Raw genomic sequence first — 144,179 nt, forward strand, 5'->3', positions numbered from 1 at the left:
TTATTCTGGATATTTCATATAACTGAGCTTATACAATTTGTGGCCTTTTGTGTCCGACTTCTTTCACTTACCCTAATGTTTCCAAGGTTTATCCATGCTGTAGCATGTTTCAATCCTTCACTTCTTTTTATGGCCAAAAAATATTTGGTTGTAAAGATATACTGCATTTTGCTTATCCACATACCAGCTGATAAGATATTTAGGTGTTTCCACTTTTTGACTGTTACAAGTGATGTTTCTATGGACACTGTGTACAAGTTTTCATGTGGACACTTGTTTTTAATTCCTTTGAGATATATCTATGAATGGACCAAAAAACACTTTAAAGATTAAGTGTGTGCAAAGTGAAAGTAAAAGTAAGTTCAAAGAATTTTTTTTCACAGATTTGTCAAGCCCTGAAGACTAAAGGGACATTAGAAGAGAAAATTAGTTTCTAAATAACAACAGAGAGAAAAATTAGAATAAAAGATAATAAAAAATATTTATCTTTGCCTTGCTGTAACATAAGTAAAATTTAATATTATGCAATTATTTGAAAACAAAAACATTAAGAAAACAATCACAAGTCTGTCCTGCTCTTTAAAGATATACATTTTTAGGTCCTCTTAGAATATAAAATATTAGTGCTTAACGAGGAAACTGTTGGTTTATGATTTACAATTTCAAAACTATATTTACTGCTGTTTGTACAAACCCAAATTAAAGATTCTAAACTATATTTCAAAGATTCTAAGTCATGTAAAATGAAGAGTATTACATAGCCTAAAGGAGTTTAAGAACAGAGACGCAGAAATATTATACTACATAAAACTGGAGAAGGGGTTTCTTCTTGAAACAAAAGGCCAGAATCTTGAATGCTGGCAGACAACTTGCTACTCTCATCTGAGGATAAAAGAACTAATATAATTTGAGAAAATTATGGTTAAAAATAATTCTTATATTCTTAAGAATAGCATGTTGAGAGTCAAAAGCATCAGGCAGGACTTGTTTGAAAAAGAAATGGTCAAATTCTTTCAGGTTTTCTACTTTTAAACTCAGATATACAGTAAATTAGACTCGGGACATAAAATAGCATTCCCTGCATGGTGGACATTGCTATAGTCTAGTTGAATCTATTTTCAGTATCCATTTTGTACTGATTTCCCCAAGTTTCAAAGAATTAAAGTAGTCAATGAAATTGCAAAGCTCACATCTAGGACATTAGAAAAAATAATAGCCATTATATGATGGCTGGTATTTTTTAAAGTCTGGTTCTGCTTTAAGAATTACTTCAATAGGAATGAAAGAAATGTGCTTTCCCACCAGTTACGTAATCTGCCTGGTTATAACTGCATAGTATTCTACCTAAAGACAGAATCTTTGGAAAAAAGAAAAAAAGACCTTTTGTTTTGCAACCTATGATGTTTACTTTTTATTATAAAGTACATGAAAAATATCATTTCTTTTTAACTCTCTGTGTGCTTATTATTTCCAGATGTTTGAAATAACATAGAAAAAGCAAAGCAACAAAACAAATTTCATCCACTACACTGAAGGGTGACATTCAATGTTTCCTTTGTGAAGAGTCAATAGTAAAGTCGTAACCATAAAAAGCAGAAAAACAATTATCCCTTAAGTGCTTTCTGAATTATTTTTCCATACAGAAACAGTAAATATGAGCCATATATGACTGCAGAGGAGTCACTTTTTTCTTTTCATAAACTTTTTTGCTTCTTTCAAAAGCCCTTCCATATCTTCCTTCTCTAGGTCCTCCTTTTCCGGTTCCCAGTCGGAATCTTCGTCTGTTGGCTCGTATTCTTCTTCCTCATCATCTATAAAGCTGTCATTCAGGCTGTATTCATTGGGTTGCCCGACATTGTCATCTTCATCCGAAATGCTTCTCACTGAAAAACAGTTTAGTATGTAGCATGTCAACTGTCACTCGACCTAGGTTTAGAAACCTCTAACTGTAAAATATCTTTGTCAAGAAGATTTTACTTAATACATAGCTAGCAATTATAAATTACTAGAAAGGGGGCTAAAGTTATTATTTTTATTATTTGTTTTAACATTTGTTTAAATCAAACTTCTCCTACTATGAGGCTTCCAAGATTAAAATGTCCTCAGATTCATCATAATGGTTCCTTAATAATATCATAATCAAGCTACACCACTTTCCACAATGGTAGAATACATTTCTGTCCCAGTTATTCACTGTCCCTCTTGCAATGTGATTCTGTTTACCCATTCCCACTGACGTCAGACTTGGCCAAAGAAAAGTGAGCGCAAGTAGTGGCTTCCATAGAGAAGCCTGAAGGGCCTCTCTGTGATTCTGCTGTTGCCATTTCCCCTCTGCTAGGAGAATAGTGTGCCCCAGATAGAGGTTGATCCTTCAGCCTGGATTCAGGATGAGACACACGTGAGAACGGCAACAGCCAACATGCAGGTCCATGCATATTAACATGAAGGAGAAATGCACCTATTTATTGTTATAAGGCACTGAAATTTGAGGACTATTTGTTATCACAATTTGCTAGCACAATCTGATTGACACACCAGTGTGTGTGTGCTCAGTTGCTCCAGTCATGTCCGACTCTTATGACCCCATGAGCTACATAACCCACCAGGCTCCTCTGTCCATAGGATTCTCCAGGCAAGAATACTGGAGTGGGTTGCCATTTTCTTCTCCAGGCCACACACCAGACTTGAGACCAAATGAGGACATATAAGCTTACAGACTTTGAAAAATTTAGCTTTACAGATCTTATAGCTCACACTTTGTTAAGACTAGAATTACTGTGGTAACAACCATCAGAATTTACAGGTTTCTAAATATCATAATAGTAGAATTACAATTCTAAAATCCTTCTGTCTCAAAACTAATTTCTTCCCTCATCCCAGTTTTCTTTTCACAGATAGCAACAGAGTTGGTTTAAAATAAGGCAGTGAGAGACTCTAGGATGATGTGGAATATTTAAAGGTTAAAAATGTTCGTACTTGTGAATATGCTTCAGCGGGGGTTTCCTCAATGGTTCATCACGTAAAGAATCTGCCTGCAATACGAAAGACAAAGGAGATGCAGGTTTGATCCCTGGGTCGGGAAGACCCCCGAGGAGGAAATGGCAACCCACTATAGTATTCTTGTCTGAAAAATCCCGTGGACAAAGGGGCCTTGTGGGCAATAGTCCAAAGGGTTGCAAAAAGTCGGAAGCGACTGAGCACACACATATGCTTCAGCTAGCTTTTTCCTAAAACATTCATATGTAACAGATATAACTTAAATGAAAGTTAAGAAATTTGACAGGAAAATTTTTCATGGCAGAATGATGACAAAGAAAGTAATTTATTTGTCTTCTTAACTTTCATAGCCTAGACACTTCTTTCTTTCTTAATATCACTACTCATTCCAAGGGGATTTGAGACAGCTTATAATCATGTGCTTACTGTGATTTAGTCACTCATTCATGTTTGACTCTCTGCGACCCCATAGATTGTAACCCCCCAGGCTCCTCTGTCCATGGGATTCTCCAGGCAAGAATACTGGAGTGGGTTGCCATTTCCTGCTCCAGGGGCTCTTCCCAACCCAGGAATCAAACCAATATCCCTTGATCTCCTGCACAGATTCTTTATCACTAGCGCCACCTGGGAAGCCTGTGTTATCATGAGATAACTCAAATTAAAGTAGAAATTGAGAACAAAGAAAGCAGAATGTAAGTATATCAACCTCAATTTTTAACATAATCAATATAGACTGAGCATCAAATTTCTCCCTAAGTTTCTTGGTAGCAAAAAGCCAAAAAGGCTACATAAAAACTTACTCAATTCTCATTAGCATAAGAAGCACACCAGTTCCTTGAGAGAAGTCTGAGATTATATTTATTTGTGTACACTTTTTATCTGCCTCTTGAGGGCATGTTTTATGTCTAACTAACCTCAATTCCTCACGTAACTTTTATGATAGAAAACAATTAAAAACCATTTAGAGGATAGTTTGCAGATGGGAAAGGGAGTGAGGAAGAAAGAACAGCAATGTTTCTGTTCTTGACCATTTTGCTCTTGGAAGTATCTCATATATATAAATAATGCCATCTCAATTTAGATTCAGAAATTAGCTTAGCAGATTTAGAAGGAAAATACATACAAAGCTGAAACTACTTCAGGCTCTCCTGCTTTATTGGCTGTTCCTTCTCCACCTTCTTTGCTGGATCTTCCTCATCTTCTCAACCTCTGAATTTTGGAGTGCCCAAATTTCAGGCTGGGACCTCTTCTCTAAGATACTCCTTATGCTGTCACCCAGTGCTGTCCAACTCTGTGCATCTCCATGGACGGTAGCCTGCCAGGCTCCTCTGTCCATGGGATTCTCCAGGCAAGAAAAATGGAGCAGGTTTGCCATTTCCTTCACCAAATATAGTCCTTAGATGATTCCATCTAGTTGTATATCCTAAATCCCCAAATTTATATTTTAAGCTCTGACCACAGCGTAAATTCCAGACTGATTTATCTCACTGCCTGTGTACCATCTCTACTTAGCGACTAACAGAAATCTGAAATGCAACACTTCTGGAACACAGCTCTTGAGGTGCTTCACCCAAATGTGGTCATTCTCTTATCAATCTTGAACATACATTTGACTCTTCCAACCTTCCAATTTTTTAAAAAATAATTTTATTTACTTTATTTCAGTTATGCTGGGTCTTTGTTCTACGCAGAACTTCTCGAGATGCAGTGACGGGGGGATACTCTCCAGTTGCGATACAAGAGCTTCTCGTTGCAGTGGCTTTTCTCATTGTGGAGCACAAGCTCTAGGGTGTGTGGGTTTCAGTACTTGTAGCACATGGGTTCAGAAGCTGCAGACCCCAGGCTCTGGAGCACAGGCTCCGTAATTGTGGTGCATAGGTTTAGTTGTTCCAAGGCATGTGGGATTGAACCCGTATCTCCTGCAATGGCAGGCAGATTCTTTACCACTGAGCTACCAGGGACGCCCCTTCCAATTGTTTTGGCAAGAAACCTTGGAGTTATCCTTGAATATCCTCCATAATATTTAATGTCAAAAGATCCTGTTGGCTCTACCATCAAAATGTATCCATCACTTCTCACATCTACTCCAACACCCTGGATCCAATACCACCATCCTCTTCCTGGTCTATTCCAATATCCTCCTAGCTGGGTTCCCTACTTCTACTCTTATCTGTTCACAAAGAAGCCAGAAAACCTCCCAATAGCTTTTTATCTCACTCTGAATAAGATCTGAAGTCCTCAATTGTAGCTCTTGGCCTCCAGGACCCTACAAAACTGGTCACTAGCTTTTCTTGTCTCACCTGCCATTCTTCACTTACACTTTGTTCCAATCCTACCCTCTCTTCACTGCTCCTTGAATAAACCAACAGGGTCATCTCCAGGGCTTCTGAAGCATCCTTCCCACTGCCTAATATACCCATCCCTCAGAGAATCACCTGGCTAGGTCTCTCCTTCAGCCTTCTGCTCTAATATCAAATTATCAGAGTCCTTCTTTTACCGTCCTATTTGAAATGGGACCTGCCTCCCACCCCCATACACACCCTTGCCATTCTGTCCTCTTTAAGTCATTCAGTCATGTCCGACTCTTTGTGACCCCGTGGACAGTAGTCTACCAGGCTCCTCTGTTCATAGGATTTCCCAAGCAAGAGTACTGGAGTGGGTTGCCATTCCTTCTCCAGGGGATCTTCCCGACCCAGGGATCGAACCTGGGTCTCCAGGATTGCAGGCAGACGCTTTACCATCTGAGCCACCAGGGAAGCCCACAGCTTCCTTCCTTCTGTCCTCTTACACAGCTTTATTTTTCTTCTTAGCAGTTATCACTACATGACATCACATAATTGTTAACATGTGCACTGTCCACCTTTGCGAAATTCTACAAGAGCAAGGTTCTGTCTCTATTGTATCCTCAACTCTTCCAACAATGCCTAACACATAAAAGACACTTATAGACTCATATTTGTTAAATATATGAATGAATAAATGAACCATCTGCAAATCAACTGCTGAACACCTTCAGTTTACAGAAATGCTTTATTATAACCTACACTTTTAATCACTAGCCTGCCTGTCAACACAATGAATTGTATTACAGACTTTTATTTAAATCCTGATAACTGACAGAGCTTTAAGCATCAATGAACCCTGGGAATCTTCAGCAACTTACTGGGTAGGTTCATTTGCTGAAGCAATAATGACATATTAATCAGAAGAATCCCACTCATTTCATCAAAAAAAATTGCTTTTATCTATAAAATCATAACATCACATTCACGTTCTTTTAGCAAGAGGTTTAGAATCTGAAATAACCGTATGTAACAGAACTCAGTGTAGCTGGTAGTCAAATTCCCTCCCCTCTACTTCATATGAACTGGCACTCTGTGCTTTAAGTGAAAGCACCTGAAGAACTGCTTGGCATGAGCAAGGCAAAGTCATGACAAGGGCAAGTCAGTGCCAGAACTCAGCGCTATGCCCCCTCCTAGTGGTTCCAGGTCCACATTTCACGACAAGATTTTGAATGCTGACATTTTTTGTGGAACCAATAAAATAGACCCTTTTGTAGCAAATTCTGCAGTAGTGACTTCAAATATTCTACAATACAAATGCCATCTAGATGGGAGGGCTTTTTTTTTTAAGTGCTGAAGGTATAACTGGGCCATAGAGATGATGAAACTTTATTTACTAGAAAATGCTGAATCGGCACACTTGTTGATCTGAATTATTTCATGATTTCCTGAATCATGAGACTAATCTCAGGAAGCACGGTTCTGAAATAAATATGACTAGCACATAATCTAGGAATAAAATATCTGTCTTTACCATAACAATTAAGTTTTATGCAAAGGGGCATTCACAGAAAGCAGGAATAGACATCCATGCATGTATTCCCTGAGTAAGCTGAAGCATGGTATCTGAGTATCTGGATTTAAAGTGATGAAGCCAGTAAAGTTCATATAAACCTTGTTATAACACTGTTTGCTACACAAAAAATTCAAAGAAACCCTCTCAGACAAGGAAGCATGTTGTTTAGAGAACTCAGACATGAGGAGTCACATTATAGATGATCCCAAACCAAGACCCCAACACTGTACACAGAACACTGCGGTTGGTACAAAGCTTACTGAAGTACAACAGTGAGAGCCTAAGATGGAATAATAGCTGTTTAATATTTTTAAGTAATAGCAAAAGACAATTTTTGTGGCTTTATTTTTTGTACTTGTGACTTCCAATAGATTTCCACAGAATTAAACAGTATAATGCCATTTTTGGAAAAATAAGAGCCTACATTTAGCATTTTCTTATATTACAAATAGTTTATTTGAAATCTAATTGTTGAGCATGTGTAAGAAATCAGAAGTAAGCATGTTTCTTCCAAGTCAAGATGAGCTTGGAAGCAGTAATTTTTTTTTTCTCTCTCTTCACTTAGGTCACTTTTAAGTTTCTAGCTGCTAGTGACTGTTTATCTGTGATGTTCCAATGCCCTCACCCAGTAAGAAGTCTCTAAAAAATGACATGGTTTAAGAAAAAGATGTATACTAAGAGGGTGGAAGTTTAAAGATCTGTGTCATAAATCCCTTGACAATGAACAAGGCATTTAGTGGAGTTTATCTTTTTATCTGTGAATCAAATGATGTTGATTAAATGACCTCAAAGATCCTTTCCAACCCCAAAGTTCTAATTTTAAGAACAAAGCAAGAATCTTCATTTTCTCTACAGGAATATGAAATGTACAGACAGGCTGACAGCTTGACTATTTGAAAGCAGCACAAGAGAAATAAGCTGTCACTTATTTTTAAAAAGTGATGGATAATACTTTCTACCATAATAATGAAAAATAACAAAGTCTAGAAAAAGTAACAAACTCTTAACATATTTGAAAGAACATGCTATTAACTATTTCGTATTATTAGGATGTGGTAATTTCTGACTTTTCTTTTTTTGCATAAGTATTTATAATATTTGTATTATATCAAATTTGTATCTAACATTTTCTATACAACTTAAAATTTCACCATCAAGTTCCTATCCAAAGAACCAAGTCTGCAGAGGTACTAAAGAGTACACTGTGTTATATGCATGATGGAAAATGTTTATGTGGAGAAAAAAATCTTTCCAAATTGCTGATTTTCTCCAGACAGTTTTATGGTAACAGGAGATACGAAGACAGGTGTTTCATAGCAGATTTATAGTTTAACATCAATAATTCTTCAGGTTTTATTTTCTTGTCCAGTAAATCTTAGAATTAGTTAGGATATTAATTTTCATTTAAGTGAAAAAATATTTTAGCCCAATATCTCTAAAGATGAAAGCTTACTACATACTACAAGAATAAAGATGTTTAAATGCCTCATTTTACTATGGAAGACTGATCTTTGTAATGAACCAAGCTATTAGTTGGGTATTCATATTTTAACTTTGGAAAAGCAGTTTGTGCAGGTCTATCCACTTTATTATATTAATACATTAAGTTTATTTCTTTTTAAAAACACCACTGCATTTGCCTTTTTCATGTTCTAAAATCTCTCAGCTTTTCCCACAGTAAGCAGCAGTTTACAAAATCCCATTTAGCATCACTAACCTTACTTAATAGCTTACTTTCAAGATCTTTTAGTTTCTACTTCTGAAAAGAAAAAAGCCTATATAAGCATATGTATGCATATGATTGGAGAACTAGAGAAATACTGAAATAGTTATCAGATCAGTAGAACATTCTAAATTTCAGCCATGAACAGTACCGATCCCTTTGAATCATGACTGTCACATAATAATAAAAGCCAGAGAATGACTCCAATAATCAAGTGATATAACAATGATGATAATTTCTTTCAAATGTTGTCAGCAAATAAGGTAGCTAAGAAAGTTTAAAATAAAAATTTCCTAGTATTGATTACATTTTTATTCAATATGCTGTGCCAAAACTACATGTAGCACTCTGAAAAAGTGTGGAAAGTTAGTAAAACTTTAAACCAATTAGATAAACAAAGAGCTGAACAGATGATTACAGTCAAACCTACAAAAATAGAAATATATGGCATAAATTGTTACATGTGTGAGAAAATTTTAGACTAAAGTGTTTTAGAAGTGCTACAAATCAGAAATTAAATAATAAAATAGTTTCATATAGTTATTTTATATTATAAAATTCTAGAGTAGTTGTATATACTATATGGGTCTCTATTATAACTTTTATTGTTTTATTATGGATTAATGACACCTCACCTCAAATTTAACATGTATAACTTAAAAAAAGAAACCAAACCCACAAACTACCTAGTTTTTCCTCCTGATCTCTATTATCATCTCTAAGCTCCTGATAATTTATACTTTAATTTTCATTCATTCCTATTTTTGATTCATCCCATCCCCCACACCATGGCCAACCACTTGGAAATTCCTCATCACTCTTCTTTCAGAATCTCACTTGTATCAAATCCTGTTTTTCCATTCTCATGGCAGCCTAGTTCTGGTCCTTCATTCACCTAACTAACCTCCATAAGGCTTCCTCTGCTCTAGTTTGGACAGCTCATCAGTAGTTATTTGTCGCCACATCTTTGGTCTAGCTTTCAAGAGCTTCTACAATCTGACCTCAATGCATTCCTCTAGTATCATTCACAGTCAACAGATAGATCATAGAGAAAGCAAGAGACTTCCAGAAAAACATCTACTTCTGCTTCATTGACTATGCGGATAACATAGTCCTTTGACTGTGTGGATAACAATAAACTGTGGAAAGGTCTTAAAGAGATGGGAATACCAGACCACCTTATCTGTCTCCTGAGAAACCTGTGTGCAGGTCAAGAAGCAACGATTAGAACTGGACATGGAACAACAGGTTGGTTCCAAATTGGGAAAGGAGTATAACAAGGCTGCATACTGTCATCCTGCTTACTTAACTTATATGCAGAGTACATCATAAGAAACTCTGGGCTAGAGGAAGCACAGGTTGGAATCAAGATTGCTGGGAGAAATATCAATAACCTCAGATATGCAGATGATACCACCCTTATGGCAGAAAGTGAAGAGGAACTAAAAAGCCTCTTGATGAAGGTAAAAGAGGAGAGTGAAAAAGCTGACTTAAAACTTAGCATGCAGAATACTAAGATCATGGCATCCAGTGCCATCACTTCATGGTAAACAGATGGGAAAAAAGTTGAAACAGTGACAGATCTTCTTTTCCTGGGCTCCCAAATCACTGCAGACGGTGACTGTAGCCACGGAATTAAGAGACACTTGCTCCTTGGAAGAAAAGCTATGACAAACCTAGATGGCATATTCAAAAACAGAGACATCACTTTGCTGACAAAGGTCCGTTTAGTCAAAGCTATGGTTTTTCTAGTAGTCATGTACAGACGTGAGAGTTGGACCACAAAGAAGGCTGAGCACTGAAGAATGGGTGCTTTAGAACTGTGGTGCTGGGGAAGACTCTTGAGAGTCCCTTGGACGGCAAGCAGATCCAACCAGTCAATCCTAAAGGAAATCAACCCTGAATATTCACTGGAAGGACTGATGCTGAAGCTGAAGCTCCAATAATTTGGCCACATGATGTGAAGAGCCGACTCATTGGAAAATACCCTGATGCTGGGAAAGATTGAAGGCAAAAGAAAAGGATGACAGAGGATGAGATAAATTTAAGAGATCATCACCAACTCAATGGACATGAATTTGAGCAAACTCTGGGAGACGGTAAAGGACAGGGAAGCCTGATGTGCTGCAGGCTGTGCTGAAGTCCATGGAGTCACAAAGAGTCGGCCATGACTTAGTGACTGAACAACGAGAGTATCATTCATTCACAGTAACTGCAGAGACTCTCCCTGTCAGCTAAACTGACCCACCTTCGAATTCCAAACACAACTTATTATTTTCTACCTCAATGTCCCTGACCAATCTATTACCCAATTTGTCTGGGATGTCCTATACCCACCTACCCAAAGCTAAGAAACAAAGATAACTGAAATCCTACCATCTTAAAGACCAACTTTACTTAAAATTCCCTTATTAAGGTACCCTGATAAATCCTAACAAAAAGCAAGATCTGGGTAATGTTAAACTTTAAGGATTTGGGAAATAGTAAAAACACGTATGTTAGAATTTTATGTCAGATGTCTCTAAGAAATACAATGAGACTTATAAAATTTTAAATATCCCAGAGAGTTTAATTTATAGGTTTTATAGTAGGAAGAGATATCCTGACTATACTGCCACATAATAACTCTTGAAAGTACATTAAATATATAAGGCTAAACTGTTATGTCAAAATATCCTATTATTTAAAAAAGTATTTTCAATGAAGTAAAAATTTTTCTTAAAAAAAGTTAAATGTTCTAAAAATATGTTCTTCATTCAGAAGATACTTCAATGATAATTCAAAGGAATTTTTCAAAGAAAATTCAGATACTTTTTAACAATGCCATATGTTGTATATTGACAGTTTTCAGGTAAATGGTTCCTAGTTCTACAAAGATAAACAAATCTGTCAAATGCTCTTCCATGGGAAAAGGCTAAAATTAGTCAATAAAACAGAGTTTTAATCAATTATTATATTATTGTCCAAAATAATATTTTTGAACTTTTGAAACTTTTGAAAGTTAACAACCACAAATGCTATAGCTTCAGATACAGCCTCAATAAGAAAAGTATAACATATAACCTCCATACCATATTAACTGAGATAAAGTGATCATATTTGTGTCTGGAGTACTAAAACACTAAAGTGTGTTTTAATAAGAAACAGTAAATAGAATTCCCTTCTGGTGAAATTAGCTATTTTTATCACTTGGTTACAAGTTGGCTGTGTTTATACATATACAAATGCATGTGGACATAGCCTGGATATACAGTTTATTCTCTCACTCTGTGGGCAGAAATACTGGATGTTGAATTGGCCACTGCATTATATAAAAGATACAAAGAAGCCAGAATTTATTAAAGTGAAAAAATATTAGAGTTCAGAAGCAAAGAAAACAAGGCAAAACAGGCTGATGTAAGCAGGACTGATGATCATTTGAGAGTTGTTTCTTTGGTGTTTGTCCCCTACTTCTCTTCCCCTAAAATAATAGTTTCTATTGAGGATCTCTATGGTTTTGAAGAAAGAGACTCTACGTTGGTTCCAAGGGTAGAACAAACTAATCAGTGGTCACAGTGATTCATTCAAGAATAAGAATGTGATTTAAACCAGTTTTTTTTAAAAAGTTAGTTTCATGATTTTTCCTAGGAATAGCAAGAATCAAAGCTGTTTTCTCTCTCTCCTTAGCTGTAAACATGGATGCTTATCATCCCAGCTGAATAAGGATGCATATAGTTGTTTGCTGGGGAGAGTAGCCAGTCTTAGGATAAAAATCACTCCTCTAAGGACAGTATGATGGAAGGAAAGTGGGTTATTGGTGACATTATTGACATTATTAATGAATGAGCTGAAGCAACAAATCTTGTCTAATCTAGCCCTACTTCTGGACTTTTCAGTAAAAGAAGTCAATATGGTCTCTTTATCATTCAGGCCAGTTTGAGATTTTGTTTTAAGATACCTGCAAACAAAAGAATTGTAACAGATACAAAGGAAAATATAAATACACTGTTAGACAATGATTGCAGAAAAAATCTACATAAAAATTTATCATTTTTAAATCTAAGAAAATCATTAAAATCAAATTCAACAAATTCACAGAAGCAGAGATTTTTAAAAACTCATTAAAATAAGTGGCAATTGTCTCTAGGTTTAACAAGAGAATCCAAGGTTTCATTTTGAGTTTCCTGAAGTAAAATTACTTACCTGGAAATGTACTATGTCTATATTCTATCTTGTGCTGGGGATTCTTCCTAAAAAAAAAAAAAAGAAAGCAAATATAAGGTCAGGTTTGACAATCACTGAAAATGAATAAGACTATATAAATTAAACTGGAGCACTCGCTAAACTACAAATTAGCAATAAGCCTCATATTGAAAAACATTTGCTTTGTTATTGCTGTTAACTACAGTCACCATGCTGTATAAAGCATCTGCTTTTTAATTACATTTACTGAGTGCCTACTCCATGCCAGGTATAGTGTTAGATGCAAAGTGCAGTGAACCAGACAAAGTTCTTCCCTCTTGACTTACATTCTACAGAAAGGCAATATGAGACAAATAAAATACAATATACTGTATTTTTAAAATGTCAATATCATATATCACATAAAGATATGATTAAATTAGTATATAAAATATATAACACAAAGTATCAAACTGTGTGTGTGTGTAATATCTGAAAGGATACTTTTAAGGCTCCTCTAGAATCCAAAAACAAAAGCATACATGTCTCTCCACAGGATACCAATCAACTGTTATGAGAAAATAAGAAAGTCAATATGCATTGAGAAACATATAACAACATATCCCAAAGTCAAACAGAAACCACTGTTTGAAAATCTACTTTGGATTATATATATTGACAATCTCTTCTATCATTTTATTAAACAAATGTTTGGGTACACTGTATACATATAAGACATTCTCCAGATAATGCAAAATTGCCCAGGCAGCAAAACTTCAAAGCGTTAACTGGTTCATCACGCTCCACTGGTGGGACTAACAAAGAAGAGTTGGGGAGGGCTGACAACAGACATGTGCTGAGATGGACATATGAAGCTGTTGTGAGGATCTCTTAAGTTTAAGGGCTTAGTAGGTGGTAAGTAATTAATGTCGGCCATTTGTTCATTCATCAGGTCCAAGAAATAGTCACAGGGCACTTATTACATGCGAGGCTCTGTGCCAGGTGTCAGTGACATTTCTCATTGCTAACGTCTCTTCTTTTGGGGGTAACTTTTCCTACAATATGAGCGTAAACACGGTACAAGAGTGCAACCACACAATTAATTAGGGTCATATCTCAACAGTTTTGAAAAGGGGAGAAAAGATTCACCAAAAGATTGTGTGTTTGGGGTGATTAACCCAAATCTGACCGTTTAATGAAAAAGAAACCTCAAGGGTGAAAGAAAGAAACTGGACAGCTTAAAGGTGATGAAGGGAGCTGCAAATGAACAAAGCTGCCTTGACGTTTTGTGGGAAGATCTTTCCTTACTGAACATGCTGGCACAGGTCATTAACTTGTTTAATTCAATCTTTATTAAAGTACAATTAATGTTGGATATCAGGAGAGGTAGAAAAGCAAAATGAAAGAGATTAATACCAGAGGTAGTTTTCATCAATAATCTGGAAAAAATTGCTGATCCTCTGAGATTACTTTTGGTAATATTCTTAAAATCTTTTTGTTATTATAACTGTGGTAAAATACTGGTAACTTTGTTTTTTTTTTAAATGTCAAACTACTGAAAAGTAGTTGATTGGTACACAGAAATTCCATATATCCTCACTGAAATTCTTCAAGTGTTAACATTCTACACAGATGCCTCATTAATATCTATCTATAGTCATTTGCGATTTAAAGGGTTTTTCTCCTTCGTTTAATACGTTTGCTTTCAGAAAGCAATCTGAAAGCAGTCCTATCTTTTCCTGCTTTGCCCTGAACAGAGCAGGATTATTGAAAAGTTCAATGTGATCTTAATTGTTTGCTACTGGAGTCTCCTTCAAAAGCTGCTTTAGAAACTCTCAAGCATCTAAAAACAAGCACAGAAATGAAATCAAGTGAGTTAATGGAGATAAGTACAGTTTGTGTACCAAATACCAGTTAAAAGACTGTTGACATCAGTTCTCAGGCTAGAAAGACTAAAAGGAAAAGTATCCTTTTTAAAAGGCCAAATGAAGCCTGGTGGGGACAGGGGTAATGGTTCAAGCTTAAAGTTGCAGAAGGTGGTTATCTTGGGACATATCCACCGCTGCACTCACATACCGATCTACATAATCTAACTTCACATTCGACTTAGGAAAAGGCAAGCCCTTTCAGAATAAATGAATAGGGGGAAAGGTTTACACTGGTATATTCCAAAAAAGGAGAACAGAAAAAAGTGTTATGAAATTCTGTGCTCAGAAAAGATTTTCAGCACCATCTGCAGATTTTCAACTGCCTTAGAGGGGAAAAGGGTGTTTCTCTGAGGTTTCCTTAACAGTTTCTATCCTTTTGTAGGAGAATTTGATACTATTTTCATTAAAAGGCAGGTAAGACTGAAATGTAGAACAGAAGAAACTAGCTTTGCTGGTGCTTTTCCACATTTAACTTAGAAATTAAACTTCCAATTTAAAATAAAAGAATTAATATCAATATTCTGCTCATTATTTCATTGAAAATGGAGAAAAAATATTATCTGGGACAGGTTCACGTTTCCTGTTCTAGGGTATTTTCAAATATACTTTATTCTTTCTTGATGACATAACTCACAGGATAGATTTTAATTAAAAAATAGCCAAAGCAGAAACAAAAATGTATAATCACAGGCAAAAGCATACTCAAAATAAAAACAAATTTTAGACGTTTACATAGCAATTTAAATGTAAAAAAATTAAGTATTCTGAATGTTAAATTCCTTAAATTATCCTCTCCGTCAAGGTCCCTCATAATCTCAGTCTGTACCTTTATTTGCAGCCCAGTCCTTGATTTCTTCTTTGGGAAAACAGCTTCTGATTTTTTGCCATTGATAGGCACTTGCTCACAGCCATTTTGCCAAGAATATTCTTCTATATCTATACTACTTACCTAAGTACCTTCCTCAGGAAAACAACTCTGATAATTACTGGTAATATCTCCAGAATATATTGTTTGTATCTACCATTTAGTACTCACCACATAATTTCTTATACAGTCATTTAAATTTTCAACACAAATGTGAGTGTGTGTGTGTGTGCATGCGCATGTGTATGTATTATCTCATGTGTCAAATGAGCTGCTGGAGGTCACAGCTTTTTCTTACATTATAAATATCTTTTACAGCTCCTATAAGAGTACCTTTTATGAGGTGGCATTCAACTATACTTTTCATAAATTACCTACCTATTACAATATAATCAACTCTTTCCATTCAAAGAGTTTTTTTAATTGAGCTTTTACATGAGTTTCCAAAATGATGAAATGTTTTCTATTTAAGAGGAACAAAAAGACACCTATTTTTGCTACCTTTACTATCATTTCAAAATGATTATTGAAATTTGCAAGAATCATTTGCAATATAAACCAAAGTTTAAAATTCTCATTGGCTGGTACAAAAAACAGTTCCAGTCATTCCTACACTGATGAGTTTTCTTATTTTTTTTTTCTTTTTCTAGTAAATCATAATCTATGGATCCTGATGTTTTTAAAAGAATTTCCATTGAAAGGTAGTTTTTCTCTTGGATACAAGCCTATTCTCATTATGTTGAAAAGAGTGTTCATGTGATGAAATTGCTCTGTGCTCACACCTACGAAGTTAATAATCAAAGTACTCACGGAACCTTTTTACACAAACCTAGGACTAAAATGTGTTAGAATTTCCTGCCATTAACAATTCATATTACCTCCCCAGGAAACAATGAAAATCTGACAATCACATTAAGCGGACTCCACTGCAAACAGGTTCCTGAGATACTGATTGCTCAGCATCACAGGACACTTAGCTCTACTCAATCAATCACTCCAGTCAACAGGAACACAGAGTCCTTCACATACAGTTTAGAGACAAATGCCACAGTGACTTGGACCTGTTCTCATCCGCCTTGTTAAAGTTTAAACCATCAGCATTATGCTGTAGAAGGGGCACAAGGTGTCGAGATCAGAAGAACCGAGTCTGAATTCAAACTACATTGTTTACTGGTTTTGTGATTCGGGGCAAGTCCTGTGAACAAGTCTCCATTTACTGATCTGTAAAGCATGCAAAGTACTGCCTACCTCACAGAGGGTTGTTCGAAGTATTAAATGAAGTGATGTGCATAAACATTTGTGGACCACTAAGCATTTTACAGTTGTTAACCATTTTTACAGAAACAAATCAATTTTACTTTAAGATAGGCAACAATGTCTAAAAACTCTATGTAAAAGTTGGCCAGTAAAAGTAACGGCCAGCTAATATTAAAGAGCTAAATTTTTCTTCAATAAAACATACAATTACTACCCTTGAATATTCCCCCCACCACACTTCACATATTTATAGAATATTTTATAACATTTGCCCATGCGTATCCTATTTTAAAATATCAGTTATTAATAATACAGCAGAAAGTCTTTTTCATATTACCCTGGGTTAAAGTTAAGTGGCAATACTGTACAGCTCTTTGGGAACATATGAATATCTGAAATAACTTTCAAGGACAATGTAGCAAAATTCCACTCAGGACTTTTTCCTAATAGTGATTGGAAATACTTAGAGCTCATTCATAAAAAATTTACATCAACCTTTTTCACAAATAGCATTTTTGTAATTCAGCAGGCCTCAAAATCCTGTTGACATTTTTTTTTAATCTTTGGGTTTTTAAACACAGACATATACACTCATAACTACATCAGGTTTTTATGAGCTGCTATATTTTAAAATACACATTTTACAAAGCATTTGTGGTCTTATGAATGATGTGAATAACAAATACATATTTGAAGGAAAAATATTCAGAAAGAGAAAATAGAAAACGTCTTCAAATTTGCTAAGGTCCTGACGTGGGAACAAGATAGGGTATGCGGACAAATACGAAAAGCTTGTATAGCTCAACAGGAACGAGGGAGAAGGAAAACAGTAGGAAATGAAGTCAGAGAAGAACCTGAGCCATGGTAAAGAGTTTCGTGTGAGGCTACTGGACAATTCTGAATAAGAAATCAACATGATACAACATTTTTTGAGAACTGCTCTGATTGCCGTGTGAAAACTGAACTACTAAAAGGCAAGAGAAGAAACAAGGATGTCAGTTAAGCTACTATTGTATGTACACCAGATCAGAGATGACTGTGGCTATGACTAAGATGACTGAGGCAGAGGAATTAAGAAGTGGTCAGGTTCTAAATGTATTTTAAAAGCTCAAATGGTAAGAACTATTGATGAGTGCCGTGAAGGAAAGAGAAGAATCAACTTGCATCTTGGTTTGGGGCCTTGGTATGAGAATGGTGAAATCATTTACAAAGGTGGAAAACACTTGGGAAAGAGTTGTTTTCATGACAAGTCAACAGTTCTGTGTTGGATATGGTAAGTCTGAGCTAGTTTGCAACCAAGTGGAGGCACTTAAACAAATGAGTCTGGGGCCATTACACTAAATTAGCTCACCTACAGAGTAAGAACAGAACAGCAAAGGGACTGCACCCTGGGGTTCAGCAATAATTACAGGTAGGAAAAAGGAGACAGCAAAGAAGGCTGAGGAAGAGCAGCCAGGAATGCTAACTGACCTGACTTTACGAACTGGACTACATTTCTCTCTGTTCTAGACTTCCCTACTATTGAATGGAGGCCCCCAGAGCACAAATGTTTCAGCCTTCTTGTTTTCATGAGAAATAAGGCCCAGGAAAATCAAATGGCATGCAAAGTTTTGCTACACAATTGGCATAACCGTAACTAGAACCTAAGTCTGCTAATGTAAAAACCCATTATCTCTCCATCACAGAGATACCTAAAGATTAACTGGGCAGCGATAAGAACAGAATAATAATTTTTATTTTTACTTCCAAAAATTTGATAACTTAATACTAAACTTACCACTCAAAATTTTCAAATGAACCTAAAGTACCGTTTCACATCAACTTTTATAAAATGGACTTTTATAGAAATCTTTTATGAAAGACTTTTTTATAAAAAAAACTTTTATAAAAAGCATGTCTGATGCTCAATATTCACTCAATGAGTAAACGATCATACTATGCTTTTGTTTTCATTGTGAAATAATTTATCTTACACTAGTGAAATTCAACATTTATTTTAAAACCTAAAGCAAAAACATGAATCCTATGTTTTCAAATGTTTAAGTCTCAAATTTAGGAGAAAAAGGAAAATTAAAAATATGATCTTACTGAAAGAGTAAGCCAACATAAAATAAGGGAAACTAGTCAATCTGCTATTTTAAAATCATTACAATTTACTATCTCTGAAAATGTGTATATGTGTGTGTGTGTGTGTGTGTGCAATTAACTAAATATAACAAAGAAAAACATTTATTAATGTATATTCAAATAAAGAAGAAAGAAAAAAAACCACAGAAGACACTCCAGCACATTTTCTCAAGGCCACATGACGCGTTACATATCAAGTAGCAATGTTGTTACTACTATTTCTTTTTTGATGCTTTTACTGCTACTTCTAAATGAAGTTAAAAAAAAAATTACAGCCATGTCTCCAGGTAAAACTGTGTAACCAGTGATTAACATTTACTCTAAGATACTTTCTTCTAAGACTATTCTTACACATGATTAAAGAAGTGTGAACATGGCAGGTTACTTCCTCTATATGCAGGTCCTATAAAAATGGGTGATGTTATCAGCTTTGATTATACTTAACTCGACGGCCTGACATGACTGATTCTGGGAATCTCAACTATGAGGCAATTAGAGTTTCCCTACGAAAACCCATTTATTTTGCCTCAAATAATATAGTATGAATTTATACTAAATACACATGTTCCTAATTTTATTAAGCAGCTTCTAAAAATCAGTATTTTGTAGTTTAAGGTGTACATTTGCACACATGATTAGGATAACACTGCAAAACCAAACAAAAGATAACACTGCAATAACTTGGAAAACTTCGAAAATAAAAGAGAAAATCGCAAAAGATTTTGTATGATAGTTGGGCTTCCCTGGTGGCTCAGCTGGGAAATATGCCTACAATGCAGGAGACCTGGGTTTGATCCCTGGGTTGGGAAGATCCCCTGGAGAAGGGAACAGCTACCCACTCCAGGATTCTGGCCTGGAGAATTCTATGGACTGTATAGTCCATGGGGTTGCAAAGAGTCAGACATGACTGATCGACCTTCACGTTCACTTATATGATAGTTAAAAATCTGGATCAGCAAAAAACAAAAGATAGTAATTTTAACATCAAATATACACTTTTTTAAATGAATTATATTGGCAAAAACATTGTGCGCAGATTCATTCTAATGAGAGCACTTATATGGTGACTGATATACTTCCTTACGTCATCCCTCTTAGAAGGTATTACAATTTAAAAAAAGAAGTGGAGCTTTGGCTTCTGGAAAACATGAAGGTACCCACACTTTCATTCGTATAATACATGCCTTCCTAAGGTTTTGTAAATCTAAGGCAATCTATGTAAGTTTGACTTTACATGTTGATACTAAGCTGGTTGTAGATGGATTCTGCTCATTTTAGTGTATATGCATTCTAAGTTTAGTGCTTAATTCAACAAATAAAAACAGGAGTAATACACTGCATAAAATCCTATTATGCACCAGAGGAAGTGAGTCAGTGGCAAGCACAGCAATCAATGGGTTATGCTGGACAATAAGTGTCTAATTTATTAGACAAGTACCTTAGGCTAATCAAGTGCATTAAACTGAACGAGTCTTCTGACAAATTGCAGCGGATAGCACAAAAAGGAAAAAAATCAGTTAAATGGGCAAGATACTGAAAATGATACCATGAACTAGTTCCTTCAAATTATCAATTTTCAAGCTGATTTAATTCTGTTATATTTTTAAAAGTATAACATCAGAGAAAATGTTAATAATGCCTATAGTTTTAGGAAAAAATAAAATTTAATAATTAAGGGTGGTTTTTTCAACATCAACTTCCTATATTATATGGGAATTTTTATTTTTTACTACATAATATATTTATTAACATGTGATCCATATCTGTCTTACTCATTGAATGAAATATCTGAAAATTAAGTATATCCATCTACGTACAGTTTTATTCTTTCATATTTGCTCTATAGTGATAAAAACTTTGACCATAGATGACAGCACTTGCAAATACAAAACAATACCACATAAATTTAGGTAGCTGATGCAGTATAAGATTAAGATTATTTAGTGTAGAATACAACATTGAGATCACCTAGATTTACCAACAAGAAACTGACTTGGAATCATTCAAGGGATTAGAAGGTAAGACTGGGAAGCAAACAAATTAAAAACCAACCTAATATTTCACTTGAGGGAATACTTGTTTTTTACCTGAGAATAATTTTGTAAAGGCAAAATTTTTAAAGATAAAAAGCAAAGATATTTTAGCTCATGAATTTCACCTCTTTCAAATGTACCAACCATCACAGAGTACAGGCATATTACAACTTTACTTTTAGAACACATATATTGATACATATTTACTTTTCTAAATCTAATAATTTCTGGCTGATTTTGTGCTTTATGATCAGTGAGGATTCAAGATTTTTCTTCTGTGGCGACAGGAAAAATCTGACATGCATTTACATAAAAACTCTTTTAAGCAAGCTAAATTAGAACATTTTTCTCATTCTGAGTCAATAGGCTTATAGTCTCACACTGCTGAAAAAAACATCTAGACCCAAGATGGAGCTGCTTCTGCCTAGGGTCCCTGTAAATGCTCTACCTAATCAGAGACACAGTGGGTCCAATCAGCCAATCCCCACAGGCTGAACCAGCTCTGGGCTCTGCACTTATTTCCTTGTTCCTTCTCACCCCAAACAAGGTTGATTGTGTAGCCCTAGCCAGTCAGATATTTTCTCTTTTTCTCTACCTTGTTCTTTATTCTTCATCCTTTAACAGCTTCCTGTCTTCTGCCCTATTCACACTTCTCCAAATGGAGACTGCTTCATGAAGTGTTAAATAAAGTTAATTTGTATCATTCAAATTGTCTTCTTTAAATCATTTTTTAACAGCATGAAATGTGTGTGTGAGGCTAAAAAGAACCCCAATAGTTTATTCTTACAAATCAAGATTGTTAAAGAATAAACTGTTCATAATATTATATCAATTTAGTTATGGCAATGATACAAAATAAATCTAGAGCCTGTTTTCTGCCTAACTAAAAATTATAATGTAACAAGAAAGGGTATACAAATATATATCATGCTTCTACAATCTGGTTTCTAATATCTTGCTGATTTGAAAAATTCACAGTTTCTTCAAAGTACTTTATCTGTTTTTTTTTTCTTTTTTTCAGCTCCAAAATATTATTTTGCCATTTGGCTAAAAAGACAAAGACCAGCAATACTTTAGAAGCCATGACTAGCAATGGTGGAATCAGGCCACACCACAGAGAAAGGCTGAACAGGAGGAGAGAAGAGACTTGGTTTTGAGCTCACTAGCTTTGGCGTCTTAAGCAACTAATTTAACTTTTCTTAGTCTCCATTCCTTTATCTGTAAAACCATAGTCAGAATAAGTGATAACATCTAACATTCTCCAAGAGTCTCTCTAAACTGTAATTAAAACTAATGAGGGAAAAAAAACTTAAGATTTTATCTTCAAGTAGAAACAAGGACATCGAGCAGCTCAATAGCTGAAGAAGAAAAGCACAATGTACGTACATATAAATATATTTAGATACAGACATGAAAGTTTTTGCTATTACATGTGAGTCACTGGCCTCTGAGTAATTTCTCTTGACTACTCCCTACTCTGTCCTCATTTAAAGTGATGATGAAAGAAAGGGTGATGAAAGAAAGGGTGATGAATGATGCAATTTTTTTACATCATTATTCTTAGCAAGGCTTTGCATTTTGTTTTTATTCTCCTAAAGAATAGGCATACTGCATTCTACTTCTGAAAAGGGTGTAGGACATCATGGCAGACAAATACTCTTGTTTTAACAACTTGCAGGGGGGGGGGGGGGACAACACTGATATATTGTTAAAAATTTACTTATGAGAGAATTGTGGGAACAATGAGAATTTTATATTATCTAAAATTCCAAAGAGAAAAAGTCCTTCTTAGGGGAACTGACAATAGCTCGTGCTTCTCTTCCTAAGAGAGCTTTGACAATTCTTAGCATAGGCTAAGATTTGGACCAAATGGAGGCACACTATTTAAGGAAAGAGAAACTAGAAGAGCTTATCATGGTCGCATGGGGTTGTCACCACAACAGTCTAGAAACTCAGGGAATTTCAAACACGAGGCAGATTTTTCCCATGAAATATTTGCTGAGTTCCTAGGAGCTCTGAGAAGCTTAAGGTCTGAATTTGAATTTTCAAAAATGCAGAGTAAAATTTCTAACCCAGATAGTATCTCAGAGACAAAGTACCACTAGAAGGAAGACATCTATAACAAACATGTAACTAGTATCTAACCAACAATTATTAGGAAATGCAAGGGAATATGATGAATGACAATCTGGTAATGCAGTCAGCTAAATCCTGACTAAGGATACTCCTCAAAACAAAAGTCAGCTTTCTTCAACAAATGCACTGCAAGGAAAAGAGAAACCTATTGATTAAATAACTTAAGAAAAATGGCCACTTTCTGTCATAGATGGACCTTAACTGGATTCTGATATGGAGAAACAAAAGGGGGAGAAAAATGAGACTATAAGGAAACTGGGATACCTGATAGAATGCCTAAGACAACTGGATATGGATAAAATGAGATGAAAAAGATACAATGACTTCAACATCATCTAGCAGTAGGGATAAGATGGAGGGAAATGTGGTATGTATGAAAAAATACTGGCCATGACTTGATAATTACTGAAAATGAGTTACAGCTTCATTGGAACTTATTCTACACTCCCCCTCCGAATTGTGTATACATATAAAATCCTGCATTACACACGTTTTTTAAAAATGAAAAGGTCTATTATCACAGTGCCACAAATTATGACTGAGTTGTGAAAGCTGTTTTGTTCCAAAAATATAGACAGACATAAATGCATTTGTTCTACAAGTAATCTCACTCAACACTGTTTCATCAGTCCTTGATATTTAATGATTCTTTGGGAAATATTTGTTGAATAAATGGGAGCAATGAATTAGTTACTTCAAGGTTGTGTGTGTGTGTCTGTGTGTATGCATGTGTACGCGAGTGTGTGAAATTTCCCTGATTAATAATGATACTGAGTATTTTTTCATAAGTTTATTCATTCTAATGTTCTTTTGGGCAAAAAGCCTGTATATGTCACTAAGAGAAAAACAATAGCAATTTATAGGTCTACTTCCAGGATACAGAACAGTAGGATATAAGTCTGTTGTCAATTATGTCACTGTAAATATCTTTTTCTCACTCTGTGGCTTATTTTCACCCTCTTAACGGTGCCTATTGATGGAAAAAAACCCTTAATTTTAATGGTAAATAACTGTTTTCCATTTTAATTATGGATTTTTTATTGAAATAAAGTGATTCAGCTTTATATTTTTTCAGATTCTTTTCCATTATAGGTTATTATAAGATATTGAATATAGTTACCTGTGCTACACAGTAAATCTTTGTTGTTAGTTACACTTTTTATATCTTGTCTTAGAAAACAACTCCTACTTTGGGATTGTGAAATTATTTTCTTATATATATCTTTAAAACTTTATTGTTTTCTTTCACATTTAGTTTTCTGATCCATCTGGAATTCAGGTTTTGACTATGGTGTGAATTTTCTTTTTTTCGTTAAACACTTGTATCCCAATAAAATTAACTGAAAAAATTCACTCTTTTCTCACTGCCTGCGATGACTCTTTTCATGAACATGTCACCTGTGTATGCAGAGGTTTGTTTTGGGGTTCTATTCTGCTCTGGCCTTCTTACTGTATCTTTGAGCATATACTGACTTATCTTTGAGCATATACTGACCTGTCTTAATTACAGTAACTGTATAACAAGTTCTGCCAACTTTCTTTTTTACTTATTCATTTATTTTTAATTGGAGGCTAATTACTTTACAATATTGTAGTGGTTTCTGCCATACATTGACATGAATCAGCCACGGGTATACATGTGTTCCTCATCCTGAACCCCCCCTCCCACCTCCCTCCCCATCCCATCCCTCAGGGTCATCCCAGTTCACCAGCCCTGAGCACCCCGTCTCATGCATCAAACCTGGGCTGTCTGCCAACTTTCTTATTTCATATTGTCTTGGCAATTTTGGGCCCACTGCCTGCCTATCCACATAAATTATAGAATCACATCATAAATTTCTATACAAAAACTTTTGTGATTTTGAATGGTTTTCCATACAAATCAATTTTGGGGGAAATTGTAATTTAAACAATACTGAATCTTCTAATTGCAAAAATTTCAGTCTTTATATACATTAGGCTTTTCTAACAAATTTTTTCTTTCACATCTTTTATTAGATTTATTCCTAGGAACTTGATACTTTTTGATGCTATTATAAATAAAATCTTTCAAGTTTTTTTCATAATTGTTGACTCTGAAATATAAAAATATAATTGGCCTTGTATATTGATATTTATATCAAACAATCTTGCTAAGAACTTATTAACACTTACAATTCATTAGAGACTATTTTGTATTTTCTATCTTTATAATTAAAACCATTTGTCGACAATTAATGTTTTACTTCTCCTTTCCAATCCTTATCCATTTCCTTTTTTTGGCTCATTATACTATCTTGATCACTAGGAAAACATTGAATAACATTAGTAAGAAAAGGCATTCTGTCTTATTTCTGTTATCAGAAAGAAATGTTGAATATCTCACTTCTAAGTAGATATTTGTTGTAAACTTTTTTATAGATAACCTTTATTATATTAAAGACATTTCCTTCTGTTCCTACTTTAAAATGAATTATCATAAATGAATGGTCAGTTTTTTAAAACACTATTGAAACAATTATATGATTTTATACTTAGTCTGATATGATTTTCTATTTAGTCTGATATGTAGTAAATTACATTACTTTTTAATATTAAAAAAGCAAGCATTCCTTGAATAAAACCAATTATTTAATTCACTTAATGAACCCATGTGTTTTTTTTTTTAATTTACATCTAAGATCAAAAGTAAGTTTTCATTCTTATATTATTCTTGCTGGGTTTCTGTATCATAATATAAGTTGGGGAATATATTCTCTTTTACTTTTCTTAGAATATTAACACTGTATAAAAACTGAGTATTTCTTCTTTAAGTGTACGTGAAAGTGAAAGTGTTACTCCCTCATTTATGTCCAACTCCTTGCAACCCCATGGACTGCACCCTGCCAGGCTTCTCTGTCCATGGAATCCTCTAGGAAAGAATACAGGAGTGGGTTGCCATTCCCTTCTCAGCGGTTCTTCCCAATCCAGGGATTAAACCCAAGTTTCCTGCATTGTAGGCTGATTCTTTACCATCTGAGCACCCAGGGAATTCGTCATTAGCCATTAAAGTCATATGGACTTAGAATTTTTTTAACAGAAGCCTGTTATTTTTATATACAATTTTTCTAATGTTACAGGATTATCCTATTTTCTTTCTTTTCTTGTATCTTTTCTACAAGTTGTATTTTCTACAAATTTGGTCATTTCTCCTAAATTTTCACATTTATTGACATAGTTAATGACAACATAGTCATTATTATCTGTAGGATGCTCTGCTGGAATGGAACACTTAATTTTCAAATGCTAAGGTACAGGCTTTTTGATTTTTCTTCCAGCCTCAGAAACTTACTCTGCTTTCTTATTGAAAACCAAGTCACAGAAATGGTAACAATTTCAAAAAGGCCAGGGGGTTCAGTCACCTGTATTCAAAAATCACCTAAGAAAAATAGCTATCTAGAATTAAAGCTCTCCAAGAATGGAATCCTACCTCTTTCCTTGGTGGTTTCATTTATTTCAGATTCATTCATTCATTAAACAAAGTTTCAGATAGAAAAGTACTTACTGTCAAGGAACTTACATGGCCTGAAGTTCAACAAATATGAACCAAACACAGCCTCATGAGATAAATTCCACCTTGCATGACACAAACGAGCACAAGATGCTATGGAAGGAGGGAGAGGAGGTACTGTTATCTTTGAGGGCTGAGTTTCACATGTTCACAAGAATGGTGGAGTGGCAGGAGTTGAGGGGGCAGAGATAACATCTTGAAATGATTTATGTCAAACTAAGGAATAGCTAGTAAAGTAATGCTCAAAATTCTCCAAGCCAGGCTTCAGCAATACGTGAACTGTGAACTTCCAGATGTTCAAGCTGGTTTTAGAAAAGGCAGAGGTACCAGAGATTAAATTGCCACATCCGCTGGATCATCGAAAAAGCAAGAGAGGTCCTAAAAAACACATCTATTTCTGCTTTATTGACTATGCCAAAGCCTTTGACTGTGTGGATCACATTAAACTGTGGAAAATTCTGAAAGAGATGGGAATACCAAACCACCTGACCTGCCTCTTGAGAAACCTGTATGCAGGTCAGGAAGCAACAGTTAGAACTGGACATGGAACAACAGACTGGTACCAAATAGGAAAAGGGGTACATCAAGGCTGTATATTGTCACCCTGCTTATTTAACTTATATGCAGAGTATATCATGAGAAACACTAGGCTGGATGAAGCACAAGCTGGAATCAAGATTGCAGGGAGAGATATCAATGATCTCAGATATGCAGATGACACCACCCTTATGGCAGAAAGTGAAGAAGAACTAAACAGCCTCTTGATGAAAGTGAAAGAGGAGAGTGAAAAAGTTGGCTTAAAGCTCAGCATTCAGAAAACTAAGATCATGACATCCGGTCCCATCATTTCATGGCAAATAGATGGGGAAACAGTGGAAACAGTGGCTGACTTTATTTTGGGGGGCTCCAAAATCACTGCAGATGGTGATTGCAGCCATGAAATTAAAAGACACTTACTCCTTGGAAGGAAAGTTATGACCAACCTAGACAGCATATTAAAAAGCAAAGACATTACTTTGTCAACAAAGGTCCATCTAGTCAAAGCTATGGTTTTTCCAGTAGTCATGTATGGATGTGAGAGCTGGACTTATAGCTTTCTTTATAAGAAAGCTGAGCACAGAAGAATTAATGCTTTTGAACTGTGGTATTGGAGAAGACTCTTGAGAGTCCCTTGGACTGCAAGGAGATCCAACCAGTCCATCCTAAAGGAGATCAGTCCTGGGTGTTCATTGGAAGGACTGATGTTGAAGCTGAAACTCCAAAACTTTGGCCACCTGATGCAAAGAGCTGACTCATTTGAAAAGACTTTGATGCTGGGAAATATTGGGGGCAGGAGGAGAAGAGGACGACAGAGGATGAGATGGTTAGATGGCATCACTGACTCAACGGACATTGGTTTGGGTGGACTCTGGGACATGGTGATGGACAGGGAGGACTGGTGTGCTGCAGTTCATGGGGTTGCAAAGAGTCGGACATGACTGAGCGACTGAACTGAACTGAACTGAAGGAGTCTGGATAGAATGTATAATGGGGTAGCACTGACAGTTTTTAAATTATCTGATTTGCAGTGTTAGAGTGTTAGGAAAATTTTCAGGCATTTCTAATGTTAATAATTTCAACAATTTAGAATTATCTAAAAGAAACAATATAATTCTACCTAGTAATAAAATGAAAACCTATTAACCTATGGAAGCTTAAAAACTAAAAGTTAAAGGCTTGAGATGAGAAGCTTACCTGTAGTTTCTCCTGAGTAACTTAACAGAGATTAAACAGAAAAGCAATGTAATAAAATATTTCAGGTTTACAAACCTATAACAAGATGCTCCATAGGGACATTCAGGCCGGTCATCAGCTTCATCTTGACACGTGATGTTTACACCTCCATAATCACTATCACCAGGGTGACTAAAGTGTTGAAAATGGACAGGATTTTTCCTATGAGAGTGACAAACATACTGTCAGAAAAAATAATTAATAGGGTATGCTAGATTTCTAGAGAAACTAGAAAACATAATAGCATGTAGCAGAAAATCAAATAATACACATCAGATTATCCCAGAACATGAACAACTAACACCACGTTGTTAAAAATAAAGCTCAGGATAACTAGTCAGTGCAGAACTCTCATAGTAGCAAAATTAATTTCTGGTGACATGGGAAAAACCATGATTGTCAACAGACAAACTGCAAACAGTACTTTAAATAGGATATATATAACAGACTATGTAGACTAATATATATGATAAAAATACAAGCACATGTAGCTTTTAAGGGTTTTCCTGGTGGCTCAGATGCAAGAATCCACCTGCAATGCAGGAGCCCCATGTTCAATCCCTAGGTCAGGAAGATCCCCTGGAGAAGACATTGGCAACCCACTCCAGTATTCTTGCCTGGAAAATCCCAGGGACACAGGAGCCTGATGGGCTACAGTCCATGGGGCTGCAAAGAGTAGGACATGATTGACCAACTGAGAACATTTAATCTATTAGAAACTAAAAATGAGAAATTTTTTAAAATATATTCACTTTAAAATAGCAGTAAACCCTTTATACTTTATCATAAAAACTAACCTTAACATAAATACCTATCTTCCAAAAAAATATTGATGGAGACACTGTTTTATACTTCAGAAATTTCTTTAATATCTGGCTTCATGGAGGGCATTTGGAGTCTCCTATCTGCTTCTGCATTCAATCATTAACACAAATCATAAGCCTCTGGGAAATTCTAATGTACACTTGTGAGTGAAAGAATCAGAGTAGAAAGGCATATGTACACAAAGCATTATTATGAAAATGGTTTTGGCCCAACAGTTTTCCTAAAAGCATCTTGGGGACCAGGCCCTGAAAGGGCCTCTGGACCACACTTTGAGAAGCAATGTTATAAAACAGTATGTTAGTTAAAGAATATGTTAGTTAGAGAACCCAGGGTTTGATCCCTGGGTTCGGAATATTCCCTGGAGGAGGGCATGGCAACCCACTCAAGTATTCTTGCTGGGAAAATCCCATGGACAGGGGAGCCAGGCAGGCAGTAGTCTATGGGGTCACAAAGAGTCGGACATGACTGAAGCGACTAAACACAGCACAGCACAGAATTTAGTGAAGCTAATTTATCAACATAAACTGGAAAAGTGGTTGGGACAAAAGAATGAAGATGTCTCAGAGGAAGAAACGCCAGCAAAAATCTTCACATTAATGAAATTATCAGAGATATTTCACTATGAAAGATAAAATATTGGAAGCTAAGGAAAACTTCAAAAGGTGTATGAAGTGAAGTGAAGTGAAGTCGCTCAGTCGTGTCCGACTCTTTGTGACCCCATGGACTGTAGCCTACCAAAAGGTGTATAACAATTTTTTTTTTTAATTTGTAGCACATCAGGCTCTTCTGTCCATGGGATTTCCATGGACAAGAATGCTGGAGTGGGTTTCCATTTCCTCCTCCAGGGGCTCTTGCCAACCTAGGAATCAAACCCGAGTCTCCTGCTTGGCAGGCAGATTCTTTACAATGAGCCATCTGGGACGCCCCAATTAGCTCAGACATAGAAATGATCTTTGTTTCATATAATAAGTTATGTGAAGAGAATAGGACAAGTACTGTTCAAACTACTCTTGATACATTGTTTTTACAAAGAAATAAAACATCTTAGTTCCAAAAAAAAAGTATATTAGTTTCATCTGTACTTGAATTTTAATGGAAATATATAGTATGTACTTCTTTGAGAATGACTTTTTATGTTTATATTATTACTCCATACTGTTTCATGTAACAACAGTATACTTTTATTACTGTGCAATGGTCCATTATACGATTTTTTGTCCATTAAACGAAGGTGCCAAGACCATTCTAAAAGGAAAGAATACTCTTTTTGACAAATGGTGCTGGGAAAATAGGATATTCACATGCAAAAGAATGAAGCTGGACCCTTCACTCACGCTATATACAAAAGCAACTTAAAATGTATCTAAGACATAAGCATATGACCTAAGATACTAATACAAAACTTTTAGAAGAAAATGGGAGAAAGCTTCAAGACATTGATTTGTCCAAGATTTCCTACCAAATGCAAAGGCAAGGAATGTAAAACTAGGCAAACTGGACTACATCAGAATTTAAATTTTCTTTGCATCTAAGGATGCAATTAATAAAATCAACAGGCAACCTACAGAATGGGAGAAAATATTTACAAGTCATGTACCTAATGAGTGGTCAATAATCAGAATATATACAAAGCTCGTACCACTCAATGACCAAAAAAAATCTTGAATCACAAATAAGCAAAAGAATGTCTATAATCCAAAGAAATTTCTATTGAATACACAAATGAGCAATAAGAAATGATGCTCAAAATCAGTAATCATTAGAGAAATGCAAATCAAAATCACAATGTATCATGCTGCATACCCATTAAAATGACCACCACCGAAAAAACAGAAAATATCAAGTGTTGGTGAGAAAGTGTAACACTTTGAGTATTGTTGGCAGAAAATGTAACAAGAAGAGCTGTAATGCTTTGTGCATTGCTGGCAGAAATATAAAATGGTATATCTGCTATGGAAGATAGTATGATAGTACCCCGCAAAATTAAAAACAGAATTGATCCAGCAATTCAACTTCTTTATTTATACCCCAAAATAATTGAAAGTAGGATCTTAAAGTTATTTTCATACTAAAGTTCACAGCAGCATTATTCACAATAGCCAAGAAATGGAAGCACCCCAAATGTCCATTGAAAGATAAATGGATAAACAAAACAAGGTATATACATAAAATAGAATGTTTCAGCCTTAAAAAGAAGAGAAATTCTGACTCATGTTACAACATAGATAAACTCTGAGGACCTACATAAAGAGTCGTGTCTGACTCTTTGAGACCCCATGGACTATACAGTCCATGGAATTCTCTAGGCCAGAACACTGGAATGGGTACCCTTTCCCTTCTCCAGGGTATCTTCTCAACCCAGGGATTGAACCCAGGTCTCCCACATTGCAGGTGGATTATTTACCAGCTAAACCACAAGGGAAGCCCAAGAATAATGGAGTGGGTATCCTATCCCTTCTCCAGCAGATATTCCCATCCCAGGAATTGAACTGGGGTCTCCTGCATTGCAGGTGGATTCTTTACCAACTGAGCTATTTATTAGGGAAGCCCACATAAAGTTAAGACAGTCACGAAATAACAAATATGGTATTCTTCCACTTAAGCAATGTAACTATAGCCAAAATTTACTTGGTTTAATCCCTGACCACTTCTGTACTATTTTCATATATTTTAATTTCACAAATACATTACATAACACAAAAGTTATTACTGCTTTATATACTCATGTTCAATTTTATTATGCTTCTATTTTTCCCTCCTGAATGTCTATAACTTCCATACAGTGTCCCTCCTGCTTGGCAAATACTAAACTCCACTGTTGTTGCCTAAGCTCCATGAGGCTGCCCAAAGCTCTGCCTGTTCTCTTAGCCCTCAGCATGAAACATTAAAAATTTGGCAAATGTCACAAGGGAAAAAGAAGCCGTAAAGTGTGACTGCCTCTAATGTTCTCAAACATGGGTGTTCAGCTTTGCTAGTTGTTCTCATTGGGAGGTTTGGTCCTCAGTGAGATACTGCACATGTATTAGAGATAAAAACCTTATTTTATATACTATTAACTCATAATTTTTATGATCTTATTCAGATAAAACTCTAGGTTTTAATTAAAGTATTAATTTCTTACATGCTAATAGCAGATGTTTCGATTTCTGCCCAATTTTTAAAATCAGTTTACTAATGGAACCATATGCTATTAAACAGTAAAACCGTATGACCCTAGAAGAACAAAATCTTTCAAAACAAGTTTTTTGGAAACAACAGTTTCTACACAGTTAAATGATGTTTTGTTGTTTTCAGTTTCACAAAGGATTATAAGAAGATGTGACTGCTTTAGACAAGGCTGAACTTGATGTGCCTATGATGTAAACAGTGATTATCTGGATCTAAAATTTAGTACAGAAATCTCTGTTGGAGATACAGACTTGGGAGCTAATAGCATAACATTAAGGGGTTGAATAAGACTTCTCTTGAGCAATAATTTTATATTATGACAGAACACGTAAATAATTGGTGGTGGTGGTGGTGGTTTAGTTGCTAAGTCATGTCCTACTCTTGTGACCCCATGGATTGCAGCCAGCCAGGTTCCTCTGTCCATGGGATTTTCCAGGCAAGAATACTGGAGTGGATTGTCATTTCCTTCTCCAGGGGATCTTCCTGACTCAGGAATCGAACCCGAGTCTCCTGCATTGCAGGCAGATTCTTTACCAACTGAACTATATTAAATATCAGATCTAATATCACACATTAGAAACTGTATGAGGAAAAAAGTTGTGTAGGATAGAGGCTGAGCAATGTAGGGAAGAACAGGCATATCAGAAAAGGGTGAAAAAAGGAACTGAACGAGTCTTTCAGCAGGACAGAGGGAGGAAAAGGGATCAGCGCATCCAAAGGACATAACAACAGCCTGACAGCATGGTGCCTCTGAAGAGTCACTGGCAGTTCAGGGCCTTCTGGACTCTGCTAAGAAATCCAGCCTTTAGACGCTGAAGGATTCTGTAAAAGAGAGTAATACCGTCAGATCTTTTTCTCTCTTCTTCTTTATCTTTGTTTTTATTTCCTCAGTCAGATCATTCAGGCAAGAATGAGGAAGAAATATGAACCTGAGGGAAAGCGTGGAGACTTGGGAGATTATTTCCGAGCTCCAGAGGAATCATGGCATGAGCTGAAGCAGTGGCACTGAGGCTGTAAAAAAGATACATTTAACTGACTGCTATGATATGCATATATGACAAGAACTCAATGTAGGGTTTTTTCCCCTTTATTACAAATATAAGTGTTCTGTCTTCAAGATTTCAGTTGCAAATATTTCATGGGTATTAATTATATATATCAAAATGAGTGAAAAAGTAAAAAAAAAATTTTCATAAGCTATGACTGATTAATGTGTCATCATCAAGTATGACTGAATTCATTATGATCTTGATAGAACATTAAATCATGTTTAACAAAGACAAATACCAGCTGAACACTGTCACGGACTGAACTGTGTCCCCCACCCTCAAACTTACATATTGAAGCCCTAACCCCTAGTGTGACTATATATGGAGGCAGGGCCTTAAAGAGATCATTCAGATTAAAGAAATTCATAATGGTAGGCCCTTTAATCCCAAATGACTGATGTCCTTATAAGATGAGGAAGAGACTCCAGGGATACGCATTCACAGAGAAAGGCCATGTAAGGACGCGATGAGAAGGCAGCATCTGTAAGCCAACGAGACAGACTGCAGGAGGGCTCAACCTGCCAACTCCCTGATCATAGATTTCCAGCCTCCTGAACTGTGAGATAATAAATTTCTGCTATTTAAACCACCTAATCTGTTTATAAATTATGTTCTATATGCAAGACTAAAGCCATCATAAATAAGACAAAATTGTGAATAAATGCATAAATTATAACTGTTAAAATAGGTTATTCAAATGTTAAAATGGCACTGCACTTTAAAGAGATACAATAAATGAGAAATTAACAGAATACGTGATATACATATGCTATTGCATAAAAGATAAACTATACTAGAATGTATTTATAAGATATTTAGTTTGATAAAGAAAAACTTCTGCAATAGGGCTATAAAACATAGAGAAAACACAGTATAAACATACAGCCTAAAACTAATTCACAAAGTATGAAATTAGAAAATATGATACAATATAATCAAATGAAGTAAGTAGAGGAGTTATCAATCAATCCAGAAATATATATTCAGTTGTTTTAGAAGGCATCATGGTGATTTAAAAGCATTTTTAGAAAAATATTAAAGAAAAGGCACAAGTATAATAAGATGTCTAAACACAACTTAGAATTCTCTTGAGAGTTATACTGTATACATAAACTACTTATGAAGCTATCTTTGTAACACTTAAATAAGACATTAATAAGCATGTATTTAGGTCTGAGTGGTCCTGTTTTCAAGTCTGTATTCCCCAGTTCAGATTCTTGTAGTAGTCAGCGTATCTACAATGAAACATTTAATTCCCCACTATATTTTAAAAGCCTCTAGAAGGATTTACTAGAAAGCATACTGGAAAAGTACAGACCAGCAGAAACACAATAAAGCTCCTAACCTTTAGGCCCATGGGTCTTATTAGTCTTTTAACACACTATAGCATATATTTACATGCTACATGCTATTGAAATAATGGGATTATATGCTACCTGTAATTTCGCTTTACCTGTAGCAGTTTGCCCCATACATGCAGGACGTTCTCTGGACCTTGTTTTCTTCAGAACCATTTGGAACTTTATCAGTTGCCTTCGCCTGCACACATTCAGGACTGGGTGTATTAGAGCTGGACTCAGGATGAGATTTTTGAGGCTCATCACAGAAAGACTTGCTCAGGGTACTGGAACAACTCTCAGAACAACTTCTCGCCATGCTGTCTTCATTTGAACTTCCCTTAGTGATGATTTTATGTTCAGAAACCTTACCAAGTGCCTCTACTGGGATTTCGCTTCTCTGTGGATTAGTCTTAATGTTATTTACCTCTGTGTTATATAACGTGGCTGCAGAAAATGACTGCGGCATTTCCTATAAGAAAATCAGGAAATAAATAATACATAAAGCATGTTTCAAAGGAAATGTGTAAGTTTAAGCATAATTGCATGAAACTGTAAGATTCATGCAATATGTATATTTTAAAACTTTAAGATCCATATTTTAAAGTTATTAAAAACATCACTATGTCTCTAGTTTAATAACTTTGAAATAATCTACTGTTATTAGAAAAGGAATTTACAGCTATGTCAAACCTTTACAATCATGTCAAACATTCAGTGAAAAATAACCAAAAAAATAATGAAACATGAGAAAATCCAACATTTGCTCATTTGAATATAATCTTTCCCCCAAAACCTGTTTGGCTCTTAAATTTCCTGTTCAACAATGTGCCACACTCTTCTGCACTGTTCTTATAATTTCTTATAAGTTACTGTAATACTTTATTTCTACCCTCTAACTCAAGATTTTTCCCCCTTCAGCTGAATGATGAAATTGATCCTCCTTCACAGAAAAATTCACATGAAAGCTATCTTATGACCAACTTAGAAAATAAGATTCCTTTGAAGTGGTATGTATAACAGTTTCAGTTTAACGAATTAAAGGTATTTTGAATCAAGTAAGTATTCTCATTAGCATTACAGAACCTTTTTAATATGTACTTACCACAAGTACAAAGAGTAAGCCTAGTCTGTCTTATCCTATTAAAAATGACCTCTTAATTACTTATACTTCCTGTGCAGTGGAGACATTGCTCAGATAAACTCCAGTCCTCATGGTAAGGATGTGATGAAAACAGATACACACGAATGCTCACCCCAAATGTAACAAGAACTCATGTATGCTGGCTGTCTTCTGGAAAAAGCTGGTTTTAATGTTATTTGATATCCAACAGCTCAAATTTCTTGAAGATATTATCAACATGACATTTTTAGACTAATTCCTTAGGTGTTTTCATAGTTTTTTCTTTTTTAAGAAACACAGTAAGCCAACTTTCAAATGTTATCCAAACTGACTAAAGACCTTGCAAAAAGAACCTAGATCAAATCATGGTTCTTGTATAATAATAGATAACCAGGTGGAGCTGGCCCTCAGTTGATGGCATTCATACCACATCCTGCCATCATATACACTCTTTCCCCGCAAGCTGCTCAAGTACACCCCAATCTCATCTCCCTTTTCTACTACTACTAAATTGCTTCAGTCGTGTCCGACTCTGTGCGACCCCATAGACAGCAGCCCACCAGGCTCCGGCATCCCTGGGATTCTCCAGGCCAGAACACTGGAGTGGGTTGCCACTGCCTTCTCCAGTGCATGAAAGAGAACAGTGAAAGTGAAGTCGCTCAGCCGTGTCTGACTCTTAGTGACCCCATGGACTGCAGCCCACCAGGCTCCTCCATCCATGGATTTTCCAGGCAAGAGGACTGGAGTGGGGTGCCATTGCCTTCTCCAATGCATGAAAGAGACCAGTGAAAGTGAAGTCGCTCAGCCATGTCCGACTCTTAGTGACCCCATGGACTGCAGCCCACCAGGCTCCTCCATCCATGGATTTTCCAGGCAAGAGCACTGGAGTGGGGTGCCATTGCCTTCTCCGCTCCCTTTACCATAGGACCCCAACTAGTCAGGATCTACTGTGGGGTGGAAACAGAGCAATCCTGACCCACCTCCTTATCTGCAGTCCTCGACTGGCTCAACTCTCACCAATTTTCTTTTTCTCTGTTCATGTAGTAATGGGATAAGTGAGCAAATCTTTATTGGCTAAGCAGGGCCAGTAAAATTTCAGGCTCTTGTTCCTGTTGGCATCTCAGAACTCCACAATAAATGCTCTCAGAGCACATCTCTTCTCTTAATTTTTGAAAGGGAGAAAATAACTTCTTCCATCAAACACAGCGCTCTCCCAAATATTACAACCTTCTTTTGTCTCAGTTCTCTAAGTATAAAGCCTGGGGGAAGGGACAGTGAATTTCTCATCCCTTTCAAAAGATCCCATAGGAAAAGGCCTAGCTCTCACTGCTGGGGGCTCCTTTCAAACATGAGATGCTTACAGTTAGTACTTCTGCCCTGGGTGTTGGGCCTCAGCAACAGTTTGGGGACAACAAGGAAAAATATCCCACTCCTGTCATATTTATTATAGGGGAAAAATGGACACAGCTAGGAAAGGGTTAAATAAAGGAGAATACTTTCTTACCACGAAACACTGGGTAGAGATTGAAAAGAATTAGGTAGACATCTCTATATATATCTCTCTAAGGATTTTTAAAATTAAAATACATATACATTATATACAAACACACACACCCACACACTATGATTCCATCTAGGTTGTAAAAAAAAAAATCCCTATATATCTATTTGAGTACTTACCTATGTAAATCCAAATGAAAAGATTTAGAAGGGCATAAACCAATATGTCAGTATGCAACGAGATTGAAGGAAAAGGCGAATCAAGATTTTCATTTTACTTTAACATGCGTCTGAATTCATTTTTGACAACAAGCGTCTGCTATATTACCATTTAAAAAAATGAAAAGCAAACCAAGAAACACAATAAAAGATATGAAGTATAAAGCATCATATTTCAACTCTCTCTACTTCTATGCAATGTAAAGAAGGATTTATTTTTTTAATATCTTTACAAGGAATATGTTTAACATGTTAATTTATTCCAAAAGAGAAAGGAGTAATAAAGTCACAGATATCAATACTATATGGATCAGGGGTTCTCAAATATTTTAAGAGGCATAAAAGCTGGAATTCATAATGTTCATTATGGAACTCCATGAAATATTGATATTCAGTAGGCCCTTGGCATTCAAGAATTTAACATTTGTGGTTTCAATTATTCATAAATGGTCCCAAAAATCCATTACATGCAGTAATTTGTAAGTTTGCTGAGACATAAATTCGTACTATGCCAGTTAAAAAGCTCATGAGCCAGAGCAAGTCACTGAACTGGCAAATTAAAGAAGAGGAAAGATGGAGGGTGCTCTGTACTTGGAAGAAGTGGGGGAAGGCAGAGAGCTCCATTTTTTATTTTGTATCTGAGACCCACATGGCTTATGTCCCAGATTACATGAAAATGTGAAGAATACAGTATAGGAGGCTAGAGATTCATGAAAGAGGCAGATCTCCTACACTCTCTATAAAAATACATGCTACAGACCTCAGGAATTGAGGAGCATGGAGCTGGTGGAAGGTGACCGTGGGGCTTGAAGTTGGCTAAAATGTGTTATATTAAGGCTATTTGGGCTTCCCAGGTGGCTCAGTGGTAAAAGAAAAAAAAAAAATCTGCCTGCCAATACAAGAGACATGGGTTCGATCCCTGGGTCAAGAAGATCCCTTGAAGAAGGAAATGGCAGTTCATTCCAGTAATCTTGCCTGGGAATCCATGGACAGAGGAGCCTGGCGGGCTACAGTACAAGGGGTCACAAAAGAGTCAGACACGACTTAGTGACTGAACAACAAACTTAACAACAAGGCTATTAAAGTAGCCTGTTAAGTTCCTCCAATAAGTCCTCCCTTATTCCTCAACTCTTTGAAGGTTTCTTTTTTTTTTCCCAGCTTGTGGGATATTAGCTCCCAGACCAGGTATTGAACCTGGGCCCACAGCAGTGAAAGCACTGAGTCTTAACCACCAGGGAAGTGGTGGTGAGTCTAGACCACCAGAGAATTCCCCATCTGAAGTTCTAAAATACTTCAAAGGAGCGAATAAAGAACTCCCCCTGAAACAAGGTCAGTGAAGCAATTTGCTGTTGTCTCCAAGCTGCCCTTAGAAAGAATGTTTGTGCTAATAAACTGTCTTAAAAGTCCTGCATCAATCCATTAGTTCCCACAGGTTAAGGACTAAAAACTTCTAAACTCCAGCCTTAACTTCACTCTTGAACTTCAAACTCATTCATGGCATACATGAACCATGAACTTCCAGATGTTCAAGCTGGATTTAGAAAAGGCAGAGGAACCAGGGATCCAATTGCCAGCATCCGCTGGATCATTGAAAAAGCAAGAGAGTTCCTTGCTTTTATCTACTGCTGCTTTATTGACTATGCCAAGGCCTTTGACTGTGTGGATCACAATAAACTGTGGAAAATTATGAAAGAGATGGGAACACGGAACCACCTGACTTGCCTCCTGAGAAGTCTGTATGCAGGTCAAGAAGCAACAGTTAGAACTGGACATGGAACAACAGACTGGTTCCAAATAGGAAAAGGAGTACCTCAAGGCTATATATTGTCACCCTGCTTATTTAACTTACATGCAGAGTACATCATGAGAAACGCTGGGCTGGATGAAGCACAAGCTGGAATCAAGATTACCGGGAGAAATATCAATAATCTCAGATATGCAGATGACACCACAACTTATGGCAGAAAACGAAGAACTAAAGAGCTTCTTGATGAAAGTGAAAGAGGAGAGTGAAAAAGTTGGCTAAAACTCAACATTCAGAAAACTAAGATCATGGCATCTGGTCCCATCACTTCATGGGAAATAGATGGGGAAACAGTGGACACAGTAGCTGATTTTATTTTGGGGGGCTCTAAAATCACTGCAGATGGTGACTGCAGCCATGAAATTAAAAGATGCTTGCTCCTTGGAAGAAAAATCATGACAAACATAGACAGCATATTAGAAAGTAGAGATATTACTCTGCCAACAAAGGTCCATCTAGTCAAAGCTATGGTTTTTCCAGGAGTCATGTATGGATGTGAGAGTTGGACTATAAAGAAATCTGAGTGCCAAAGAATTGAGGCTTTTGAACTATGGTGTTGGAGGAGACTCTTGAGAGTCCCTTGGACTGCGAGGAGTGCCAACCAGTCCATCTTAAAGGAAATCAGTCCTGAATACTCATTGGAAGAACTGATGCTGAAGCTGAAACTCCAATATTTAGGCCACGTGATATAAAGAACTGAATCATTGGAAAAGACCCTGATGCTGGGAAAGATTGAAAGCGGGAGGAGAAGGGGACGACAGAAGATGAGATGTTTGAATGGCATCACCCACTCAATGGACATGAGTTTGAGTAAACTCCGGGAGTTGGTGATGGACAGGGAGGCCTAGCGTGCTGCAATCCATGGGATCACAAAGAGTTGGACACGACTGAGTGACTGAACTGAACTGAACTGACCTGAGTCCCATTACTTCATGGCTAACAGGTGGGGAAAAAGTGGAAACAGTGACATTAGCAACTGAACAATAACAACAGCTAGACATTTCTTCCTCAATATTCTATACACCTCACACTCAAAATCTCAAATTCGAAATCCTCCCTCTGTATTCTGTACCATAGTTTTGGCCAACGTAATCTATCCACTTGTTTTAGCCAAAAGATGTGAATAAATTTCTTGGATGACTATTTTTCATTTCTTCTTTACTCTCCCCAGATCTAAACAACAAGTGCTGCAGTGTGTTTCTTAAATATTTCTCTAATTCATGCCTATCATCCTTAATATTAGTGCCTCAGTCAGATTCTCTTCATGACAGTGTCAATGACATTACCCCCCTGTTTTTAATCTTATTCTCTTCCAATCTATCCTTTGAAGAGCAGATAAGATTATCTCTGGCTGAAAACATTTCAAGGTCCTCCTTCAGTGAGTTTGTTCACACTCCCAGCTTCATCCTCATCTTGCCCTGCCGCCTAGCTCTGTACCAACAATGCTAAGAACAATTGTCCCCAGCATAGTCTTTGTACCCTCTCTGCTCTTATACCTGCTGCCTCATCTACCAGGGATGGATTCCTACACCTGGTTCATGCCCACTGCCCTTAGGTTTGGCTCAGGGTCACTTCTTTCAAGAACCCCTCCCTCGCAGCTGGTTTATGGAGTCCTTCTCAGTTCAGTTCAGTTCAGTCGCTCAGTTGTGTCCGACTCGTTGCGACCCCATGAATCACAGCACACCAGGCCTCCCTGTCCATCACCATCTCCTGGAGTTCACAGACTCATGTCCATCGAGTCAGTGATGCCATCCCGCCATCTCATCCTGGGTTGTCCCCTTCTCCTCCTGCCCCTAATCCCTCCCAGCATCAAAGTCTTTTCCAATGAGTCAACTCTTCGCATGAGGTGGCCAAAGTACTGGAGTTTCAGCTTTAGCATCAGTCCTTCCAAAGAAATTCCAGGGTTGATCTCCTTCAGAATGGACTGGTTGGATCTCCTTGCAGTCCAAGGGACTCTCAAGAGTCTTCTCCAACACCACAGTTCAAAACCATCACTTCTTTTGTGCTCAGCCTTCTTCACAGTCCAACTCTCACATCCATACATGACCACTGGAAAAAACATAGCCTTGACTAGACAGACCTTAGTTGGCAAAGTAATGTCTCTGCTTTTGAATATACTATCTAGGTTGGTCATAACTTTTCTTCCAAGGAGGAAGCGTCTTTTAATTTCATGGCTGCAATCACCATCTGCAGTGATTTTGGAGCCCAAAAAAATAAAGTCTGACACTGTCTCTACTGTTTCCCCATCTATTTCCCATGAAGTGATGGGACCAGATGCCATGATCTTTGTTTTCTGAATGTTGAGCTTTAAGCCAACTTTTTCACTCTCCTCTTTTACTTTCATCAAGAGGCTTTTTAGTTCCTCTTCACTTTCTGCCATAAGGGTGGTGTCATCTGCATATCTGAGGTTATTGATATTTTTCCCAAAAATCTTGATTCCAGCTTGTGTTTCTTCCAGTCCAGCGTTTCTCATGATGTACTCTGCATAGAAGTTAAATAAGCAGGGTGGCAATATATAGCCTTGAGGTACTCCTTTTCCTATTTGGAACCAGTCTGTTGTTCCATGTCCAGTTCTAACTGTTGCTTCCTGACCTGCATACAGATTTCTCAAGAGGCAGGTTAGGCTCAAGACTGCCATAAAAATCAATGTGTTGTCACTTTATTTTAGGATTTGAATCATGTGCCCCACAAGACTATTTGCTCCTTATCAACTATGTCTTCTTCATCTTTATGCATTTAACCCCACATTCCAGCATACTGCCTTACATATAACAGGAAGACTGCTTACTGTACTGATTATTAGAATGGTCTTTGAGCTCAATAAATGGTTGTGGGTAATTTTTCAGCCGTTGTTGTTAACCTGTATTACTACTATTTGCTTAATGAATGCTTATTAAATGAATGAATGAATAGATGTTTCTGTGGGACTGATCAGAGACATGTTATAAATGGTACAACCCAAATAGCCAATCAGAAGCAAAGGATATAAGATTCCTTGATGTAGTAAACCAACACTAAGGAGCTCTGGGGATACAGTCTTAATTAAGAGAGAGCTATGTAAATAAGAGTTATATTCTTAACCTCTCCTATTATTTTGGTCAGTCAAGGCAAGAATCTAGTGTACTGAAGACGAATGAAGATACTCTTAAAATATCACCTCCCTACCAGCTTTCAGGAATAAACAAACTATTTTTGGTAATGTTTCAAAGATTTTATTGAACATCTAGATCTTCTGATATTCTTGATAACTGAATTTTTTTTTCTTTCTGAACAGCCTTGATTGCAGTCTTTACAGCTGGCAGAAAAGGCATGACCTTTCTTAAAAGTTTCACTTGTGATTATCAAACTTTATGTGTTGGTTTAAATACAGTAAGACATGTATACTACAGACTTTCTTCTGGGAAAAAAAAAATTTTCTCTTCTTAGGGGAAAAAAGGCAGTTATATTGCTATTGTAAAAAATCAATAAAAAGAAAACTCAATTAATAGAAGATGGAGATCTCATGCCCTGTGATGATAGCAAAGCCCAAGAAGAAGAAGACTCCTCTTTTTTCCTGGCAATGATTCAGACAATAAAAGAGCCACAGACTCTTAGTTGAGTATAGTCATGCCAACCTCCTTTTCCTCTCTCTAAGAGTTCACCTTCCCTTAAAGTGAGGGAGCTTGCAGCAGAGGCTTTCCAAGGTTCAGTTCAGTTCAGTCGCTCAGTCATGTCCGACTCTTTGTGACCCCATGAATTGCAGCACGCCAGACCTCCCTGTCCATCACCAACTCCCGGAGTTCACTCAAACTCATGTCCATCAAGTCGGTGATGCCATCCAGCCATCTCATCCTCTGTCGTCCCCTTCTCCTCCTGCCCCCAATCCCCCCCAGCATCAGAGTCTTTGCAATGAGTCAACTCTTCGCATGAGGTGGCCAAAGTATTAGAGTTTCAGCTTTAGCATCAGTCCTTCCAAAGGACACCCAGGACTGATCTCCGTTAGAATAGACTGGTTGGATCTCCTTGCAGTCCAAGGGACTCTCAAGAGTCTCCTCCAACACCACAGTTCAAAAGCATCAATTCTTCGGCGCTCAGCCTTCTTCACAGTCCAACTCTCACATCCATACATGACTACTGGAAAAACCATAGCCTTGACTAGACGGACCTTTGTTGGCAATGTCTTTGCTTTTGAATATGCTATCTAGGTTGGTCATTACTTTCCTTCCAAGGAGGAAGCGTCTTTTCATTTCACGGCTGCAATCACCATCTGCAGTGATTTTGGAGCCCCCAAAAATAAAGTCTGACATTGTTTCCACTGTTTCCCCATCTATTTCCCATGAAGTGATGGGACCAGATGCCATGATCTTCGTTTTCTGAATGTTGAGCTTTAAGCCAACTTTTTCACTCTTCTCTTTCACTTTCATCAAGAGGCTTTTCAGTTCCTCTTCACTTTCTGCCATAAAGGTAGTGTCATCTGCATATCTGAGGTTATTGATATTTCTCCCAGCAAGCTTGTGCTTCTTCCAGCCCAGCGTTTCTCATGATGTACTCTGCATAGAAGTTAAATAAGCAGGGTGACAATAAACAGCCTTGACAGACTCCTTTTCCTATTTGGAACCAGTCTGTTGTTCCATGTCCAGTTCTAACTGTTGCTTCCTGACTTGCATACAGGTTTCTCAAGAGGCAGGTCAGGTGGTCTGGTATTCCCATCTCTTTCAGAATTTTCCACAGTTTAATGTGATCCACACAGTCAAAGGCTTTGGCATAGTCAATAAAGCAGAAATAGATGTTTTTCTGGAACTCTCTTGCTTTTTCGATGATCCAGCAGATGTTGGCCATTTGATCTCTGGTTCCTCTGCCTTTCCTAAAATCAGCTTGAACATCTGGAAGTTCATGGTTCACGTATTGCTGAAGCCTGGCTTGGAGAATTTTGAGCATTACTTTACTAGTGTGTGAGATGAGTGCAATTGTGCAGTTGTTTGAGCATTCTTTGGCATTGCCTTTCTTTGGGATTGGAATGAAAACTGACCTTTTCCAGTCCTGTGGCCACTGCTAAATTTTCCAAATTTGCTGGCATACTGAGTGCAGCACTTTCACAGCAACATCTTTCAGGATTTGAAATAGCTCAACTGGAATTCCATCACCTCCACTAGCTTTGTTCATAGTGATGCTTTCTAAGACCCTCTTGACTTCACATTCCAGGATGTCTGGCTCTAGGTGAGTGATCACACCATCATGATTATCTTGGTCGTGACGATCTTTTTTGTACAGTTCTTCTGTGATTCTTGCCACCTCTTCTTAGTATCTTTTGCTTTTGTTAGGTCCATACCATTTCTGTCCTTTATGAGCCCATCTTTGCATGAAATGTTCCCTTGGTATCTCTAATTTTCTTGAAGTCCTCTCTAGTCTTTCCCATTCTGTTGTTTTCCTCTATTTCTTTGCCAAGGTTAAAGACCTCCAACTGCTGATCCCAAATAAACCCATCTTTGCTGGAGAAATATGTGGAAGTCCACTTGTTTCAGGTCAACAGTTTGGTGGCAGGGATCAGAGAAGACCTTCAACAGCTCCAGGGCTGATGAGCAAACAGGTGCAGCATCCACCATCAAGTCCACTGTGATCACTGATTTTTCTCACAGATCCTAGAGTTTGAAGGTACATGTTTCTCTAGGATGTGAGCCCATACCCTCTTTGCATTTGAAGCTCTCTCAGCTTTGTTTGGAATCTATTTTAAGTTTTAATCCTCCAGGTTAAGGCCTTATTCTGCATGAGAGTACTCATTTGGCACTTTGGTTTGACTTCGAGATCAGACTGTTTCAACTGAAGCTGGCTAATAAGCCTTTAGCTTGGCTTCTCCAGGACCAAGTTATTTCTTTAGAATTGGCTGTTATTAGGCCTGAAAGTTGTCTGAGTTGTAAGCTGTTTGAATTGAGCTGTTTAAGTTGTAAATTGTTTAAGCTGCTTGAAAATTATTCTTTTATTATAGAAGAAAACCTCTGAGAAGATTCCAGTTACCTAAATATTTTCAGGTTACCTCACCTCCCATAACAGATATTTCAACTGATTCTATGCTTAAAAAATAGTCCTTCTTTTTGTGCATTTCCAACTAAATGGATCAACCTGACCAAAGGCAATTTAGAGTATCAATGGCCATTGTAGGAAACTTTTGAAATCCCCAAATTTAATTCTCTTAAAACCAAGATGGATTACAGTAGCTCAAAATTTTCCAGGACTGAATGGACTGATGATTTTGATTGATATTTTGAAGCTTCTCAATGTTATCAGAGGTTTAAAATTGCCTCTCTGCAAAACGAGATTTTAAGATTAACTGAGGCAAATGATTAAAGAAAAACAAAATGTTTTCTGAAGCTCCAGGCTCTTCTTCCTTAGCTTCTTTTTCTGATTCCACATCTGGTGCCATCCTGCCTCTCGCTTAGCTCCTACACCTCTGGCACAATCTTCCTGTTCCCTTTGACACCTCCTCTCTACCCTCAATGACCCCACACTCATTTTCCTACCAAACTCCCCGTTTTCTCTGAAACTCTCCCTACTCTCTTCTTCTGAAACTGCCAGAACCCACCCCTTTAAAATTAAGCCTTCTGAGAATATAGATGTTAAACTCTTCGTTTCTCATATTCCTTGGACTAAAGCTGAACTGTGAGCCATAGTCAAAGACTTTCCCAAAGTAACAGAAGATTCTCATTGATTTGCAGAGGAATTTAATATAGTTATTCAAACTTATCAACCTGGTTTCTGACTTATATCATCTAAGTTTATACTTGTCAGTGAAGACTGGGCCCAGCACTAGATAAAAACATCTAGTTGGGAAAATCTTGAAAGGTCTCTAGAATTACAGCTCAGCGACCAGATCACTAACTTATTATATGATCATGTGTGCACGCCCAGTCTTTTCCAACTCTTTGCAACTTCATGGACTATAGCTGGCCAGGCTCCTCCATCCATGGGATTATTCCAGCAGGAATACTGGAGTGGGTTGCCATTTCCTACTCCAGGGGATCTTCCAGGCCCAGGGATTGAACCTGTGTTTCCTGTGGCTCCTGCATTGGCAGGTGGATTCTTTACTCCTGAGCCACCTGGGAAACCCATTATATGACCACACTTCAGCAATCATGAGGCAATTTCATCAGGTGATTTCTGTGGCTTTCCCAAAGCCTGCTGATTGGAACAGAATTCAGGCCTGCACACAAAAATCTGACGATCCTATTCATGATTATTACAATCAACTTCAGATTGTTTTAAAGGAAAATTCTACTCTTTCAGACGTTGATTCCACCTGGGTATCTATTAACCCAATGTTTATTAATGGGCTGAACTGGGTCCTTTCTTTTCTAGTAAAAAGGACCAGGATAGAATGGGAAACTATGTCCACTCCATATTTAGCTCATCTGGCAAGCCAGCTCACTCAAACTCTAGATAGATCACCCAAAAGGAAGACTACTATCTTCAAACCACCAACTAAAGACTCCAAACAAAACCAAAACCTTTCTGCTATTACTGCGAAGAGCCAGGACATTTGAAAGGGACTGCTACAAATGTACTATTAAGTACTTCAGATGCCTTCAATCCTCTAATCAGCCTTTCCAACATCTGCCCAATTCTCAATGACAGGACTCTGAGAAACAACAGGGGCTCTTCCCAGTCTCCCCTCTCCATCAACCTGGAGAAACATTTCTCCAGATTGGGGACAAGTCTGTTCTAGTCCTAACTGACCCTGAAATCATATTCTCAGTGCTCAACCCCACTACTATAAAGCAGTCTGAACACAGCTCAACTAGTGGGATTTCTAACGAGCCTCAAGAGGTTTCTGTCTCTGAACCTATTTCCTTTCACTTAGGCCCTTTGAGAGATGCATACCCTTTCTCTTAGTTCCTTGGCCTCCAACTCATTTATTAGGCTGAGACTTCTTAAAGAGGTATCATGCTGGAATTTCTTTTTCCCAAAAAGGGGAAACAATTCTAGAATTTGACAACAGTTATCAAAGTAACAAACCAGGTGTATGAAATGATCCTTTGACATCTTTTATTTGGTTTGCCTCTGATAGTACTAGAGCTAATACTGATTTGGAAATACTGATCACTTGTCTCTAGTGAATCAGTTCTCATTCCCCTTATTGGTAAAATCTCCAGTTGATACTGGCAAAACTCACAGCACACATCCCAAGATTCAAATAGATCCCTCAAAAACCACTTAACCAGACTTAATTAATATTCTATAAGAAAAGAAAGCCCTGAAAGGCATAAAGACCATAAAAGAATATTACAAGGCTCAAGGTCTCATTAACCCTTATATCAGCCAGGTGAACAAAACCTAGGGGCTGAGGGTGGAGGTTCCTCCAGGATCTCTGAGCAGTAAACAACATTGTTATCCCTTGACACTCTGTTGTTCCTAATATCCATAATTACTAACATCCATTCTAGTTGATGAGGCTGACCAATATCTTTCTGCCCTCACTTAAGAAGAAAAGCAATTCATCTGGACAGTAACGACTCGGGGTTTTGCTGAGAATCCTTATTTCTTACAAATAAAAAGGCTGATCTGGATCATGTAAGGTTCCCTAGAGGTTTTCCTTTGTTGTAACATGTGTTTCATTTGCTTCTTTGCTCTCCTTCTCAAGCTTCCTCAGAAAAAGACAGTATCCACTTGCCAAAGTTTTTAGGAACAAAAGGTCATCAAAGAAAAGTTACAGTTTACTTGAACCCAGGTTTGATATAGGGCATCTGATATCAGCACAAAAGCTTTAAGGAGATCCAGATATACTTCATGATATCCTACGCTTCCCCAAACCCAAAACTATATGCTATATGCTAAGCCTTCTCGGGCTGGTTGGTTATTTCCAAAGCTGAATTTCAAATTTCTCTCTTATGGCCAAACCTATGTATGCTTTATTAAACAATAACAACCATGACTCAAACTTATGGAAAGAACCAAAAACGCAGCCTTTAAAGCCTGAAAGTTGTATCTCATGAACCCACCTGCCTTTGAGAATCCCAATTATCAGATTCTCTTTTTTTTTTTCCCCTTTTTATATATGAAAGGAAGAAAATGCCCTTGGGGTACTCACCCAAAACCATGGGTCCACCATCCACCCACACTGCATTACAGCCAGGAACTGGACTCTGTGGTATAGGGATACCCTGCTTGCCTTAAAGCCATTACAGCTACTGCTCTTTTGGTTAAGGCCACCAAGAAAACCACGGGATCCCCTTTAACCATTTTTGTACATCATGCAGTAGAAGCCCTCCTGAATCTTCATCACACTTAGTATTTCTCAGTCAGGTGCCTTACGCCCTAAGAAGTTCAGTCCTTTCATTAACTTCTTTTCACATAACTCCTTTATGCTGTACCTGCTACTCTTCTCCCCTCTGTCACCAAAGAAGTCTTTAACTGACCACCAACGAGGACACTGACTGACCACCTCCTGACTCAATGATTTACAGGAAAGACCTCCTGGTAACACTGACTTCTCAAGGTTCACTGACATTCTTATTTAAAAGGCAACAATGGTAAATATGCTAGGTATGCTTTGCAACTCCTTTTGATGTTGTTGAGGCAGCTTTGGCCAAACAGGCAGAATTATACACTCTCATATGGGCTTGTACTTAAGCCAAGGGCAAAGCTGCCAATATTTATGCTGATGGTATACACTTTTACATTATACACAAATATAATATTTATACACTATACAGTAGCTTATGATTTTGGAATACTATGAAGCAATGTGACTTCCTTACTTCCTGCTGAAATAAAATTTTAAGTGACCCTTATGTTTACTGGATGTAATATTTTTATCTGCCACTTTAGGTATTACTAATATTCTGGGACATTCTACACTTGACTCTCTGGAAGCTAAGGGAAATAACTTTGATGACATTTTTGCAGGGAATGTTGCCAATAGCAAGGGGCCAATAGCAAGCTGTTGGTCCAAAGAGAAATTTTCCCAAATGATAACTTAAGAAAACAGACTAAAGAAGCCTAACAACTGGCTTCAGAAAAGGAAAAACAAGATTGGAAATTTAAAAATTGTTGGTTTGATAAAAGAGGAAGCTCTGGTTTAGACTAACAACCCAGTCCTCCTGGACATTCTAAAATCCCCATACTTCAGCACTGTGTATGCATTAAACTACTGGTCTACTGACAAAATGGTAGCATTCATCAATCAGTATTGATGTGCAAACATTAACAAGGCCATCAAAAATATCTACCTCACTTGTCCCACTTGTCTGAAATACAACCCAAGAAAGCTTGTTTATAATGCTCCCAGACAATTTAAACAGCCCAATGAACCATTCAAGGTCTCACAACTTGCTCTGGCTCATGGATACAAATATGTTTTAGTAATGGTCTGTGTGTTTTCACATACAGACAGGCATCCCTTGCAGACATGCTGCTGCTTCTTCTGTGGTTAAAGTCCTTTAAGAAAAGATTATCCCTATCAGGGGAATTCCTCTCAAATTTCAAGGCGATCAAAGAACACATCTTAATTGGTCAAGTACTTCAACAAGTGGACTTCCCTGGTGGCTCAGATGGTAAAGCGTCTGCCTACAACGCAGGAGACCCGGGTTCGATCCCTGGGTTGGGAAGATCCCCTGGAGAAGGAAATGGCAACCCACTCCAGTGTTCTTGCCTGGAGAATCTCATGGATGGAGGAGCCTGGTGGGCTACAGTCCATGGGGTAGCAAAGAGTCGGACAGGACTGAGCGACTTCACTTTCACGTCAACAAGTCTGTGCTATTCAGCCAATTTTCAACACTTTCACTGTGCTTACCACCCTCAATCCCTGTTTAGTTGAATGCACTAATGGCATTATTATTTCTCAGTTGACAAAATTAGTAAAGGCCCTCCAAAAATTTTGGCCAAAATGCCTAGCCAAAAGCATTGGCGTTGGTCATTCTAAATTTCAGATCCACCCCTTTCAGAACTCATAAGCTCTCGCACTCTACGATAGCCACAGGATGCTCTTGCTTCTTTTGACTCACAACTGGTAAATGGAGAGATACTCCAATATAGCAAAAGCCTAAATGCTATTAAAAATAACTGTGTTTTGGTAGAGAAATCTTTTCTCAGTGTACTCTTGGGGGATGATGACCTAAAATATGCCTGACAACCTGGATATTTTGTCTATTGGAAAGAAACACCTCCAGAAGAACTCTCTTCAACCTCACTGGAAAGGCCCCTATCATGTATTGCTAACCAGCCTTTGTGCCACCAAACCCCAAGGAGACTCTTGGATTCACATGACACATATAAAAAATGTACCAAATCCTGACTAGATCTGCACATTATCCGATGACTTGAAAGGAAAGATTTCCCAGAACTGAAGTAGATGACATCTGATGAGACAGCTTTCTGAAGACACCTGGTCTGGACCACGCCTGTTGGCAGCTTGTCTGTCAAACCTTTGATGATGACAGAACACTTCGATACCCTCCAATCTCTATGATTTTGATAACATGCAAACTTTAGATTAAAAGTGCCTGAAAATTCTTCCTTCTGCCTCTCCCTGATACTTGAATCTAATTTCAATAGGTTTCCAATCTGTGTACTTTCACTCCAGTGTGAGATGCCACACCCAGCAAAGGTCCCTCCTGGCTCTAAAGGACATAAAGTCACTGAAAACCTGACTCTTGATTAGCAATGCTTTCAGAGAAAAATATTGACCAAAATGGGGAAATGTTAAAAGTGAAATAGAGTTGGGAGACCAGAAAGTACAGTGCTCATGCCCTGAGATGACAGCAGAGCACAACAGGAAGAAGAAAGAGTCCTCTTCCTTCATGGCAAAGACTCAGCCAATGAAAAACCATGAAATCTGTTTACTATGGGCTATAAAAGTATTCTCTTTCCTCTGCTGTGCAGGAACTTGCACCCATGGCTGAAGACTCCAAAATACAATTCTCTGCTGATCCCAAATAAACTCATCTTTGCTGGAGAAATATCTGGAAATCTGTTTGCTTTAGGTCAATAATATGTTTAGAGAGTAGAGCAGAGAATGCTGCTGCTGCTGCTAAGTCGCTTCAGTTGTGTTCGACTCTGTGTGACCCCATAGACGGCAGCCCTTCAGGCTCCACTGTCCCTGGGATTCTCCAGGCAAGAACACTGGAGTGGGTTGCTATTTCCTTCTCCAATGCATGAAAGTGAAAACTCAAAGTAAAGTCGCTCAGTCGTGTCCAACTCTTCGCGACCCCATGGACTGCAGCCTACCAGGCTCCTCCGTCCATGGGATTTTCCAGGCAAGAGTGCTAGAGTGGGTTGCCATTGCCTTCTCCAGAGCAGAGAATATTAGGGCTCAAAATTCACATAAAATTTATGGGTAAGTTTTTATGGTCAATATATGTGAGTTAGAATACATTTTGTTTTCATTTATTAAGCTTGACTCCATAAGTAAGCAGAAGAGTTGAGCCTATAGTGATTAGACCTTGCTTTCTAGCTGGAAGAAAGGATCCTGTTTCTCACTAGAGAGGAGGTAGGAGTGAGGGGAGAACTATAAAAGACCTGATTCTCTGGGATAGTGGCTGAAATTTCAATCAATCCAGTGCATAAATTCTAAAAGCAATCTTATTCCTTTGGCTCTCCCTGAGACTAAACAGATGGAGACCCACAGAGCTAGGCCACAGGACTACAAGGATCATGAAAATGATCATTTAAAGCCACTCTTCTCCTGAAAGGAAGAATATCTGATCTTTTTGTCCTAAAGTCAACTCTCTCTCTTTTTTCCCCTTCTTTCTTTTGAAATTCATCCAATAATCTCATTTTCTTAGAGTACCCGGTATCAAAGAATGCTTAAGTCAGCCAAACCATTCTAATGAATTAGCAAAAGCTGAAAGAGGATAGAAAAGATTTATAAATACTGCAAGTAAACGCAGAAGTAATTCTGCAGCAGGCTGTTAAGAACTACTCATTAATTGTTCCTCTCTTAGTACTTACCAAGAGAAAAGTAGTGACAAGCAGCCTGAGAATGACAAAAAACCAGAGTTTCAAAAGGGAGGTACCAAATTATGACCAGAGTCAAGTGGTCTCCACCTATTTTTCAGTTTGAAAATTTCTAAATTAAATAGCTCTGTTCTCTACATTGCAAGTGCTATATTAAAAAGCCAAACAACAAAATCAAACAAAATAACAAATCTTGAGAAACAATATAAAAAGCATTTTTGGTTTTTCATTTATATATATAGTATATAATTATCCTAACTAGAACACTTGTCAGAGAAAATAAACAACCAAATAATGAATATTTTAAAAAATCACCTTGGATGAAATGATAGACTCTTCCTGATCATCATTTCTGCACTTTTTTCCTGTGTCTTGCTCTGCTGATGTACTTTCTGAACTTCCTGATGAAATTGATCGCTTTTTTCCTTGCTGTGTTATGTTTCGTTGGGTTTTATCTTTGCAGACTCTTTCTTTTTCACTTTCCCGGGTTACATTATTATCTTAATCATACACAAGCACATAAACACAAGGAAAAAGAAGAAAATTATCTCCTGTACCTTCAAATGTCAGTAATTCATACCAAAAAAAAAAAAAAAAAAGAAAAGAAATGAAAGCAAAAATAAAAATGATAAAAGAGCAAAAACTAAAGTTCTATCTATATTAACGCCAATCTGAAAATGCATATTTCCAAATCTCAAGAAGTATTAAGCAACACCATGGCCAAGAACTTCAGCCCTGAAGATATCCAGGCTAAGATGCTAATGTCAGCAGGCACCATCCTTTAACTGTTTAACCTTACCTCTCTGAACTTTGGTCTCATCATCTAGAAAAAGGGAATTATAATAACTCATGGAGGTATTAGGAGGAGTAAATCATGTAAGATATATAAATTATCAGACTATCACATGTATATTAGTTATCATATGGATAGTTTCTTAATTTTAGCAGTGAATTTCTCTAACAGAAAATCTGACCTATAGCAACCAATGAATTTTACACATACTTACTGAGCCCCTACCACCCACAGTGAGAAATGCAACTTAAATTACCTTAAAGACAGATTAAAAACCTAAAATAACTGAAAAGGGAAAGCAGACTCTACAAACTTAACTAATAAAATAAATCTCCAACAATAATGGACACTGCATTGTCATAACCCTTATTCAAGGTTCAGTGTAGTAGAGAAGCTTAAGTAAGTATCATATTTTGTTAAAAAATTCATGAACTGTCTAATCAGAAAACAAAAAGGATCTAGAGAGGGAAATCTTCATGGTTAAGTTGTCTTTCTTCTCTAATTTTATGAGGGCAGAGGCTTCCTGTGCCTTCTTCACTATTCCCTACTTTGTGTCTGCAGTATCTAGACACAGTGCCTAGCACAAAGTTCAGTTCAGTTCAGTCGCTCAGTCGTGTCCGACTCTTGGCGACCACAGCAAGCCAGGCCTCCCTGTCCATCATCAACTCCTGGAGTCCACCCAAACCCATGTCTATTGAGTTGGTGATGCCATCCAACCATCTCATCCTCTGTCACCCCTTCTCCTCCTGCCCTTAATCTTTCCCAGCATCAGGGTCTTTTCCAATGAGTCAGCTCTTCGCATCAGGTGGCCAAAGTACTGGAGTTTCAGCTTCGGCATCAGTCCTTCCAATGAACACCCAGGACTGATCTCCTTTAGGATGGACTGGCTGGATCTCCTTGCAGTCCAAGGGAATCTCAAGAGTCTTCTCCAACACCACAGTTTAAAAGAATCAATTCTTCGGCGCTCAGCTTTCTTTATAGTCCAACTCTCACATCCATACATGACTACTGGAAAAACCATAGCCTTGACTAGATGGACCTTTGTTGATAAAGTGATGTCTCTGCTTTTTAATATGCTGCCTAGGTTGGTCCTAACTTTTCTTCCAAGGAGTAAGCGTCTTTTAATTTCATGGCTGCAATCACCATCTGCAGTGATTTTGGAGCCCAAAAACATAAAGTCTGACACTGTTTCCACTGTTTCCCCATCTATTTCCCATGAAGTGATGCCATGATCTTTTTCTGAATGTTGAGCTTTAAGCCAGCTTTTTCACTCTCCTCTTTCACTTTCATCAAGAAGCTCTTTAGTTCTTCACTTTCTGCCATAAGGGTGGTGTCACCTGCATATCTGAGGTTATTGATCTTTCTCCCAGCAGTCTTGATTCCAGCTTGTGCTTCCTCCAGTCCAGCGTTTCTCATGATGTACTCTGCATATACTGGCACTCAGTGAATATGTATGAGTGATTAAATTGTGAGCATAAACAGAAAATTGTCCAAAGATCCCTTGAGAGCCTGGATACAGGTATGTAAGGCAATCTGTAGTCACTATTCTAATACTCTAAAGCAAGGGTTAGCGAACTTCTGTAAAAAGCCAGAGAATAAATATTTTAAGCACTATGAGCTGTATATTTGTCACAACTACCCAACTCTGCCTGTGTAGTGTGAAAGCAGCCGCAGACAATACATACGTGGATGAGAGTGGCTATGTTCCAAAAAAGCTTTCTTTACAGAAACAGGCAGTGGGCTGAATTTGGCTCATAGGCTATAGTTTGCTCAGAACTGTTCTAAAGGATGTGGAAATGACATGAAATTGATAATAAAAATTGATAATATGGACTAATAGAATATTATCCATATTATTAAATAGGAAAATCACTGAACCAATATAAAAGTACTATATTTATCAAAGGAAACCTATATAAACTAATAAGTAAACTTGGCCTCAATTACTTACATCTTTGTTTTAAATTTAAATTAGGAAACATTTCCTATCATTTTAGAAACTGTCAGAAATAGAGCTAAATAGAAACGACTATATATATAGTTTGGTGATACAACAGACGTGAATTGTCAAACCAAGGGAAATAATCAATTATGATATTGTCTACTATGCTAAGAACTAAAAACTATAAATAAGATACAGTTTCTGCACAAATGGCAGGTTACCACATTCCATGTGTCACACATGTACATAAAATTCTAAAATTAAAGAATACACATTTATAACATTCAATTCTTTAAAATTCCAAACGAGATACTACAAATATTCCTTCTAGGGACCAGAGCTCTTTCTTTTTGCATAGCAAGAAGCCATTTTGATATTGTTTAAACGCTCTTCACAAAGCATATATAAGATAAGTAACTTAGCTGGCTCATCTGTCTGTTATGCTGTGCTCAGTCGTGTCCAACTCTTTGCAGCCTTATGGACTGCAGCCCATGGGATTTTCCTGACAAGAATAATGGAGTGGGTTGCCATTTCCTACTCCAGGGGATCTTCCCAACCCAGAGATCAAACTCGCATCTCCTGCATCTCCTGCATCACAGGCGGATTCTTTACTGCTGAGCCACAGGGGAAGCCCAATGGCTCATAACAATCTTTATATCTGGTATATAAAATGCATTTTTCTAAATTCAGGATGAGTACAGTTAAATGATAAAAATGTAAAAGAAATTAGCTATTAGTACAAATCAGTTTATTCTGAATAATTACTAACTGCATTTACTTATATGAGTGAATTACACTAATACTACATGAATGCTAGCTCAACTATATGTAATATGCCATTAAAATCATATCCATCTAATTTTATCCTTCAAACAAACCACTCCTAACAGCCATATTAACAATTTTATATATATTCTTCTCAGCTTTTTCCTAAGTTTAAGCAAATACAAGAATACACACAGGACTAAAAGTATACATGCTATTATTTCTCTGGGATAAATATCTAGAATTGGAATTTCTGGACCAAAATATGTCTGTCAAATATTCCATTATTCTAGGCTTCCCATCATCTTAGGAAAGTCTCCCAGAAGTAATAGAAAGATGTTTCCCCAAATTTTCTTCAAATGCCTTAGTTTCAATTTTTAACATTGGTCATTAATTCAGTAGAAGCTTATTTATAAGTGTGACATGAGCAGTGAGTGCTCTATTATTATTTTCTTCCAGATGGAAATCTAATTCTCCCACATTTTATTTAACAATGAGGCATCCTTTCTCCACCAATTTGAACTGATAATTCCTTATATATTAAATGTGTGTCATTCTAATCTGCTTTGAGGTGTTTCATTCTTTTTTACTGGTCAACTTAACCTAGTCCTATGCCAGAACTATCAACTACTAGAAGTAGGCACCAGGCCCAGATTGTGATAAAGCAAAGTTCTATTAAAATTTAAAAAAAGGGTATTTCTGTCCTTGAACATATATTTAAAAAATCACTTAATTCATTTTCTACAATGCTGACACACCTATATATGTCAAAATCTGACATGGATGGCACATATGGAGAAAAATATTAGCCACACTTACGAATATAGGTGCAAATGTCCTAAATATTTATAAATCTAACAACATAAAATAATATGCCATCATAATAAAATGAACTTATCCCACGAACACAAGCATAGTACAACAATAGGAAACCTACCAACATCATTAATTACATTAATATATGAAAAGGCAGAACTGTTTCTATACCAAAAATTTTTTTCAAAAAATTCAGGTTATCCCTGAATCAATCAACCAAAACATAATAAGAATATCAGAATCAAACACCAATCATATTAAATGGTGAAATACTAACACAATTCCTGTTAAAATCAGGAACAGAGATGCCAATTTTATCCATTTTTATTTAAAACTTACAGGATCAAACTTATAAAATAAGAAATGCTTTTAAAAGCAATAAATAGATCAGAAGAGCTGAAATTATCATAATGCTATAGATATGACTATACATCTAGAAAATCCAAGAGGCTAAAAAACAATCAGAATTAGTTAAACCACTTAACAAGGTTGCTTGAATTAAACAGAATAACTAGAACTTTAAGTAAACACTGAACTACAATCAAACTAAACAATGTCAGTTAAATATTTATCATCTGTATTGTCATAGAGAAAATACTCAGTGTACAAAATTAAAAGTAAACCAAATGGTTTGGGGACTATTTACTACTTCAGCCTTTATCAGCACCTGTCACTTTTCATTACTTCATGTTGGAGGATTAGAAGATGGGGAAAGAAGAGTACTAAAGGGTAGCATGAAACCAGTGAAATATAAAAGCTCCTTTTAATCTACCAAGAACATCAAACCCTAGGAGTTATACCTTGTCCTGGGCCCTAGAGACCTAAGGAAGCAGACATAAGCAAAGAGAAGGGGAAGCTGTGATAGTCTTTGCCCAAATATACTCACTTACCAATCACTAAGGGACATGGAAAAAATTTTAGCTCAGGTCTAAGAAACTCATGATAACATCTAAACATGATAATACCTGGGGACCAAGAAAACTAAATAAACTAGAAGTATATTAGTTGAAAAACAGAAAGGATAGCCTGATCACATTCATGTACATATAATTAAAACAACAGTTAAACTGAGAAAATATCTAGAAGAGAATTCAAGGGCATATTAATAAAATAAAAAGCAAAACCAAAACTAAACCTCCAAAACATACAGAGGATATTTAGGTGTCTATAAAGTGAAATGGTTCAGAGCATGTGCTTTACACTCAGGCAGAGCTACATCTCAATTACATCTCTGCCATTTAGTATGATCTTAGGTAAGTCAAGTCAGTTAACATAAATTAACATTATTATTTGTCTTGTATTTGAAGACACAGATGGTTCAAAAGTATCAAGATGGTTTCAGATAGTCTAAATAAAGATCAATGAACACAATATAGTATTAAAGCTGTAAAAGATTTAAAGTATCCTATACCTAAATGAGCCTAAAATGCATCCTGGACATTGATTTTTAAAAATCACTAGCATTGCTCTATTGACCTGGATGATAAACTACTTAAATGAACATAACAACAACAATAAAAACTACAGAGGAGAAAAAGTCAAAGTCAAAGTCAAACTCCAAACTTTAATTCAGTCAGTTCAGTCGCTCAGTCGGGTCTGACTCTTTGTGACGCCATGAATCACAGACGCCAGGCCTCCCTGTCCATCGCCAAATTCCAGAGTCCACTCAAACTCATGTCCATCGATTTGGTGATGCCATCCAGCCATCTCATCCTCTGTCGTCCCCTTCTCCTCGGGCCCCCAATGCCTCCCAGCATCAGAGTCTTTTCCAATGAGTAAACTCTTCTCAACAGGTGGCCAAAGTATTGGAATTTCAGCTTTAGCATCAGTCCTTCCAAAGAACACCCAGGACTGATCTCCTTTAGAATGGACTGGTTGGATCTCCTTGCAGTCCAAGGGACTCTCAAGAGTCTTCTCCAACACCACACTTCAAAAGCATCAATCTTTGGCACTCAGCTTTCTTCACAGTCCAACTCTCACCTCCATACATGACTACTGGAAAAACCATAGCCTTGACTAGATGGACCTTTGTTGACAAAGTAATGTCTCTGCTTTTCAATATGCTATCTAGGTTGGTCATAACTTTCCTTCCAAGGAGGAAGCGTCTTTTAATTTCATGGCTGCAATCACCATCTGCAGTGATTTTGGAGCCCAGAAAAATAAAGTCTGACACTGTTTCCACTGTTTCCCCATCTATTTCCCATGAAGTGATGGGACCAGATGCCATGATCTTCGTTTTCTGAATGTTGAGCTTTAAGCCAACTTTTTCGCTCTCCTCTTTCACTTTCATCAAGAGGTTTTTCAGTTCCTCTTCACTTTCTGCCATAAGGGTGGTGTCACCTGCATATCTGAGGTTATTGATATTGCTTCCAGCAATCTTGATTCTAGCTTGTGCTTCTTCCAACCCAGCATTTCTCATGATGTACTCTGCATAGAAGTTAAAGAAGCAGGGTAACAATAAACAGCCTTGACGTACTCCTTTTCCTATTTGGAATCAGTCTGTTGTTCTATGTCCAGTTCTAACTGTTGCTTCCTGGCTTGCATACAGGTTTCTCAAGAGGCAGGTCAGGTCGTCTGGTATTCCCATCTCTTTCAGAGTTTTCCACAGTCTATTGTGATCCACACAGTCAAAGGCTTTGGCATAGTCAATAAAGCAGAAATAGATGTTTTTCTGGAACTCTCTTGCTTTTTCGATGATCCAGCAGATGTTGGCCATTTGATCTCTGGTTCCTCTGCCTTTTCTAAAACCAGCTTGAACAACTGGAAATTCACAGTTCACATATTGCTGAAGCCTGGCTTGGAGAATTTTGAGCATTACTTTACTAGTGTGTGAGATGAGTGCAATTGTGTGGTCGTTTGAGCATTCTTTGGCATTGCCTTTCTTTGGGATTGGAATGAAAACTGACCTTTTCCAGTCCTGTGGCCACTGCTGAGTTTTCCAAATTTGCTGGCATATTGAGTGCAGCACTTTCATAGCATCATCTTTCAGGATTTGAAATAGCTCAACTGGAATTCCATCACCTCCACTAGCTTTGTTCGTAGTGATGCTTTCTAAGACCCACCTGACCTCACATTCCAGGATGTCTGGCTCTAGGTAAGTGATCGCACCATCGTGATTATCTTGGTCGTGAAGCTCTTTCTTTGTAGAGTTCTTCTGTGATTCTTGCCACCTCTTCTTAATATCTTCTGCTTCTGTTAGGTCCCTACCATTTCTGTCCTTTATCGAGCCCATCTTTGCATGAAATGTTCCTTTGGTATCTCTAATTTTCTTGAAGAGATCTCTAGTCTTTCCCATTCTGCTGTTTTTCTCTATTTCTTTGCACTGATCGCTGAGGAAGAATTTATCTCTCCTTGCTATTCTTTGGAACTCTGCATTCAGATGCTTATGTCTTTCTTTTTCTCCTTTGCTTTTCACCTCTCTTCTTTTCACAGCTATTTGTAAGCCCTCCTCAGACAGCCATTTTGCTTTTCTGCATTTCTTTTTCGTGGGGATGGTCTTGATCCCTGTCTCCTGTACAATGTCACGAACCTCCATCCATAGTTCATCAGGGACTCTATCCATCAGATCTAGTCCCTTAAATCAATTTGTCACTTCCACTGTATAATCATAAGGGATTTGATTCAGGTCATACCTGAACAGTCTAGTGGTTTTCCCCACTTTCTTCAATTTAAGTCTGAATTTGGCAATAAGGAGTGCATGATCTGAGCCATAGTCAGCTCCCGGTCTTGTTTTTGCTGACTGTATAGAGCTTCTCCATCTTTGGCTACAAAGAATATAATCAATCTGATTTTGGTGTTGACCATCTGGTGATGTCCATGGGTAGAATCTTCTCTTGTGTTGTTGGAAGAGGGTGTTTAGCTGGATTCAAGTACTAAACTGTTATTTCTTCCTAAATCTCCCTGTCTTTAAAAAAGTTAAGTAACCTTCCTTTTTTTCCTATTTCCCCTAATTAGGAATTTGTAAGAAATGCTTAAATGCATTTCTTAAATGCAAAGACTTTATTTTGAAGTTTTAGCTTTGTGCACTATATAATGGGGGCTTCCCAGGTGGCGCTATGGTAAAGAACCTGCCTGCCAGTGCAGGAGCCATAAGAGATAGGGGTTCCATCCCTGGGTCAGGAAGATCCCCTGGAGGAGGGCACGGCATTCTATGGGAGAATCACATAGACAGAGGAGCCCGGCAGGCTATAGTCGATAGGGTCCCAAAGAGTTGGACCTGACTGAAGCAACTTAGCGCACACACACTATTTAATATTCCTGTCTAAAGAAATGTCAAATTACTCTCATTTGTGTTTTCAAGGCGAGGTGTCCAAAAAAGTGCTTCATATTTTATATGCTACATTTACCAAGTGAAAATAAATGGATATATTCATAATTGGAAGCAAATATATTTTGGACAATTATAACTAATGTAATAATGATAGTATAGAAGCAATTACAGTACAAAACAACTCTGAAAGAAAAGAACTTGCTTGCAAGGAAGAAATTCACACTGGTCAATTTTTGGTTAAATAGTTATTCTTTCTATATTACAGAAAGTGTTCTAATGAGAGGAAGTGTCCGCCCTCTCTCCACTACCATCCCCCATTCCCACTCCCTTCCAGCAAGCGGAGAGGACCCACCCTTAATAAGAAATGTTTCTGATAAAGATATACATGTAATGATGGGGGAAGTAGGGAATTCAAAACCACTGTCCTGGAACAAATAAAACTCTTATCAGGAAATCTTACATACGAAAATGCTCTGGATTAAATAACATCTTCCTCAACACATAATATATAACCTATTGCCACAAGATCGTTCTGATCCTACTATAATCCAAATTAGCATTTTAAGTAAGGAATATTCTGTACAGATCCCTGAGTTGTTAACTGAGAAGGAAAGGAAGGAATGGGTTGACAAACTTAATGAAACTTCCGTCAGCTGTGATGCTTCTTTCCTTTCTGGGACAATGTAGACAGAGCTGAAAGGAGTGGCGTGGCCTATACGCTGCCCCTTCCACTTCTGCTGCTGCAAAGCTGTGATCCAGGCTCGCAGTGAGCTAGGAATGAGCCTCACTCACATGAACCTCCGTCTCTTCCATCACTGACTTCATCACACATTATTTTATACCCTGCATTTGTATAGGTGAAAAATCATATGAAATTCTGAAAATATCTTTTTTAAAAGTAAAGCATGAGATTGTCATAATCTTGCAGGGTGGGGAAAGAAAATAGGAAGAAAGTTTCCTATTTTCTATCAGGCCAAGTTAACTGCCTATTAGAATAAAAATATTTCTTCAGAAGGATATAAAATTAAAGTCTCTATACTGTATCATTCATAACATCCAATATCCAATAGCACAACAGGAAAATGTGACCCACATAAAAGAAAACAGGCAGCCAATAGAAATTAAACCTCAGATGACTGAGAAGTTGCAAAAGAAATGCTGACTGAATAATACAATGTAGCAAAAAAGTTTAATAATCTTTAATCAATGGGAATATCCAGAAGATGACTGTGGTATCTGCCACGTCTATGAACTGTGCTAGAACACTGGTCTCATCATCTTTGACTCTTTCAGCACATAACATTGTGTGCTTGTAATGTTTTAATTTAATTTGAAATGTTTTTACTGTGCTTATCTTTTATCATAGGCATGACCCTGGTGGATTTGTTTGAAAATCTATTTAATGACATCTGGAACTAAAATTAGGATAAATCAAAAAACCAGCAGAATTTAAAATAAAATAATAAAAACAATTAGCAGACTTTGCAGAGGAACTAGGATTCAATCCCTGTCATTTGGGCTCCAGTGAATTCTCTCACTAATGGGTGTACCACTGCCTCTACATTTACTTTTACTGTTTTTCTTACATATATAAATGGCACATATTGTTACGGGTGAAACCTAGAGTTGACAGGAAACGATTTTTCAAAAAAATTTTTTTTTTTTTACTGTAGTACAAAGGGAGTATTTTATTAACATGTCACGATCCTTTAATACTTGTAGTTTCTGATCAGGTAATTTCCTTTCTACAATTTATACCATAACAATAAAATAATGGTAGACTTCTAAGACATTCACACAGTTTTTAATCACACTTAATGACACTATAATAAGTTAAATAATAAGATAATGCTTAAATTATGATATATTAATATTAGGAGAGTGGACAAGTAGAGAGACATTAGTGTGGTCTGCAGAATTCTAAAATGACCCCTCCCCAAGATTTCCTGCCCTAATCCCCAGGACTGTGAATGTGATATCATGCCCATGATTGTGTTTGGTTATACGGCAAAATAAATGTTGCAGTTTACATATTTTTAAGGTTATTTTTAAGTCTATTTTTAAGTTTATATATCAGTTTCTCCATATCAGTTTCAGCTCAGTTCAGTTTAGTCGCTCAGTCATGTCTGACTCTTTGCAACCCCATGAATCGCAGCATGCCAGGTCTCCCTGTCCATCACCAACTCCCGGAGTTCACTCAGACTCACACCCATCGAGTCCGTGATGCCATCCCGCCATATCATCCTCTGTCATCCCCTTCTCCTCCTGCCCTCAATCCCTCCCAGCATCAGAGTTTTTTCCAATGTGTCAACTCTTGGCATCAGGTGGCCAAAGTACTGGAGTTTCAGCTTTAGCATCATTCCTTCCAAAGAAATCCCAGGGCTGATTTCCTTCAGAATGGACTGGTTGGATCTCCTTTCAGTCCAAGGGACTCTCAAGAGTCTTCTCCAACACCACAGTTCAAAAGCATCAAATCTTTGGCGCTCAGCCTTCTTCACAGTCCAACTCTCACATCCATACATGACCACAGGAAAAACCATAGCCTTGACTAGACGCACCTTAGTCAGCAAAGTAATAACGTCTCTGCTTTTGAACATGCTATCTAGTTCAGTTCAGTTCAGTTGCTCAGTCGTGTCCAACTCTTTGCGACCCCATGAATTGCAGCACACCAGGCCTCCCTGTCCGTCACCATCTCCCGGAGTTCACTCAGACTCATGTCCATTGAGTCCGTGATGCCATCCAGCCATCTCATCCTCGGTTGTTCCCTTCTCCTCCTGCCCCCAATCCCTCCCAGCATCAGAGTCTTTTCCAATGAGTCAACTCTTCACATGAGGTGGCCAAAGTACTGGAGCTTCAGCTTCAGCATTGTTCCTTCTAAAGAAATCCCAGGGTTGATCTCCTTCAGAATGGACTGGTTGGATCTCCTTGCAGTCCAAGGGACCCTCAAGAGTCTTCTCCAATACCACAGTTCAAAAGCATCAATTCTTCGGCACTCAGCCTTCTTCACAGTCCAACTCTCACATCCATACATGACCACAGGAAAAACCATAGCCTTGACTAGATGGACCTTTGTTGGCAAAGTAATGTCTCTGCTTTTCAATATGCTGCCTAGGTTGGTCATAACTTTTCTTCCAAGGAGTAAGCGTCTTTTAATTTCATGGCTGCAGGCACCATCTGCAGTGATTTTGGAGCCCCCCAAAATAAAGTCTGACACTGTCTCTACTGTTTCCCCATCTATTTCCCATGAAGTGATGGGACCAGATGCCATGATCTTCATTTTCTGAATGTTGAGCTTTAAGCCAACATTTTCACTCTCCTCGTTCACTTTCATCAATAGGCTTTTTAGTTCCTCTTCACTTTCTGCCATAAGGGTGGTGTCATCTACATATCTGAGGTCTCTGCTTTTGAATATACTATCTAGGTTGGTCACAAATTTTCTTCCAAGGAGTAAGTGTCTTTTAATTTCAGGGCTGCAATCACCATCTGCAGTGATTTTAGAGCCCACAAAAATAAAGTCTGACACTGTTTCCACTGTTTCCCCATCTATTCCCCATGAAGTGATGGGACCAGATGCCATGATCATCGTTTTCTGAATGTTGAGCTTCTGTCCTTTATTGAGCCCATCTTTGCATGAAATGTTCCCTTATCCTGAGTTAATTAACTGGAAGATAATGTACATGGGCCTGATCTAATCAACAAATTCTTTAAGCAGAGTTTTCTCAGTTGGTCACTAAGGAGAAATTAGATGCAAAGCAGGAGAAAGGTCTGTCGTGCCATGCTGGCCTTGAAGATGAAGTTCAGAAACTGAAAAATGCCCTCTAGTAGCTGAGAGTGAGCCCTGGCCAATAGTCAGCAGGAAAACAAGTCCTCCAACTAAAAGGAAGCAAATTCTCCATAAAAACTAAAATGATCTTGTAAGTGGATATCCTATGACACTCAGGTCAGAGCCCAGCCTGACACTTGGATTTGTCTCGTGGAAACCTTAGCAGACAACTAAGTCAAATCTACCCAGATTTTAAAACTGTAAGTTAATAATGGGTATTGTTTTAAGCTGCTAAAAGAATAAGAAATTAAAAAATAATAGTAAGTAGTATAATGGTGTTTGATAACTGGCATAAAATAATAATCTATGATTTAAATTAAACTTCATGAAGACTCCTGAAGAAATGTTAGGCTAAGTTACACACATATACAACTACAATTTTATCTTCGCTTGTTCAAAAACTTTCAAGTTCTGTCAAATATTTTCTTGAAACAAAACCTACCTCCACTGATGCCTGAAAGGTTCCGATCACTTGAATTTTCTGTTAACATCCATGCTGGGAGGATTCTTTTCCTCTCGGAAGGATTTGGCTGTTGCTTACTCAGGTCTCTACTTCCACCTATGAAAGACTAAAAGGCACCTATATATTAATTGCTAAAAATAATCCTGCATCCTTAATGAAACTTCACAACGATTTACTTTGAAGAAATCTACCATTAAAAAACCCATCGGCAGCTGTGGATTGAATTAGTTAAATTTCTCAAAGGAAGAAATTCAACATTTCTATTAGCTGAAGTGTTGGTCTAATGTGACCTTCTCTAGAGCTTTACTTAAAAACAGGAAAAGCAGATCAATGCTAGCAATTTTGTCAAGATATGTCTAATATCAGTTGTCTTTTCTCTCCTCAATACAACTTAAGTAACATGTTATAAATGGATGAGATCTTAAATTTCTTACCACATTATTTGCAGCGGTCTGGGTCCTCGCTGTTTTTGTGCTTCTTTCCAATTGTGGAGCACTGGGTGTTTTATCAGGCAAATCAACTGAGGAAGATTTTGGTGTTTCATTCAATATATCATCTTCATCAAGCATTTGACTATTTCTATAAAATACAATTGAAATTCATTTATTAATCATTTAAACTGAAAACACTTCTATTGCCTACCATGACATTATGTGATTCTCCCAAGTTTATGTAACTAATGAGTCATGCTACTTTTATCAGACTTAGGAAGATAAGCAGATTACAGTATACCAGGATAAAATACATAGACTAGAATATATTCTTCATGTTCTGCCCACTGTATCATTATCACATTAATCTTTCCAAAGCATGGGCCTAGAAACCACAGCTATTTATAAGATGGGCAGTAGCCATCTCTATGAAGGATGAAGAGCTATTTACTTATTTAGTAAATAGGCAAATAAGTCCAGATTGTCTACAAAAGTTAAGATCACCTCCAAGTTTCCAAAGAGAAAATGCAAACTGTAAGAACATCAGCTAAACTAGTTAGGTTTTTGAAGAAAAAACAAAACCCTGAGGTCAAGTTCACACAAAGCTGCTCCTGGGTCCTGGCCATTACAGCCACTTGTGAAATCTCCCAACTTGTAGTCCAACAAAGGAGCATCCAAGGTCATATGTGGGACATACTAGCAGAACTAACTGCCTCCTACATGCTGCAAAGTGTGGTAAGATTATCCAAAGTTCGAAATCATTATTCTTTAGGTAAGCATAGACAGGAATCAACAAACTTATCTTTTTGACAATGTGAAAATGTAGATGGAAATACTACTCAGAAATAAAAAGGAAAAAAGTACTGATTATACAACATCTTGGGAATTTCAAAGGCAGTTTGCTAAGCGAAAGAAGCCAGACACAAAAGTATGTATCACATGAATCCACTTATGTGGCTTTCTGAAGGAGTAAAGCTGAAAGGACAGAAATCAAATAGGTAGTCACCAGAAGCTGGGGTGGGGGAGAGGAATGACCACAAAGAGGCAAGGGGGAATTTTGGGGGTAAATTAAAATGTTCTAGGTCTCATTATGGTGGTTCTTACGTGACTATATAAATTCGTCAAACTACATCGAATTATACATTTAAAGGGGGTAAATTTTACTATGTGTAAAATGTTTCTCAGTAAAAGGGAAATTTTAAAAATTAAAGATATAAGATTTTTAAAATTTGTCTAGCTGAGAAGAGAATAATTATTGGCTTATCTTATTTATCTTCTAGGAATAACCTCCCTCCAAGGCAGACTTCAATTCATGGCAGGAATCAACCAAAATAAACTTAGACCAAGTTTATGCGTAACACCACAGTTTTTGTTCATTCAATAAATATTTTAAAAATACCTAGTGTATGTTATGGAGAAGGCAATGGCACCCCATTCCAGTACTCTTGCCTGGAAAATCCCGTGGATAGAGGAGCCTGGTGGGCTGCAGTCCATGGGGTCGCTAAGAGTCGGACACGACTGAGCGACTTCACTTTCACTTTTCACTTTCATGCATTGGAGAAGGAAATAGCAACCCACTCCAGTGTTCTTGCCTGGAGAATCCCAGGGATGGGGGAGCCTGGTGGGCTGCCGTCTATGGGGTCGCACAGAGTCGGACACGACTGAAGCGACTTAGCAGCAGCAGCAGTGTATGTTAGATACTACGCCAGGTATAGGGGATTCAGAGTTGAAAATGTATGATTGTTCTACCCATAAAACTGCACTCCCACAAAATATTCAAATCCATTTTACTCACAACACACAGGTGTGCTTCCAAATTCTAATTTTTTCCCTCAAATTTCCTTAACATTTGAAAAATATTAAGAAACACTCTAGAGAAATGCTATGGCTTTTCGCAACTTACAGTGTTAGAAATTGAGCAACATCATCCATTCCATTTCCAGTTTTTCTATTCTGGCATAAATCCACTAATATACATCCCTATAGCCATAGGAAAATTTTTTAGTATTTACCAAGAATAAATATAACAAAAAAACCCCCGATCCCCCCCAAAATTCTATTTAACATTTAGCTCCAAACAGGTCAAAGTACAAATGATTTTAGTACACTTTTATTTAAATATAAGTATTGCCACTGTAATATGAACATCTTCCTATTTTTAGCTTCAAATATTAATACTTCCTCGAGCAAATCAACTATCACAGATTTATAAGACAGTGAACTAGAATTTGTTAAAAGTTAAAAACTTGGAATTTAAATACAATAAACAAAGATAAATGAATTCTCCCTTTCTTTGGCAATAGCTATCAAGACATAATTTACATAATCATGAAATTCATGCTTCTAAAGTATAAAATTTAGTAGTTTTCAGTATATTCACAAAGTTGTACAACCATCACCAATATCTATTTTTGGAATGTACTCACTGTCTCAAAAAGAAATACCATATGCATTCAGTTCAGTTCAGTTCAGTCACTCAGTCATGTCCGACTCTTTGCGACCCCATGAATTGCAGCACACCAGGCCTCCCTGTCTATCACCAACTCCCGGAGTTCACTCAAACTCACTTGCATAGAGTCGGTGATGCCATCCAGCCATCACATCCTCTGTTGCCCCCTTCTCCTCCTGCCCCCAATCCCTCCCAGCATCAGAGTCTTTCCCAAAGAGTCAACTCTTCGCATGAGGTGGCCAGAGTACTGGAGTTTCAGTTGCATTAGCAGCCACTTATTCTCTTCTCCAGCCCTGGCAACTGCCATCTACTTTCTGTCTCTAGGCATGTACATTTTCTGACACTTCATATAGATAGAATCATACAACTTTTTGTGTATAGAGTTGTTTTCAGTTCTTTTGTGTATATTGCTAGGAGTAGAATTACTGGGTCACAAATAACTCTACATTTAAAATTCTGAGGAACTGCCAGAATGAGTTCCACAGAGGCAGTAAAGACTTACTTACAACCCCACTACCAAAATATATGAGTTTCAATCTCTCCACAACTTCACCAGCACTTCTTACTATCTGTCTTACTGTAGCTATCCTAATGAATGTGAAATGGGAGCTCATTGTGGCTTTTATTTACATTTCATGTTGAGCACCTATTTTCATGTGCTTATTGGCCAGTTGGGTACCTCCTTTGAAGAAATCCAGTATGGATTTTGGAAACTGGATTCTCTAATTACTGAATTGTAAAGGTTCTTTATATATTCTGGATAGAAGTCCCTTATCAGATACATGACTTGCAAATATTCTCTCTCATTCTGAGGGTAATCTTTTTACATTCTTGATGACATCCTTAGAAGTACAGAAGTTTTTAATGGTGATGAAATCCAATTTATCTACTTTCTTGCTTGCTTGTGCTTTTGGTGTTGTATCTAAGAAATCACTGCCTAATCCAAGCGTTTTTTTCCTAAGGATTTCATAGTTTTAGCTCTTTTAGTTAGGTCTCTGGTCTATTTTTATATGGTGTGAGGTTGGAGTATTTTGCATTCGTCTCAGCACCATTTGTTATTCTTTTCTCCATTTAATTGTTTTGGCACTCTCATTGAAAATTAATTGGCCATAGTGTAAAGGTTTATTTCTGGACTGTCGATTCTATTCCACTGATCCATATGTCTTTCCTACACAAGTATCACACTGTCTCAATTACTGTAGCTTTGAAGCAGGTTTTGATACTGAGAAGTGTGAATCTTCCAACTCTTTTCTTCTTTTTAAAGACTGCTTGGAAGTCCAGTACTTGCGTGCTGCAACTACTGAAGCCTATGCATCTGGAGCCCGTGGTCTGCAACCAGAGAAGCCACCGCAGGAAGACCATGCACTACAACAAATAGCAGCCTGCGCAGGAACAAATAGCACAGGAACTAGAGAAAGCCCACACTCAGCAACAGAGACCCGGCATAGCCAAAAATAAATACGTAAATAAAAATAGAGATTGTTTTGGCAATTAAGTTATTTTTAAAAATATAGTCTGTTATATTTAAATATGTTATATATTTTGTCTTTAATACAAAATATATTAATATGAATGAGCTACACCTAAAAGTTTAAAATAATTATAAATAAATTATAAACATGCATGTTTTCATACTACAATGGCATTTTCATCAACATTTCATTATTTTGTCCAAAATTAAATAGTGAGTAAACGGAAACTAAGTATTAAGCACTTTAACAATTTGAAAGAAAAAATAATTTGGTACAAATGATTTCCTTTCCTTTCCTCAACAATGTTTTAAAGAAAACAATCACTCCAGAGAGATAATGTTGTACTTGCTTATCAGAAATTGGATTCAGATGAGGAAAATATTATAGAGTATTTCATTCATGTATTCAAGAAACCAAGGAGGAGAAGGGGGGAACAGAAGATGAGACAGTTGGATGTCACCATCAACTCAATGGACATGAGTTTAAGCAAACTCTGGGAGATAGGGAAGGACAGAGAGGGCTGGCAGGCTGCAGTCCACAGGGTCACAAAGAACTGGACACACCTGAGCAACTGAACAACAACAACAAAATGGCTGCTAAGCACCCACTACTGGGAAGGCCACAGGAATGCAAAATTAATGTTGGCCCTTCTATATGTAATACATCATAATTTAATTAACTAAAATATAAAACTTTTTTTTTACTTTCTCTGACTTCTGAAAAAATACAGCTTTTGGTACAATAATTTCATAGAAACATACAGAGTGAAAAATGAACACACTAGAGCTAATGTGTACATACCCCTATGCTCTAAGTCAGTTATGAATGAGCTTTATTATAAAGAATCTAAATACTACATGAAAAGCATGCTGACATGAGTAAAATGAGAACCTGAAGAAACGACAAGCCTTTGCACTGTTATTTTGTTCTTCAAACCTCTTTCTTAAATTCATAGCTGGTTGGAAGAAAAAATTTATAATGAAATCAGAGTCCTTATAACTTACACAAAGCACATAGATTTTTTATTCTTACTCAAAATTTAAAATATTTCAACATGTATTATAAAAGTATAGAGAGATTAACTGCAGTGAGGTATCCCAGAGGTCCACATCTCCACACCCAACTGCCTGCAAACTCTACTGCTGGAAACCTCTAGCCAAAGAACTAGTAAGACAGGAACACAATCCCATCCATTAATAAAAAAATAAAAGGAAAAAAAATATATATATAAACATATATATGTATGTATGTTACAGATGAAGGAGCATGGCAAAAAACTACAAAACGTATCACATAGAGAGGAAATAGGGAACCTATCAGAAAGAATGTAGAGTGATGACAATAACATCATCTGCAAATAAAGACAGTTTTGCTTCTTTCTTTTCAATAGGATGCCCTTTGTTTCTTTCTCTTGACTTACTGGATTGGCTAGGACCTCCAGTAAATGGATATCTCTGTTTCGCCCCCAACAGTAGGGAGAGAACTTTCCAGTACCTCACTATTAAGTACATTTTTATAGGATGGAAATTTCCTTCTTTTCCTAGTCTTCTCTAAGGTTTTTAAAAATTAATCATGAATATGTATTAAATTTTTGTCACAACTGCTTTTATGCATCTACTGAAATGACAGTTCTTTAATCTGTTATAGTAAATTTCATTGATTGATTTTTATATGATAAACTCATCTTGCAGTTCTCAAATTTCACTTGGGCATAGTATATTAAAATCCTTTTTACACATTGCTGGTTTTGACTTGTAAATATTTTCTTATAAGGACTTCAGGTCTATATTTACTTCTTTTGTAATGTTCTTATCTGATTAGTGGCGAAGTGTACTCTCTTCTATTTTGGAGAAAAAAGTATAATAGTGGTATTATTTATTCTTTGTAAGTTAAAAGAATTCACTGGTGAAGTTCCTTGTGGGAAATTCTTAAATTAGGAACTCAATTTCTTTAATGAATATAAGATTCATCAGATTTTCTATTTCTATCTGTGTCAGTTTTCGTAAATTCTGTTTTTCAAGAAATGTTATGCATTCATTTAGGCCATCAATTTTACTCCCATAGAATTCTAAATAATAATTTCTTCATTATTCTTTCAAGGTCTGCAGGATCAGTAGTGATATCTCCTGTTCCATTTCTGGTACTGATCATTTGTTTCCCAGCTTTTTTTTTTCCTTAGTAAGCCTTACTAAGGTCTTATCAATTGTATTAGTCTTTTCAAAGAACTAACTTTAGGCTTTGTTGATTTTCTTTGTTATTTGTCTATGTTCTATTTCACTGATTTCTAGTCTTATTTTTCTTATTATTTCCTTTTTGGGATTAATTTACTGATTATCTTCTAAAAGCAGAAGCATATAGAATTCATTTTATAGCTTTCTTCTCTCCTAATAAAAGCATTTAATATAAATTTTCCTCAAATGCCTACTGTCATAAATGTTTCTGTTATGCTTTCAGTATTATTTTGTTCAAAATGTTTTCTAATTGCCCTTGAGATTTCTTTTGGACCCATGGGCTACTTAGTGCTGCTGCTGCTGCTAAGTCGCTTCAGTCGTGTCCGACTCTGCACGACCCCATAGACGGCAGCCCACCAGGCTCCTCCATCCCTGGGATTCTCCAGGCAAGAACAATGGAGTGGGTTGCCATTTCCTTCTCCAATGCATGAAAGTGAAAAGTGAAAGTGAAGTCGCTCAGTGAGCTACTTAATTTCAAAACACTTGAAGATCTTCCTAGACATTTATTTTTATTGATTTTTAATTTAATACCAGTGCAATCAAAGAACATACTCTATATAATTTTGTCCATCTACTTCTATAGGTCCAGTTTAAGTATTCTATAATTTAAAAGCTAAACAAAGGCAAATAATCTGCTAATGACTGCCTCAATAAAACTCACAGCATTAATTATAACTTTACATCAGCTATTTATTATAACACTCATTTCACCAGTTCCCCTATTTTATATTTTCTGTTATTTTTATAAGAAAGAAGAATTACACAAATATAATCTAAACCAGAGGTTAATACCTTAAGAAAATTTAAAAGTTAAAAAATGAAAAGATTAAGAAAATATAGTCAGTTTCATATTAATTATCCTGATTATTATTTGATGGAAAAAGCATTCTAAACACAATGTTTGTAAAAGATGTAATATATAGAAGCAATCACTACTGAGGCATAAGTTTCCAAAACCATATGTTTTCTAGAAGCACACTCACACACATCATGAAAGACCTACATCACCACTATATTTAAATTCTAGAGTGGTCTCAACTGAAGCTTTTGTGGATGACTGAGGAATAAGATTACAAATATCATTACTTTAATCACACTTCATCAGGCACTCTTACCTTAAAGTACACTCCATTTCCATTTCAGAATGTGTGGACAAGACACAGAAAATGTATTTGTCAACTAATAAAGAAAAGCGATCTCCAGGATTCAACCAGCACCATATATCTGTCTTCAATGGTAAGAGCTGGCTCTTCTCAGAAGACTGATAATAACATGGATTTTTGTGTAGCTAACAAGTTTAAAAAACAGAATACAGTGATGTTATAACTCAAAATCATGACAAAAATACAACTAAATATGAACTGATTCAAAATTTTAGTGTCAAAACAATTTTAAGTATAAATTTACACTTAAAAGTCTAATGAATTTGGCATTTCAAGGTACCATATAATTATAATCTAACCATACAAAAAAATAGTTGTATTATAGTTCTGATTTCTCTAGGAATCAAAGAAAAAAGCAAAGTTATTAATTAACTGGTTAAAAGATACTGTGCTTGACAGACGACTAGACACTGGAAAGAGAAGCATGAAAAATAATTATCAGTATGGAAACTGAGTCCCCCAATTTTTATCCAAAATTCACTAATCCCTAGAAAATTCTTTTCTGTTCATTTTCCCCTAGTAATTACTATAATTAAAAAATGAGAATCTATGGGAATGAAAACTCTGACCAAATTTCTCAAGCAAACAACATACCTTTAAAAAAAAAAAAATCCTCACAGAAGAATCTTATTTTGTTTTTTCAGTGAAACTCCCCTCTGAAGATCATCATCCATATACAGATTGTAAGAAGTAAATATATCTCACTGTCAAAATTATTACAATAGCCATTATTTTGAATTATGTTTCCACTAATTACCTCGTGTTAGCAAAGACGAGTGCTGCCTCCATAACTAAAACCTATTGAAAGGCACCTTAAAAGCTCTAACTAGAATCAAACTGAAAGTAGCCACTTCCAGATAGCCTTCTTGTCATCCATACCATTCGGTCTTTTAAATAAATAAGCTTCAGCATTAATGCAGATTTTCAGGTTTATTTTTTAAAGAATTTTATATAGAGCAACTCCCCCTACCATCCATCTGTCTACTTTATCAGTTTAAATGACATTTTTTTCTGGAGACATCAACCATCTCTCCAGCATAGCAACAACATAAATATCACCTTGATATTGACATATGCTGAATGCTCTCAATTTTTCTATTTATACTTAATTAATTGATACAGAAGTATATTTTCATTCACACATCAAAACCTTTTCTGACCCCAACCCTTTAAATTATCTATAGGTGTTAAGATATGTCTTATTCACCTTGAGTTTGAACAGACCTGAACTGAGTATAAACTCAAAAGGTAAAACCTTCTATTACTGTAAAAAATATTAATTAGAGAAAAATTAAGGAAGCTTATAATAGGTTTCTTTTTAAATGTATTTTGAAATTCTAAAAATGGATTAGTATTTTTTTTCTTTTTACCCCTCAAAAATCTTCTTTCCATTGGGAAATTCAGTTTCAAATTTTTATTAAATACAGTTACTTTCTTTTTTAAAAAATCTTAATCATTTATGGAATACAAACTAAGTAAAATATAAGTAAGTTTAGAATATTATTATAAACATGAAGCAAATACTATTATTAACTTTGGTATATTACTTTGTATTATATTTTTCATTTGTTTTTATTTTTCAAAAATGTCTATTTCTATGGAAAAAGAATAGGGTATTTAAAGGGTAAATATAAGATATTTTGATTTAGTTTCTATATTAAGCCACAGCAAAATATCCACAAACTTTTATTGAATATCTGTAACCTTTTTTCATTCCATTCAAATGCCAAATCCCAGATCATCTTCCTCTGAAGGATACCAGGACCATTTCTCTTCACCATTTGCAGGCACGGCCCTAGTTCAAGCTCTTACCCACTGCGTGCATCCCTTACTTGTGCTATCATCACATCAAGTCTCCCAGTCTTCTATCACCTCACTGCTCCCCAGGTTACTTTTTACATTTTTTCTACATAAGGCCTCTGATGCTTCTCCAATATAAAAAAAGCATAGAAATGAAGGATCTTCACAAACCTACCGTGGTTTCCAACTCCCACCTTCATACACCAAAATCTTCACCTTATACATACAATCTCTGATCCAATCATTAAGACCTACTCAAAAATGCTCCACTGTTTACTACAGCCTCAGTAATGTCTTATCCCAACCACCTTTCTGTTTGAACTACAGGAACCAGTTTCTATCAGTCAAAGATTACCTATAATCACCTGACAAATCGTCACTAGACTCTAAGGTCCCTGGGCATCGATAATCATCTACCACAGTTCTTATAGACTATGATTAAAAGCACTACAGGAGTCTCTAGTAGCAGGAAGAATCAATGATATTTCAACTGTCAGTCATTAAATGAATAATCTCAGGAATGGTTCCAAATAGTTTACTATAACAAGTGAGGCTGGAAATCCAAAGTACTTACTAAAAATGCTACCTGTTGAGTCACTTAAATAGATTCACTCCTAAAATGTATTAATTCCATTTTCTACAAGAGACCATACTGTATGATTTTTAAAAATTATAGTCTATACAATTAGGTAAACTAAATTTTAAACAGAATCCACTTTCATCCTCTAAAAAGCTCCTGGTAGCCAACAGCTCAGCACATGAGCTTACTAGCTTTCAAAATCCCAAGAAAATCACACAAGTAACATTAGCTGTAACCTCATATGACTTCATCTGATCAAATACCATAATATACTTTTAAATTAACCACAGAATGAGAATTTGGGTAGAGGAATCAGAAAGTATTTAGCTAAATTGAGAATGAAAATAATTACATTTTAGAAGCCAAACCATCCAAACAGTACATTTAACCCAGGCCTGTGCTTAGTGTGGGGGGTAGGGTTAGGGGAGTAGAGGGGTAGGTAGGGTAAGGAGCAGACCTACTACAGAATTGGCAGTATTAAAGTAAAAGCTACCAGGAAAATAAACACTGCTACCTATAAGCTCAATTTTTAAAAAAGAAAAAACTCTGAAAGCTGCAAGGAATATAATTTATCTAGTTCCAGCAACTGAATTTCATCAGGATCTAGCCTTAAGTCCTTCCCAGGTGTATCTGCAAGGGGAAACATTTCTATTTCCTGTCTGTGTTACAAAAGATAAAAAAGCAGTAAAATAAAATTTGGAGGAAAGGATAGAATTAGAAATTAAAAATAGAGGATATATAAATTTGGTGTGTGTGTTAGTTGCTCAGTCGTGTCTGACTCTTTGCCACCCCATGTACTGTAGCCCACCAGGTTCCTCTGTCCATGGAATTCTCCAGGCCAAGAATACTGGAGTGGGTTGCCACTTCCTTCTCCAAGGCATCTTCCTGACTCAAGGATCAAACCTGGGTCTCCTGCATTGCAGGCAGACACTTTACTGTCTGAGCTATTAGCTGCTACTGCTGCTGCTAAGTCACTTCAGTCGTGTTCAACTCTGTGCAACCCCATAGACAGCAGCCCACTAGGCTCCTCCGTCCCTGGGACTCTCCAGGCAAGAACACTGGAGTGGGTTGCCATTTCCTTCTCCAATGCATGAAAGTGAAAAGTGAAAGTGAAGTCACACAGTCATTTCCGGCTCTTAGCGACCCCATGGACTGCAGCCTACCAGGCTCATCCGTCCACTGAATTCTCCAGGCAAGAGTACTGGAGTGGGGTGCCATTCCCTTCTCCTTTGTGCTGCTAGGGGAAGCCCTTAAATTTGGTAGGTAATTATTTCACTGGGCTTCCCTTGTGATTCAGCTTGTAAAGAATCTGCCTGCAATGTGGGAGACCTGGATTTGACCCCTGGGTTGGAAAGATCCCCCTGGAGAAAGGAACAGCTACCCACTCCAGTATTCTGACCTGGAGAATTCCATGGGGTTGCAAAGAGTCGGACACAACTGAGCGACTTTCACTTTATTTCACTGGGTCAGAGTCATTTTACAAACTATAATAATATAAAATTTTACGAACAAGATGGCATAAGAACAGAGATGCACTGTAATTTATGCAACATTATATTCCTAGAAAGAGCTGTGAATGTTTGATATTTTCCAAGTTATAACTGAAACTTAACCTTTCATTATGTTACCAGCCACCCCTGAATTCTCTCTCAATGTGGCACTCTGGTATATGGTTAGAGCTTTTGAGTGCTTTTGCACGTTGCTGGGCTTGGAAAGGTTACCTGTTATTCCTCAGCCTTTTAAGTGAAGCCTCCCCTTTCTTGATATGTCATGGTCACCAGTGAGGAATGCTGGGTAGCGGTAAGGACAACAGTCAAAACAAGAATATACAGAGTTTCTGCCTGAACTCTAACTGAGGTTTCCTTCTCATAGGTTAAGATAAGATGATGTTCTTATTCATGAGCATTTGAAAGATTCAGATGAATCTCTAAACAATATTAAATAATGATACAGCCCTAAGTTCACAAAAGCTAAGATGTTAAATACAAAAGCATAAAATTCTAAGAGGAGAAAAGGTTAACTATTTAAGAAAGGAAACTGATTATATTTCTTTAAAAAGACAAAAAACCCAAAGTCAAACAAAAGTCAACTTGAGTATTTTTCCCTCAGCTGAAAACACTTAATATTTAAATGTAGGTGGTTAAATACTAAGCATTTAGCAAATCTATCCACAAAGAAAGTGGGCCAATCTGTGTGGTCCATCATTTCCTTTTTCTTTTCCTAAAAATGTCCACACCAGGAGATCCCAAAACTAAGCACAAAAGTGACATCTCAAGAGATCTGATGTTTGATCCTATAATTTACATCTAAATAAATATTACTCATTCAGTAAGCTAAAAAAAAACCTATGTCAAACTATGTACACTCCAACTAAAAAGCCATGTATACAAGAAATCCAAAAGATAGTTTATAATAAAGTAGACAAAAATCTAGTGATATTAATAAAAAGGGGGAATATATATAGAATATTTGGAATGAAAACAATGACTCATAAAATGTAGTACTCATAAAATGAAGCTTTTAAAAATTAATAGAACACTATAAATACTTTAATATCAATATATTTATAAATATGGCTGAAATTGACAGCTATCTTAAATATAAACTAAACTGACTTTTTTTTAAAAAGCATGTATGTTATGTGCATGTGTGGCCAGTTTAAAAAGTGCTTAATAACAAAAAAGAAAAGGAGACTGAATTAGACTTATATTTAAAAAATATAATCAATAACTAAAAATATTTCCAATTCTTCCCCCAAACCAGACTTAAATGTTTTTAAAGATTCTTTTTAATATTAAAACTCTGAGACCAAAAAAAAATTGAAGGCTCTGATTCCTTCAATGAGGCTAGCAGAAAAGGGCAAGGAAAATACTGACAAACCCAAACCCACAGTAAATAAAAGATACAAGCTACCTGTATGAGAGGTATACATGAGGTATGTACCTTTTGCACAGATCCATGTGATTATAGATATGAACTTAAGTGAGTATGCTGTATTCTTCAAAGTGGTACAAAGGATGCATTATCCCTGAAAGAATGGAACTAAAATACAAATCAATTTCCAATAGCTTTCTCTTGGAATTATCATTAAATATTAAAGAAAGATTAATGTGTCAAAAAAAAAAGAGCTCTTCAATATTGTGTGATTTTTTTTCTTAATTTAGAAAGTTTTTTTTTTTTTTAACAAAATGAGTTGTGGAAAAGCTGCTGTAGTATCTTATAGCTATTTTACAAGTACACTCATAATTTCATGGGAGAAAATAATCACAACTCAGAAATTTCATTGTGCAATAGAAAAAATACAATCACTCAAAGCTATATATTTTGAGAACCAATATAAAATGGCAAAAAATAAATATCTTTTGCAATTTAAAGTTATAGAATTACTCCTTCAGTCATCCAAGAACCAAGAAGTAAGTTTTTATTAAAATGAAATAAAAGCACTGATAGCTATGAATTCACCCGGAGGATATAACTAACCACTGGCGATACAGTCATTTATAGAGAACACTGTCATTTTGCCTTCATAATGCATTTTCTCCCTGCTGATACCAGACTGTAGATTAAATTTAAATGACACACAAAAAAGCTAACATCATCTCCTCATGAGTTAATATTATCTCCTCATGCAGTATTTCCTAAAACTACTAAGTGTTACAGCCTTTTCTAAAGGGAAATATTAGAAGGGGAAAAAAGAGACAGATTCATCCAATCTAAAAGTCTAAATTAGCTCTTGCCCTAATTGCATTCATGTATCACTGGCAAAGCTACTTTATTTAATTTGAGGGAAAGCAAAAAAGTATTTAATTACTGAAACATAACATTACAATATTTAATTACATAAAGATAACTGTGAAATATATAGCTTATGGAAGGGATCATCATAACAAAATATTTGCTATATTTATTTATGCAATTTTACAAAGCTTTTAAAACTAAAACTTCTCTCCACATTTTATTATAGTGCATATATAATCTGCTTAAGTAGATAAGATAATTTGTAATTGACTAGGAACAGAGAGTAAGTGATATTTAGCATTATGATAAAGACTAGAAGTTATCTGTCCATCTCACACTCATTACTACTGATCTTAAACTTTATTGCCAAAGTCTGCATTAGAATTCCTCTAAATTTCTGTACATCACACTTTGAAGGTACAGCAACAATAAGAGGCTGATTAAATAAATAAATCTATTTCAAGGGGATAGTTATTTTATTGACACTATATTCATATAAACAAGAAATCAAGCATTACATAAAGCAAAGAAACTAGACATATGTCACTAAATCCAAGTGTCAGTTTTCCTTCAACTAATATAATGTGAATTTAATAATTTTGGGAATAAAGCACAAATTTGGGTTTGATTTGGGTTTGGAATCAAATTCTAGTACTAGAACTGCACATTTCCTTAAAAACACTTTCTTGTGTCTTCCAGTGTTTGGTAGTCTGGCATTACAGAAATAGCTGCTGTAGTATTCATAACTTTGTTCATGTTATAAATATTCCATAATAATTTTTCAGGGAAGTAACTAATATAAGGCAATATGTATAGACCCACCACCCAGTTTAAGAAGAATATTACCATTACCTTTGATGTCCCCCGTCTTTCCCTATTCACTCTCTTCTCAGTTCCCTCAGACATAGCTACCCTGACTATCGGGTATACTGGTCCCTATCCACCACCTATATCTCACCACAGACTATACTGTTAATTTTGCAGCATGTTTCAGTTCAGTTCAGTTCAGTTGCTCAGTTGTGTCCGACTCTTTGCAACCCCATGAATCGCAGCACGCCAGGCCTCCCTGTCCATCACCATCTCCCGGAGTTCACTCAGACTCACGTCCATCGAGTCCGTGATGCCATCCAGGCATCTCATCCTCTGTCGTCCCCTTCTCTTCCTGCCCCCAATCCCTCCCAGCATCAGACTCTTTTCCAATGAGTCAACACTTCGCATCAGGTGGCCAAAGTACTGGAGTTTCAGCTTTAGCATCATTACTTCCAAAGAACACCCAGGACTGATCTTTAGAATGGACTGGTTGGATCTCCTTGCGGTCCAAGGGACTCTCAAGAGTCTTCTCCAACACCACAGTTCAAAACCATCAATTCTTCGGCACTCAGCCTTCTTCACAGTCCAACTCTCACATCCATACATGACCACTGGAAAAACCAGAGCCTTGACTAGACAGACCTTAGTCGGCAAAGTAATGTCTCTGCTTTTGAATATACTATCTAGGTTGGTCATAACTTTTCTTCCAAGGAGTAAGCGTCTTTTAATTTCATGGCTGCATTCACCATCTGCAGTGATTTTGGAGCCCAGAAAAATAAAGTCTGACACTGTTTCCACTGTTTCCCCATCTATTTCCCATGAAGTGATGGGACCGGATGCCATGATCTTCGTTTTCTGAATGTTGAGCTTTAAGCCAACTTTTTCGCTCTCCTCTTTCACTTTCATCAAGAGGCTTTTTAGCTCCTCTTCACTTTCTGCCATAAGGGTGGTGTCATCTGCATATCTGAGTTATTGATATTTCTCCTGGCAATCTTGATTCCAGCTTTTGTTTCTTCCAGCCCAGCGTTTCTCATGATGTACTCTGCATATAAGTCAAAGAAGCAGGGTGACAATACACAGCCTTGAGGTACTCCTTTTCCTATTTGGAACCAGCCTGTTGTTCCATGTCCAGTTCTAACTGTTGCTTCCTGACCTGCATACAGATTTCTCAAGAGGCAGGTTAGGTGGTCTGGTATTCCCAGCTCTTTCAGAATTTTCCACAGTTTATTGTGATCCACACAGTCAAAGGCTTTGGCATAGTCAATAAAGCAGAAATAGATGTTTTTCTGGAACTCTCTTGCTTTTTCCATGATCCAGCGGATGTTGGCAATTTGATCTCTGGTTCCTCTGCCTTTTCTAAAACCAGCTTGAACATCAGGGAGTTCACGGTTCATCTTATATAGATGGAGCCATACTATATATATATATTCTTCCAATGCATGCTTTCATCATTCAATACTTTGTTCCAGATTTTAATCTATATTTTCTCAGCTTTCACAGTTATCTTCACTGCTGTACGGTATTTCATTAAATGAATATATCACAATATATGTATTGATTTTACTGTTGGTGGAAATTTCTGTCGCTTCTGGTGTTTTGCTATCATACAGTTTTGCTCTTCTGGCTCTTGTATATATCCTGTGTATGTGTGAGGTCTGGCTTGGAGGGAATACAAGCCTTCAACTTTTAGAAATAACACCAAGCTATTTTTCAAAGTGGCTGCACCATTTGCGCTTCCCCCCTCAGTTCACCACTATTCCACTTGTTCTACATCCTCACCAACACTTGAAATTGTTAGTCTTTGCATTTTTGCCAATCTCTTTGTGTACAGTAGTAACTCATTGTGGTTTCATTTATTTCCCCGGCTAATAAGACGACTGTATGCCTGCTTTTCATGTTACTAACCATCAGATTTTCATTTCTGTAAGGTGAAACTCAAGTCTTCGGCCCATTTTTCTACTGGATTATCTTTTTCTTATTGATTGAAAGCATTTGGTATAAATTTTGGATATCATTCCTTTGTCAATTTTATGTGTTTTAAATATCTTCTCCCTGTGGCATTTTTCATTTTCATTATATTTTGATCAAAAAGGTTCTTAATTTTCATGTAATTGGCTTTTTCTTTCCAATCTTTCTTTTACAGTTTCTGCTTTTTGTATCTTATTTAAAAATATTTCCCTACTCTAAGGTCATAAAGGTTTTTTATTATATTTTCTAATAGTTTTATAATTTTGACTTTCACATTTAATCTAACTGGAATTGATTTTATGTATGGTTTGAGGTACAAGATCTATTTTTTTTTCCCCCCCAAAAAACAACAAACTGTCCCAGCACCATTTACTGATAAGAAATCTTCTTCTCCACTGACAGGCAATGACAGTTATGGCCCAAATCAAATGAGCATGTACATAAGCCTGAATCTAAGATTTCTTTCAGTTTTAAAGCTCTATTCAACTGAAAGCACTAAAATATTTTGTGAAAATAAATCAACAATTGGTTTTAACTCCAAGAATTTTTTTTTTTAAAGAACACCAAATGGTAAAAAAAAAATCCTGACTTGGAAAATGTGATGAAAAAAAAAAAACCCCTAATGCATAGGATTCAAAGAACCTGAGTTCTAATTCCCACTGAACAACTTGCTGACTATGTAGAATTAGACATTCTAAGCTGTCAAAAGCAACAGTACCAAGAAAAGTATAAAATTATTTACCTTTTTTTCATGTATATAATCTACACACTAAAAGTTCAGTAAAATTATACCAGATAATATTGAAAAGATAAACAAAGGTATAATTTAAGTAAATAAATGTTATCATTCCAAATTTTAGTTTTATATCTATAACCTAATGTGAAATATTTGCTCTAACTTCTAATTTTGTATCTTCCACAATTTGGTGTTCAAAAAGCAACTGTTTACTTACATAAGCACAATCTAACTAAAGACCAAGTGAGGTGAAGAATGTTTTCTAAAAGGTGTCTTCTTTGATTAAGCATTGATTAAACTCCCATACAGAAATCTGACCCACTTTATAAGGGATCAAGTTTAACTCAAAGAAGAAATTTTCCACTAATAAAATCACCTTTGTTTATTTTACATTATCAATACTCTTTTAAATAGTCATAGAATTTCAGAATATAGCTGAATACTTTTCATCCAAGCACCGACAACTCCAACTAAGCAACTTTTTTAAGCCAATTTGGAAAATATTCTAGGTACAGAAATCCATTAAAACAAGCCTAGAACACTTAAGTGACTTTGGTTGCTGCCCCATCCCCCTAAAACTAACCATTACACCGTAGGTGCTTTCTTATAGAATCTTCTTTGTAATATCCACTCATGAACAAAATCGTAATGTATACATGAACTGGTAGTCACCTTTCATTAAAATTCTAACTACTTAAATGTAACACTGCCCCATGGGGAAAAAAGGAGCTGAAATAGTTTAAATCTTTATCTCCCAGTTATCTTCTGGCAATAAGGGAAACACACTCTAACATTAATTCCCTATTTTCATAACTTTAAGAATAAGCCCCTCCAATCAGGAGCTGGAAAAAGGTGAGAGAGAAAAAGTTAAAATAAATCATTAATGACATATTTACCGGTTTGATTCGAAGCTTACCATCCACCACTTCAAGAATGGCATGTCTTCTGGACACTCTCTTATCTGTTATCTACAGGGGGAAAAAAAATTAACATTTCAAACACAGTCACCTTCCTAAAAAAAAAAAAACAAAAAACAATAACAACAACAAAAAACCCCACAGCAATGTTTCTGAAATTAGTAGACTAGATATGAAATCTATTACTCATTTGATGACTATATATTGAAATGACTGTCCTTGGGGAATACATATCGAAAACAACTCAGAGATTAAGGGACCTCCCAAAGTCACAGAAAAATAAACAGTGAAGCAGAGACTCAAGCTTGGAACCTAATAGATCCCAAAACCTTTCACGATCATTTCAAGACATATTTTTAGCAGGGATTATCAATAAAATTTACAAGATGAGAAAAAAAATCTATATAATATGTATGTATCAGGAAACATTTCAAATACAGAAACTATACCGTGTATTATAATGAAAAAAGGTCTTAACAAGCAGCAGTCTGGTAAATGTAAAAAGCTGTGCACTTTTACGTTTGGTGTACACTTCTGCATACCGAAGTTTAAAAATTGCTTGCCCTTTAAGTGTTGAAATTGCCAAGTAACCCTTCCCTACATGGCTATTAACACAACAGTTAAGAAGATTATCTTCATGATTTATAGTTTTATGTAATAAAAATGTTTCAATCATCAACTTTACTTAATAGTATAATTATTTGGCCTATTTCTTCATTACCTTAGTATTTATCACTTCATCTCTAACCTTATCCACATCAGGACCAAAATTATCAGTAAAAACAGACTGCAGCAAGGCCTAAATTCAATTAAATCCACTCAGTTCAATTCAGTTCAGTCCCACTGGTTCTGCAAAAACTTGCAAAAATACGAAACTTTCAGGAATCCGTACTCATTTTTTTAACCAGAGAGCAATTCCACATTTATGGCTGTTCAGTTCAGTGGCATCCAACTCTTTGCAACCTCATGGACGGCAGCACGCCAGGCTTCCCTGTCCATCACCAACTCCCCGAGAATACTCAAGGTCTTGGCCATTAAGTCAGTGATGCCATCCAACCATCTCATCTTCTGTCATCCCCTTCTCCTCCCGCCTTCAATCTTTCCCAGCATCAGGGTCTTTTCAAAAGAGTCAGTTCTTCGCATCATGTGGCCAAAGTATTAGAGTTTCAGTTTCAGCATCAGGCCTTCCAATGAATATTCAGGACTACTTTCCTTTAGGATGGACTGGCTGGATCTCCTTGCAGTCCCAGGGACTCTCAAGACTCTTCCAACACAACAGTTCAAAAGCATTAATTCTTCAGCACTCAGCTTTATAGTCCAACACTCACATCCATACATGACAACTTGGAAAACCATAGCCTTAACTAGATGGACCTTTGTTGGTAAAGTAATGTCTCTGCTTTTTAATATGCTGTCTAGGTTGCTCATAACTTTTCTTCCAAGGAGCAAATGTCTTTTAATTTCATGGCTGTGGTCACCATCTGCAGTGATTTTGGAGCCCCCAAAAATAAAGTCACTGTTTCCACTGTTTCCCCATGTATTTGCCATGAAGTGATGGGACCAGATGCCATTCAGATTTCCTGAATGTTGAGTTTTAAGCCAACTTTTTCACTCTCCTCTTTCACCTTCATCAAGAGGCTCTTTAGTTCTTCTTCACTTTCTGCCATAAGGGTGGTGTCATCTGCGTATCTGAGGTTACTGATATTTCTCCTGGCAATTTTGATTCCAGCTTGTGCTTCATTCAGCCCAGCGTTTCTCATGATGTACTCTGCATTAAGTTAAATAAGCAGGGTGACAATATACAGTCTTGACGTACTCCTTTCCCAATCTGGAACCAGTCTTTGTTCCATGTCCAGTTCTAACTGTTGCTTCTTGACCTGCATACAGATTTCTCAGGAGGTAGGTCAGGTGGTCTGGTATTCCCATCTGTTTTAGAATTTTCCACAGTTTATTGTGATCCACACAGTCAAAGGCTTTGACACAGTCAATAAAGCAGATGTTTTTCTGGAACTCTCTTGCTTTTTCAATGATCCAACAGATGTTGGCAATTTGATTTTTGGTTCCTCTGCCTTTTCTAAATCCAGCTTGAATATCTGGAAGTTCACGGTTCACATATTGTTGAAGCCTGGCTTGGAGAATTTTGAGCACTACTTTGCTAGCGTGTGAGATGAGTGCAATTGTGCAGTCGTTTGAGCATTCTTTGGCATTGCCTTTCTTTGGGATTGGAATGAAAACTGACCTTTTCCAGTCCTGTGGCCACTGCTGAGTTTTCCAAATTTGCTGGCATATTGAGTGCAGCACTTTCACAGCATCATCTTTTAGGATTTGAAATAGTTCTGTTGGAATTCCATCACCTCCACTAGCTTTGTTCATAGTGATGCTTCCTAAGGCCAACTTGACGTATGGCTGTGACTATCCAAAAATAGTAACATCAAGCATCACAGTAAAATAAATTCCACATATGTGACTTTTTCACAAAGCTACAGTTAATTTTTAGGACATTTTCTAAAATTAAATATCTTACAGGTGCGTTTGTTCACCCAGTCCTGTCTGACTCTGCAATCTCATGAACTGTAGCCTACCAAGTTCCTCTGCCCATGGGATTATCCCAGCAAGAATACTGGAGTGGGTTGCTATTTCCTCCTCCAGGGGATCTTCCAGACCTAGGGATCAAACCGGCACCTCCTGCAGCTGCTGCACTGGCAGGAGGGTGTTTTTTTTTTACCACTGAGCCACCTGGGAAGCCTATTTAAAATACACCCATTATTAGCTACAAAGGCTAATTCTGAAAAATTATATATAAACTATTAGCCTATTCAATCAGAAAAGAGAGGATAGAAATTTGGAGGCTCCTATATTCTTCCCATAATGTGTCTTAGTGGGCCCAAAACAGCAGTCATCTGATAATCCACTTCACCATTCACACAGATTTTATCATTGGCATAGAACTTTCACTTAAATGTTGAGCTACACCATAATGCTATCATAAATGTTATTCACATTTTACATATTGGAAATTGAAAGTCCAGAGAATTTTAGTTGCTTGTGTAGGTCACTCTTCACAGAGTTAGTAAGTACTCCAATTCCATAATTAACAAAAATAAATATGTGAGGAAGAGTCATGTATTATTACTCTACACCTACATGTAATCAATCAGAAATAGTTTCAAGAACTGCAAATTATTCTGAGGTTAAGGAGTAAGAAGTTTCTATTTATAACTTGGGGAGTAATATCTTATTGTTAACTTCAATTATACAAATTGATCTTCTAACCAACAGAGTAACAAACTGTCAAATATAAAACCATGACATATAATTATAGTTCCTGTAATAGTCCAACTTGGGTTTCTTTCATTTTCAAGCCATATTTTTGCAGAAAGCAATAATATAAAGGTTTAATGACCTCTAGTGGACACATGTTTCTTCAACAGTGTGATTTCACTGCAAGCTGTGTATTTCTATAGTACCCACACAAGTGCTTTAAAGAGTCTCTGAAATTAACATCATTCAGGCATTCAGCTACAACTGTCCCTTTTATGCCACACCTCTAAATAATGAGTAAGTTATAAAACAATCAAAAATTGTTACAAAACAATTCAGTTGCTCAGTCATGTCTGACTCTTTGCAATGCCATGGACTGCAGCATGCCAGGCCTCCCTGTCCATCACCAACTCCCAGAGTTTACTCATGTCCATTGAGTTGGTGATACAAAACAGTAATTCATGCTTTTTCAATAGAGAGCTTAAAGGTTTAACAAATGATGTTTAAAGCTTATTTTAATTTCAGGATGGGGGTAGTAAGGGGCTTAAAAGAGTAAGGTCATAAACAGATCCCAAAGATCTGATGACATGCTTTGCTGCTGCTAAGTCACTTCAGTCGTGTCCAACTCTGTGCGAGCCCACCACGGCAGCCCACCAGGCTCCCCCATCCCTGAGATTCTCCAGGCAAGAACACTGGAGTGGGTTTCCATTTCCTTCTCCAATGCATGAAAGTGAAAAGTAAAAGGGAAGTCACTCAGTCGTGTCCGACTCTTCGTAACCCCATGGACTGCAGCCCACCAGGCTCCTCCGTCCATGGGATTTTCCAGGCAAGAGTACTGGAGTAGGGAGCCATCGCCTTTGGATGATCTGCTTTATGTAACAGCAATCAGTGCTTTTTGTGCAGAGTAAATATCTACACATTTTTATTAACATACAAACTGTAATGGCAATTATTTATCAAGACCACAGCACTGTTCTATATTTATCACATATATTTTTTCCCATCATCACAAAACCTGTGGAGGACACTACCGTCTTTATTTTACAGGTGAGAAACGGAATGGCAGAGAGGTTACAGAGCCAGTGAGCAGAGGAGAGGGGCCAGGATTTGTGATTTAAAGACACCTTCGCTCTTAGTGCTATACTGCTTCTCTCATTATCATTATGTAAAACATCTTTTTAGATGATTTAACATCAGCTTAACTATTTAAACTAGAACATATTTAAAAACTAGAAATAAGACAGAATGGCTATTTATTAAGCAAGTAGACGTTCTGGGAAAACTCAAGCCCTAAATAAAGCTTCAAGAAGCCTTCAGACTTTCATATGGTCCTGTTTATTCTAAGAGCACACCCAAGTCTAATGAGACGAGTTACGTGAATTCCCAGTTGTCTATTCACAGCAGACAATAAACTGCACAGGGTTTAGTAGAGAGTGCACTGACAATGATGTTGGTCTGCAAGCGGAAAGAGGTTAAAGAAAAGCAAAGAAATGTAAGGACTCAAAGTAGTACACTGGTTAGAGGCTACTGGGAGTAGGTTGAAAGGCGTAACATCCTTCAAAAGGTACTAAAGGCTTACTATGGAGAACAGTATGGAAGTTCCTTTAAAAAATAAAAACAGAGCTACCCTAAGACCCTGTAATCCCACTCCTGGGTATATATCCAGAGAAAAACATGATCAGAAAGGATACGTGCACCCCAGTGTTCACTGCAGCACTGTTTACAATAGCCAGGACCTGGAAGCAACTTAAATGTCCATCAACAGGAGAATGGATAAAGAAAATGTGGTACATATATACAACAGAATATTAGTCAGCCATTAAAAAAGAGTGGAAAACTGCCATTTGCAGCAACATGGATAGACAGTGTTATACTGAGTGAAGTAAGTCAGAGAAGGAGAAATATCGTACGACATCCCTTACATGTGGAATCTAAAAAGAAATGATATTACTGAACTCACAAAACAGAAAAAGACTCACGTACTTAGAGGATGAACTTATGGTTGCTAGAGGGAAGGATGCGGGAAGGAACAGTTAGGGAGTTTGGGATGGACATGTACACACTGCTATGTTTAAAATGGATAATCAACAAGGACCTACTGTTTAGCACATGGAACTCTGCTCAATGGTATGTGGCAGCCTGGATGGGAGGAGAGTTTGGGGGAAAATGGATACATGTATACCCATGGCTGTCTGTCCCTGTTCACCTGAAATTATTACAACACTGTTTGTTAATCGGCTATACCTCAATACAAAATAAAAAGGTTTTGTGTTTTGGTTTTTTTTTTTAAAAAAGATACTTACAACTTGTCTGTTGCTAACTAATTTGCAACAGAGAAAGAGAAAGTACAGGTGGCAAAATGTTAACAAGTAATCTAAGTTAAGGTTACATAGGTGTTCTTGAACCAGCCTTTCAACTTTTCAACAGGCCTGAAATCTTTCAAAATAAAAAGTTGAGAGGAAAATAGTTCATATTTTTTAAATGTTGATACATTTTTATTTGGTACTAAAAGGATTATCATTAGGTTATTGAAAAAGCAGTAAACATGATAGAAGCAGTGTGACATGATAATTGAAGTATGATTTAATTTGCAGCTATGCCACTGAAATTAATAAACTTCTATCAGTTATATCTACTTTTTCTCTTAAACTTCTTTGATTTAGACTAAGCTCCACAAACTGGGAGCCAACACTCAGGAAATCACTCAGTATCTTTTTTAAATTTGTGCTCTGAAGAGTACAGGTGCCCTCCATCTCCTCAGAGTCCCTAGCACTCCCTATAATCTTCCAATTAGTCCATTCCACTCCTCTGCATACCTGGCCTCTGCAGGCATTTCAATTTGTAACTCATGATTTAAACTACACCCAAACATTTTAGATGCCAATTCTTCACACATATCATGTATACCAGATGCTACTAGTTGCTTAATCAATATCCATTCATTTCTTCTTTAACACTAATTTTACTTAAATTTTGTTTAAGGTAACACTGAAGTGAAGTGAAGTCACTCAGTCGTGTCCGACTCTTTGCAACCCCATGGGCTGTAGCCTACCAGGCTCCTCCGTTCATGGGATTTTCCAGGCAAGAGTACTGGAGTGGGTTGCCATTTCCTTCTCCAGGAGATCGTCCCGACCCAGGGATTGAACCCGGGTCTCCTGCATTTTAGGCAGACGCTTTACCATCTGAGCCACCAGGGAAGCATCACATCCAGTTGAAAACATCCAAAAGCCGAGAAGTCCTCATCGCTGTAGATGGCTCAGATACTTATTTCGAGCCAAGCACAAACCAAAGAGTGTGTATTAACCATGTTTTCTAGTTTCTATATCCGATGCTTTGGTATCTAAGACTTTGCTGACTAGAGAAAGACTATTTCTAAAGAGACAGTAAAAGACTTACCTGCAAGGGCAACCTTCATATGCAAATGAACCCATTCAAAGCCATACCCCAACCTTGGCTTTACCTGATTTTTTACACTGTCCTAACCACCCTGGCTAGCATCAGACAACGAGAGGTGGCCCTTATAGCCCAGAGTCCCATATAATTATTTAAATTAGATGATACTCTGTTTCCCTTCCTTGCCCATTCATTTCCAAGAAAACCACAAGAAAGGCTTACCTGCCGTTCCCCTAGCTCTGCCTTCTGCCCTCCACCAATCCTGTGCGGTGCAGTGTGCCCTTATTTCTCTCTGGAATTGTAATTCTTTCTTCAACAACTATCATCTCTTGGTCCCTGGGCCTCACCATACCTAACGAAACAACAAAACTACATTTCAAAACAGAGTAGAGCTTCTAGGAAGACTCATGTGTTCCTGGTAAAAAGGAACAGGCTCAACTGGCCTACACCTCTTTTTTTCTTCTGCCTTTCTCCTTTTCTTCCTGCTCACATGTAGACACCTCGAAGTACAGCAGCTGCCTTATGAGTACAAACAGGAAAGCCATATGCAAAGCACAACCAAGAACAGCTGCACTAGCCCTGGACCGACTGCCCCTGAGATTCTGTTACAGAAGAAAAATGAGTTTGATTACACTGCTGTTTGTCACATTTGTTACTTGTAGCCAAAGTAATTATGATTAACACACACTACTCTAACAACTGTTTTATTGATACTGGACACTGACGGTAAACTCCTTTATACTCAGCCAGAGAAGGAATATTAGAAAACAGAAAAGTGAACTACACTGAGCATTCAAGGACAGGGACATTTTATTATTAAAAGAACTGCACAGCACACAGCAGAAGCTTAGAAAAGAAATTCTGAAGAATACACAGGCTGAAGAATTACACTGAAATCACTCCTATTCTTTGTTAGATCACTCCTATCCTTTGTTAGCAACAGCCAAAATGATGGTAATTTTTCTTCTGAGGCTATTAGTAAAAACCCTTTTGCTTGAATTCTTCATGCTGTGTCTTGAATGGGGACAAAGCTCTCTGTTTTTGTTATCACATTTGTATTTTACAGTGTGGATCCCTTATCTTTGATTTTTTGGTTTTGAATTGTGTATTTCATGTATTATGATGAAGTTTTCTCCATTTTTGAGACATGGTGTCTGTGGAGGAAAAAAAAGACACGAAAGCTTAAAAGAACCATTTGTGATTTCTTTGCCAAATATTTATTTTTGGCATTTACTAAAGTCAAACAAAATGAAGAGTTCCTTATGCTATCAGCAGAAATATTTAAGTGTTTTGAACCAAGGTCTCTGACCTATTTGTTTTTTCCCAAAATTCTAAAAATAAAAAAACAAACCTGAATCAAGCAAAAGTAGAAGTAGAAAAGCTACTGGACCTTTCATTTCATTTTATCCATATATAATATTTACTGACATGCTACAGTCCATGGGGTCACAAAGAGCTGGACACAACTGAACAACAACAGTATTTACTGAAAAATCAACACCATGTAATTTTTCTGACAATGTTTCCTAGAGAAATTTCTGAATATCATAGACAGGAATAATATATCTCATGAAGTCAATGTTACCATTTAGCCTGGTTCCTATAAATGGAAGAACAGAGAAAGAGCAAAAAAAAATTTTTTTAGAATAAACTACATAGCAAACCAAGGACTGAGATAATAGACATTTTCTTGTACAAGGCTTTATAATTTACAGTACTTTCAAATAAGATTATCTGGTTTGTTCTATTAACAACAGACAAATTCAAACTATCATGGTAGAAAAATACAGGAAATCATCTGCCATGAGATTTGAGCCTGTATTATGAGAAAACAAATAAACCTAAAGAAGCATGGGATCTAGTTAGGCATAATTGGCAAAAAATTCTTTCCCCAAATTTATATTGTGTAGCAAGTAAGTAAAATGTAAAATTAAGACCCAAACTGAAGATAGACTGGTTACTCTAAACCAGTTGACACACCACAAACTCTTCTTATCTAGAGTGCTTCCCAGTATCAGGTCCAACACACACTCCAGAGCTCAAACATCCACACCAAGCCTGTCGTAATATTAGATGATAAATGGGCCTTATTTCTCAACAGAGCAAAAGCTAGTTGATACAAGATGTTTAATATCATTGTACTTGCTGCATCAGAGTCCAACTTCTGATACTAAGAAAGGACAAGTTTGAGAAAATGGACTTGATTTTAGTCAGAGGCAGACTCCAGTTTATGAATGATCTCTCTTTAAAAAGGTTATTACTATATTACATGTGGCCTTTGAAACCTGTTAACATACTTTCTCCTATGACTAATGGTATAAATTAGAGTTAATCAGGCTACCTCACAAACACCTGCGTAATGCACAATACTAATGAAATATGGATCGTTTAGATTTTTTAAAGTAAAATCCAGTACTTTCTGAGCTCCTAATTCAAGGTTGCTGAATTGTTAGCCAATATAATAGAATTGTGCTGACTTGCTGCCGTTGAAATGTTAACTCACTCAACCTGTTTGGCTTGCAATTCTGCTTACACAGTGAATGCTATACAAATTTGAGAACATCATCCTCATCTTTAATGTATTACGATAGAGGCAGCACAGTGAATAAAAACATAAACACAGCTCAGTAAGATAAAACAGGGTCTACATCTCCACTTGGGACTTCGGTAAAACATCAGTTAAAGACTGTTCTGTGCAAAGCATTCTACTTAGTGTGTCTAGAAGTAGTTTTCAAATCTGGTTTCTTAACAGGATCATCTTCAGAGCTTTTAAAAATACAGATACCCAGAAACTATCTACAGAATCAAATAACCAGAGAAAAGTGTTTGGACAGAGGTCTGGACGCAAGTGAGAAGGCAGCGTATTCACATCCAACAGTACATAGGGGATGATAATTTAAAGACACTGACTTAGAGATAAACACATATGAAAAGCAATTCACTACACACCTATTAGAATGGCCAAAATCCAAACCACTGACAACACCAAATGCTAACAAGGATGAGGAACAACAGGAACTCTCATCCATTGATGGTGGGAATGAAAAATGGTGCAGCCACTTTGGAGACAGTTGGCAGTTTCTTACAACACTAAACACACTCTCACTAAACTACCCAGCAATTGTGCTCCTCATTATTAAACCAGAACTGACAACTTGTGTTCACACAAAAACTTGTAGACGGATGTTTATAACACCTTTAATCATAACTGCCAAAATGTGGGAGTAACCTAGATATCCTTTGGTGGGCAAATGGATAAACTCTGAAACATCCAGACTGTGGAACATATTACTCATCGTTCAAAAACCATGAAAATACATGAAAAGAAGCCAATCTGAAAAAGAGTCTACATATACATACTGTGTGATTCCAACTGCATTATATTCTGCTAAAAGGTAAAACTATGAAGATTGTTAAAGTCCAGTAGTTGCTAGGGGTTGGGAAGGGAAGGAAAGATGAACAGACAGAACATTAAGAATTTTTAGGGCAGTATTCTCTAATACTACAATGGTAGATACGTGTCATTACATATTAGTCAAAATCCATGGAATGTATACCAAGAGTGAACTCTAGTGTAAACTGTGGGCTTTGGGTGATAATGACATGCCAAAACAGGTTCCCCAAATGCACCACCATGGCAGGGGATGCTGACAGAGGGGAAGATGGTACATGCGTGAGGACAGAGGGTATATGAGAACTGTATTTTCTGCTCAGTTCTACTGTGAACTTAATAGAGACTATTTTTAAAAAGAAAGAAAACTAGTACATACTGTTAAATGTTTGTAAAAGTTAAACAGAATCACTGCTGTAATGTGTGATCATCCCACAAGTCTACTTGCCCTTATCCAATTATCCAATATGCCATACACTCCCCAAACTCTGAGCCTTAAGTCATACATTCATTTAGCCTGAAGGGCCCTTCCCTTCCTACCACTCACTCTCCACCTACCAAAACTCTAGCTGTTCTATCACTTCAGTCAGCTCAGTACGTCACTGATTTCACAAAGCCTTCTCGGACCTCATCTAAATTGTGGGTTCCTTCCTACACCTTTCTGTAGGTGTAGGATTCTTCTGTTTGGCTCAAGGTACTGAAAAAATTTTAATGTGACCTTTTAAAAATCAGAGGTTATAGTGCAAGTTCAATGCATGAAGCAGGGCACTCAAAGTTGGTGCTTTAAGACAACCCAGAGGGATGGGAACCCACTCCAGTGATCCTGCCTGGAGAATCCCAGGGACGGGGGAGCCTGGTGGGCTGCCGTCTATGGGGTCGCACAGAGTCGGACACGACTGAAGCAACTTAGCAGCAGCAGCAGAGAGATGGGGTGGGGAGGAGGCAGGTGGCAGGTTCAAGATGGGGGGGACACATGTACGCCTGTGGCTGATTCATGTCAATGTATGGCAAAAACCAAAATATTGTAAAACAATTAGCCTCCGGTTTAAATAAATTAATTTTTTAAAATCAGAGGTTATATCTAAAAATCTAGATTTCTTACTACCTTCGAGAAAAACAATAACTCTGTTACCAGGTACCAACAGTTACTCCATTACCAGGAATGGGGACAAGCAGCACAAGCTACATTACAGATCCCTCTCCTTGTGGCCTCCCCAACCCGATCAGTGCCATTCATGATACTGCTGTCGTCTACCCTTGTCTCCATGTCATTTTCCTTACTCTCTTCCACTTCACTCATTGGAAGTGTCTGTCCAGCTACCCTTTCTGGTTACTTGCTTCCATATCTCTCGTACCCACTAAGTTTCCTGAAAGCAAGGACTTACTTCTCCTTCACTCTTCCCATCTAACTAGAGTAAATATTCATGAGCTATTTTCTGAGTTCGCTAATGAGTCAACAAAACAGGAAAAATGTAAACAATCCATCATGAATGTTGCTCCTTAGGCTTTAGCGGTTAGCAACACTGCCTTTTTACTGTATTTATAGCCACTTCAAAACTCTACGCTGTCCTTTTTACTCCTAAGTTGCAAGCAGGCTCTTTATGAGGTTTGGAAGAGTGGGTCTGAGAAACAGAAAAGGAAGAAATCATGTGCTGAAGGCCTATTATGAGCCAGGAATTATACCAGGCTCAGTGACTAAGCGAGGGGCAAAAACCCCCCATAGCCAGGAGTGCTTGGCACATCCCCAGGGACAGATCTTGTTGGACCAAGTAGAACTAGCATTCCAAGACAGCGGGTGAGGTTTGGCATCAAGGAAGAACAGAGCAGGGGCTGCCCAGATGGCACTAGTGGTAAAGACACCACTTGTCATTGCAGGAGACGTAAGAGACTGGGGTTCGATACCTGGGTCAGGAGGATCCCCTGGAGGAGGGCATGACAACCTACTCCATACTCTTGCCTGGAGAATCCCACATACAGAGGAGCCTGGCAGGCTACAGTCCATAGGGTCACACAGAGTCGCACAGGACTGAAATGACTTAGCACACACACACAGGAACAGTGCAGAGTTGCCAGGCTTGGGAGTGGTTACTTTGTATTATATAAACTTTGTGGAACACTTAGAACAGTAGTCAACTGATGCCTGGTGAGGAGTCTGCACTGGAGCCCAGGATTATCCTCATCCCTCGCTGGGCGCCCCTTCCCTTTTTAATTAGAGCAATAGATTCAATTACATCTGCCTTCACAAAATCTCACTAGATACCTGGTGCTGTCCTATTTCCTTGAAAGAAAATAGATCATTAAGGAATGTGCCCTATAATCCCTGCTATCAAATAAGGAAAATGTGAAACCAGAAAGAGTAGTTTTCATTAAGAGTATAATCAGATTTAATTAAAGAAAAACCACAAAGCAAATAATTTGGTCTAATAGTATTCTGCTGAGATGCTGTAAAATCTTTAAGTAATTTTTTATTAAGATAGTTGTAGGTTCATGGTGATAAGATATTATTACAAAAAGATCTCTTGTACTGCTTACCATTTCCCCCGGCAGTAACATCTTGCAAACCTATAGTACAGCAGCACAATCAGATATTGATATTGACACAGTGAAGATACAAAACAAATTCCTCATTGCTGTTTTACAGACACACCTGATTCCCTTCTTGCTCCCCTCACCTCTTCAGTAAGCCCTGGCAACCACTACGTTATTTTTTTTATAATTTTGTTATTTCAATAACATCATGTAAGTGAACTCATACAATATGTGACCTTTGGAATTGGCTGTTTTCATCCAGGATAACTCCCTGGAGATTCATCCTGCTGTAAAACCTTTTGTTTGGTGATCAGGAATCAGAATTACAACTTAGTAAACAGTCCATTCTGAAGGAGATCAGCCCTGGGATTTCTTTGGAAGGAATGATGCTAAAGCTGAAACTCCAGTACTTTGGCCACCTCATGGGAAGAGGTGACTCATTGGAAAAGACTCTGACGCTGGGAGGGATTGGGGGCAGGAGGAGAAGGGGATGACAGAGGATGAGATGGCTGGATGGCATCACTGACTCGATGGACTTGAGTCTGAGTGAACTCTGGGAGTTGGTGATGGACAGGGAGGCCTGGCATGCTGTGGTTCATGGGGTCACAAAGAGTCGGACACGACTGAGCGACTGAACTGAACTGAAACAAAGACTTTGGGTTCCCTCAGGATTCACACTAAAGCAAAGGGCATGAGAAATTGATTTTCACTGTATTCTATTATCTACAAGAGTTCTAAGCTTTCCCCCCTCTGTAAAAACATGAAGACATTCCCACTGCCAAATTATTTTACCACAGAGAATGTTTAACACATTGGAATTATAAACATAAAGGTTGTGACCATGAAGGTTTGTGAAATTTGTTTCCAAAAGACATGACTAATTAAGAGAGTAAAAAAAAATCATCCTGATTATTATTAATCACTTCTGATAGATATGAATTAAACTCCCTGAGTTTTCTGACTTAGAACTGTCTGTGCTCTCTCACATACCATGAAGGGGGGGAAAAAAAAAACCCTCACTGGAATTGCTGTTGTTTGAAACTGCAGCCCTCATGTGGAGTTTTAAACCACTGTAGAGAAGAAACACCTGTCAGCTCCAAAATCTTGAAAACCACAAGGTGATTCGTTTATTCTTCAAAGTTTTCCTTCAACACATCTAGTTTCATTCACTTCTAATACCCATCAAACTTGGCAACAAAATCTCATCATCGAATGACTATTCAAAAAGAAAAAGCTTAATCCTGACCAGGTAACTGACTTCCTATTCCTTACCATTTTTAAAAACAGAAACCAAATAAGCTTGTCTCACATTAGCAAACCTATTAGCAAACAGCAAGCTACAAATAATGAAGGGTCTGTGACCTGGTGCCAAATTTATAAAACAGAGGCCTAAAATTCACCCATCATTTAACCCAATTCATAGTACTCTACGTTAGTTACACGATTTGTTAAGTAAATTAAAACTCATTAGTAACCAGACATAAGATTTCTAGATGAAGCAGATACTCTATTTCTAATTGAGATGAAATGAGAGAGAGAGTAGGGAGGGACAGAGAATTAGGAATAGAGGGGGAGGGAGGAGAGGAAAGGACGGATGGGAGTAAGAAAGGAAGGAAAAGGGGGAGAAAACCTCCCAAGCAGTTCCTCCAAAGGTTTGTATATAATGCTGCTGCTAAGTCGATTCAGTCGTGTTCCACTCTGTGCGATCCCAGAGACGGCAGCCCACTAGGCTCCTCCGTCCCTGGGATTCTTCAGGCAAGAATACTGGAGTGGGTTGCCATTTCCTTCTCCAATGCATGAAAGTGAAAAGTGAAAGTAAAGTCGCTCAGTCGTGCCCCGACTCTTAGCGACCTGCAGCCCACCAGGCTCCTCCATCCATGGGATTTGCCAGGCCAAAGTACTGGAGTGGGGTGCCATTGCCTTCTCCGTTGTATATAATAGATTATGGAGAAAAGTAAGACACATTTAAGTTAAAAAAAAAAACAGCAAGTAAACTTGAAGTTTCTCAATAACCCCACTACATATACATACACTCACACTCCTCTAAAACTAATTTCCCCAACACCACCTTGAACCACCTTTCCTTTTTCTGCTCAGAGAGGGGTCCTAAGCCTAATACAAATGGTTCCATTTAGACACTGGCAGTTAATCAGAGTAATTGACCAGACTCCTTACTCCCTGGTGTAGGCTCACTGACACAGCTTTGTTCAGACAGTCAAAGAGAAAACTGAAGGGCAAGTACCCATTTTATCTCTGTGTGCCCCGCAGTGCTAGGGTCTGCAGACTCGCAGCATAAAGTGGCCAGTAAACAAGACACGTTGAATGTAGAGAAAACAATATGTATGTATTTAATGAGAGATCTACAAATTTCCAGAATGTTACAGGCAAGTTTTCTAACTCCTAAACACCTCAGAGAAAGAATACATAACTCAGTTGCACTCTGTTACCCAAAATCTTGTGTGTGTGTCCTTTAAATAACTCGCTCAATTTTCTCATTTGAACAATGAAGATAAAAGCACCTAACTCAAAAAGTCTGGAAAGGTTTAAAGAAGCTGGTACAGGTAGTCTTTAGATCAATGCCCGAATTCTACACACTACATAAACGTGAGTCACTGACGTTACTGAAAAAGATTATTACAATAAAAGTAAAGCCAAAGTAGTACCACCAGAGGGGCCAAAGCTTAAAAGAAATTATTCTAGAAAAACTAAGATCAGAGGTTGGCAGACTTTTTCTGTTAAGGGCCAGAAACTACTATGAATATCGTGGCTTATCAAGCCAACAGGCAATATTCCCAACCCTTAGAGAAATTCTTCTCCCTGAAAGGCTAATATGGGTTTTTTTGTTTACGTTTTAAAATCTGAGAAGCATTCTTAGTACGTGGGTCCCAACAATTGCAGGCTGGATTTGGAGCCAGGGCCACAGTTCGCCGACCTCTGGGTAAAACACTAATGACGATAATCCAGGTCAGTGCTTGTTAAAGGCAGCAGAAGGAAACGTCTGCGAGTTAGTTCAAGTTGACTGAAAAGCGTGCTGCCTTCAAACTTCTAAAATCCAGAAAGGCCAGGCCGGAGCGGTGGGGAACCCGGGCAGGACCCAGAGTAGGGCCTCAGGAGCCCGCAGGACCTCGCGGTTCTCCGGGGCCGCCGAACCCCCGCCACACTTACTCCCAGAAGCGGCCCGCGGCCGATGACCGTCTCCCCGGGCGCCAGGGCCACCCGGGGGCCGCCGTCCTGCGGCTGCAGCTCGAAGCCCCCGGACATGGCGGCGAGGATTAAATAGACCCCTTCGCAAGGAGCGAGACCCTGCAACCGTTTCCGGCTTCCAACGACAGGCGCGGGACGCAGAGAGGCCCCAAGAAACACAAGCGGAGGTAAAGCAAAGACTGCCCTCAAGAGTGCCCCGGCTGCGCGGAGTTGGGGCCCCACCGAGGGGACCGAACCCCGCCCTTCCACTCCGGCCAGTGACGTACTCAGGGAATCCCCTTTCACTCCGCCTCCAATCTGTTTTTTAAAAGCCCCGGTTACCCAACCCCGCGACCCCAGCCCTTCTCACCGCCCACCCGTCTTGGAGGACGCCGGTCCTTGTAGTCAAGGCGTCTTCCCTTCTCCTCCACTGACGATCTCAGGCGCCCTGGGAAAACTACCAATCCCAAGAGGCAACGCGCGCCCCTCTCTGCGCCTGTGCGAAATCCGAGTCAGCAAGGCGGGGCTAGAGTGGGTGGGAAGAAGGGGACTAGAGGGAAGGATTCGAATTCTGGACAATTTAAATCGCGGATCGAGAGGCAGCAGCTGCCAAGTAGGTAGGAGGGGGTCTTCCCTTTACGCTGAGGTCTGGCAGGCGTGATCCGGGGCTCGGCCCTGGCGCTCGCACAGCCTCTGCTTGGCCGACCGGAGCTGTGGTGACAGTCGGTGCTGACAGTTGTTATTGTTTACCTGTCAATGCCCAGGTATTTGGACTCCGACAGCTGCTGTCGGCGCCGGGCATGCCAGGAGGGTGGTTCAGATGGGACGTGGGGTCATTCCTTCCGGCCTGCAGTGTCTGCCTGGGTTGGAGGCACCCCGAGAGCCGGGCGTCTGCCCTGCTTTACTATTCCTCCTTCCGAGTGACACCTGAAAGAGGGGTGACCTGTCACCTAGTTAGGTAATTTAGCAAAGTTTGGTTTAGAAAGAAGAGGATAGGTTTCTAAACATCCAGGCAAAATGGGACTTGGAAGAAGAAAAATGCCTAGTGGGGTTTAGGCACCCCCATCTGTTAAATCCAAATGCTTTCATCTGCCTCGTGTGGAATAATTGTAACAGGAGGACGTATTTTATCTCCAGTGAAATCTTAGGAAAAATAACAAATGTGCGTTTAAATGCACAGTAACTTTCTCCTAGTATGATATTCTTTTCAAGAATAGAGTAGTTTGGCTTTAGTTTATATTGATGAGGGCTAAGCATTGGAGAAGGAAATGGCAACCCACTCCAGTGTTCTTGCCTGGAGAATCCCAGGGACGGGGGAGCCTGGTGGGCTACAGTCTATGGGGTTGCACAGAGTCGGAAACGACTGAAGTGACTTAGCAGCAGCAGAGGGTAGAAGTGCAAAAACTTGACTTATGAACTTATTTTTTGCAGTTTGCTTTCTTACTTCCCTAAACTCTCAAGAGGAAATCCTCTGTTGAACTCAGACATTAAAATTCTGACCACTGTAGCCAACTTGGATCATAACCAAATGAACGGGAGCATCTGTGGTCTTGGCAGGTTTAGAAACATATAGGTGAGTAGCACATGTAGAAAGGGAAATTTGTCATTAGCTAAGATAAATGAAGTATTAGCTGTATCTGAAACCCCTCCTGCACCAACACCCCTCGCTATAAAAGGAAGTACAAACTGGAATAAACTGATTTTGAGTAAATATGAACTGTCTTTGTATGTCAAAATACCTCCATGCTTTCAACTAATATCAGGAGCCTACACCATGCACCTTAGGTAAATTAGCTCAAACTGGACTTTCGATCTTTAGTCATGTGCTTTACCTAGATATTATAAATATTGTTTATAGTTGTTAGTCACTGTTGTTTGATGGCCTTAACGACTAGTTATCTTAGTTCATAATTAACTGTACATGTGGAATAGCCTCAAGAAGCTATTTCTAAAACACAACTCTTATAACTGATTGAATATTTGAGATTTTGTCAGTATAGCCCAGACCTTTTATCCAGTTCAGACAGCATTTGTGTCAAATGTGAGCACCTACCCATTAAGTGTGAGTAAATAAACAATTCTTATATAAACTACTAAAAGTTTATCAGGTTTATCTTTAAGTCACAAGTTATAAGTGAAAAACTTAAAGACAAGGCATTTGTTCCCACAGACTAGTATTCAGTGTGTTGAGTAGAATTGAAACATATACATTTTCAAAAGTTTTTTCAATCAATACTTGGAATAGAATGTGTTCTCACAATAGTTGTTTCTACTACTAAAAATAAATTATAGATTGAATGTGAAGAATCACATCTCTTTTTCAGATAATTTTCTTTGGGAGTAGAAAAACCAATGTTTAGAAACAAACCCATTTACCAAAAATATCTAAAAAGAAGAAAAGGAGTAACATGTGTTGGGTTTCTCCTGCGTGCAGTTCAGATGTAGGGCTAGATTCTTCGCTCACCATCTCTGTTCATCCTTGTAAGAAGACTCACCAGAGAAGCATCGCTGGCTCCATTTGACAGACTAAAGAGCTCAAGTCAAGAAAGTTGAAGTTCATTAAATCTAACCACGAAAGTATCTGGCTCAAAGGGGGTCTACAGTCTGATCTAAAGGCAGTGAATGTTTTTAACCTTTGCCTTTCAGTTTATATATGAGGATAATTCACTAAAATACCAAGCTATGAAGAAAAACTCCAAGAGAAACCATGCTTCAAGAGTTTCTGACATAGAATCGAACTCTGTGGATGCTGAAAAGGAAAAAAAAGAGTGTCAAAATAATTTTGTTGAACTGCTGCCTCCAGAAGTTACTTTTAAAATTTTCAGTCAGCTAGACATCCGGAGCTTGTGCAGGGCTTCAGCGACATGCAGGAGCTGGAATCATGCAATAAGACACAGCGACTCCTTGTGGAAACCTCACTGCCTGACTGTAAGAGCCGTATGTCAAAGAGAGATAGATGATGATCTGGAGAGTGGCTACCCCTGGAGGGTAAGTTTCACCTTTGCAATCTGAAGTCCTCTTGATAATACGGTGGTCTGTTTGAGCCACACTCTACCTTCTGGCTTGAAGGAGAGAGGATTTCATATACAGAATGACATACAGAGTGGGTTGGCTTTGGGAGTTAAAGTCCAATTATATTCTTTTCCTGCAAAAAGGATATCTCCCATCTATCCTTCTGAATTTGGGGGGCATTTACCTCATAAACCACAATGGCTACATTTTACTCCACCTATCCAGAATCCCCAGCAAACTGTATTACTCACACTGTTCTGTACGTGCGAGCACACACATACATATATTAATAGATGTGTGTATCAATGTAAATACTTAATCTTTTCAGCCGTTCAGTCAGCTTTCTAGCTTCAAACAAACTCACTCACCAACCACTGACTACATTCTTTAACAATGGTGGTAGTAGTAGTAATAGCGATAGTTGCTGACTCTTTGCCATGGACTGTAGCCCACCAGACTCCTCTCTCCCTGGAATTCTCCACGCAAGAATCCTGGAGTGGGTTGCCATTAACAATGGTGGTTTACTTCTTTCAGATCATACTACTGAGGAATTATCAGAAGAGTAAAGTGAAACATGAATGGCTAAGTGGCAGATACAGCAACATATGTTCTCCTATCAGCCTACCAGAAAAAATCATGTACCCAATGGATGCAGACACTTGGGGGGAAATTCTAGAAGCAGAACTGGAAAGATAAGCAGAAAACTCTCCTAACTTTGAGAGTTTAAAACTAAAATGACTCTTAGATTATAAAAAGTATGTCTCTAACCGTCCATTTTTTTGTTTGCCTTTTTACTATTTAAAATTTAAAAGAAAACTAAATAGAAAATGTAAAAAATAAAACTCTGTTTTTATTTTGCACTTTAGGTAAAATAATGTTTTACCTACATGTTTCTGGTTATACTGTAATGTGGAAAAATCATGAAATGGTATTTATATAAAAGTACTATACTGATAGGGTGATTTCAAAATGTATTATTTCATGTATTTGTGTTGATCTATTGCAGGACTTCAGTATTTTAATGATTAGAGAGTTTTATTAGTGTTCTCTGCTTAATGATAATTTGAAAATTCAAGATTTATGTGAAGGAACTGACTTAGAGATTTATTAAATAATAGACATAGGCTCATGGGAAAAAAATCCCTAGATGAAATTAATAGCAATATGTTTAAATGTATAATAAATGTATATTTTAATAACTTAAAATTTTCCATTTCAGTGGAATCAGATTGAATTGTCAAACACTGAAAACATTTTGGTTTAATTTTAAATGAGTCCAACCAGAGAACTAAAATTTGTGAGATTAAGTTCCCCACTACTTGCCTACAAACCTCGAATTACTCTCAGGGGCTGAAATGTATGGAAAGTGCCATCCGAAACTCCACACTGTTTTTCTTGGTAAAACTCATCTTCTTTCTGACATCTTGTAGCACCATCTAGTGTACTCCTTGTAGATAACCAAGAAAAAGGACGAGCTCCTTTTTGTTTTTCCACATTTAAAAGAAAGGAAAATATTATTTACAAAAAACCTATATACTTGAATTTGTTAGAGTTTATGGTTTTATAGGAACCTTCAACTTTTGTTCTCTTTTACTTAAAAGTAGATGATATATTATTCGCAGTACCACATTGATCCGTCTGAAACTGTGATCAGCACCATAAGTAACGTGACTACAAAATATTTTAGTATGAGATTTTCTTCTTAAATGATGCTCTATCGCATGAAAAGTAAGAGTCCAGGAACTCAATTTAACAAGTCAAAAAGTATGAGGAATATGTCCCGCTCTATACAGATTCCCTTTGTTGAATCAAGTAGACGATGACTGGTTCAGTTCAGTTCGTTGCAGTTCAGTTGCTCAGTCGTGTCCGACTCTTTGCGACCCCATGGACTGAAGCATGCCAGGGTTATCTCCTACTGTCTTCTTGGGGTTTGAAGGGACCTTGAAGATCAGGCAGTCCAGTCTCTAGGATTATTCAGTAATCCCCCCTACAGAAATGTTCTTCTTTTCACTCACCATTAATTCTCTTCTTCGTAAATTCTTTTGTATAGTGTATCATCCTAACCTGGAAACCATTCCAAATATCTACCATTCTGCATTAAGTGACCATTTAAGGTTCCGTAGTTCTTTGTACATACCATTCTCAAAGTTGTCATACTACATTAAATTGTCTGTTTGATTTGTATATCTCCCCCGTTAGATTGTGAGCCTCTTAATGGCAGGGACCATTTATTTATTTTTGTGTTCCAAAACCTGGAACATAGTAGATATTTCATAGAGTTTTTAAATTATTTTTATATTATTTATTATAATCTTGCCCAGAATGTAAAATAAAAATAATTCAACATATTTTAGTAGATAATATTGTATTGAAATGCAATGTACAAACCCATAAGATATATGGGATGCTTAATATTAATGCTAATATATGAAGAATTATTCTTGTTCTCTTAAAAGCTGTAAGAGAAAAATAGGAAAGAAGAAATATTTTTTGAATAAACACTTGAAAATATACTTCACCCAAAAGTATCATTCATTTTTACTTATTGGATCACCCCAATCAGTTTTAAATATTGTTATATGAATAATCTTTGGTTTTTGTTTTATACCATTTTTATACCATTAAAATAAGTTATTACTGTGACTACAGTCTACACTGAAAGTAAAGTTTTAGAACTTAATGATAAATTTATGGAATGGGTTTAGAATGAATTGTACATTTATCAGATCAAGTCGTTAGCATCTGAGAAGGTGTGTGGGTGGATTCAAATGAAAGGAGTGCTTTAACTCAGAGATAAAACAACATGTTATATATATATAGTCTGTAAAGAGGCAAGTTTATTAGGGAAGAGTATTAAGGAATTTCCAGTGATGCTTAATGTTTGATCAGTTCAAGATCTAGTTTTGTTGTTGTTGTTGTTTATAGAAACCTTTTTTCAGTTGCTTCTAGTTTATAACTCAGTCTTCAGTTCAGTTCAGTTCAATCATTCAGTCATGTCCAACTCTTTGCAACCCCACAGATTGCAGCACACCAGGCCTCCCTGTCCATCATCAACTCCCAGAGTTTACTCAGACTCATGTCCATTGGGTCAGTGATGCCATCCAACCATTCAACCATTGTCCCCTTCTCCTGCTGCCTTCAATCTTTCCCAGCGTCAGGGTCCTTTCCAATGAGTCAGTTCTTCACCATCATGTGGCCAAAGTATTGGAGTTTCAGCTTCAAAAGTAGTCCCTGCAATGAACACCCAGGACTGATTTCCTTTAGGATGGACTGGTTGGTTCTCCTTGCTGTCCAAGGGACTCTCAAGAGTCTTCTCCAATACCACAGTTCAAAAGCATCAATTCTGTGGCAGTCAGCTTTCTTTATAGTCCAACTCTCACATCCATATATGACTACTGGAAAAACCATACCTTTGACTAGATAGACCTTTGTTGGCAAAGTAACGTCTCTGCTTTTTAATATGCTGTCTAGGTTGCTTATAACTTTTCTTCCAAGGAGCAAGCATCCTTTAATTTCATGGCTGCAGTCACCATCTACAGTGATTTTGGAGACCAAAAAAATAAGTCACTGTTTCCATTGCTTCCCCATCTATTTGCCATGAAGTGATGGGACCAGATGCCATGATCTTCGTTTTCTGAATGTTGAGTTTTGAGCCAACTTTTTCACTCTCCACTTTCACTTTCATCAAGAGGCTCTTTAGTTCTTCTTCACTTTCTGCCATAAGGGTGGTGTCATCTGCATGTCTTAGGTTATTGATATTTCTCCCAGCAATCTTGATTCCAACTTGTGTTTCTTCCAGCCCAGCGTTTCTCATGATGTACTCTGCATAGAAGTTAAATAAGCAGGGTGACAATATACAGCCTTGACGGACTCCTTTTCCTATTTGGAACCAGTCTGTTGTTCCATGTCCAGTTCTAACTGCTGCTTCCTGACCTGCATATAGGTTTCTCAAGAGGCAGGTCAGGTGGTCTGATATTCCCATCTCTTTCAGAATTTTCCAGTTTGTTGTGATCCACACAGTCAAAGGCTTTGGCATAGTCACTAAAGCAGAAATAGATGTTTTTCTGGAACTCTCTTGCTTTTTCCATGATCCAGCGGATGTTGGCAATTTGATCTCTGGTTCCTCTGCCTTTTCTAAAACCAGCTTGAACATCTGGAACTCTATGCTAAATGCTTTGTAAGACAATATCTTACTTCATCTTCACAATTAGACTTTTAAAGACCATAGGAAAGCATCACCAAATTCTTTGCCAGGCAGTCTAAAACATCAAAAGAAAATGTAAACCTACTATTTACACCCAAATCTCTCCAACTTCAGAGATCAAGCTTTTAACCCCTATGGTGGTGGTAATCGCTATGTCGTGTCCTGCTCTTGTGACCCCATGGACTGTAGCTTGCCAGGTTCCTCTGACCATGGGATTTTCCAGGCAAGAACACTGGAGTGGGTTGCCACTTCCTTCTCCTTTAACCCTATACAGTATCTTTTGTAAGTTCAACACTTTGTTCTTACATTGAGACAACATGACAGGCTAAGTCTAGCAAATAACATCTCCCATTACAAATATATAGAGGTTCTATATGAAATTGATTTTAAATAGAGTACTTACATTTCTGCTAATGGCAGAATGGATAATTCTGACAAGATTTCCTACTTAGGACAATTTGAAAACCAGATTGGGGTGGGGGTTAATCTATTTGAAGGCATCCCAGAGCTAATAAGATAGTAAAGAGATATTGGACCAGTTTCTGGAGAAAGAAAGAAAATCAAAGAGGTAAGCCAATAATTGAGGTTAATCTTGCCATGAAAACATTTGCCAATTTCTGCAGGGACAGCTGAAAGATTTAATAGATTTTGAAAGCCTGCAAGACTACAAGGACAATGAGTGGAATCTAGAACTCACTAAGAAAAGGAGAACCAGTAACCCCTGTCCTTAGTAATCTACTTTCTTATGGTTTGGGACCCAGAAGGACAGCACCCTAGGAAAGGAAGTGACCTGGAAGTACATAGGACCTCACAGAAAAACCATGCACCTTCAAAACATCTCAGCCTCTGAAACTGGAATGACAGGATCCCAGAAGAAGAGTGCCCTAGACACCCTGGCAAAGAAAAGTTCTTCTTGGAGAAAGATATCAACATTATCAACATTTTAGGCTTTATATTATCTCTAAGAGCATTGTAAAATATCGATGTTAATGTGTATACACACACATACAAGAGGAGACATTGTAAAGAATAAAACCAATATCATTGTTGAAAAACACAACAGAAAAGATCCACAGTCGTAGTTATCAGATGAAGTCTCCAAAATAACAAAGCTTGAGATAATCAGTGACATAAAATGCATGTTGAGAAATTCAGCAGAGAAATGAAAATTATATTTTAAAAAAAGCCAAGTGGGAGTTTTACAGCTAAAAACTAAAATGACATGTTAAGAAAGCAATGGATTGGTTTAGCAGAAGATTAAACACAGCTGAAGAGAGGAGAAAGTATGAATGAATCTGAAGATATATCCAAAATGATGCAAAGAGCGAAAAAGGATGAAAAATACGGAAAAGGGAATAGTGGGAAAACATTTATAATGAAGTGAGAAACTCTATACTTGTCCAAAAAGACAAGGAAGTTTAGAATGAGGTAAAAATAATTGTAAAACAATGACAGCTAAGAACTGATCAAAGATCTTAAGTCACAGATTCAGGAAGCCATGCAATCTGCAAACATGCTATACAAAAGATATACTTACTAAGCTAAAGCTCCTAAAAAGTGAAGGCAGAAAAAAAATGAAAGCAGTCAAAGAGAAAGGACAAACTACCACTGGATGAACAATAATTGGATGATTTCTTCTTAACAAGAACAAAGGAATGTTATCTTAAGAAAAAGGATCCAAAAGAAAAATACCAATTCAGAATTACATTCCCAGAGGAAATATGTTTCAAGAAAGAAAAGTAAAGCGAAGACATGCTCAGGTAAAGAAAAACTGAGAGAGTTCTTTAGGAATGGACTTGAACTAAAACCATACACTGAAAAAGTAAAATGAATGTGTTCCCAGATTTCACCTGGTTGGAGTATAGGAAAGAATAGAAATCAAGAAAAGTATAAATATGTGGACAAATCTCAATGAATACCAAGTATAAGGCAATAATAAAATCTGCAGTGGAAAAACAAAGATGTTAGATTGAATTTTTAAACTATGTTATCAAACTGAACTTGAACCTGCTTGCCTGATGCACAGCAAAGCCAACTTACTGATACCAAGTTGTGGTGAAGGTATACACAGCAAAGAAGCGTGGCAGCTCTGCTCAAAAGACCAGAACTCCCTGATGGCTTTCCTCCCTGATATTCCAGGAATCATTTTTAAAGACAATATTTGGGGATGAGGGTTGCAAGATGAGTGAGTTTCATCTGACTGGTGAGGTAAGGTGGTGAGGTAACAGAGTGGTTTTCAGAAATCTTAATCACAAACCTTCTGGGTCCAACCAGTCTGTGGGGCTAGTGCTTATGCTCAACAGGTAGTCCCCAAACTCCATCTGAGTGAGGGAGAGGAGTCTTAATTCTTGAAGAACGACTTAAAGATATCCATATCCATCAGACTGTATATCCTTTGAGCAGGAACTCAGGCTCTGTTGTATTGCTGAATTGTTGTCATTGCTTTTCTTAACTTCTGCTTTTCTTTGTTTCTACATTCCCTCACTTCCCCAATTAGTAACTGCTCGTGTGCCTGCTCTTTGAAACTCAGGGAAAAGAGTAAACTAGGAAAGAGAACAGTAAACTCTTTTGCTACAAACAAGAAACAGGGGGCACAGAGGGGATTTTACCCAGGAGGGCCCCAAAGCATTCTGCTCAGTTTCAATCCCCCTTTTCTTTTATTTGATACTCCTCGATCTTGAGAGAAACATGTGGGACAAGAAAGGGGATAAAGTTTTGAATAAAGAGGTTAATCACAAACTCAGCAGAGGAACTCAGTTTAGTTCAGTTTGGTTTCAGCTATATGCATTTTAGAAGAGATACATCAAAACTTAAGGGTACTGCGGCTGCTGCTAAGTCACTTCAGTTGTGTCCAACTCTGTGCGACCCCATAGACAGCAGCCCACCAGGCCCCCCGTCCCTGGGATTCTCCAGGCAAGAACGCTGGAGTGGGTTGCCATTTCCTTCTCCAATGCATGAAAGTGAAAAGTGAAAGTGAAGTCGCTCAATCGTGTCCGACTCTTAGTGATCCCATGGACTGCAGCCTACCAGGCTCCTCCATCCATGGGATTTTCCAGGCAAGAGTACTGGAGTGGTGTGCCATTGCCTTCTCCGATAAAGTAAAAGGATGGAAAACTATATGGTATATAAAGACAAACAAAAGAAAAGTTGATGTATCTAACTTATATCAGACAAATTAAATTTTTAAGGAAAAATATATAACCAGAGTATTTTTTACAAAACTATACAATTATAAAAAAGGTTAAATTTTTTATATTTTGTGAATTTAATAGTACAGCATAAAAACATACAAATAAAAAATTATAAGAACAAGTAGAGAAATCCATAATCACAGTAGATTTTTATCACACCTCTGTCAGCAACTGATAGGGAAAATAAGACCCCAAAAAATGCAATGAGGATATATAAGAGCAATGCTACTGCCTCAAATAAGTAGAAAAAAACAGAAAACATCAATAGAAAGGCATTGGAAAGCTGCCAAAGCAATCAGAGCTACAGGGCCAAGATTCTGGAGAAGGATGGACCTGGAGAGTAAGTTGATATTCTGCTACTTTCTTTTTCCTGAAAACACTTGGCAATTCCAAGTGTAATGCAAAAAATAAGAATCTGGCTTTTGTTAAGATAGAGGGCCGTGGTGGGGGAAGCAGGGATTCTAACAAACCTGTGGGTGGTCTCAAGAGTGCTGGAGAGACAAAACTGGAGACTTGAAGGCTCAACAAGAAGGTGGAGAGCTAAGTTTTAAGACATTTGCCAAATTCTGAAGCCCTGCAGAATTGGAGGCTAAGAAGCTAGACAGAGAGCCTCTGAAAAACAGTGGAGCTTTCACATGGTCTCACTCTGCTGATGAGATACTAATTAGAACTGAGGCTCCACCTGGGCCCAGGTGTACATCCAAGTTCTTAATTTAAACCCCTGGAGGGCCCCACAAAATAGTCTGCAGCCTCAATTCAGTTAAATCTCTAATTTGATTAAGATAAGCAAACCCCTGGACCTAGCAGAAGACACTTCCTCTCTAGAGGAAGATAAAGTCACTTAGAGCCAGATACAATGTCTGCATCCAATAGATAACTACTGAGCATACTAGAAGAGAGAACTAAATGATGGAAATTCAAGAAAAAGGACCCAAGTCACAGGGAGTTAGTGTAGTTTGTGGACAAAAACCTCACAATATAGTAACCATGTTTATGTGTACTATGTGCTTAGTTGCTCAGTCATGTCTGACTCTTTGCAGCTCCATGGACTGTAGCCCACCAGGCTCCTCTGTCCATAGGGATTCTCCAGGCAAGAATACTGGAATAGGTTACCTCGCCCTCCTCCAAGCGATCTTCCCAACCCAGGAGTGAATTATTGCAGGCTGATTCTTTACCAACTGAGACACCAGGGACATCCAGGTAAATGGGAGACAAAATGAAGAAAGGAGATAATGATGAAGAATTTTCACAGAAAATTCTATAATTTAAAAAGAACTAAATGCAAATTCTAAAACTGAAAATTACAACAGAAATGAAAACTCAATACATTGGTTTAATGGCAGGTTAGAACACCGCAGAAAGAGACATTTGTGAACTGGGAAATAGAACAATAGAAAAATGATTTGAGCCAAAGCACAGAGAGAAAAAATGTTTTCAGAAAAGGATTTGGAGATTATGAGTCAGAATACAAAAGTTTAATATGTTTATAATAGGACTTCCAGAAGGGATGGAGAGAGAAAAGTAACGCCCAAACTTCCTCAGCCCAGGCAGGAGACCACTGAAAAGGTTCCCATGCTATAGAAGCAGTTGAAAAACTAGGCAAAAGAACCCCCAAAGAGAACCCTGCAATTGGCAACCAAAACCAGAAGCCAAATAGCGGGTGCCACAGAGTCCTTACAGCAACATTACTGCAGTAAGATGCGCAGTGAGCCGGAGGCAGCAACAGGAGGACCCCACGCCCTGAGCCCTGACCATTCCAACAGAAGAGACAAATTATAGGGACAAAGGATACGGTATGAAGAAAAGCTGTCACTCAAGCTTCCTGCTCTACCTGGTTGCCAAGAAAGGGTAAGGAGAAAGGAAAAAGAGGAACTCCAAATAGGATTGCCAGATTTAGCAAATAAAAACTTAAGTTGCCCAATTACATTTGATTTTTTGATAAACAGCGAATCATTTTAGTATAAGCATATCCCAGATATCGAAAAGGATATACTAAAACAGAAATTTTTCATTTTTTTGAGTCTGAAAACCAAGTTTAACCAGACATCTGTTTCTTCCCTAGCAATCCTGACCCTGAAAGATGGAATAAAGGGCTGAGTTTGAATTAACCAGGAAATGACTGGAGAATACCAAGGTTGAGTCTCATGGTGTGTCCCATCTCCACTGCCAACTCCACACCCCTCACTGAACACAAAATGGTTGCTGACTGAGAGTGACACCGTAAGGTAACCCAGCCTGTCCTCAGGCCTCCTTGGCATACCCTCAGCATACCCCTTTCCACTCCGCTCTGGCTGCCTTGTGCTGTTATAAAAAGTCCTCCCATAGAATGTTATATGATGTCCTTCTCCCATAGAACATTCCCATAGAAAGTTCTACCCTCTCCCATAGAATGTTATAAGATGTCCTTCTCCCATAGAACATTCCCATACAATGTTCTACCATGAAGCCCCTCAAATGTGTCTGGGGACTTCTACTCTCCAGAGGGTAGGAGAAGGATGCTCAGAGGCACCCCCTATAGACTTCCCTTAGACTTCTCTGACTTTCTTTCTTCTGTTAGGGGAACCACGGCCAGAAACAGCCCACCCTGGCCAAGCACCATAGGAACCATTTGCCTGAGTGGTTTTAGGATAAGAGGTCTTGGTAAGGAACATGGAACTAACAAGCCACTATCAATCAGAAGGACTCAGAAATGATCAAAAGCAAAGAGGAGATGCCAGCCCATATGTCCTACCAACCTCCCAGAACCCTACTTGTTGGAATCCACCCTGGCTGAGCAATGAGCTCACCACTAGGGAAGACCCTGAGTCAGGATGGATTGGCCAGGGACAACTCGGAAACTAACCCCATCACCATAAAACCTGAGACTGCGAGTCACATGGCAGAGCAGTTCTCCTGGGTTCCCTTGACCTCCCCCTCTCCCCGCAGGCACCCCTTCCCAGTGAAGTCTCTTGCTTGGTCAGCATTACTCTGCGGCCCTAGAGGAGGTCCCCCTTCTTGCAACATTTCCACCAGCTGGCAAACACCTCAATCACTTTTTAAATAGGAATGCTGAACTTTAGTTTTATCTTATATCCTTCCTATTTTATGATAGTTCAGTTAATAAACAATGTTTTCGATTTATTTAAAGTGATCTTTTGGAATTCAGATGACACTTTTCTCCAGTACCTGGATCTTTGCATTCAAAGCCGGATTATGAAATCTTTCATTTCTTCTGTGATTTTTTTTTCCCTTTATTCTTTTAGTCTTTTGAAATTCAAAACAGCTCTGACTTTTTTATTCTTAGTCATACGTTCCATCCTTCCTACAAAGACTTGGACACCTGCCTTCACAGGTGGAGAAGGCAGAGAACAAGACTTACTGGGAATGGAAAGTACAGTGGGAAGTGATACCAAAAAATCAACTCAGTCTATTGTTGCTTTTCATGATGAAACAATTCGGGAAAAGAAGGAACAGTGAGAACAGCAGAGACTGAGATGAGCCCGAAGAATTAGTACAAATGAAGGGTGCAAGTCAGGTCTGGTTAGAGCTCAGCATTTTTACAGTCAGCTCTGCTAAAAATAACACCCCCTCTTTTGTAGACCCATTTCACACTTTCCAACACCTTCCTAGTGCCTGACATCTGGGCAGAATGGATGATAAAATAAGATAAAACTAGAGGTTTGCAAACCACACCAATTATGCTGTTACCATAAACATTAACCTGGCAAGGAAAAAATTTTAAATAACTGTTTTCTAAGGTCTATTTTTTAGCTATGGGTCTCTGAGCCCAGTAAGGAAGAAATTCACTGCTGGTTTCCCAATTTGCTTGTTTTGATTTAGTTTTAAAAAGACAAAATCATCTACTTGATGCCCAGTGAAAACCTGGGAGAAAATATATACATTATAAAAGAAGCTTTATAAAAGTCATGCTTGATAATTTTCTCAACTTAAAAGACACTTGCTCCTTGGGAGAAAAGCTATGACAAATGTAGACAACATATGAAAAAGCAGAGGCATTACTTTGCCAACAAAGGTCTGTATAGTCAAAGCTATGGTTTTCCCAGTAGTCATGTATGGACGTGAGAGTTGGACCATAAAAAACGCTGAGCACCAAAGAACTGGTACTTTTGAACTGTGGTGTTGGAGAAGACCCTTGAGAGTCCCTTGGACTGCAAGGTGATCAAATCTGTCAATCCTAAAGGAAATCAATCCTGAATATCCGTTGGAAGGACTAATGCTGAAACCAAAGCTCCAGTACTTTGTCTACCTGATGCAAAGAGCCGATTCTTTAGAAAAGACCCTGATGCTGGGAAAGACTGAAGGCAAGAGGAGAAGGGGGTGACAGAGGATGCCCCAGACTTAGAGCCCCATTTATATGATCCCCTCAGACTCTCCACGGTGGGGGCACAGTTCTTTAAGGCACCAGACTGTTGTGTTCTCCCCTCACCTGGATGAGGATTAAAGCCATCTTTCTATTTTCTGCAAACTCTGTCTCATATTTTTTATTCGGCCTGAGTGGGCAGAGAAAGCCAAGATTTTGGCAATTCAGCTTCTTTTTTTCTTTCCTAGACTTCATTTATTATACAATTTACCTTTTCCCTAAATGTTTCGCTTAAAAATTTTCAAACATACAGAAATTTTCATTCCAATCCCGAAGAAGGCAATGCCAAAGAAAGCTCAAACTACTGCACAATTGCACTCATCTCACACACTGGTAAAGTAATATTCAAAATTCGCCAAGCCAGGTGTCAACAGTACGTGAACCATGAACTTCCAGATGTTCAAGCTGGATTTAGGAAAGGCAGAGGAACCAGAGATCAAATTGCCAACACCCATTGGATCATCAAAAGAGCAAGTGAATTTAAGAAAAAATATCTACTTCTGCTCTATTGACTACGCCAAAGCCTTCGTGTGGACCACAACAAACTGTGGAAAATTCTTAAAGAGATGGGAATACCAGACCACCTGACCCGCCTCCTGAGAAATTTGTATGCAGACCAGGAAGCAACAGTTAGAACTGGACATGGAACAACAGACTGGTTCCAAATAAGAAAAGCGGTATGTCAAGGCTGTATATTGTCACCCTGCTTATTTGCCAGGAGAAATATCAATAACCTCAGATATGCAGATGACACTGTCCTTATGGCAGAAAGTGAAGAACTAAACAGCCTCTTGATGAAAGTGAAAGAAGAGAGTGAAAAGTTGGCTTAAAATCCAACATTCAGAAAACTAAGATCATGGCATCCCGTCCCATCACTTCATGGCAAATAGATGGGGAAAGAGTGGAAACAGTGTCAGACTTTATTTTGGGGGGCTCCAAAATCACTGTAGATGGTGACTGCAGCCATGAAATCAAAAGACGCTTGCTCCTTGGAAGAAAAGTTATGACCAACCTAGACAGCATATTGAAAAGCAGAGACATTACTTTGCCAAAAAGGTCCAACTAGTCAAAGGTATGGTTTTTCCAGTAGTCATGCATGGATGTGAGAGTTGGACTATAAAGAAAGCTGAGTGCCAAAGGATTTATGCTTTTGAACTGTGGTGTTGGAGGAGACTCTTGAGAGTCCCTTGGACTGCAAAGAGATCCAACCAGTCCATCCTAAAGGAAATCAGCCCTGAATACTCATTGGAAGGACTGATGCTGAACCTGAAACTCCAATACTTTGGCCACCTGATGTAAAGAGCTGACTCATTTGAAAAGACCCTGATGCTGGGAAAGATTGAAGGCAGGAGAAGAAGGGGATGATAGAGGTCAAGATGGTTGGATGGCATCACTGACCCAATGGACATGAGTTTAAGTAAACTCTGGGAGTTGGTGATGGACAGGGAGGTCTGGTATGCTGCAGTCTATGGGGTCACAGAGTCAGACACTACTGAGCGACTGAACTCAACTGAACTGAACTGACATAGAAATTTGAAAGAATAGCATAATGATACAATCACCTAGAATACCCAATTGTTAACTTTAGCCACATTTGCTTTATCTATATCAGGTTTCTAAACCTTGGCACTGTTGACATTATGGGTTGTTTAGGGGCTGTCCTATACTTTGTATGCTGTTTAACAGTATCCCTGTTCTCCACTCATTAAATTTCTAGAGCATCCCATTCCCAAGTAGTGACACAGAAATATCTCCAATCATTGCCGAATGTCCCTGAATCAGAACTGGTCTCTAGTAAAAGCACACATCACTTCCATTGAGCTGAAATATTTGAAAGTAGATTTTCAGGCCTCATATCTTACCCATAAATACTGGAGAATATTTTTTCCTCAGGACACATAAATATACCCTCCTTCATAACCACAACCCCATAATCACATTCAAGAAATTTAGCTTTTGTACAATAATATACGTTTTCTCTGCAAGATGTTATTGAAAAACATGAATATATCATCTAATACCCAGCTCAGTTCCAAGTTTCACTCAGTTGATCACTGAAAAGTATGATTTCATGCTTTTGAATGCTTGCCAATCTGTCAGTAAGAAATGATATCTTCATGTGGCTTTTTGAAATGATTTATTATGAACATTTTCAAACATACAACAAGGTTGAAAGAACTTCCTCATTGTAGATTTGATTTGCATTTCTCATCTCATAAATAAAGTTCATATGTTTAGAGGAGCTTGTATTTTTGGTGCTTATAAATCTTTGCTTTTCTTGGTGTTTGAGTGCTTTGTAAATATGGAAATTAGTTCTTTATCTACAGTATATGTTGCAATTACATTTTTCCCTGTTTGTCACTTGTCTTTTGATTTTGCTTATAGTCACTTTTCACAAAATTTCTTTTTATTAGCATAGTCAGCTTTGTTGATGTTTTCCACTATTGCATCTGGATGATGAGCATGTTTTAAAAGATTTTCTCCACAGCAAGACTATGAATAAATTAACTTGGGGTTTTTTTTCCTAGTACATTTTTGGCTCATTTTTCCATTTGGAAATTTTCCTGAAATGTGAAGTATGTTATGGATCCAAAGAAAATTTTTTTTCAAATAGCTGTGCAGTAGTCCTAACACCATTTTTTAACAAGTCTGTCTTTAACCTCATGGTTTGAGATGCCACTTTACTCATTAGTAAAGTTAACTTAGTTCTGTTTCTGAATTTTCAGTTATGTTCCAGATCTACCCATTTTCATGCCACACTATTTTAGTTATAGAAGATTTAGAGTGTATTTGTACTTAACAAGGTTGTGTTTGTGTGTGTGTGTGTCTGTGCCTGTGTGTGTGTATGCTCAGTTGTGTTCAACTTTTTGCAACCCCATGAACTGTAGCCCCCTAGGCTCTACTGTCCATGGGATTTTCCGGACAAGAATACTGAAGTGGGTTGCCATTTCCTTCTCCAGGGGATCTTCCCAACCCAGGGATCAAACCCAAGGCTCCTGTGTCTCCTGCATTGGCAGGAAGATTCTTTACCAACTGTGCCACCTGGGAAGCCCACTTAATAAGGTTATCTCTCCTCACTGATTCTTCCCCACCCCCCAGGTTCCCACATATGAATGTGTGTTCACTTTCCATGCAAACTGCCACACGGCCCAGCAATCCCACCGCTAGGCATGCACACTGAGGAAACCTGAACTGAAAGAGACATGTGCGTCCCAGTGTTCATCGCAGCACTGTTTACAATAGCCAGGACATGGAAGCAACCTAGATGCCCATCAACAGATGAATGGATAAGAAAGCTGTGGTACATATACACAATGGAGTATTACTCAGCTATTAAAAATAATGCATTTGAATTAGCTCTAATGAGGTGGATGAAACTGGAGCCTGTTATATAGAGTGAAGTAAGTCAGAAAGAAAAACACCAATACAATATACTAACGCATATATATGGAATTTAGAAAGATGATAACGATAACCCTATATGCCAGACGCCAAAAAAAACGCAGATGTATAGAACAGTCTTTTGGACTCTGTAGGAGAAGGTGAGGGTGGGATGATTTGAGAGAATAGCATTGAAAAATGTATATTATCATACGTGAAACAGATTGCCAGTCCAGGTTTGATGCATGAGACAGGGTGCTCAGGGCTGGTGCACTGAAATGACCCTGAGGGATGGGATGGGGAGGGAGGTGGGAGGGGGTTCAGGATGGGGAACACATGTTATACCCATGGCTGATTCATGTCAATGTATAGCAAAAACCACTACAATATTGTAATTAACCTCCAACTAAAGTAAATTAATTTTAAAAATAAAATAAAATAAATTTGTCTAATTTCAAGAAAAATACTTGTTGAAATTTTATGGAAGTAGTGTTAAATTAGGGATATGTTACATCTTTATTATATCAAGTTACCTTATCCAAGATCAAGGACTTTATCTTTCAGGGATGTTTTACCCAAGGTAAGGAGCAGTGGCTGTGCTTTGCTGGAGCAGCCGTGAAGAGATACCCCATGTCTAAGGTAAGAGAAACCCAAGTAAGATGATAGATGTTGCAAGAGGGCATCAGAGGGCAGACACACTGAAACCATACTCACAGAAATCTAGTCAATCTAATCACACTAGGACCACAGCCTTGTCTAACTCAATGAAACTAAGCCATGCCCACAGGGCAACCCAAGACAGGTGGGTCATGGTGGAGAGGTCTGACAGATTGTGGTCCACTGGAGAAGGGAATGGCAAACCACTTCAGTATTCTTGCCTTGAGAACCCCATGAACAGTATGAAAAGGCAAAATGATACGATACTGAAAGAGGTACTCCCCAGGTCAGTAGGTGCCCAATATGCTACTGGAGGTCAGTGGAGAAATAACTCCAGAGAGAATGAAGGGTTGGAGCCAAGGCAAAAACAATACCCAGCTGTGGGTGTGACTGGTGATACAAGCAAGGTCCGATGCTGTAAAGAGTAATATTGCATAGGAACCTGGAATGTCAGGTCCATAAATCAAGGCAAATTGGAAGTGGTCAAACAGGAGATGGCAAGAGTGAACGTCGACATTCTAGGAATCAGTGAACTAAAATGGACTGGAATGGACTCAGATGACCATTATATCTACTACTGCAGGCAGGAATCCCTCAGAAGAAATGGAGTAGCCATCATGGTCAACAGAAGAGTTGGAAATGCAGTACTTGGATGCAATCTCAAAAACGACAGAATGATCTCTGTTCGTTTCCAAGGCAAGCCATTCAATATCACAGCAATCCAAGTCTATGCCCCAGCCAGTAATGCTGAAGAAGCTGAAGTTGAACAGTTCTATGAAGACCTACAAGACCTTTTAGAACTAACACCCCCAAAAGATGTCCTTTTCATTATAGGGGACTGGAATGCAAAAGTAGGAAGTCAAGAAACACCTGGAGTAACAGGCAAATTTGGCCTTGGAATACGGAATGAAGCAGGGCAAAGATTAATAGAGTTTTGCCAAGAAAATGCACTGGTCATAGCAAACACCCTCTTCCAACAACACAAGAGAAGACTCTACACATGGACATCACCAGGTGGTCAACACCGAAATCAGATTGATTATATTCTTTGCAGTCAAAGATGGAGAAGCTCTATACAGTCAACAAAAACAAGACCAGGAGCTGACTATGGCTCAGATCATGAACTCCTTATTACCAAATTCAGACTTAAATTGAAGAAAGTAGGGAAAACCACTAGACCATTCAGGTGTGACCTAAATCAAATCCCTTATGATTATACAGTGGAAGTGAGAAATAGATTTAAGGACCTAGATCTGATAGATAGAGTGCCTGATGAACTATGGAATGAGGTTCGTGACATTGTACAGGAGACAGGGATCAAGACCATCCCCATGGAAAAGAAATGCAAAAAAAGCAAAACGGCTGTCTGGGGAGGCCTTACAAATAGCTGTGAAAAGAAGAGAGGTGAAAAGCAAAGGAGAAAAGGAAAGATAGAAGCATCTGAATGCAGAGTTCCAAAGAATAGCAAGAAGAGATAAGAAAGCCTTCTTCAGCGATGAGTGCAAAGAAATAGAGGAAAATAATAGAATGGGAAAGACTAGAGACCTCTTCAAGAAAATTAGAGATACCAAGGGAATACTTCATGCAAAGATGGGCTCGATAAAGGACAGAAATGGTATGGGCCTAACAGAAACAGAAGATATTAAGAAGAGGTGGCAAGAATACACAGAAGGACTGTACAAAAAGGATCTTCATGACCCGGATAATCACAATGGTGTGATCACTCATCTTGAGCCAGACATCCTGGAATGTGAAGTCAAGTGGGCCTTAGAAAGCATCACTACAAACAAATCTAGTGGAGGTGATGGAATTCCAGTTGAGCTATTTCAAATCCTGAAAGATGATGCTGTGAAAGTGCTACACTGAATATGCCAGCAAATTTGGAAAACTCAGCAGTGGCCACAGGACTGGAAAAGGTCAGTTTTCATTCCAATCCCAAAGAAAGGCAATGCCAAGGAATGCTGAAACTACCACACAATTGCACTCATCTCATATGCTAGTAAAGTAATGCTCAAAATTCTCCAAGCCAGACTTCAGTAATACTTGAATCGTGAACTTCCTGATGTTCAAGCTGGTTTTAGAAAAGGCAGAGGAACAAGAGATCAAATTGCCAACATCTGCTGGATCATCGAAAAAGCAAGAGAGTTCCAGAAAAACATCTATTTCTGCTTTATTGACTATGCCAAAGCCTTTGACTGTGTGGATCACAATAAACTGTGGAAAATTCTGAAAGAGATGGGAATACCAGACCACCTGATCTGCCTCTTGAGAAATCTGTATGCAGGCCAGGAAGCAACAGTTAGAACTGGACATGGAACAACAGGCTGGTTCCAAATAGGAAAAGGAGTACATCAAGGCTGTATATTGTCACCCTGCTTATTTAACTTATATGCAGAGTACATCATGAGAAACGCTGGACCGGAAGAAACACAAGCTGGAATCAAGATTGCCGGGAGAAATATCAATAACCTCAGATATGCAGATGACACCACCCTTAGGGCGGAAAGTGAAGAGGAGCTAAAAAGCCTCTTGATGAAAGTGAAAGAGGAGAGTGAAAAAGTTGGCTTAAAGCTCAACATTCAGAAAACGAAGATCATGGCATCCACTCCCATCACGTCATGGGAAATAGATGGAGAAACAGTGGAAACAGTGTCAGACTTTATTTTTTTGGTCTCCAAAATCACTGCAGATGGTGACTGCAGCCATGAAATTAAAAGACGCTTACTCCTTGGAAGAAAAGTTATGACCGACCTAGATAGCATATTCAAAAGCAGAGACATTACTTTGCCGACTAAGGTCCGTCTAGTCAAGGCTATGGTTTTTCCAGTGGTCATGTAGTTGGACTGTGAAGAAGGCTGAGCACCAAAGAATTGATGGTTTTGAACTGTGGTGTTGGAGAAGACTCTTGAGAGTCCCTTGGACTGCAAGAAGATCCAACCAGTCCATTCTGAAGGAGACCAGTCCTAGGTGTTCTTTGGAAGGAATGATGCTAAAGCTGAAGCTCCAGTACTTTGGCCACCTGATGCGAAGAGTTGACTCATTGGAAAAGACTCTGATGCGGGGAGGGATTGGGGGCAGGAGGAGAAGGGGACGACCGAGGATGAGATGGCTGGATGGCATCACTGACTCGACGGATGCGAGTCTGAGTGAACTCCGGGAGATGGTGATGGACAGGGAAGCCTGGTGTGCTGCGATTCATGGGGTCGCAAAGAGTCGGACACGACTGAGTGACTGAAATGAACTGAACTGAACTTAACTGGGTTTTGAACATTTGCTTTATTTTTCAAGTATTTTTATCTTTTATGCTGTTATTGCAAATGTGATTTTCTCTTCCTTTATCTTCTAATTGGTTACAATTATAAACACACACACTATTAATTTGTCTATGTTAGTTTTGTAGCCTGTTACCTTACTGAAGTCCTTTGTTCATGTCAGTGTTATCACTGACTCTATTGGGTTTTCCAAATGTATTATCATACCACTTGCACATGGAATTTTTCTTTTTTTCCAATGTTTATATTTTTTCCTTGAATGAGTATACTGACTAATGCATCCAGTATGTTGTTAACCAGTGGACATCTTTGCTTTGTTCCTTACCTTAGTGGAAATGCTTCTAGAATTTCTCCATCATAACATTCCCTCACTCTATCATATATATATGATATATGAATATATCCTACATATAAAATATATGTGCATAATCATGTTAGGGGAATAGCCATTCATTTATATTTTATCTAATGCATATGTATTTTATTAAAGGATATTTTATTATCTAATGCATCTGTATTTTATTAAAGGGCTCTTTGGCATCAATAATTTAAGTTAAGCATTTCTCATTGACAATTTTTAAGAACTTTACAAAATAACATGTTACTATTCTACATTCTTTAAGAATAGCTTCCTAGGCTGGCATAACACATATATGTTTTCTCAAATCCAGAAAATCAACAATACTGAAGATCATATGTTACAATTTTAAAAAGCTTGATGAACAAGCTGGTCTTCTTCAAAAGGGTCTTATGATATTATCTTTCATTTATTAAGTACCTTTTATGTGGCAATCTACTCATAAAGCAGTCTTGAAAAGTAGTTTCTTTAATATCGCTATTTTAAAGATGCAAAAATTAAGACTCATAAAAGCAAAGTAACTTGAATAATATCAAACAGCTTTTACACGGAGAGAGATCCTGACCCCAGGTCTGACTCAAAACTGTTTCTGCCACACCATCCTTGAGACCTGGTAATAGCTAACTGCTGTCAGCAGAGGGAGCAATGTTCCCATTGAAACAGAGCAGGAGCGAGCCTGCAGAGTTCATTTCAACTGTGTTTGCTGATTGGAAATTTTCAGATGTTGAACTTTGTTCAAACTCATTTAGTTGCAAATGACAGAATTGAAACTAATGTTGCCCATCTCAGGTAAGAGGGATGGGCTGAGAGTGCAGTGAGACTTTCCTGGAAGAGAACATTTGCCCATCCAAAAATGAGGGACTCTACAGCTAGAAAGTTACAATGTCAGGAAATAAAATACTCCAATGAAGAGAATTCTCATCCACACCACCCTCCGTCCACACCACCCTCCAGTCCCGGCCTGACCATCCAAGAGTTGGATTTAAGGGTTGGATCCAAGGTTGGAGATTAAGGTAGAAACCCTTAATTAAGGCACAGTTAAGAACATCTGAATTTTTTTTTCCCCCCTTTGGTCAAGGAAAAAAAAGTCCAAGTCATTATTCTGTGCAGATGTTTTTCCAAAGGGGTATCATTTCATTTTCCGTGAGTTTGTTCTCCAAATCTCCAGCTCAATGCCTCCACTGATTCTGTAGCTCTTTAAGGTTGAGCTGTAATTGTGAGCGTATTCTTGTATCATTACTGAAGTAATGAATGCAAGTTCTGAGTTTGTTGGTTCCAAGAGCTTAGAATTAGACATTTATGGTTTAACTGTCTTAAGGTGTAAAGAAACTTCTCACACTTTTACTAACATTATGAATAAATCCCACTCCTATATATAAAAAGACTATAAAAGGGATTTACCCAGAGGTCAAGACACTTCTAGACTCATATATTTTATTCTTTCCCTTTGAAACTCATTTAGGCAGGAAGATTGATCCAGGAACCTTAAGGAATTGAGCAAGCCAATAAGAATTCACATGCAAGATTTCATTTCATTTGAAAACACGCCTGTCACATGTAAGTTTTGAAATTCATCTCCTGAGTTACATACTTTGTTATATAAGAAATAGCCACATCTCAAAAGGGAAAGCAAAGTGTGCCCAAGTATGATGTAGAATTTTGTCTCAATATGACTTAGCTTTGACTCAATATGACTGCTTTCCTGACTTTGTCTAAAGCACAGTATATTTGTGATACAAGAATCACCACTCTAGGCTTCCCAGGTGGCGCTAGCGGTAAGGAACCCATCTGTAGATGCAGGAGACCTCAGAGCTGCGGGTTGGATTCCTGGGTTGGGAAGACCCCTGGAGGAGGGCATACAAAAATCACCACTCAAGTTGAACGTATAGATATTTGTAGCTACCCTAAGTTGAGTGCTTACTATGTAGAAGGCATCTTCCCAACAACCCTTGGAGATATCGCATTCCTGCTACAATTCCTTATTAACTGTGTGAGTAAGTTGTCTCTGCCTCTGCTTTTCATCTGTAGAATGAACATTACAAAATTATTCAAACTCATGGAGCTGTTATGAGGACTGCCAGTCATGTCCCATCTCTCATACCTCCTCCTGCCTTGCCTCAGCCACCAGTAATCTACTTTCTCTCTCTATAGCTTTGCCTATTCTGGACGTTTCACTTTTAGTCCATTTCTTTATACGGTTAACCCATAAACAACACGGGCTTGAATTGCAAGGCTCCACTTATATTTGATTGTTTCACTAAATATTCACTACAGAATTGCATGATCCACAGTCGGTCAAACCCAAGGATGTGGGATACAGAGGGCAGACTATAGAGTCTGGTGTGGATTTTGGACTCTGTGGAGTGGGCACCCCTAACTCTCTCATGTTCAAGGCAACTAGATAGTGTGAATTAAGGAACTTAATTCTTTTGCATGTGGCTCTCCAGTCATCCTGGCACCATTTGTTGAAAAAATTGTTTCTTCCCCATTTGAATAGTATCAGCACCTTTTTGAAAATCAGATGACCATAAATGTATGGGTTCATTTCCGGACTCTTAATTCTACTCCACTGATCTATCTATCCTTATGCCTATCTATCCTTATGCCAACACTGCATTATCTTGATTACTCTAACTTTGTACTAAGTGTTGAAATCGGAAAGTGTGAGTCCTCCAGTTTTGTTCTTTTTTAAGGATTGTTTTGGCTATTCTGGGTTCCTGGAGGATAGTGGTACTTTTGTTCTTGTTTGTTTGTTTTTAACATGACCTTAGTTGGCTGAGTGTTTCATAAAGAGGAGAGAGAAAAGCGTCCCGGGGGGAAAAAAATTGAGTGATTGGACTATCTCTCCCGCCAATCTCTACCTCAATTATAACTCTTATAGCTGAAGTTGCAAAGTTGTTAACAATTCATTGATACTCAAGGAATATTGTCTTTCTGGTATTTTCTGTATTACACACTTCTGTGTAGTAAAAACAGAAGCAATTAGGGCCATAGAAATATTACTAACAGCAGTTAGTAGTGACTCTCCAGGCTGATTACTTGCTGTTGACTTGTAATGGCATTAAAAAGACACTTGAAGAATCACAGACCCTGGCGTTTCAGGCCATCTCTGCCCTAAAGCTCTGCTGGAGCTCCCAACCTGTGGGAGTTACTTCAGTTCAGAGATCACTTTGAGTAACTCATGTCACTTGTCAGCTTTGGTCTTCCTTCTGTTTTTAAGTAGCAGGAATTAATTTTTACAGACTTTCACTCCACAAATGTTTGGGGACTTGGAGAATTGGAGTTAAATTTTAACAAGCTTTAACATTTTGCTTCTGTACACGTCTTTCGTCACCTCCTTATTTTCGCACTCTATATTTATCCTCTAGCTTATTTTAGCTTTGTCATGATTTTACTCTTCCAAATCTTGGGGTCAGAATTTTTACTTTTCACCATATGTGTTGTTGACTTTGCAGTGTATATTTTATCCTTTTTATATCCTAAGCTATAATTGCAGGCAGGATTTATGGGTCTAGAAGTAACACAGCTATGATGAGGTCTACACCACAAACAGAAATGTTGAGTACCTTTTTCCTTCTAGCCATCTCCATGCTTACCTCTCTGGCTCTGCTTGGCAGATTATCTGTCTTAATCAGTGTTTTCCTCCAAAAATAAATGTTAACTAGGTTATACCAGAAACTCAGAAATGACAACAACTTCACATGGCTCTAAACTTCCTACTTATGTAAAAAAGCATATTTGAAATGCTGGAATGAGTGACCTTTATAAGGACTTACATGTTCTAAAAATCTATGGTCTATGACACACATATCTAGTCAATATAAGGGGCAGAGATTTAGGCAGAAAGTACCACTTATTCCTCCAATTTTCCCTTTTGCAGCTAATCAGGTATCAGCTGCTCAAACTAGAATCCCAGGGGACACCCTGCAGTAAATTCTATCCATTCTGCCCCTGTATATCCCATTAGTTCAATTTCTCAGTCATGTCCGACTCTTTGCGACCCCAGGGACTGAAGCACGCCAGGCTTCCCTGTCTATCACCAACTTCCAGAGCTTACTCAAACTCATGTCCATTGACTCAGTGATGCCGTCCAACCATCTCATCCTCTGTTGTCCCCTGCTCCTCCCACCTTCAATCTTTCCCAGCATCAGGGCCTTTTCCAGTGAGTTGACCCTTGGCATCAGGTGGCCAAAGTATTGGAGTTTCAGCTTCAGCATCAGCCCTTCCAATGAATATTCAGGACTGATTTCCTTTAGGATTGATTGGTTTGATCCCCTTGCAATCCAAGGGACTCTCAAGAGTCTTCACCAACACCACTGTATATCCCATACTTGTCCCCTAGTCTTCAGTTTCACTGCTCCCCTGGACTACTGCCTTATTATCCCAGCTTGACTTCTAATGCTGACCCCTCTGTACGTAAAACAGCCAAAGTGATTTGTTAATGTATCAAACCATATCACTCCCTGAGTAAAACCTATCAATGTCTCTCTGCCCACTGTACCTCAAGTAAATCAGAACTCTTTACCCGATCTCCACATGGTGACCTGGTCCCTGCCTGTCTCTTCCTCCTCGCCTTGCTCTTTGAACTTCCTCCCTGCACTGACCCTTCCCTGACTTGGCAAGCTCTTTCCCACCTCAGAGCCTGACAATTCTTTCTTCCTGGAGGGCTTGTTTCCTACTCTTTGTAAAGCCGGTGCCTTCTCATCCTTCAGGTAGGGTGACTGACCTTCAGGTAGGGTGGTTTGCACAGGTCTAAAGGGATTCCAGGGATGCAGAACTTTTAGCTTTAAAACCAATAAAGTCCTGAACAAACTGAGTTGGTCAAATAGATCACTTTCAAGTCTCAGTTCAATTTGGTTCCTTAGGAAAGCTTTTCTAGCCCGTGATGTCCACAGTGGGTTCCTGGTTCAACCACCACTCATTGTTCTGATTTCAGCATCCTGTTTCTTTTCCGTCACGAGGAGGACTTCCTGTATATACTTTGCACTTACTTTATATATTTCTTTATTTGCTTTCTCTTTGTCTTCTTCCCAAATGCCTAAATATCATGAGTACCAACATACCCATCTTATTCCCCATTATTTCCCCAGTGCCCAGCACTGGGCCTGGCAATATTTGTTGAAAGAAGGAAGGGAATAAGGAAAGATTAGAGAAGGAAGAGGAAGGACCCCTTAATGTAACACTCAGGCTTACCTTTGTAAAGAACCATAACCTTCTTGCAAACCCTTGTGGAATGAGGCAAACCTATTCCTCACAAGCCTACTTCTGTGAATTTTAATTGGATTTGTGTCCATTGTTGGGGAATTTCTTAAAGAATCTTTTAATGTCTGAGTCTACTTACTGTATGGGTTTTCTTCACTCTCCACCCTTTGTATTCTTTTCAGGGTCAAGTTGTTCCTGAAGAGTTATTTGATTTCTTTAAATACAAAATTGTAAACCCAAATACCTTCAGAAGTCAAATTGGCAATATATAGGAATGAAGCAGGCTGAACGTAGGAGAAGTCAACAGAAGAAAGACATAGTAAACTTATCTTGTTTTGATTCAACTACAGCTTAAGCACACAATCTCATATACATTTATAAAATATTAGAAGTTTTATTTTGAAAATGAAGTGGAAACCCCACCCAAACAATGAAAAATAATATAAAAATAATTATCCTGGATACTGTCACAGGTTTTATACACAACTTACATACACATAGAAAGGTGTTTTTCCTTTATTTAGCTGATATAACTGTGCTCCTTGCAAGCCCATAACCTCTGAGTTTCAGTAGGGGAAAGATTTACTGTTGAATTCATTTCAAACTTTAGACCAATCCAATGATGGAAAGTATTATTAAATATCCAACTTTTGAGAAAAATGCTCAGTACCTGGAACTCTGTTGCCTTATACCCTACTGTCACTCAAAAAATTGTAAAAAAGCACCCAGGGACAGAGGGATTTATGTGATTTCACATCAGAAGAAGTCACGTGACATCCATTCCTCTATCATCATCTGCTCTTACGGCTGCTGGAAGCATGGTTGACTGGTACTGTCCAAGGGCTTTGTACTGACGTCGACTGCTGACTTACATCTGATGGATATGTGGTTTTTCTGTGCAGTTTACCCTCCAGTTTACCCTTGGCTATCGCTTGGCTATAGACCTGAGTCTCTTCCAAGTCCACCATGCAGTCACATAGCCAGTTGGTCTTCCTCCAATATCTGTTGTGGGGCAACCTGCTCCTACCAATGGCAGGCATGATGACAAGCCCTCTGGCTGTCAGCATGGAACCAAGGGAGACTTGGTGTCTAAACTAGAGCTACTCTCTTCTTGACCATGTCCAACAACTCCCCTTGGCTGTGCTGGTTGGCCCATATTGGCATGAGCCTCTCCACAGATGTCTCCTACAGAATCTCAAACTGAGAATAGGAAAAGCCACTCTCCCTTCAACTTACCTGTCTCTTCCTACTGTCCACACCAAGAGTCAAGAGGGCAATCACAAGACACTCCTTCTCTCCTTCCTGATTCTTTCTCTCTGCCCTTCCCCACAATCCCGTAACTAGAACAGACAGGTAGGTTTCCATAATCACCAGCACTTCGTGTGCGTTAGCCTCACCACCTCACCATCCGCACCATCCCCACCAGGGTCCCTTCCTTACAGTAACTCAGTGTTCAGGCCCTAAAAAACACTTAAACCCTCTCGCTCACCATTAACTGGGTTTTAAGCCTACTGTCTTGCTGTAAATTTCAAAGAATGTCAGAAAAGAAGTATTATCTTGTTCTTATTCTCACATAGCTTCTGTAATAGGTTGAAATCTCCTTTAAAACCAACCAGGGAGATAGTCATATACTAGAAAAGGCACAATGATACTTTTCTCTAAATATCACTTCTATTAAATCAAATTTTTTTAAAAGTAGCTACTCCTTCAATTTGGAACTAAAATCTCACACAGTTCCTTCCTCACTAAGATGCCACTGTCAGCTTGGTGGGGTTTTTTGTTTTTTGGTTTTTTTTTTTTTTTGCTGCAATTTGCAATGCAGGATTTAGCCTTAAACCCTTAAAACAAAAAGGATACTGATTTTCATTTATAATAAAATCTGCCTATCACAAATATAGTTATTTCCAAATATGGATGCAATCTTTGCACCATGGTTTTTGTACCTTGACTTCCCTCTCAAGATATTTGCAAAATTCTGCCCTTCTGAAATCCCCTTATTTCTTCTTTATGATTTTGTTTAACTGCAATTTCATAGCCTCTCTTTGTAGCAATTTTCTATACTATCAATATTCAATTAGATGCTAAAAAGAATCTTGGCTCATTTTAAATAAAGTTTTAAATCAGAGAACTTTTTGAAGTTTAGTTCTTAGTTTTCACAATCATACTTCATATGACAATTTCTATTTTTGGAGACTGACTTCAGTGCAGCAAAAGTGGGTCAGATTTCTATGTGCCAGCTGAGTTTCCTCAAGAAAGGTTTTTCCAGGAAAGAGTAGGTTACATAATATATTTATGTCACCGCTTAAGGATGCCCAGGCAAGATGATGTTCAGTGTGATGAACTGAAATGACAACTAAATGACAAACCTTTGATCCAGCGTTGCTGGTTATCTAAGGTAGGGATTCTTTTGTAATAGCATGAAACAAGTTAGTTGGTTTGCTTTATATTTCAAGCAAGCTCTTCAACATTTTGCAGAACCAAGTCATTCAACTGCTGCTGCCACATTGTGCAGCAAATTTATTAAACAGAGTATAAAATCATTTGGTTATTTCAGCAATACGTGAACCGTGAACTTCCAGATGTTCAAGCTCGTTTTAGAAAAGGCAGAGGAACAAGAGATCAAATTACCAACATCCGCTGGGTCATGAAAAAAGCAAGAGAGTTCCAGAAAAACATCTATTTCTGCTTTATTGACTATGCCAAAGCCTTTGACTGTGTAGATCACAATAAACTGTGGGAAATTCTGAAAGAGATGGGAATACCAGACCACCTGACCTGCCTCTTGAGAAACCTGTATTCAGGTCAGGAAGAAATAGTTAGAACCGGACTTGAAACAATAGGCTGGGTCCAAATAGGAAAAGGAGTACATCAAGGCTGTATATTGTCACCCTGTTTATTTAACTTATATGCAGGGTACATCATGAGAAATGCTGGGCTAGAGGAAGCACAAGCTGGAATCAAGATTTCTGGGAGAAATATCAATAACCTCAGATATGCAGATGACACTACCCTTATGGCAGAAAGTGAAGAGGAGCTAAAAAGCCTCTTGATGAAAATGAAAGAGGAGAGCGAAAAAGTTGGCTTAAAGCTCAACATTCAGAAAACTAATATCGTGACATCCAGTCCCATCACTTCATGGCAAATAGATGAGGAAACAATGTCAGATTTTATTTTTCTGGGCTCCAAAATCACTGCAGATGGTGATTTCAGCCATGAAATTAGAAGACGCTTACTCCTTGGAAGGAAAGTTATGACCAATCTAGATAGTATACTAGAAAGCAGAGACATTACTTTGTCAACAAAGGTCTGTCTAGTCAAGGCTATGGTTTTTCCAGTGGTCATGTATGGATGTAAGAGTTGGACTATAAAGAAAGCTGAGTGCCAAAGAATCGATGCTTTTGAACTGTGATGTTGGAGAAGACTCTTGAGAGTCCCTTGGACTGCAAGGAGATCCAGCCAGTCCATCCTAAAGGAGACCAGTCCTGGGTCTTCATTGGTAGGACTGATTTTGAAGCTGAAACTCCAGTACTTTGGCCACCTGATGCAAAGAGCTGACTCATTTGAAAAGACCCTGATGCTGGGAAAGATTGAGGACAGGAGGAGAAGGGGATGACAGAGGATGAGATGGTTGGATGGCATCACCGACTCGATGAACATGGGTTTGGGTGAACTCCGGGAGTTGGTGATGGACAGGGGTGCCTGGCGTGCTGCGGTTCATGCGGTTCACTCAGTCAGACACGACTGAGTGAAGGAGCTGAATTGAAGCAATGGTGTCATATTAGTTCATAGTGATGCATCTATGGTGTTTTCTATATTTTTCTAATTTTTAGAACCACTTTTTTCTTAATATTTATTTATTTGGCTGTGTCAGTTCTTAATTGTGGCACACAAGCTCTGTAGTAGCCACACTTGGGCTTAGTTGCTCCGTGGCGTGTGGGATCCTAGTTCCCTGACCAGGGATTGAACCCATGTCCCCTGCCTTGCAAGAGGGATTCTTTATCACTGGACCACCAGGGAAGTCTCTCCTATTTTATTTTAAAGACAGTATTCTTGGTGACCCTATAGTGAACACTTGTATGTATCAAATCCTTGGGAAATATTTGTCTTTGAATTTGAATTTTGTGGTAAATCCAGCATCAATACCAACCACTGCAGAAGCATAATAATTTTGATCAGCTTAAATTAAAAAGTGTAAGACTTTTCACAACACAGGATTAAGTAGATAAAGTCCATGGACTGAGCCTTGAGACACCCCGTGATTCAGAAATGAAAATGATGAAGAAGAATCAGCAAAGGAGACTGAGAAGTGAGGTAGAGGGAAAACTAGGAAGTGAAATGCTCTCAGGAGGCAGGAGAATCAATGACTGCAGGTGCCACTGATAAGTCAGATAATAGGATGACTAAGACCATTGACTTTAACAATGTAGAGGCCATTTATGTGTACAAAAAATTAACAAGTACCATTTATTGCCTATATAAACTCAACTGGAAATAGTGTTGCTCAAGAGTTGAGAAGATGCCTGAGAACTTATAGGACACATTGCAAGGAAATTTTCTAAGTGGTGTCATGTGACCTAGACTCCACAGATGCTTGATCTTACTTTCAGGACCTTTTTGTCCCCCTTCCACTCATACTTTGCCTTTCCTGTGCTGGCATCCTTGATGTTCCTCAAGCACACTCCCACCTCAGGGCCTTTGCCCTTTCTGTTCCTTCTGTCTAGAATGCTTCTCCTTCCAGACAGCAACATGGTTCAGTCTCTTCCTTTAGGTCTCTGCTCCAATGCCATCTTATTGAAGAGGATTTCCCCAACTCCTTTCACTAAAAGAGCATCACTAGGCACTGACCTTCAATCCTTTATTCCTGTTATCTTTTGGTGTGCTAATTATCATATAATTTATTTGTTTATCAAGAATATAAGCTCAATAAGATTAGCAGCCAAAACAGTGGCTGACACTGATTATTCAATAAATATTTTGAATGAACATTAATTACATAAAATAAATGAAAAACAACTGGCCAGGATATCTTCAGAGAAACTAGATGCAGCATAATTATTCATTCACCAAGAAGGGTGAAAACCCCAACCTTTATTAAGGAACATATTTTTAGAATCCACAAGGCAAATGTCTTGCAAACATCCCCACCCTCACGTTTTTATCTAACAAGATATAAATGGCTACCTGAGAGCATTCTCTTCAAAGCTTTAATGTGGATTCTTTCCTCTTCTCTAAATACCCTCCAGTACCAACAGTTTCTGAAGTTTTTTTATTTAATTTGGAATGAATAAAAAATATATACTGTATGAGCTTTTGTTTACACACTAGTTAGTAGAAGAATTATACAGTTCCCTGGTGGCTCAGTGGCAAAGAATCCACCTGCCAACACAGGAGACAGGGTTTGATCCCCAGGTCAGAAAATCCCCTGGAGAAGGAAATGACAACCCATTTTTTGCCTGGAGTATTCTTGCCTGGAGAACACCATGGAGCCTAGCACAGTCCAGGGGGTCACAAAGAGTCGGATATGACTTAGCAACTATACAGCACAGCAAATATATTACTTTAAAGTTTCTTTCTTTATAAATGATAATTTTCTCAAGTTCACTTTTTAATAAACTACATATACCATATTTTATTTTGAGGCTTCACTTTTTAACTTCAGTTTTATTGCTGTTAGAAATTTCCGTTTTTGTTTTTTTTTTTTTTTTAAAAAAAAACCTTTAAACTTTGTAAAAGAAAGTACACAAAGCATTCAACCAATTAGCATTTGTAGCCAACAGCTGCATGTCCAGATGGAGCAGAAAAGATAAATAGGTGCTTCATATGTGCACACCATATGCCATATGTACAGACACAGTGGACCTCAGTACAGCATCCCTGGCATTGATGCTTCAGGATCACACTGAAACAAGTCAAATAAAGGGACATTTACATCTTCGCTGACTCTTTTGACAAAAGACAAGAAATTCATAGATAAATGCAAATGAAGAGTGAGGTACCACTGGGGAGTGAGAGGATGTGGGATGGGGTGTGAAAATGTACAAGAAGCAGGATAGTGGTCACAATTTGAATGTGGTTTATTCTTTTGCCTTCCTGAGAATTAAAACCTGACCTAGCCATCTACATGTGGGCTTCCCAACGGCTCAGCTATAAAGAATCCACCAGCAACGCAGGAGTCACAAGAGACTCAGGTTCAGTCCGTAGGTTGGTGAAGATGCCCTGGAGGAGGAAATGGCAACCCACTCCAGTATTCTTGTTACGCTCCGAGCCCGTATCTCCGAACCGACCAAGAGAGCAAGTCCACCACAGTAATGCAAAGGCAAGAAGGGGGTTTGTTTTTTCCTAGCACGCTAGGGCCCAAGTCTCATCCCACACAAGGGAATCCAACAAGAGCCCCGAACAAAGGAGTATGGCGGCTTATATACAGGCAGTTCTTTGTCTCAGTTACAGGAGTAGCTGGCGTTACATGATTGGCCAGGCAGGATGAGCACATATCCTGTCTCTTTCTGGTAAACATGACTCAGGTCCTAGAGACCGTCGTTTGGTCCCTAACATTCTTGCCTGGAAAATTCCATGGACAGAGGAGCGTGGCAGGCTACAACAGTCCATGGGGTCGTACAAGTCGTACACAGCTAAGTGAATTTCACTTTCAAAAGAATGAGAAAGGAAAAACAATCATCAGCTAACAGTCACATATTTGGTTCTGAAGGACAACTCTTATTTGATACAGTTTTGATTTCTGGAGAAGATCAGATTTTTTTAGTACTTGTGTATAGGTTTTCTCCTTTCCTTTAATATTAAAGAACAAAGCTGAAAGAGTATTCGATATATCTATGAAAATTAAAGTGCATACCAAATGAATATTTGACCCCACAAGGATTAATTTATTAGTATTTACTCAGCCTTGTGAAAAGTGCATGGTGCACCAGGTCCCTTGGGGGCACATTCAGTCTCATAGAAAAGAGTAGTATTTCAAGGGTCAGGAACTGCGGTTTCATGGGGAGAAGTTCTATAACTGACATCAAAAATATTTTGGAAAACTATTATGTTCAAAATTTATAAATAAATGGGAAATGTATGCCTTAAACAGACACAAAACCAAAGTCTACAGTCACAACATAAATCTTTGTGTGCTGTTTTTTCAAACAAATTAATTCAATGATGTGTAATAAAGATTTTCTCAAAGGGAAAAAAGAGAAAGACATGATATGGGAACAGAAAGTAGCTAGAGGAATGTGAAATGGTTTAGCAGAGGAAGAGGAGGGGGAATCTTAAGTGCCTGCAGGGGGAGCTACCAGAAAGAATCTGAGTGAGAAGCATAGTGGAAATTCAGAATGGCTCAGAAATTGAAGGTACAGTGCCTTAAGGGAGACAAATATAGAATTCCAGGTCAAAAATAAACTCCACTCAGAATTTTGAAGGCATTGATCCATTGTCTTACAGTTTCAATGTTGCTGTTGAGGAATCCAATAGCATTCTTATTTCCAGTTCCATCTGTGTGCCCAATTTTTTGTTGTTGTTGTCCCTCTGATCTTCTTGAATTTCACAATGATGGGCCTAGAAAAATCAATACTACACTCTCTGCTTAAAAGCTTCCATTTTTATACCATAAGCTCTTTTTTTTTTTTTAAGTGTAAGTCAAATCCAAGCTTAGGATTTTTTCACCATTCATCCCATTGCCTTATTTGTGATGAAACTTCATGTTGGTTTTTTTTTTTTTTTACCTGTAAATTACAGAGGATTTAAAAATTACCAGAAATTATAGAGGATTAAAAAATTACCAGAAATTACAGACGATTATAAAATTACCAGGTAGGGAACTTCCCTGGTGATCCAGTGGTTAAAACTCCATGTATCCACTGCAGGGGGCAAGAGTTCAAACCCTGATCTAAGAACTAAGATCCCACAAACTATATGGCCAGGCCAAAAACAAAAACAAAAACAAAATTACCAGGTAGTTTAGCACCATCCACTCCAGCATCATAACTGCAGTGCTTCAACAATGGAATTTAGAGACCTTATGTAGTTAAGAGAAAGAGGACTCACCAGTCAATCTTGGTTAAAATCAAAGCCATATAATTGCCTTACCTGTGTGCCTTGTCTTACCCAGAAAATATACTTTTTCTAAGTGCTGTGTAAAATTTTGGAAACCTTTCCGTGTATGCTGGATCATTACCACTGAAGAACATTTGCTGGACTGTCTCTCCAGGAGACAGGGGTAACAGGTAAAGTGCAGAACTCTCAGAAAACAAAAGCCCAATAAACACCAATGACAGAGCCAAGTTTCTGGGAGTGGTCAAGGTGGTCAAACAGCCTCTGCTCCTTGAGGGGTGAATCGACTTTTGAGCTCCTGGAGAGGGAAGTCACGGCCGATTTTTTTTTTCTTTCTTGTTATGCATTTTGCCATGTTTTTCCCCACAGAAACCTGTGTAGCTCATTCTTTATAGCTAAAATTTTTCTGTTGCATTTCAAAGAATGGCCAGGACAAGAGATTGGATCTTCATGAGACATGTTATTGACATGGGAGCACTAGAGTCAGAGGGACTCTTTTATCCAAGAGTAACTGGTACTAGGAAAAGTCTATTTAAGGAGATGCCACTTGAAAATGAGATCAAATATGACAGTGAATAGTTAAGAAACATTTTTGATCAACTTCATCTTGAAAACTTTAATTATAAAGTAAGGAAGTCTCAGTCAGTTCAGTCAGTTCAGTCACTCAGTCATGTTTGACTCTTTGCAACCCGATGGACTGCACCACACCAGGCTTCCCTGTCCATCACCAACACCTGGAGTTTACTCAAATTCGTGTCCATTGAGTCACTGATGCCATCCAACCATCTCATCCTCTGTCATCCCCTTTTCTTCCCGCCTTTAATCTTTCCCAGCATCAGGGTCTTTTCAAACGAGTCAGTTCTTCACATCAGGTGGCCAAAGTATTGAAGTTTCAGGTTCAGCATCAGTCCTTCCAATGAATATTCAGGACTGATTTCCTTTAGGATGGACTGGTTGGATCTCCTTGCAGTCCAAAGGACTCTCAAGAGTCTTCTCCAACACAACAGTTCAAAAGCATCAATTCTTTGGCACTCAGCTTTCCTTATAGTCCAACTCTTACATTCATACATAACCACTGGAAAAACCATAGCTTTGACTAGACTGACCTTTGTTGGCAAAGTAATGTCTCTGCTTTTTAATATGCTGTGTAGGTTGCTCATAACTTTCCTTCCAAGGAGCAAGCGTTTTTTAATTTCATGGCTGCAGTCACCATCTGCAGTGATTTTGGAGGCCCCCAAAATAAAGTCTGTCACTGTTTCCATTTTTTCCCCATCTATTTGCCATGAAGTGGTAGGACAGGATGCCATGATCTTGGTTTTCTGAATGTTGAGTTTTAAGCTAACTTTTCATGCTCTTCTTTCACTTTCATCAAGAGGCTCTTTAGCTCTTCTTCGCTTTCTGCCATACGGGTGGTATCATGTGTGCATCTGAGGTTATTGATATTTCTCCCAGCAATCTTAATTTCAGCTTGTGCTTCATCCAGCCCAGCATTTCACATGATGTACTCTGCAGAGAAGTTTAATAAGCAGGGTGACAATATAGCCTTGATGTACTCCTTTCCCAATTTGGAACCAGTCTGTTATTCCATGTCCAGTTCTAACTGTTGCTTCCTGACCTGCATACAGATTTCTCAAGAGGCAGGTCAGGTGGTCTGGTATTCCCATCTCTTGAAAATTTCCCACAGTTTATTGTGATCCACACAGTCAAAGGCTTTAGCACAGTTAATAAAGCAGAAGTAGAATTTTTCTGGAATTCTCTTGCTTTTTCTATGATCCAATGGACATTGGCAATTTGATCTCTGGTTCTTCTGCCTTTTCTAAATCCAGCTTGAACATCTGGAAGTTCACGGTTCACATCCTGTTGAAGCCTAACTTGGAGAATTTTGAGCATTACTTTCCTAGCATGTGAGATGAGTGCAATTGTGTGGTAGTTTGAACATGCTTTGGCATTGTCCTTCTTTGGGCTGGAATGAAAACTGAACTTTTCCAGTCCTGTGTCCACTGCTGAGTTTTCCAAATTTGCTGGCATATTGAGTGCAGCACTCTCAGAGCATCATCTTTTAGGATTTGGAAATAGCTCAACTGGAATTCCATCACCTCCACTAGCTTTGTTCATAATGATGCTTCCTAAGGCCCACTTGACTTTGCATCTAGGTGAGTGATCACACCATAGTGGTTATCTGGGTCATTAAGATCTTTTTTTGTACAGTTCTTCTGTGTATTTTTGCCACCTCTTCTTAATATCTTCTGCTTCTGCTAGGTCCATACCATTTCTGTCCTTTATTGTGCCCATCTTTGCATGAAATGTTCCTTTGGTATCTCTAATTTTCTTGAAGAGATCTCTAGTCTTTCCCATTCTATTGTTTTCCTCTATTTCTTTGCACTGATTGCTGAGGAAGGATTTCTTATCTCTCCTTGCTATTCTTTGGAACTCTGCATTCAAATGGGTATATCTTTCCTTTTCTCCTTTGCCTTTTGCTTCCCTTCTTTTCACAGCTATTTGTAAGGCCTCCTCAGACAGCCATTTTGCCTTTTTGCATTTCTTTTTCTTGGGGAGGTCTCGATCCCTGCCTCCTATACAATGTCATGAACCTTCATCCATAGTTCTTCAGGCATTCTGTCTACCAGATCTAATCCCTTGAATCTATTTGTCACTTCCACTGTATAATCGTAAGGGACTTGATTTAGGTCATATCTGAATGGTCTAGTGGTTTTCCCTACTTTCTTTGATTTCAGTCTGAATTTGGCAATAAGGAGTTCATGATCTGAGCCACAGTCAGCTCCCAGTCTTGTTTTGTCAGGGTTCTCACAAAACGTGGTCCACTGGAGAAGGGAATGGCAAAACACTTCAGTATTCTTGCCTTGAAAACCCCATGAACAGTATGAAAAGGTAAAAACATAGGACACTGAAAGAGGAACTCCCCAGGTTGCTAGGTGCCCAATATGCTACTGGAGCCCAGTGGAGAAATAATTCCAGAAAAAATGAAGAGAAGAAGCCAAAGCAAAAACAACATGCAACTGTGGATGTGACTGGTGATGGAAGTACAGTCCAGTGCTGTGAAGAGCAATATTCATAGCAACCTGGAGTGTTAGGTCCATGAATCAAAGCAAATTTGAAGTGGTCAAATAGGAGATGGCAAAACTGAATGTTGACATTCTAGAAATCAGTGAACAAAGATCCACTGGAATGGGTGAGTTTAACACAGATGACCATTATATCTACTACTGTGGGCAAGAATCCCTTAGAAGAAATGGAGTAGCCATTATAATCAACAGAGGAGTCCGAAATGCAATACTTGGATACAATCTCAAAAATAACAGAATGATCTTTGTTAATTTCCAAGGCCAACCATCCAATATCACAGTGATTCAAGTCTATGCCCCTACCAGTAATGCTAAAGAAGCTGAAGTTGAATGGTTCTATGAAGACCTGCAAGACCTTCTAGAACTAACACCCAAAAAAAGATGTCCATTTTTTTATAGGGGACTGAAATGCAAAAGTGGGAAGTCAAGAAATATCAGGAGCAACAGGAAAATTTGGCCTTGGAGTGCAGAATGAAGCAGGACAAAGGCTAATAGCGTTTTGCCAAGAGAATGCACTGATCATAGCAAACACCCTCCTTCAGCAACACAAGGAAGCCTAATAGGATAATAATTAAGATAGGATAACAAGCCTCTCAATGGCGTTTCTGTCCTATCCCCTGGAACATGTGAGTATCAGGATACTTGGTAAGAGAGAATGAAGGTTGTTAAACATCTGCCTTTGTTTTTCAGGGGTTTTTTTGCTTGTTTGCTTTGGGGGTTTTGGCAGGGGGTCCGTACCACATCGCATGCAGGATCTTAGTTCCTCCATCAGGGATTGAACCTGTGCCCCCAGTGGAAACACAGAGTCTTAGTCACGGGACTACCAGGGAAGTCTCATTAACCAACTGACTTTAAAAAAGAGAAACTCTACTGGATTATTCAGGTGGGTCCAGTGTAATCACAAGGGTATTAAATGGGGGAAGTGGGAGGCAGAAGAGTCAAAAACAAGCAGATGGCATCATGTGGCTATTTTGGGCTTTAAAAATGGAGAGAGATTCCGAGCTAGAGAATGTAGGAAGTCTCTAGAAGCTCACAAAGGCAAAATAAAATACAACTTCTCCTGCTAGAGCTTTCAGAGGGGAGCACTGCCCTGCCAACACTGTGAGTTTAGCCCAGTAAGGCCCATTTGGACTTCTAACTTTCAGAATTAAAAGATAAAAACTGTGTGCTATTTTAAGTCTTTAAACTTGTGGTAATTTATTACAACAGCAGGAAATTAATATAATAAAGTTTTATTGAAAGACAGCCTACAGTTAAATTTTAAAAGCATCAAAATTTTGTCTTCCGCATATTAATACTATCTGAACCACTGGGAATGGTAAAGAATCTGCCTAAAATGCAGGAAACCCAGGAAGACCTCCCTGGAGAAGGGAGTGTATTCTTGCCTAGAGAATTCCATGGACAGAGGAGCCTGACAGGCTATAGTCCGTTGGATCACAAACAGTCAGACACGACTGAGTGCCTAACACTTTCACATATTAATGTATACAACTCCTAGTTATCGAATATCCCAGCATCCTACAAATTTCCTTCCTGCGATTTCCCATATTATATACCACACCCCTCAAAGTAATCAATATTCTGACTTCTACAGTCATTCATTTTGCCTGACTGTATCCTAAGGGAAAAGGCAGGCATTTTGAATATTTAGAGCAAATGAGAAGAGAATCCAGAGAAGATTCTTTTTCTAAGGGCCTAATTTTTGTGACTTAATAGTATAATTCCATAATACAAGATCATTCTTTTCAGTGTGAACTTAAGATATTTTGTAGAAATCTTTGTGGCTTTAACATCTTGATCTTCAGATCATGTTCCTTTGAAGTGACTATCTCACATCACCCTGCTGATTTCTGCTTCTTCCTAGATAACCTTTATCATTGGCTTTCATATTCTTGGAGCTGCTATTAGTCTCTTTGAATCTCACATCCTTTGGAACTCTTGTAATTTTTTTCACCCTATTACCAGATATTTATCCCAGACAACATCGTGGCTGACCAACAACACACTCATGTGATGGGAGGATGTGGGTATTAGTTTAAGTGGGAGGGATGTTTGAGAGGCGCATAGTTTTTTTAAACAGTCTGCTTTTCAGTAAAAATTTTTGTGCTGGATTGGTTTTCTGTCCAATAGAACTTTCTGGATTTGGTGATTGAAATCATTAGTGTTTGACTAAGGTGGACTCCCTATAGTTTACGAGTGTCGAGTTTAAGCAAGAGATGGTTAGAGGGGAGGGCTGAGATTTGTAAAATACATGGGATTAAATCCTCATGTCCTTCATCCCAAGTGGAGGAGTTTATTTATTTATTTATTTATTTTACTTTACAATATTGCAGTGGTTTTTGCCATACATCAACATGAATCTGCCATGGGTATACACGTATTCCCCATCCTGAACCCCCCTCCCACCTCCCTCCCCATACCATCCCTCTTGGTCATCCCAGTGCACCAGCCCCAAGCACCTTGTCTCATGCATTGAACCTGGACTGGTGGTTCGTTTCACACATGATATTATACATATTTCAATGCCATTCTCCCAAATCATCCCACACTCACCCTCTCCTGCAGAGTCCAAACAACTGTTCTATATATCTGTGTCTCTTTTGCTATCTCACAAACAGAGTTATCATTACCATCTTTCTAAATTCCATATACATGTGTTAGGATACTATATTGGTGTTTTTCTTTCATCCATCTAGTTTCATCCACCTCATTAGAACTGATTCAAATGTATTCTTTTTAATGGCTGAGTAATACTCCATTGTGTATATGTACCACAGCTTTCTTATCCATTCATCTGCTGATGAACATCTAGGTTGCTTCAATGTCCTAGCTGTTATAAACAGTGCTGCGATGAACATTGGGGTACACATGTCTCTTTCGATTCTGGTTTCCTCGGTGTGTATGCCCAGCAGTGGGATTGCTGGGTCATAAGGCAGTTCTATTTCCAGTTTTTTAAGGAATCTCCACACTGCTCTCCATAGTGGCTGTACTAGTTTGCATTCAAGTGGAGGAGTTTAGAGTTAAAATATTTGACTCTGAACAGAAAATATGTCGAAGGGAGCCAATAATGAGGAAAAAAAAAACAAAAAAACAGTTAGGAGATCTTGACAAAATCCAGGCATTCTTTTGCTATGGCTGAGGAGTAATCCATCATGTGTGTGCGTGGATTAATTCACTTCAGTCGTATTTGACTCTTTGCCACCCTATGGACAGGCTCCTCTGTCCATGAAATTTTCCAGGCAAGAATACTGGAATGGGTTGCTATGCCTTCCTCCAGAGGATCTTCCCGACCCAGGAACTGAGCCGGGTCCCTTTGTCTCCTGTATTAGCAGGTGGGTTATTTACAACTAGGACTACTTGGGAAGACCCACATCTTCTTTATCCATTCATCTGCTGGTGGACATTTGGGTTGTTTCCATGTAGTTGGCTATTGTAAACAGTGTTGCAAGAAACATTAAGGTGCATATATCTTATTGAATTATGGTTCTCTTCACACACATCTGTATTCCCCACTTCCAAAACAAGTATACATTCTTTTTTAAAATCAGAAAAACATAGATATATTTAAAAGTAAAATATGTTAATCTCTAAGAGATTAAGGCAATGGCACCCCATTCCAGTACTCTTACCTGGAAAATCCAATGGGCGGAGGAGCCTGGTGGGCTGCAGTCCATGAGGTCACTAAGAGTCGGACATGACTGAGCATCTTCACTTTCACTTTTCACTTTCATGCATTGGAGAAGGAAATGGCAACCCACTCCGATGTTCTTGCCTGGAGAATCCCAGGGACGGGGGAGCTTGGTGGGCTACTGTCTATGGGGTCACACAGAGTTGGACACAACTGAAGCGACTTAGCAGCAGCAGCAAGAGATTAACAGATAACCATTACTGTATCTACTACTGTGGAAAAGAATCCCTTAGAAGAAATGGAGTAGCCCTCATAGTCAACAAAAGAGTCTAAAATACAGTACTTGGGTGCAATCTCAAAAATGACAGAATGATCTCTGTTCATTTCCAAGACAAACCATTCAATATCACAGTAATCCAAGTCTACGCCCTGAAGAATCTAAAGTTGAATGGTTCTATGAAGACCTACAAGACCTTCTAGAACTAACATCGAAAAAAGATATCCTTTTCATCATAGGGGTCTAGAACGCAAAAGTAGGAAGTCAAGAGACACCTGGACTAACTGGCAAATTTGGCCTTGGAGTACAAAATGAAACAGGGCAAAGGCTAACAATTTTTCCAAGAGAATACACTGGTCGTAGCAAATACCCTCTTCCGATAACACAAGAGAAGAATCTGCTCATGGACATCACCAGATGGTCAATACCAAAATCAGATTGATTATATTCTTTGCACCCAAAGATGGAGAAGCTCTGTATAGTCAGGAAAAACAAGACTGAAAGCTGACTGTGGCTCAGACTGTGAACTCCTTATTGCCAAATTCAGACTGAAATTGAAGAAAGTAGGGAAAACCACTAGACATTCAGGTATGACCTAAATCAAATCCCTTATGATTATACAGTGGAAGTGACAAATAGATTCAAGGGACTAGATCTGATAGACAGAGTGCCTGAAAAACTATGGACGGAGGTTTGTGACATTGTATAGAAAGCAGAAATCAAGACCATCTCCAAGAAAAAGAAATGCAAAAAGGGAAAATGGTTGTCTGAGAAAGCCTTACAAATAGCTGTGAAAAGAAGAGAAGCAAAAGGCAAAGGAGAAAAAGGAAAGATATACCCATTTAAATGCAGAGTTCCAAAAAATAGCAAGGGGAAATAAGAAAGCATTCCTCAGCAATCAATGCAAAGAAATAGAGGAAAACAACAGAATGGGTAAGGCTAGAGATATCTTCAAGAAAATTAGACATACCAAGGGAACATTTCATGCAAAGATGGGCTCTATAAAGGACAGAAATGGTATGGACCTAACAGAAGCAAAAGATATTAAGAAGAGGTGGCAAGAATACACAGAGGAACTGTACAAAACAGATCTTCAAGACCAAGATAATCACGATGGTGTGATCACTCACCTAGAGCCGGACATCCTGGAATGCAAAGTCAAGTGGGCCTTAGGAAGCATCACTATGAACAAAGCTAGTGGAGGTGATGGAATTCCAGTGGAGCTATTTCAAATCCTGAAAGATGATGCTGTGAAAATGCTGCACTCAATATGCCAGCAAATTTAGAAAACTCAGCAGTGGACACAGGACTGGAAAAGGCCAGTTTTCATTCCAGCCCAAAAAAGGACAATGCCAAAGCATGTTCAACCTACTGCACAATTGCACTTATCTCACACACTAGCAAAGTAATGCTCAAAATTCTCCAAGTTAGGCTTCAACAGGACGTGAACCATGAACTTCCAGATAGATGTTCAAGCTGGATTTAGAAAAGGCAGAAGAACCAGAGATCAAATTGCCAATATTCGTTGGATCATAGAAAAAGCAAGAGAGTTCCTGAAAAACATCTATTTCTGCTTATTGACTATGCCAAAGCCTTTGACTGTGTGGATCACAACAACCTGTGGATAATTCTGAAAGAGACGGGAATACCAGATCACCTGACCTGCCTCCTGAGAAATCTGTATGCAGGTCTGCTGCTGCTGCTAAGTTGCTTCAGTCGTGTCCAACTCTGTGCGACCCCATAGAAGGCAGCCCACCAGGCTCCGCCGTTCCTTGGATTCTCCAGGCAAGAACACTGGAGTGGGTTGCCATTTCCTTCTCCAATGCATGAAAGTGAAAAGTGAAAGTGAAGTCGCTCAGTCGTGTCCGACTCTTCGAGACCCCTATAGCCTACCAGGCTTTTCCGTCCACGGGGTTAGGGAGAGCTGAATGCTGAAGAATTGATGCTTTTGAACTGTGGTTTTGGAAAAGACTCTTGAAAGTCCCTTGGACTGCAAGGATATCAAACCAGTCAATCCTAAAGGAAATCAGTCCTGAATATTCATTGGAAGAACTTATGTTGAAGCTGAAACTTCAGTACATTGGCCACGTGATGGGAAGATCTGACTCATTCGAAAAGACTCTGATGTTGGGAAAGACTGAAGGCATAGAAGAAAGGGATAGCAGAGGATGAGATGGTTGGATGGAATCACCAACTCGATGGACATGAGTTTGAGTAAGCTCTGAGAGCTGGTGATGGACAGGGA

General features: G+C 38.1%; 2 protein-coding genes and 1 non-coding gene across 25 annotated transcripts; 2 read left to right on the plus strand and 1 right to left on the minus strand.

The window, feature by feature from the left end:
- Positions 1-1,381: 1,381 nt before the first annotated feature.
- Positions 1,382-99,728, minus strand: APLF (aprataxin and PNKP like factor). 19 transcript variants are annotated; one of them, XR_011255614.1, is made up of 12 exons: positions 99,243-99,555; positions 83,483-83,554; positions 72,907-73,079; positions 65,643-65,787; positions 65,188-65,314; positions 52,652-52,836; positions 34,883-35,238; positions 28,424-28,549; positions 26,624-26,707; positions 12,761-12,807; positions 2,977-3,032; positions 1,382-1,883 (listed from the first exon to the last, which is right to left on the minus strand). XR_011255614.1 is itself a non-coding variant. In XM_069582976.1 (11 exons), the coding sequence occupies exons 1-10, from the start codon at positions 99,336-99,338 to the stop codon at positions 3,016-3,018; spliced, it is 1,344 nt and encodes a 447-aa protein (XP_069439077.1). In that variant the 5' UTR covers positions 99,339-99,555; the 3' UTR covers positions 1,382-1,883; positions 2,977-3,015. The 19 variants fall into 19 exon arrangements, 15 of the variants coding, with proteins under 15 accessions (XP_069439077.1, XP_069439075.1, XP_069439074.1 ...); XR_011255616.1 differs by lacking the exon at positions 2,977-3,032 and adding an exon at positions 33,222-33,391; XR_011255613.1 differs by lacking the exon at positions 2,977-3,032.
- TRNAC-ACA (transfer RNA cysteine (anticodon ACA)) lies at positions 49,918-49,989 on the plus strand. Its single transcript has one exon. It is a non-coding gene; the product is annotated as a tRNA-Cys (tRNA).
- Positions 99,729-99,769: 41 nt separating the features above from the next.
- Positions 99,770-104,790, plus strand: FBXO48 (F-box protein 48). Of its 5 annotated transcripts, none has more exons than XM_069582988.1 (4): positions 99,770-99,877; positions 100,692-100,833; positions 101,907-102,248; positions 102,807-104,790. In XM_069582988.1, exons 3-4 carry the CDS (start codon positions 101,943-101,945, stop codon positions 102,966-102,968), a joined length of 468 nt encoding a protein of 155 aa, XP_069439089.1. In that variant the 5' UTR covers positions 99,770-99,877; positions 100,692-100,833; positions 101,907-101,942; the 3' UTR covers positions 102,969-104,790. The 5 variants fall into 5 exon arrangements, with proteins under 5 accessions (XP_069439089.1, XP_069439088.1, XP_069439091.1 ...); XM_069582987.1 differs by having other exon boundaries at positions 99,770-99,873; XM_069582990.1 differs by having other exon boundaries at positions 99,783-100,024.
- Positions 104,791-144,179: the final 39,389 nt, after the last annotated feature.

Source organism: Ovis canadensis, chromosome 3 (assembly GCF_042477335.2).
Source record: "Ovis canadensis isolate MfBH-ARS-UI-01 breed Bighorn chromosome 3, ARS-UI_OviCan_v2, whole genome shotgun sequence".
Lineage (NCBI taxonomy): Eukaryota > Metazoa > Chordata > Mammalia > Artiodactyla > Bovidae > Ovis > Ovis canadensis.

Bases quoted from the DNA above. Each gene is read 5' to 3' on its own strand.
- APLF (XM_069582970.1), bottom strand. From the start codon at position 99,338: ATGTCCGGGGGCTTCGAGCTGCAGCCGCAGGACGGCGGCCCCCGGGTG. The intron at 65,788-72,906 runs GTAAGAGTGCCT...TGTATTTTATAG, and splicing joins GAAATGGAGTGTACTTTAAG to AAATAGTCAAATGCTTGATG. The intron at 28,550-34,882 runs GTAAAGCGAAAT...TCACTCTCATAG, and splicing joins TATGGGGCAAACTGCTACAG to GAAAAATCCTGTCCATTTTC.
- FBXO48 (XM_069582986.1), top strand. From the start codon at position 101,883: ATGTTTTTAACCTTTGCCTTTCAGTTTATATATGAGGATAATTCACTA. The intron at 102,249-102,806 runs GTAAGTTTCACC...TACTTCTTTCAG, and splicing joins AGAGTGGCTACCCCTGGAGG to ATCATACTACTGAGGAATTA.